At 43.4% G+C, this 103733-nt stretch overlaps 1 protein-coding gene and 1 long non-coding RNA gene across 2 annotated transcripts; one reads left to right on the plus strand and one right to left on the minus strand.

Annotated features, from left to right (window-relative positions):
• Positions 1-12137: 12137 nt before the first annotated feature.
• On the minus strand, positions 12138-85130 carry LOC143984303 (pancreatic secretory granule membrane major glycoprotein GP2-like). Its single transcript, XM_077484551.1, has 10 exons — positions 84993-85130; positions 76212-76274; positions 62848-62943; positions 56863-57071; positions 46481-46635; positions 35235-35474; positions 32113-32269; positions 29380-29452; positions 18354-18383; positions 12138-12764 (listed from the first exon to the last, which is right to left on the minus strand). Exons 2-10 carry the CDS (start codon positions 76258-76260, stop codon positions 12700-12702), a joined length of 1074 nt encoding a protein of 357 aa, XP_077340677.1. The 5' UTR covers positions 76261-76274; positions 84993-85130; the 3' UTR covers positions 12138-12699.
• On the plus strand, positions 63955-66843 carry LOC143984302 (uncharacterized). Its single transcript, XR_013274783.1, has 3 exons — positions 63955-64687; positions 64791-66547; positions 66651-66843. It is a non-coding gene; the product is annotated as an uncharacterized LOC143984302 (long non-coding RNA).
• Positions 85131-103733: the final 18603 nt, after the last annotated feature.

Below are 103733 nucleotides of genomic sequence, written 5' to 3' on the forward strand. Positions count from 1 at the left end.
CTAATTTTTACTGACAGTTTACTGACTGGAATGGTACCAGCTGATTAGAGAAAAGCCAATGTAGCACCAATATTTAAAAAAGGGCCACAATACATCCCTGGGAATTAGACCAAGGTTTAGTATACAAGCTCTTGGAGGGGATGATAAGGGACTATATACAAGATTTTAGTAATGAAAACGCTATCATTATCAGTAATCAGCATGGATTCATGAAGAATCGTTCTTGCCAAACCAATCTATTAACCTTCTACGAGGAGGTGAGTTGCCATCTAGATAAAGGAAGGCCCGTAGATGTGGTGTATCTGGATTTTGAAAAAGCATTTGACACAGTTCCCCATAAACGTTTACTGTACAAAATAAGGTCTGTTGGCCTGGACCATAGGGTGAGTACATGGATTGAAAACTGGCTACAAGGGCGAGTTCAGAGGGTGGTGAAGACTGAACTGAAGACTGCGGCCCAGTCTCTGAAAGGAGGGGATCATGGTCTGTTTCAGTATGTTGCAGTACATGTTGGCATTCATGGTTCCCTCAATGAACTGTAGATCCCCAGTGCCGGCAGTACTCATGCAGCCCCAGACCATGACACTCCCACCACCATGCTTTACTGTAGGCAATACACACTTGTCTTTGCATGCCTCACCTGGTTGCCGCCACACACGCTTGACACCATCTAAACCAAATAAGTTTATATTGGGCTCATCAGACCACAGGACATGGTTCCAGTAATCCATGTCCTTAGTTTTCTTGTCTTCAGCAAACTGTTCGTGGGCTTTCTTTTGCATCATCTTTAGAAGAGGCTTCCTTGTAGGATGACAGCCATGCAGACCAATTTTATGCAGTGTGCGGCGTATGGTCTGAGCACTGACAGTCTGACTCCCCACCCCTTCAACCTCTGCAGCAATGCTGGTAGCACTTATACGTCTATTTCCCAAAGACAACTTCTGGATATGAGCACGTGTACTCAATTTCCTTGGTCAACCATGGCAAGGCCTGTTCTGAGTGGAACCTGTCCTGTTAAAACACTGTATAATCTTGGCCACCATGCTGCAGCTCAGTTTCAGGGTCTTGGCAATCTTCTTATAGCCTAGGCCATCTTTATGTAGAGCAACAATTCTTTTTTTCGGATCCTAAAAGAGTTATTTTCCATGAGGTGCCATGTTGAACTTCCAGTGACCAGTATAAGAGAGTGAGATCGATAACAACAAATTTAACACACCTGCTTCCCATTCACACATGAGACCTTGTAACACTAAGGAGTGACATGACACTGGGGAGGGAAAATGGCTAATTGGGCCTAATTTTCACTTAGGGGTGTACTCACTTTTGTTGCCAGCGGTTTAGACATTACTGGCTGTGTGTTGAGTTATTTTGAGGGGACAGAAAATGTACACTATTATACAAGCTGTACACTCACTACTTTACATTTTAGCAAAGTGTAATTTCTTCATTGTTGTCTCATGAAAAGCTATAATAAAATATTTACTAAAAAAATGAGGGGTGTACTAAATTTTGTGAAATACTGTATATATAATATATATGTATATATCTAAAACAACTTCTTGTCTATTTACTAATGCTAGCAGCATAAGGGTTAAAAATAATGTTGATTGAGAGAGTTTAGCTCTGCTTTAGGCTAGGTTCACACTGCTGCGATGCGGGAACACTGCGAATCCACTGCGGGTTCCCGCATCGTATGTCTCCCGGTGACTGTTCACACTGCCCTATGCGAACTGCTGGGAGTGTCAATTAAACGTTAATGACACCTTCAAATCAGTTCGCAGATCGCAGTGCGATCTGCAAACTCAGACAGGAATCGGATCGCATGGTGTGAACACCCATTCTGCGATTTTTTTCTGCCAAAAAAAGGGTCCTGTACAAATTTGGGCCGGATGCGATGCGAATTCAGCCATACTATCTGTATGGCTGAAATCGCATTACACAGAGATCGCATGTGATTTGCACTGCAGTGCGGTGCGAATCACATCCGATCATGGACATCGCAGCAGTGTGAACCTAGCCTTAAGCTGGCCATGCACTGTTAGATTTTTTTGTTTATTCCGACTGCTGGTGCCAGCAGCTGTCAGATTACCTAAACAGCAGCTGCATCTGATTGGATGCAGGCACTGTTGAGCCAAAACAATTCCACCTGCTTCTTCAATTCTGCAGTCAAAGACTGTTGGGCAGGAGTGTGCAGAAAGGGACACCCACGAATTTTGGCTAGTTGCTCAGGAATCAGCTGTTATGGACAGCCTAAAGCAGAACTAAACCCTCCTATCCTTTACAGCCAAAGAAGCAGCCACTATAGTCTGTGTTTGATCTGCAACTGCCATGATGCTGCACATGTGATTATTTATGACACCAGCCATTTGATGATTTGACAGTTCAGCTAAATGTAAAGCCTCGTACACAGGATCGGATTGTTGGCCAACAATACCGTGGACTTTTGTCCGAAGGGTGTTGGCCCAAACTTGTCTTGCATACACACGGCCACACAATTGTTGGCCAACAAATATGAATGTAGTGACGTACTACGTTGTTTTTAAGCTCTTCAATGCCATCCTTCGGGCTCCTTCTGCTAATTTCATGATAGTAGAGTGTTGATTCGTGCTTTTCTCGTTCAAAATTTTTTATTTTATGTTAAAATAAATTACATGTACAGAATATAAGACAAATTATGTGATGCCAGAAATAAAAAGTAGACATATTGAAGTACGGATGATACAAAGCAAAGAAGAATTTCAAGATATTCTCGTGGGAATGACAATAAATGGCCTTTATATATTTTAGAATTTGAAAACATTCTTATAGCTGAGTTTTAAACATTTTAATCCCAAGAAAATATAAATATGTCTAAAAGAAAATATATGATTTTAAAGTTTTGACCATAACTTCTAAAGTATGTTTATAGTAAGTATTATATAGTAAGGGAAGAACATAAAAGGTATATAGGAGGGGAAGGGGAGGGAATTAATTCTCCGGAGGAGGTTTTATATATCATCCTAATGTTGTAATTCTATAAAAAATCTTAATCACCATAACAATAAAACTCAGTTATCAATATTATCTGACGTATAATATTTAATCCAGGGTTTCCATATGATATCAAACTTTGATTCCTGCTTTTCATTTTGCACTTTTAATTTCTCACTTTTTATTTTGCACTTTTCAGTTTGCGCTTTTCAGTTCGTCTCTGAACGGCTTTTCGTCAACCAGCCATGTTGCGGAATCGGAGGAGATGACGTGTTATTTATTATTGGCCTTGGAGTTATTGCTTTGACATTATTTTTTTGGTTGAATAATGATTTAATTTGTTATATTTTCTATATTTTTGGATGCATAGAATGCACTTTTTGGTTAAGTTCTATTGGCAGATAGCATGTCTAATTTTATTTGTTTTATTTTTTTAATGCACAATAAAAAAATTGTGGAGAATAATACTTGGCTACGTGTTTTACATCAAATGAAAGTTTGAGAGTAGGCAGTTACATTTAAAAAAATAAAATGTAAAATTGACAAGAGGCACCAACATAGTTGTATCTTTGATCTTAAAAACCATGGGATAATGGTGTTGTTGTAACTTGCCCAAAAAAAAAAAAATAATAATATTATTCTTGATATCACTAGAAAAAAACCTTTGAAAATGTGTTTGCAATAACTCCGTCAGTATCACCAGCAAAGCAGTGTCATTATTATCCCATTAAAGAAGAAGAGAATTGTACGCTGCATTTCGAGATTTCATAATTTGCCACGTCACGAATGTTAATTCTCCATTACGAACTATGGATTACAAGACCGACTGCTTCTGGCTCGTCCTTGCTTCCGAGCATGTGTGTTTGTACTTTGTACTTTTTGTCCGATGGACTTGTGTGCACACACCCGGAAAGTCAGACAACAGACATTTGTCCACGAAAATTTGAAAACCTGCTAGCAAACATTTGTTCGTGGAAAATCAAACAACAATTGTCCAATGGAGAGTACACACGGTTGGATTTTCCGCCAACAGCCTGTCATCGAACATTTCCCTTTGGAAAATCCGATCATGTGTACGAGGGTTTACTTTTTTGTGAAACTGTTAAATCATTGGGTTTAGCTCCGCTTGAAGCCTCCAGGGGTGGTAAAAAACAGGCACTTGGTTCACATTTTCTACTGCCCACCCACAAGTGGACATAATACCGTGCGGGTAAGTTCACATCTCAGCGTCCCCAATGCTCTGCACCACCTTTAAAACTCTAAAGCCCCATACACACTATCAGATTTTCTAATGATTTTTTTTCCTTCAGATTTACCAGAACCATATAATATGAGGTCAAACTTTAGTAGGAGTTTCAATTTGTATGCAATCAGGCAGGCCCTTGCACTACATGGTTTTGGTAAACTTAAAGGAAAAACTCTGCAGAAAAACTAATTTGCCCTGTACAAACTTGTCTTGCATACACACGGTCGCACAAAGTTGTCGGAAAATCCGATCGTTCAGAACGCAGCGAAGTAGAACACGTACGACGGGACTATAAACGGGCCAGTAGCCAATAGCATTTGTCTCGTAATTTATTATGAGCATGCATGGCACTTTGTCCGTCGGAATTGTCTACACACTATCAGAATTTAAGAGATTGGATTTTGTTGTTGGAAAATTTTAGATCCTGCTCTCAAACTTTGTGTGTCGGAAACTCAGACGGGAAAAGTCTGATGGAGCCCACACACGATCGGATTTTCCGACAACAAGATCCGATCGAACATTTTCCATCGGAAAGTCCGACCGTGTGTACAGGGAAATAGTGTGTATGGGGCTTTACATGAAGTGGCTTGGCTCGTAGGTGTAGGGTGGTCCCACAATGCAAAATGACCATTTAATTTATCATCTCCTGAATTCCTGCAAACCTCCTTCCACCGTCCTCTGAAAAGTGATCCACCGAGCATCATTTTTCAGGGAGAAACTAGACACTATTGCTAGTGTGAAAGTCTGTCGCTTTGATTTTAGTTTATGAGACAGTGAGTTGAACTTGATACCCAATGATTCATTTTGGCATTTAGTCAGACAAGGCAATCCCCTTGTAATACAATGCGCACATCTCGTTCTTTATCTGTAAAAGTATGTAGGGCTTTCCCTAGAATATTGGTAAAGGATATCAGGAGGTGATGAGTTATAAACGTTGCCGTTGGTTTCCTTTCAGTCAGCTAAAATTACATGAACAACTGGAAATGTAATAGTGTTTTAGGAGATTACCTTACTGATAGGCAATCTGTATGAGACGTGTGACGAAACAGAATAATACTGGCTCTGGCAATATAAGTACCAGGAAGAAGATAAGAGCCTGGATACATCCTCTATGGATAATGACATGAAATATGTGATGTTGTTGACACCTTATTCTCAATATGTCAAGGCATTTTATTAAAGGGACATCTAGAGATTTCAGACCTATCCCCCATGATGTTCTCCTATATTGCAGTCATTCTTGCTGTATGTAATATTTCTATGTTTTTTTTGCATTATGTATAGAAGTCATGGAGGCTGCAGTTCCTCAACAAAATTACATTAAAATGAATTACATATATAAAATCTTATAACAGCTTTAATATGTCATTAAATAAACTAGCAAAGATACACCACCACAGGATGCTACCGTGGGTGTATAAATAATGGTAGAAAGTGCCACATCCTAGTAACTAGGTTCATTGTATTGAAAAAGGAACCATGGACTTTACAGGCACCAATGTAGTGAAAATTAGTCATTTTGTATTAATAACAGATGTACAAACATATCTTAAAAAACATATAAAATACAGACTTATATAGGCTGATTACTAATTAATAAAAATTACCAATTTTTACTACATTGGTGCATGTGAAGTCCATGATTGCTTTTCAATTAACCTGTAATATGTTATTGTCATTTCAAATGTCTTTTACAATATTTGGAAATCTGCAGCTTTCATTGAAATGATACCGGGTGATCCTGCAATGGGGAGCCTTCATACACATCTTGTTTTAGAGTGTTAGTGATCTGTCATTCAGCGTTAAGAAATGTCATCAGCACCCCTTCCACATTCTACCCAAAATAGGGTTGAGCTTCTGGTTTGGTCAGAACCCATGTCCATATTTGGTAAATTTTGTCACCCAGGTGACCCCTTCTCTTTATTTACTTTTAGCGATGGGGCCTTGAGGAATGTCATTTGGCACAAGTAAGTGAACGGATTGTGTTGGCAGTCGGCAGGTTCTTGTTCATTGAGACTGACGTAGATCTGCATAGCTGGACAACATAACTGTTGATTAAAGCGGAGTTCCACCCAAAAGTGGAACTTCCGCTCATCTGATCCCTCCCCCCTCCGGGGTCCCATTTAGCACCTTTCAGGGGGAAGGGGGGGCGCAGATACCTGTATAATACAGGTATCTGCACCTACTTCCAGAAATAGACTCCCGCGGGAGTCAAGCCCCTTCCCGCACTCCCCCTGCTGTCTCCTGGGAAACACACAGGTCCCAAGAGATAGCGGGGACCACAGAATGGCGGCGGCTGCCGCCGAGAACCGAGCAATTGTTCGGCTTCGGCTGCCGACGTCACTGGACCCCGGGAAAGGTAAGTGTCCATTTATTAAAAGTCAGCAGCTGCAGTATTTGTAGCTGCTGGCTTTTTTAATATTTTTTTTTAGGTGGACTCCCTCTTTAATTTACACTGTGGGACATTTTTGTCAAAAAATATCAGTATGTCTATTTACGGATTACTTTTTTTGTGAATGGGTAGGGGTATTATGTACCCCTTAGTCATTCACATGGGTTGCAGGTATCTGGGAACCCCCTTATTTTTAAAGGGGGCTTCCAGATATTAATAAGAACCCCTGCGTGCAGACTCCCACAGCCAGCCAGGGTTGTGGGGATGAGGCCCTTGTCCTCATTATCATCGCTAATCCTTAACTAAAAAAAAGAAAAAGATTGCCTTTATTTCATTTCCTAACTTGGCTGACGTGTTGTCCACAAATTCTGCTTTGCATGTAAATTAAAGTAGTATTAAACCCCAAAAAAACAATCATTTTTTAATACTACAACTTGTCAAAATACTTAGATGTGATGGCTAATTTAGTTTTCCTTTTTAGACTTTTTATTTTTATTTTCACCCGGTGATCCAGCTAGTAAGGCCGCGTACACACGCGGGGACTGTTCGCCCAACTTTGTCCGCTGAACAGTGTTTCGGCGGACAGTCCGCTCGTGTGTGGGCTTTCAGCGGACAGTTTCAGCGAACAGTCCGCTGAACAAGGTTTTTCGGAATTTCCGAAAAACTGTCCGCTGAAACTTTGTTTCAGCGAACAGTCCCCTCGTGTGTAGGCTTGTTCGTCAAACTAAGTTCCGCGCATGCTCAGAAAGGATTTACACGCCGAAAGTTATAATGCAGTGTATAGGACGTCGTATTTTTCGTCCCGTCGTACGTGCCGTTCACGTCATCGCGCACGGTTTCAGCAAACTGTTCGTTCGTCGTGTGTGGCCATGTCCGTCCATGCTAATTTTGAGCGGACTGTTCGCTGAAACTGTTTGACGGACAAAGTCGGGGCGAACAGTCCCCGCGTGTGTACGCGGCCTTAGTCTATTTTTCAACAAAGCAAGCTGTCCTGCAGAAGTAGCAGTTAGAGGGTTGTTTTTATTACAAATGATGTGAGCATACTGCAGTTCCTCTTTAATAACAGATGTACAAACATAACTTAACCACTTAAGGACCGCCTCACACAGATGTACATCGGCAGAATGGCACCGCTGGGCACAAGCACATACGTTGCTCTTTATGTGCCCAGCTGTGGGTCAGGAGCGCTCCGCCGGCGCCGCGCTCCCGACCTGGTCCTGAGCTCCGTGACCGTGGCCGCGGGACCAGCAGATCCGATCGCCGCTGCTGTCCCACGATCGGGTCACAGAGCTGAAGAACGACGAGAGGTCTGTGTAAACAAACCTCTCCCCGTGCTTCTTACTGTGGCTGTCACAGATCGTCTCTTCCCTATAGCTCTACTTTGAGTTTAATATCGCTTTAAATTTATAACATAGCATCTTCTAAAATATGAGAAGAATGTATGATTTTACTATTAGGCCTCTTGCACACGGTACTTGAGCTTCTTCTTTTTTGGACGTCATTTCTGGTGCTTGTCTTGTACTAATATGCATGTATTTATGTGCGTATTTGCACGTCTCCGCATTCGTGCACACAATACCTTCCTAGGGAAACTGTATTCATATTTATGTTCATATGCACATATTTGCACGCATCAGAGCAAAATACTGACCGGGAATGCAGATTTTTTTTTCTTTTCCCATTTTTTATTTATTTTTTTAACTTAAGGAATACTCAACGCTTGTTTATGTGCCTGCGTGTACGGGCACATTGTAAATAATGGGCTAAATTTTAGCTCAGTTAAAAAAAAACTTTGTACTGAGCTTTTTCAAGCTGCAGTGTGCAAGAGGCCTTACAGTATAATATAATTATTTGAATGTTATCATTACACTGTAAAATTATTATTTCTTATGTTTAATCATTTTTAAATATTGTGCCACCTCATCTCTCTCCTTTATTTTATTTTTTTACAGGTATGCATTTATTATACTGTATAATAAATAATAATATAAGGTATTTACTGTATATACTGTATAATAAATAATAATATAAGGTATTTTATATTTTAATGAGACAAAAGGCTTGACAAATGAGAAGGCAATCAGAATTGTGTGAGGGCAGATCTATTGTGATACCTTATGTAGTAAGAAACAGGGCCGGATTAACATGGAGCTATTGGAGCTGCAGCTCCAGGCCCCTTTCTCAAGATAGGCCCATTTGCCCCCCCCCCCCAAAAAAAAAAGATTGACTTCGAGGATTGTAGCTCGGCGATCAGGAGTCACAGAGACCCCACATGGGGTGTAGGTAGAGACCCCACATGGGGTGGGGGGTAGGTAGCTAAAGACCCACTCCAGCACTGGTTAAAATATGGGGTTGCTATCATCTATGGTTCCGAAGATACGGGGCTCCTTGCACAGCCTGTCAGAAGCTACATACAGAGTGGCCAGTTTAAATACAAGCTGGAACACTCTGCAGCAGACGGAGAGGATGAACTCACAGTGCTTATAATAATTATTTGTATATTACTTATGATAATTAACCCCTTGCCCCCCAGGCCCATTCTGAGACTCCTCTCCTACATGTAAAAATCATCATTTTTTTAATGCTAGAAAATTACTCTCAATCAGAACCCTCAAGCATTATATATTGTTTTAGCAGACACCCTATGGAATAAAATGGGGGTCTTTGCAACTTTTTATGTTACACGATATTTGTGCAGAAATTTTTCAAATGTTTTTTTTGGAAAGAAACTGTTTCATTCATAAAAAAAATACACTAAAGTTAGCACAATTTTTTGTTGTGTACTAAGCAATGCTTTACATTTTTTTACAGGTTACATGTTTAGAGTTACAAACCTTTACCTTTTTCCTTCCCAGATTACTTCATCCTCCTCTCCTATACATAGTGCCCACTGTCATACTCTCCACACTTCTCTCCTATACATAGTGCCCACTGTCATACTCTCCACACTTCTCTCCTGTACATACTGCTCACTGTCATACCCTCCACACTTCTCTCCTATACATAACACCTGCTGTCATATCCTACACATTCCTCTCTTGTACATAGTGCCCGCTGTCATACACTTCTCTCCTGTACATAGTGCCCACTGTTGTACCCTCCACACTCCTCTCCTATACATAGTGCCCACCGTCATACCCTCCACACTCCTCTCCTGTACATACTACTCACTGTCATACCCTCCACACTCTTCTCCTATACATAGTGCCCACTGTCATACCTCCAACACTTCTCTCCTATACATAGTGCCCACTGTCATACTTTCCACACTCCTCTCCTGTACATACTACTCACTGTCATACCCTCCATACTCCTCTCCTACACATAGTGCCCACTGTCATACCTCCAACACTTCTCTCCTATACATAATGCCCACTGTCATACCCTCCACACTCCTCTCCTGTACATACTACTCATTGTCATACCCTCCATACTCCTCTCCTTTAGATAGTGCCCACTGTCATACCCTCCACACTTCTCTCCTATACATAGTGCCCACTGTCATACCCTCCACACTTCTCTCCTATACATAGTGCCCACTGTCATACCCTCCACACTCCTCTCCTGTACATATTACTCACTGTCATACCCTCCATACTCCTCTCCTATACATAGTGCCCACCGTCATACCTTCCCTCCACACTCCTCTCCTGTAATTACTGCTTACTGTCCTACTCTCCACACTTCTCTCCTGTACATAGTGCCCACTCTCATACCCTCCACACTCCTGTACATATTGCTCACTGTCATACCCTCCACACTCTTATCTTATACATAGTGCCCACTGTCATACCCTTCACACTCCTCTCCTGTACGTAGTGCCTTCTGCCATACCCTCTGCACTCCTCTCATGTACATAGTGCTTTCTGCCATACCCTCTGCACTCCTCTCATGTACATAGTGCCCACTGTTAGACCCTCCACATTCCTCTCCCTCACCTTCACATACTTCCCATTTTTATACCATCCATACTCCTCCCCTATGCCTCTTACCTACAAAAACTGTTCTTTAAAATTATATTGAATATCCTCAATGTTACCAGCTCTAGAATGGGCACACTTTTGTTAGTTCAACTAAAGGAAATTTCACAGTCCTCATATTTGTTCTGCCCCATTATTAGTACTTATTTAATTTTGTAATTACTATTGTGATGTATAGAGGAACATGGGGGATGTCAGCTACTCTAAATATAGCACTTGTAAAAAAAGTATCCCTGAAAATATTTTTGAAATGTTGACAACTATGCACTTAGGCACTGCCCAAGGGCCACAGGGTCAGTAGGGGGGCCCATGAGAGGCTCCTGTGATATTAAAGCGGTAGTAAACTTTTCTAACAATACTACTTTTTAGAGGCCCTGGGAGGGTTATGCCATAATGTACAAGTATGCCCAGCATATTAGCACATTAGGGTACCCTTAAATTGTCAGACTGAGCCCTCCAGTGCTGTGCTGTGATCAATCTGGTGGGGCCCGGGCACTTCCATCTTCACCCGGTCTTCCTTTTGGGTTCTGTGCCTTCGGTCACTTGCCATGTACATAGTGCTTTCTGCCATACCCTCTGCACTCCTCTCATGTACATAGTGCCCACTGTTAGACCCTCCACATTCCTCTCCCTCACCTTCACATACTTCCCATTTTTATACCATCCATACTCCTCCCCTATGCCTCTTACCTACAAAAACTGTTCTTTAAAATTATATTGAATATCCTCAATGTTACCAGCTCTAGAATGGGCACACTTTTGTTAGTTCAACTAAAGGAAATTTCACAGTCCTCATATTTGTTCTGCCCCATGATTAGTACTTATTTAATTTTGTAATTACTATTGTGATGTATAGAGGAACATGGGGGATGTCAGCTACTCTAAATATAGCACTTGTAAAAAAAGTATCCCTGAAAATATTTTTGAAATGTTGACAACTATGCACTTAGGCACTGCCCAAGGGCCACAGGGTCAGTAGGGGGGCCCATGAGAGGCTCCTGTGATATTAAAGCGGTAGTAAACTTTTCTAACAATACTACTTTTTAGAGGCCCTGGGAGGGTTATGCCATAATGTACAAGTATGCCCAGCATATTAGCACATTAGGGTACCCTTAAATTGTCAGACTGAGCCCTCCAGTGCTGTGCTGTGATCAATCTGGTGGGGCCCGGGCACTTCCATCTTCACCCGGTCTTCCTTTTGGGTTCTGTGCCTTCGGTCACTTGCCTTGGCCAGGCTGCGTTGATGTCATTCCCACACATGCTCATGTGCATCCTCTCTCTCTCATCCTCCCTCCCTTACCCCTCACACCTCTTTCATCCCCTTTCTTTCTCTCTCATCCTCCCTCTCTCTCTTTAATTTAATTTGTTATAACAAAAAATAGTTTGCATTTTTATTTATTGTTATAAAAGGCCCCACCAAAATCTTTAGCACCAGGCCCATGATGTTCTTAACCTGGCCCTGGTAAGAAATTATACCCATGCTACGACTGAACGATTTCTGCCAGGTCTAATACATGGGACAACACTTAATAAAAACAGTCACTTAAAATTTCAGATATAAAAAGCTGGAATCTCATTTATTTCATAAAGAATATACAATGCATGAGATTAAACAAATAGTATATAAAGCAAAGCATACAATGAGGTTGTCTTACTAAAGGCAACTAAGCTGTTCACATTGCAGGGGAATTTTCATCTTCCATCAACCAATCATATGCAAGCAAAAAATACTTTTTTTTTTTTTAAATTCCTTGCATGTGATTAGATCATCTTTGCAAAATGAATTTTCATCACTATGCTAAGTGAACTACCTATTTGCCTTTAGAAAATGAAATAAATCCCTATGTGTTATACAATGATCCATTAAGTCCACCATGAATTTGTATTGCATATGTAGGTAAGGTTAACATTAAGAGCCAACAACATAGAACAGCTCTGCATAAGTGGATTAGTGACAAGATGCTTATTTTCATTGCTAGCAGCAGAAAATTATTGTATAGAAAGCAACATTATCTATGATTTAGTCTCTAGTATGCAGGGAGACTTCTTTTCTTTTTGAGAATGTCCGTGTTGACATTTTGACAAAAGACACCTTAAGGGACTCAGAGAAGTTACATTAGCATCGCATAAATCCATGACAAGGTCAGTGTACTCAGTGTCCAGGCAACAGAGAAACCTATGAAAATACATAAAATAAACAATTTTACAGAAGTTAAAGGAGTTCTATAGTCATATCACAGACTTTCGTTTTATAACATCAGCCTTGTCATAACAATACAAACATGAGTTCTTTTTGACAATTCAATATAGGCTTACTTGAAAAATCTCCTTTAGCCCTAGTTCCCCCCCGGTGCGATTTGCCATGCGATTTGACAGTTCCAAATCACGTGACAAGTCACACCCCATTTCTGGCAATGGAACTGTACAAATTGCCACGACTTTGAAAAAGGTTCCTGCACTACTTTTTTCCAATTTTACTGCGACTTGCATAGACTTCTGTTAACCACTTCCTGCCTATAGCACTATGACGGCCACGCGGTGGCTTTAAGATCCTTCCTGAGTGGACGTCATATAATGTTGTGCAGCAGCACGATCTGCCACCAGCTGTGTCCACAGGAAACAGCCCATGACTGATCAGAGTATCGGCTCGTTGGCGGTATCAAGTGACCACCGTTACCAATCGCAGCTGGTCACATGACAGTTGTACACAATGGAGGGCTTTCTTTCATGCCATCCATTGTGTACAATTGTGTTACTAGCTGCGATTGGTCCATTTGATCACATGATACAGACAGGGCCAATCACAGCCCATCTGTACCATGTGATTAGCTTTGAGTAGCTTTGACCAATCACAACTAATCACAACAAAACAAACTGAATGAATCAGTTTCATTCAGTACAATGTAATTTACTGCTATGCGCAAAAATAACATGTAATTAAAATAAATTCTGATCACTTCCCCAGAGTAGTACAATGGTAAGATTAGATTGCTCTGGTCACAGTGTGTTAAAAAATGTAAAAAAATAAATGTAATAAAAAGTAAATAAATGAATAAATAATTATAATTCTCCCCCCCCCCCCCCTATTGTGATATTTGTGATATGTGATATGTGATAAAATTGTGATATGTTTTTAAAATGTCTTCATTTTCCAAAAAAGTATGACAAAAAATTACAACTTAAAAAAAAACACCATGCCTCTTACTACATACGTTGGACTGTCTACTTTCCAAAAAAGGGTAATTTGGGGGATATCTGTACTATCCTGGCATTTTCTGGCCTCAAGAAATGAGATCAGCCATCAGTATATCAGGATTGATCAATTTTCAGATATATCCCATAGTTTGTGGACTCTATAACTTTCCTGCAGACTAAATAATATACACTGATTTGGGTTATTATCACCACAGAAATGTAGCAGAATACATTTTGGGCTAAATTTATGAAGAACAGTTAATTATTTGCAAAATTGTATAACAGAAATGAAGGATAAACACATTTGGTTTTCAAAATTTGCAGTCTTTTTTTCTTTTATTTAGAAAAAAAAATCCAGTGGTGATTAAATACCTCCAAAAGAAAGCTCTATTTGTGTGAACAAAATTATAAAAATTTTGTTTGGGTAAAGGGTTGGATGACCGCGCAATTGTCATTTAAAATATGTCAGCGCTGAAAGCTGAAAATTGTCCTAGGCAGGAAAAAGGTAAGTGCTCTGTATTGAAGTGGTTAAATGAAGTCGCAAACTGCAATGAAATCGAAGGAGCAAATTGCACTGATCTGCGGCTTTGAAACCGATCTGAAGTAGTATGATTTCAAAGCTGCGCTGGTGTGAATGGGGGCTTATTGTGACTCCTGCCTGTCTGCTGCCCATCTCTTTCCACAACTTCCTGGATTTCCTGCCTGCTTTGAAACTTCTACTCTGCTGTTTGTTTTCCATTTGTAAGGACTACATGTCCCATGGTACCTTGCTGCCTGCACACAGTGTTTCTTGTACTGACTCCGCCTCCTGAAACTCCTCCTCTTATCACCTCTGTAGATCAGAAGGCAGGCTCTGTGAAATGTGTGACACAGCAGGTCCTACTCAAAGGGCATAGTGAATATGTCACAGAATTCAAGGAAGTAAATGTGTGGGGATCTTCACAAAGTTCACAAACCTCCAAGGCCATTCTGAAAAAACTGAAATACAATGTGGAAATGTATATACAACCATAAATACACTTTAAGGATTTATTCAAAGTGTTCTTTTTTGGCTGCTTCATACTGGTAATGTATTAAAAAGGAAGTAAACTCTCCCAATCTGATGCTTCTTTTCATTTAGTCCATTATAATAAGTCATTATCAGACTATAGCCACTGTAATCCAGCCCAAATCGCATATTACTGTTTAAATAAACTTTAAAAAACTTGTTTCCGGGGGTTAGGCAGCACCATCTTAAGTATTGTTTTCCACAGTGGAGTGTATTTCCGCCCTTACATTGAGCACTTACTGTACTGTTAACCAAGCCTCCTTTTCAATCCAACGTTTCTATGGCAACCCTACTTCCCTGTTCATAGCTTACTTGTTTTTTTCATAGTATTTACTTGTGCTGATGTCTAATGTTTCCCTTTGTCAGACTTATCAGCTTCAGCTGATAAGACTGCATATAGGGCAAGTTTACACTGTATGTCATGTCACATGGTCACATGGTGTGTAGGAGGAAGCTCTGAGTGATTAGCAGAGTTCAGTGTTGTGCCGTAGGAAGTCCTGATAACAGATAGATAAGACATAGAGAATGTGCCTTAAATCAGGGGAGATCTGGGCATGCTCAGTGACTTCATTCTACAAAACAACAAGGATTACAACAATACTAAGCAAGTAAGGAGATATCTACAAGCAGTGTTCATTGGGGTTTTTTATGCTGATTTACATGTGACAAAGTTGTGGGGGAGGGTTTACAACCACTTTAAAGTGTGTGTTAAGCCAAAAAATTGTTTTCCAGTTTTGAATAGGTTGGGAAAGGATTTTAACCACTGTCAGTTTTGTGGGAAAGTAAGACATGTGGCTTTTTAAGAAAGATATATCAAAAATCAATAATTTCAATGCTACTTTCTGCATATATATACATATAAATATGTCAGCATGGATGTCACACAACGAAATCTCTCTAAAACCGAGCTGATACTATTCCCCCCCGCGCCCGTGCTCCTCTCCATGACTTTTCCATCAATGTCCATAATGCAACCATCAATCCCTCCCATCACGCCAGGGTTCTAGGTGACTTCCTAGATTTCAGCCCCAAATTCAATCATTGTCGAAAGCTTGTAGACTTCACCTCCGTAACATCTCTAAAATTTGCCCCTTTTTAACTAATGAAACCACAAAGCTTATTCACTCCTTTGTTATCTCTCGTCTTGACTATTGCAGCTCCCTTCTCATTGGCCTGCCTCTCCATAGGCTATCCCCTCCTCAATCTATTATGAATACTGCTGCCAGACTCATCTACCTTACCAACTGCTCGGTGTCTGCCAACCCTCTCTGCCAATCCATACACTGGCTTCTGATCGCACTCAGAAAATTGTTATTCAAAATACTAACTACAACATACAAAGCCATTCACAACTCTGCCCCGAGCTACATCACCAACCTTGTCTCCAAATATCACCCAAATGTCCTCCTCTCCAGACCTTCTACTCTCAAGCACCTTTGTCTCCTCCTGTCTTGCTTGTCTCCAGAGCCTCTGCCATGTTCTGGAACTCTCTACCTCAATCTGTTTGGATATCTCTGGCTGTCAGGCAATCCCTGTAAACTCATCTCTTCATGGACGCCTATCACACCTCCAACTAATCTTTTATCACTTCCATCAGCTAATTCCTCACAGTTACAACCTTTAGTACCAGTTGCCCCCCCCCCCACCCCATTAGATTGTAAGCTCTTCTGAGCAGGGCCCTCTTAAAGGAGTTGTAAACCTCTGTGTTTTTTTCACCTTAATGCCTCCTATGCATTAAGGAGGAAAAACACCAGGCAGTGACCACCCCCCCCCCCCATTTTACTTACCTGAACCCTCAAAGTTGACCTGCAGGGGATGCACTGTCTGTCTGCCCGGGGGTTCTCGATTCTTGGATAGATTGATAGCAGCGCAGCCATTGGCTCCCGCTGCTGTCAATCAAATCCAATGACGTGAGCGCTGGAGGGCAGGGTTGAGTCCTGCATTTGTCCTGTATGGACGCCTAATTCTGGACTCAGGAGTGCTCCCGCAAGATAACCCCCTCAGGGAAGCGCTTCTCCGAAGGGGTTATCTGATGTGGGGAGGAGCCGCAAGAGCCAACAGGGGACCCCAAAAGAGCAGGTTCTGTGCAAAACAAGCTACACAGTGGATGTAAGGATGATATGTTTGTTATTTAAAAAAAAAATACCTTTTCAATCACTTTAACCCTCTTGTATTTTATTGTATTGTAACTGTATTGTCTCCCTTTTGTATTGTAAAGCGCTGCATAAACTTTTGGCGCTATATAAATCCTGTATAGTAATAATAATAACCTGCTAAACATAACTTAAAGTAATTGTAAAGGTTTGTTTAAAAAAACAAAGAAAGAAAACAACAAACATGTCATACTTACCTGCTCTGTGCAAGAGTTTTGTACAGAGCAGCCCTGATCCTCCTCCGCGATTCCCACTGGGGCACCCATGCTGGCGCAATCCAGGGTCCTGCTGCTGCGTCCATTGATACAGACAGCAGACTGAATGAAGGTGAAAAACCTTTAGAATTTACAACTCCTTTTGGACCTCATTCATACAGGTGTATTGATTAGTACTCCCATGCAGAGGGCCATAATTACATGTTTGGGAGCGGCACAGATGGTCCTTGTGAACAGATGCATGGCTCAGAATGTGGTCTGTCTGCATTGGTCCCACATGGCTGTACACCCAGGGATGTCATCTACCTGTCACTGATTTGAACAGGTTGGCTGCAAAGACCACCTGTGCCTCCCGGATGCATAAACACGGCCATTCTCTCTATCTACGCCACCCCTATATGTATTATAGATTCATGTATAGCATGAATCTATCAATGGACACCGGGCGCCTGAATTACAGTGGTGGGGGTGGTAAAAAAAAAAAAATCATGCTATGCATGAATCTATATATTATACATATAGGGGGTTTTTTCGATAGAGGGGGTGGTGCCCGGGCACCTTAGAAGCTCCGCCACAAGCCCACCCAGGTGAAACACTGATCCTCAATCCGGCCAATCAGAAGCAGGTGCAAGGCCCATTTACTGATTGGCCACCGAGGAGGAGGGAGGAAACAGAAGCCACCGCCGCCATGACGGCCCGTGCAGAGCAGGGGATCGGGAAGCCTGACTCTCATCATGGCGATGTGCAACCCACTGCACAAATTTGCTAATACCAAAGCTGACGGAACGCACACGCATGAGCAGAAATTATGTCATCTCAGTCTGGAAAATGTTAGCGGCCAACAGGGAGTTCCAAGATGGCACAGTGCAGGATTGAAAATGGTTATAGTTCTGCTTTAAAGATGTCAGATTAGTCACAAGAGCAGAATAATGGTACAGGGTCATAATGGGAATTTTATTTTTTTGCCCACCACTTCAAACTTTCTATTAAATAAGAGTTTTTGTTCCAACAGAAATATTTAGCAAACAGCATAAAGAGTGAAAGTAGCATTCTCTTTTCACATCAGATATTTGTAGAGATTCTGGTTCCTTATAGTGAATTATAGGTAAATCTTGTTTCAAGCTACTCAAAATATGTTATAAGAGATTACTTACCATTGGCAGAGCTAACATCATACGGTGCAGCTGTAAGATATAAACATATCGGTAAGTAGAGAATTATGGGAAAATCATAGGCACTCATTCTGTAGATTGAATCATATAACCTTCTTGTAAAAACGTTTTGCTTGCTATTTTACGTGCTATTTTTACTTTGGACCAAATGAAAGAACAATTGCAGGCAATAAATAAAACCAGTTAGCAACTAGATCATGGGTCTTCAAACTATGGCCCTCCAGTTGTTCAAGAACTACAATTCCCATCATGCCTAGTCATGTCTGTCAATCTCAGAGTTTTACAATGCCTCATGGGATGTGTAGTTTCGCAACAGCTGGAGGGCCATAGTTTGAGGATCCCTGAACTAGATCTACAGTGCCTTGAAAAAGTATTCATTTTCCACATTTTGTCATGTTACAACCAAAAATCTAAATGTATTTTATTGGGATTTTATGTGATAGACCAACACAAAGGGCACATAATTCTGAAGTGGAAGGAAAACGATAAATGGTTTTCAATTTTTTTTTACAAATAAATATCTGAAACGTGTGGTATGCATTTGTATTCCGCAACCCTGAGTCAATACTTTGTAGAACCACCTTTCACTGCAATTACAGTCCTTTTGGGGATGTCTCTACCACCTTTGCACATCTAGAGAGTGACATTTTTGCCCGCTCTCAGATTGGATGGAGAGCGTCTGTGAACAGCAATTTTCAAATCTTGCCACAGATTTTCAATTGGATTTAGGTCTGGACTTTGACTGGGCCATTCTAACACATGGATATGCTTTGATCTAAACCATTCCATTGTAGTTCTGGCTGTATGTTTAGGGTCGTTGTCCTGCTGAAGGGTGAACCTCTGCCCCAGTCTCAAGTCTTTTGCAGACTCTAACAGGTTTTCTTCTAAGATTGCCCTGTATTTGGCTCCATCCATCTTCCCATCAACTCTGACCGGCTTCCCTGTCTCTGCTGAAGAAAAGCATCCCCACAACATAATGTTGCCTCCACCATGTTTCACGGTGGGGATGGTTTGTTCAGGGTGATGTGCAGTGTTAGTTTTCCGACATACATAGCGTTTTGCTTTTAGGCCAAAAAGTAAAATTTTGGTCTGATCTGACCAGAGCACCTTCTTCCACATGTTTGCTGTGTCCCCCACATGGCTTCTCGGAAACTGCAAATGGGATTTCCTGGGAGGAAAAAGAGCTCCCTGACCATGGAGAGGTGAGGAACAGCAGGCGCAGCATACCTGATGCAGCGGCGCCACCCAGAGTCTGGATTCCTCCAACCTCCTCTCCACTCCCAGCTCTGGCAGCGGCCCGGAGGACAGGCAGGTCGAGGCCCCAGAGGACAGGCGAGAGGCGCATGCAGCCAGAGACTGCTACCTGCCCTCCTCTCCACTCCCAACTCTGACAGCGGCCCAGAGGACAGGCGGATCGTGGACCCGCCGAGGACCAGAGGGAGACGCATGCAGCCAGGGACTGCTACCCGCCCAGGACAGTCCATGGTCTATTACATAGAAAAGGAACCACTGTGTTTTATACCATGACGGCAAGCCAGTGACAACATCCGATGCATTATTTTGCTAGATCCCATAAAATACCTATGCATCTCCTGTTCCTCGATAGAAGGAAGGCATTCAACATGGTCTCCTGGCCTTATTTACATTTTATTCTACAGTGTTGGGGCTTCGGCCCACACTTCCTTCAATGGATAAGCCCCCTATACAACCAACCCCAAGCTTATGTTAAGTACTCTGGGTTCCGCTCAGGATGCTTCCCCATCCACAGAGGAATGAGGCAAGGTTGCCCCTTTCCCCTTTGGTCTTTGCCCTTGTGATCGAACCCTTAGCAGCCTTGATCAGAGCAAATCCAAATTCAACTCAAGTACTAGACAAATTTGCAATGATCACAGGCCTAGAGGTCAGTCAATCCAAATCCAAGGCCCTCAATGTGTCTCTTCCACAGATGGAGCTCCTACACTTACAAGAGAGCTTCACCTGGTCCACATCATCAATATCATATCTTGGGATAAATCTGACTAGCAACCCAACTCACCTCTTCCACTCAAATTATCTCCCTATGCTGACCCATTTGACCTCCCTATTTAACACCTGATAGCCACTATGCTTCTCCTGGCTTGGGCGGCCATGAAGATGTCATTGCTTCCTAAACTTTTCTATCATTATAGAGTCCTCTCGGTCGCAATCCCTCCCTATTTTCATTGAGCTATACAAACCAGAGTATTTAAATACATATGGGGCCCCACGAAACCCAGGGTTTCAAGACCAATCTTGCTCCATGAAAAAAGTATGTGATACTGGGCCACGGAAGGTACAGGAGACCAGGGTGAAATAACTATATGTGATATATGAAAAGAAAAGGGGAATTGCTGCCTGTACAGATTACAACCACCAAGGTGGAGCAAAGAAATTAATAAAGGGATGTAAATGTGGCGCTTTTCCTCCTTTAGTGGGATTGAATAGAAAATGATAATGATAAAAAATACCAAGTGTTATAAGCTTACACTTATAGCAGAATCCCGAATGAGAATCCTTAGAAAAATAAGGGGAATGACATGGTGCTAATAATAATGAATGCCAATGTGTTACACCCTCTGCCTCATGATGAGAGAGGTGTTCTGAAAGAGCAAGGGGTTCTGCCTAATAAACAAACCAGCATGACGGAATGACAGAATGTGAAAATAAAACAATAATAAATATATTAGTAATAAATAAATAAACAATTTATATTTAAAATTAGTCCATAAGATCATCTGCTTTTTTGATTTTATGGTCTAATTTTAAATATAAATTGTTTGATTTGTTTTTCACGGTACACCTCTGTTCAAACAAAGGGGCACCAATTTATTTATTGATTACTAATATATTTATTATTGTTTTATTTTCACATTCTGTCATGCTGGTTTGTTTATGATCACATGCCTATGTACTTGTCGCAGAGGGTCAAACACACATTTTGTCTTGGCCAGATGAATTATTATCGCATGGCACTAGTAGATTCACACTCCCACATATATCATCACTAAACACTTTACCATATGTTATTATTTTAATTTAAATGTATACACTCCTTTTGGACACCCAGCTTATTACAGAGGGTGCAACACATTTCAGCAAGCAATTAGGTGTATTTTGCTCACCTTCATAATAAGGCCTAATTGTATTAAAACACCTCTCTCATCACAACCACACATGAGGCAGAGAGTGTAAGCCCCTGTACACACGGTCGGACATTCTGCCAACCAAATCCGTCGGATTTTGTCCGTCGGATCTTGTCCGAAACTGTTGCATACACACGGTCGGACTAAGTTGTCGAAAAATCTGATCATTCAGAACGTGATGACGTAATTTCGTTACGATGGGACTAGTAGCCAATAGCTTTGATGTAGGAATTTGATCTGAGCATGCGTGGCACTTGGTCCGATCAAAATTCTCTACACATGATCGGAGTATGTCCAATCAAACCAGTTGGTCGGAAAATATTTCCAACATGTTGGAAAATTGGGTCCGACGGAGATTCGGATGGAATCAGTCCGATGCATACCACACACAGTCGGATTATCCGACGACACGGTCCGATAAGACGCATTCCGACGGATTCTCTGACCGTGTGTACAAGGCTTCACACATTGGCATTCATTATTATTAGCACCATGTCATTCCCCTTATTTTTCTAAGGATTCTCATTCGGGATTCTGCTATAAGTGTAAGCTTATAACACTTGGTATTTTTTATCATCATTATTTTTTATTCAATCCCACTAAAGGAGGAATAGCGCCATCTTGCTCCGTAGCAAACTCAGCGGAGGCCTAGGCCTGCCCAATTTCATATGATAGTATCATGCAGCCCAACTGGCCCAGATCACTCTTTATCATGTAAAAAACGAAACGCCACTGTGGGTCAGTTTGGAAGCGATAGATATTCACCCTATCACAGTGACTAACCTGCTGTGGCTATCCACCTTGGGCTGTGGCCCCATAACGAACCCTATAACGCAACATTTTCTCAGAATTTGGGATAAATTGCGAAACCAATTTAAATGAATGTCCCCACATTCACCACTTCTTTCTTTTCTTGGTAACCCACTCTTCTACCCAGTTTATGCTGAACCAGCCTCTTTCCAGGCCTGGTCCCAAGCTGGACTGAGCCGTATACATGATCTGGTCACTGGCAACGCTCTAAAATCATTCCCAGCTCTACAAGCACAAGCTCAACTCCCACATAATGAGTGTTTTCGATTTCTTCAGGACACTCACTTTGCTCAGACAATCATAGGATCTTGCTCATCGCTAGACAGCTTATCTATGTTTGAGGGCATATGCAACTGAGACCCACATGCCCCAGGTATCATATCTTGCCTTTATACCGATCTCACATCCACCCCAGCTATTCTTCCCTCATATGCTGTACAGTGGTCTAAAGACCTAGCAATAGATCTAGACGCAGAGGATTTGGTGAATATATGGGCTAACATCTCATCCCATAATGTTGTCGCACTCGAAGCGAACTATAAAGTCCTAATGCGGTAGTACTTAGTCCCGGCTAAGATTTCTAAATACTTGCTGAGCTACCCCCCAGATTGTTTCTGAGGTTGTGGCGAGAGAGGCAGGAACGTGCATATATGGTGGTCGTGCCCGATCATACAACGCTTTTGGACAACAATATTTCACATGGCTTCTACTTTGCTTCGAGAGACTCTTGACCCCGACCCATCCCTTGCCTTACTGAAATACACCACACAGGACTACACTAGGGCACAACTCTGTCTCCTCCTACAACTCACCACAGCAGCCAAGCAATCATAGCTAGAGCTTGGAAGTCCCAGAGGTTAAACATAACTGAAGTAAAAAATAGAATCACCCAAGCCATGATACATAGTAAAATTGAGGCAACAATTTTAGATAAAATTCCCCAACATCTCAAAATCTGGCATCCATGGATAGAATATTTTCTACCTCCTGATTTCGACAAACAACTCTTAGAACCTTAACTCCCCCTTGACCCCTTGAGACCATGCCACAGTATGTAGGAGACCCATGCGGGCCACCTGACCACCTTTCCCCCAACCACTCTTGCTTCCTTTCTCGGTAGCCTTTGCTCTACTTGACCTCCTTCCCTCCCCCCTACTTCCCTCCTAGCTCAATGCTCACCACTGGTAACGTAACCTACTGGTATAACTTGCTTGGCTGGTACCTTGATCACTACCCACAGAGTAGTACTCTCATTCTGCCCTCCTAGGACAATGGGCCTTTGCCCTTCCTGCTTTCACACTCTTTGGTTTACTTTAAAACATATATGTTTGTATAACCCAAACATACTCTGTATCCTCTCATTCAGTATGTTTTCTTAATATATTGTTACACCAAAATATGTTCTGTAAGTTATACTTTTTCAATGTCATACTGAAATTGTCAGTTACTGTTTACTGATTGTTACCAATAAAAAATTTGAACAGAAAAGGAACCATTGGAAGGAGCAGACTTCACTCAGAAGGAGAATGGGCCCTGCCCGCTGCTGGTCAGCATGAATGTTCTATGAAAGGTACTGGGCATCACACACACACCTACCCACAGGCAGGGTGTGCACAGGAGGGACTGCAGACATCTCTCTCTATCACCCACCTCTCTCTGACCCCTCTCTCTTTCTCTCACCTCCCCCTTTGACCCCTCTCTCTCACCCCTCTATGTCCCCCCTCCCTCTCTTATCCCCCTCTCTGACCCCCTCTCTCTCTCACCCCCTCTCTGATCCCTCTCTCTCTCACACCCCTTCTCTGACCCCCCTCTCTGACCCCTCTCTCTCTCACTCCCCTCTCACCCCCCTCTCTCTCACTCCACTCTCTCTCTCTCACACCCCCTCTTTCTCTCTGACCCCCCTTTCTCTCACCCCTTTTCTCTGACCTTTGTCTCTCTCACCCCCTCTCTGACCTCTCTCTCTTTTTCTCACCCCCTCTTTCTCTCTCACCTACTATCTCTCTATCTCTCACTCCCTCTCTCTCTGATTCCTCTCTCTAGCTTCCGCTCTCCAACTCCTCTCTCACACCCCCCTCTCTCTGGCCCCTCTTTCTCTATCACCCCCTCTCTCTGACCCACCTCTCTCTCTCACCCCTCGCTCTGACTCCTCTCTCTCTCACACCCTCTCTTTCTATTCCTCCCTCTCTGACCCCCTCTCTCTCTCTCACACCCCTCTTTTTCTCTCTGACCCCCCTCTCTCTCTCACCCCACTCTCTGACCTCTCTCTCTATCTCTCACCCCCCTCTCTCACACCCTCTCTCTGACCAATCTCTCACCCCCTCTCTCTGACTCCTCTCTCTAACTTCCGCTCTGATCCCTCTCTCTCTCTCACCAACCTCTCTCTCTCACACCCCCTCTCTCTGATCCCCTCTCTCTCCCTCACACCCCCTCTCTCCCACTCCTCTCTCTCACCCCCTCCCTCTCACCCTCCCCTCTGTCCCCCTCTCTCTCAACCCCTCTCTCTCACCCCCTTTCACCTCCCTCTCTAATCCCTCTCTTTCACCCCTCTCTCTGACCCCCCTTACTCTCTCTCACCCCCTCTCTCACCCCCCCTCTCTCTCTCACCCCCTCTCTCACTCCCTCTCTCTCTCTCAGCCCCTCTCTCTGACTCCTCTCTCTCTCCAACTCCTCTGTCACCCCCTCCCACCCTCCTCTCTGCCCCCTCTTTCTCTCTGACCCCCTCTCTCTTTCACCTCTCTCTCACTCATTTCTATCTCTCACCCCTCTCTCTCACCCCCATTCTCTCTCTATCACACCCCCTCTCTCTGACACCTCTCTCTCTCACACCCCCTCTCTCCCCCTCACACCCCCTCTCTCCAACTCCTCTCTCTCACACCCTCCCTATCTCTCTCTCACCCCCTCTCTCACACCCTCTCACCTCCCTCTCTGATCCCTCTGTCTCCCACTCCCTCTCTCTGACCCCTCTCTCTCTCTCACCCCCTCTCACCCTCACACCCCCTCTCTCCGACTCCTCTCTCTCACCCCCCCTCTCTCTATAACACCCCCTCACTCTAAACCTCACTCTCTCTCACCCCCTCTTTCTCTCTGACCCCCTCTCTCTCTCACCCACCTCTCTGACCTCTCTCTATTTCTCACACCAGACCCCTCTCTCTCTCACCCCCTCTCTCTGACTCCTCTGTCTCACCCCTCTCTCCCTCTCTATCCCTCGCCCCCTCTTTCTCTCACACCCCTCTCTCTGGCCCCTCTCTCATCCCCTCCCTCTCTCTCTCTCACCCTCCTCTCTGTCCCCCACTCTCTCTCACCCCCCTCTCTGACACCATCTCTCTCTCATCCCCTCTCTGATTCCTCTCTCTCCCCCCTTCTCTCTCTCACTCCCCCTCTCATCCTCCTCTCTGACACCTCTCTCGTTGTCTGACCCCTCTCTCATACCCCTCTTTCCCCCCACCTCTTTGCATGCAGGCAGGGGTAGCTGAGTGGACACTGGCTGACAAGTGACGGCAAGTAAGTGTCACTGATCCCATCTCCACCCAGCACTGCCACTGATCACATCCACTTCAAGCACTGCCACTGATCCCCCCCAAGCACTGCCACTAATCACATCCACTTCAAGCACTGCCACTGATCCCCCCAAGCACTGCCACTGATCCCATCCAAGCCCTGCCACTGATCCCACCCCTCCAAGCACTGCTACCGATCCCATCGCCCCACCAGCGCTGCCACTCATCCCATTCCCACCAGCACTGTCATCGCTCATCCCGCCACTCATACCCCCAGCACTGCCACTGATACCAGCCATCAATGGGTGAGCGGTGATGATGTGTGGTAACTTCTAGCAACCAATCAGCAAGCAGAAATTTTGTGCTGTAAACTCAAGCAACTAATCAGTGAGTGATAATTGTATGCTGTAACTTCTAGCAACCAATCACAATTGCTGCCTCATTGGCTACGCTAAACTGATTTTGAATTTAGCTGCTATTTATTGTATGTCTCAAAGCAAGTGGAGACCAAAAAAGCATGCAGTGGGCCCAAAGAAAATGTTTTCCCAGGGTCCAAACAAGACGGCCCTGAATGCACGCCACACTTTTCAGATATTTATTTGCAAACAGGAAGAAATGGCTGCAATCCAAAATGATGAATATGAGTCCTTTATTAATCCATCCAAGTGACACACCACAGGAAAAACAACAATCGTGGCATCAAGGCAGACATATTTCACACAGTATCATGTGCTTAATCATTGCCAATGATTAAGCTCATGATACTGTGTGAAACATGCCTGCTTTGATGCCTTAATTGTCGTTTTTCCAGTGGTGTGTCACTTGGATGGTTTAATAAATGACTCATATTCATCATCTTGGAGTGCAGCCGTTTTTCCTTTTTGCAGTTTGTATGACGGACGAGCCATGGCTAGCAACATTGAGTCCTTCAATTCACTTCACTTATTCATTTATCCAGATTCACTCACCTAAGCGGTGTTCTTTGTTTTTTCCCAGATATTTATTTGTAAAAAGATTTGAAAATCAATTATTTTCCTTTACAATTATGTGCCACTTTGTGTTGGTCAAACATAAAATCCCAATAAAATAGGTTAATGTTTTTAGTTGTAACATGACAAAATGTGGAAAATTTTAAGAGGTATGAATACTTTTTCAAGGAGCTGTATACAGTAAATTCTGCTATGGTGCTGAACATATAAATATCACTCATTTTATTTGTTGTCGTGTAATCCACTGTAGTTAGAATCCAAACAGTGCTTCCTAGGGTTACTAAGTAAACATCCTTTAAACCACATTGTACACTATCCTCCCTCTCTCCTTCCTTAACCCCATTCAAACTTTCAATGCAGTGTTCTGATTGGCAGTTGAAAAATGTTAGGACTGGCTTTTAGTTTCAGGCTCTCTGTATATGAGAGGCAGCAAGGAGTCTACAAAGGGTGTGTGCAGGAATAGTGGTCTTGTATCACATGCAGGCTTTAGACAGGACTGGGTTCACATTTGTGCATTGCGGAAATGCAAACAAAATCGCATTTTCCTGTAATACACAAAAAAGGGCATCCCTTTTGCAGGTCTGCAGCGGTGATTTTAGTTCTTAGTGGGACCCCAACACAGCTTGCTAATGCGTGCACTAAATTGTGCGCCCAAATAGAAGTTACCAATGTATCACGTCTTTTGGTGCAGCTTGGTTTTAGAAAAAGGGTCATGCACTTATTTTGTGTTATTTGCACATAAAAACGCACATAGATGTAAAGAAGCCTAAAAATGGGAGTAGGATAAACTGGTGCATTACAGCTTTGTGAAAAAAAAAAAAATACTCAGCTGGTATGCTGTGTTCCCCATACGCATCTCAAGGCTTCTAATGCTGCGTACACAACATTGGACTTTCTGATGGGAAATGTTCGATATGAGCTTGTTGTCAGAAAGTGCCGGAAAGTGCGACTGTGTGTATGCTCCATTGAACATTTGCTGTCGGAATTTCCACACACAAATGTTTGAGAGCAGGTTCTGAAATTTTCAATCGTGTGTACACAAGTCCGTCACACAAAAGTTCATGCATGCTCTGAATCAAGTAGAAGGAGCCACACTGGCTATTGAACTTCCTTTTTCTCGGCTCGTTGTACATCTTGTTCAGAATGTTCAGAATTTTTAGCCAACATTTGTGTTACCGTGTGTATGCAAGACAACATGCTTCGGAAAAAATCCACGGTTTGGTTGGAAAATCTGATCGTGTTACAGGGCATACGTTTCTAATTTTGACAGGAGAGTACATTTGATATTGTTATTTACTATATCCTTCCCTAACAAAACAAGACCCATTCAGGTGCTATTTGTAAAAACAGCTTAAAGTGATAATAAAGGTTAATTTTTTATTTTCTAAATATGTTCCTTTTTAGTGTACTCTTGGTTCACTTACCTTTTCCTTCGTTTTCCTTTGTAAATGCTTTTTTTCTGTGTGTGAATTTTCAACTTCCTGTTCCTCCTCTAGAAGCTTGCCCCCATCATCCAAGCCGTTCTGGCTGGGGGTTAGTCAGCATGCTCGCCCCCTGCCTTGGGACTACATTCCTGCGGGGAGATGCTGTGTGCGTTCACAGGCACTGGAGGCAGGGGAGCTGTGAGCGTGTCTAAGATGCTGTAGCTCCACCTCCCATGCCTTGCTATTGTAATCTGAATGGCCATCTCAGCACAGCCCCACCTTTGCTCTGCCCTAAGCCGCCCCCTTTTTTGAAGTGGAAGTGTGGCTCAGGTTCGTTGCCACACAGCGGAAAAGCGGCACTGCCCAAGCGCGATACCACTAAGCATCAAGGGAATTGTAGTTCCTTTGAAGCCATGACGTTGCTGCAGGGAGCATGCTCAAAAACCCAGAAGTTGAGGAGAACATACAGAGAGGAAAGGAGGAAGTGCCGATAAAGCCTATTTATCTAACAGGTAAATAAAACATTTCAGTGGAAATAACAGCTAGATTAATGATCTATATAGCATATAGATCAGATATTGCCAATTTTTTTTTAGCTTTACAACCCCTTTAATGACTACAGTTCCTTTATTTATAATAAATGAGCTGCCTGAGATTTAAGGCTATCCTAGGCTACAACAGGTGTAACTTCCCAACTCCCAACCGCAGTTAACTATATGATCAACAGCTTTCATGTGGATGCCCCTTAGAAGCAACTCAAAGAGCAGGAATGCATAACGTATATTATTTCACATTCTTGATTGAAAAATGATATAATGATCTATCATAATTGTGCACTGTAAAGCCCCATACACACTATCAGGTAATCTGCTGAGTTTTTCCTTCAGACTTACCAAAACCATGTAGTAGAAGGGCCTGCCTGATTGCATCCACATTGAAACTCCTAAGGTTTGTCCTCATATTATATGGTTTTGGTAAAACTCATCAGTTAATCTGATAGTGTGTATGGGGTTTAAGGAACCTTTTTTTTTTACCATCTTAAAAAACAAGAAACTGAATCTAAGGTAGTTGAAGTGCAGTATCAGTTGGAATTGGTTTTACAAAAGGGAGGCTGTAAGACTACGTACTTGAATCCAAAGAAACAGTGACAGTAACTGGAGTGCCCTGAATGTCAGCTGATCTGCTTTGTGCATTGCAGCCCTGTAATGACAAAACAGGTATATAATTAGCTGGGTACATAAAAATGAGGTACCGTTAAAAGACCATCGCCAACCAGCAAATATTTTAGCCTTTCAGATAACTAGAATTTCAAATGGGTTATTTTTAATATATGACCTTAAAAAGAATATATAGTGTTTTTAAATAAATTCTTTATTTCTTTTCCTCTAGGATGATATGTGTATTTGTTTTATATGTACCGGTATATAACACTAAATGTTTCATAGCTACCAATTTCATTCCAGCAGGTGGCATCTGAGAGTAGCGTTCCCAAGGTTTCAAATAACTTTTTACTGTTGTACATATAGAGCTGAATACTAGGATATGAGATCTGCACCTCATACAAGGATATAAGATGCACACACATACACAAATAAAGTATTATTTTAGCTTTATCCAGATTTATTTATAGTCAATTTTTAACCTTCATCATCAGACAGAATGTATGCTTTCTCTTGATTGAAAATATTATTACCATCAACCCACATTTGTCAGATTTTCAGTCTGTCTTGGACCCAGGGCTCTGGGCTACCAGAGGTATCAGAAAACTGGAACATATCTGTATTATTGGCTTCCTGCTATCCTTTGATACCTTTAAGGAGAAATTTGGGCTTACTAATCGACAATTCTTTTAGATTTATTCAAATTCACCACAAAAAATTTGGATCTACCCCAGTGCTTCTCCTATGATCCAACCTTGAGTCCTCATTGGGGGAAGTCCCTCTGCTCAAATTGACCTCTACCATTTACAAGGCCTTATTAACCCTCAGTCCACTTTGGTCTGGAGGATTAGTTCTCTAAGTGGCAGGGTGTGATCCCTGATCTGGAAACAGAGGACTGGGAATATCCTTTTCTATAACTTATCTCCGTAAAAGATTGGTTGATGCAATTTAAACGGATCCACAGGGTTTACTTGTCACCCCAGAGGCTATCCAAAATTTACCAAAATTCCTCCTCCAACTGTTGGAAGTGTGGTATAGCTGAAGCTGACTTCAACCATATGTTATGGTCCTGTCCCAGGATCCAGTCCTTTTGGACGGAGGTCGCAAAATTCATAGAAACTCTGTTCATGATCCATGTTCCTCTGAAGGTATCAATCTGCTGGCTGGATCTGGTCGGCCCCCTGGCCCGAGCAATCAGAACTCTAATAGGACTCATATTATTTTATGTTAGGAAGGCTTTACTCATAAAATGGAAACAACCAGAGATACCCACCTTGAATTCATGCAAATTGTTGATCAACTCAGCGGTGCTATTACACAAAGTGGCTTATCTCGCTAGATGCTGCCCAGCCAAGTTGGACAAAATTTGGCATGTGTGGTTAGATTCAGACACACAATAACATCTAGATCCCTTTCTTTGTTTACTTTAACCAAATGTCTTGTAGCGCTAAAGACCTAATTTTGCTGATATTTGTGGTGCGTTTCCCCCAGCCTAAGCACCTCTCCTAGAAGTGGTCACCTACAGTACATGATCCATTATGCTTCCCAATATCCATTCAGATTAATAGCAGATTGATTATATTATCCCACTGACACCAATAATATGGAGTTTATAAATCCAACTGGCACTAATAATATAGGACCTATTTTATCTCACTGACACCAACAATAAGCATATTATTTTATCCCGGTTACTGAACAAAACTTATTTTTTTAACCCAATGACAAAAACTTTTGGGGATTATTTTTCTCCCACTAACACTAATGATAGGTTTTATTGTTATTCCCACTGACGCTAATGATTTGGGGCTTATTTTTCTACCACTGACACCAGGAATGGGCTTACTTTATCCCACTAACACCAAAATTATGCAGATAAATTACACATGACACCAATAATATGGAGCTTACTTTATCCCACGAACATTAACAATATTGGGTTTATTGTCCTCCCCTGACACCAATGGTGGGGCTCTTTTCTTTTAACTTGAGTCCAATAATATGGGTTTTATTTTATCCTGCTGACACCAGTAATGGGGCATATTTTTCCCCATTGACCCCAATGATATGGGGCTTAATTTATCCCACTGGCAACAATGACATAGGGCTTATTTTTTTCTTACATTGACGTCAATGATTTTGGTTTTGTTTTATGCCTTTGGCATCATCAATGGGGCATATTTTATTAGTGCAAATTGGACTAGGTCAGTTTGCTTTTGTTTTTTGATTTAACTTTTAGCCCTTGTACACACGGTCGGAGATTCCATCGGAATGTTTCTTACCGGACCGTTTTGTCGGATATTCCGACTGTGTGTGGTCTGCTTCGGACTGTTTCCCTCGGTATATCCGACGGACCAACTTTTCCAACTTGCCGGTAAAATTTTCCGACAAAATGCTCCGATCGGACATACTCCGATCATGTGTAGCCTACTCCGATGGACAAAGTGCCACGCATGCTCAGATCAAATTCCTAGACCAAAGCTATTGGCTTCTAGCCTGAACGTAGTTCCGTCTTTTCACGTTATGTACAATCGGATTTTCCGACAACTGAGTCCGACCGTGTGTATGCAACATCACTTCCGGATTTGGTTGTCGGAATCTCCGACCGTGTGTACAAGGGCTAAGTGTCGGCAGTTGTTCCTTCTAGCACACAAAATCTGGATTGCTCTTTTAGATAGATAAAGATATGTTAAACCTTACCAAGGCACAATTAGATGAGCAGAGAGAGACATTAGCAGAAAGCATGACACTGCTAAAGCCAGTTAGCAGGAACACTTGCATTGCGAACCGGGCTTCATTGCTGACTCCATTGGCTAGAACAGTCATTTGGTTAGCAAGTACGCCGCTGGCTGGGCACCTGGACACAAAAATCAGTCAATTTTTTAATTACTGTAGTGGTCAATTTAAAAGTATTCTAAAAAACAATACTGGCAAATCATATTATAGTAAGACAAAATGTAACACACAACAATTATAACCTGAATTCCTACATAAATATAAATATCTTTAGTACTCCAGTAACAGATTTAAATAATATATTAATTGATACAACTAGGTTTAAAAAAACAAAACAAATTGTGGTAGTATGCATAGCAAAGTAAATCTCTTGCAGTGACACAAATAATGGTAAGGAATAAATTATAATGTTATAGGGCCTTGGAAGGAAATATATGCACAGTTCTGCTTATTGTCACAGATGAGATAATATATGAAGCCTTCTTATTCCTTGAATACGGTCTTGGATACTGACACTGTGACTGTTCAGTACATCTCCAAAATACATGTACATTTACCCATGTTTTATCCTTTTGAAGACCCTGGAAGTACTTGTTGATCTGCCAGAAATTAGCACTGTTGTGGAATGACATCACACATCACTTTTGTGGGGAACCAGTTAGTGATAAGGGAGGAGCTACCCCGGAAAATCAAAATTGCATGGTGGATAATTTTTTTAATGAACACATGCAAGATTCAGTGGCACGGGTTGGGGGAGTGATCTATACATTACTAAACAATTTTACTATAGCACAGACAGAAAAAAAAACAAATGATAAGGAAAGTCAGAGAAAAATTAGAATCCTTACCTGAATATTTGTTCTGGGTCAGAAGCTTAAATAATTAAAGGTAAAGTGTCATCGTAACAGTTATGCCATGTACACACAATAGGATTTTCCGACGGGAAATGTTGGATGTGTGCTTGTTGGTGGTAAGTCCGACCATGTGTATGCTCCATCGGACAAATGTTGGCTAGCATGCTCTCAAATTTTCCGCCAAAAAATGTGTGTTGTTGGACTTTCTGATCGTGTGTAAACAAGTCCATTGGACAAAAGTCCAAAGTACAAACATGCATGAATCAAAGACGAGCTAGAAGTGCTCGGTCTCGTAAAACTAGTGTTCGTATTGGAGATATCATGTACATCTTGTACGTCACTGCATTTGTAATTGTTTGCCAACATTTGTGTGACTGTGTGTATGCAAGACAAGTTGGAGCCAACACCCTTCGAACAAAATTCCACGGTTTTGTTGTCGGAAAGTCATGTGTATGCGTCAACTAGCATATGCAGAATGAGAAATCAGCAACGATAGCCTTCATATTTTTCTCAGGAAAGGTTTCCTTTAAAGTTAATCTAAACCTTAAATGGATGACATTTAAATTGCTAAAGCATTGCATATCATAAACAATTGCCATGTATTTTTTTTCAACTTTTATTTTTATTTTTTCATTTTATGCATCTCAAGTTCTGTTGATCTCCTTAAGTCATTCTCTGATACTTAGGGGTCTAGTTAGAAAAAAAAAAATAGCATTGTGAATAATCGTGAATAATACTCCTGATTTCCTATTTAAGTCTGTAGCACCCTCTAGTGTGTGCTACTAGAAGAGTAGTGTAGGTAAAAACATTTGACTGGCTCAAGGATTAAAGCCTGAGTCACTGAATCTGGGTCAGGGTTATAGAGGCCAGGGTTCTTCCTCCTGTTAGGTGGAATATTAAAGAATGTTCTAGAACTGGAGGGTGGAGGCGAGGAGGAGCTGCATGATAATTTATGGGACCTCGGCCAATCACCAGAACTGGGCTGACATGGTAACTGCGAAAAATCTATAAATGGACATGGGCCATGCCAGCAGGGGAGTCGGGTGGAAGATGGAGATGGAGTGCTGAGGAGAGGCTGTCGGTGTCCCTTGAGGGACCCCTGTCAGGGAGGGGTTTTACCTTGGGCTGGAGTTCAGGAGGCTGGCCTGGAGGGATCCCACTATAGGACACAACTGGAGGGATTCATGCTGGAAGTGGCAGTGGGAAAGAGAAAGCAGAAACAGTGAGCAATATCGGCCCAGTGAAGGAACAACACAAGGGGAGAGACTGTCAGCTGTAGCAGTGCTCTCTGAAGACAACTTTGTGTTCAAGTCTTCATCCTTGCCCTGGGGAAACTCTATGGATGTGTACTGGTCAGTGAGGACTGGGGAAGTGTGCCAATCAGGAAGGACTAGGGAAGCAAGCAGTCAGGTAGGCTGGTATTTTCCGCAGCAGCAGAACTGGGCTCAGAGTTTACAAGAAGGCAGAAGGATATGTTATTCACTCCATATTGTTCTACTTTATCCACAAAGGGACAGGATCTTCCCAGCCTGTAATTGGCAGTTGCTGAACACTAAAGACTGCTAGTTCCCCTGGAGTGATCAGCAGGAGCTATGCATGTGAACTAAGTTGATGCAGGAGGAAAGAAAAAGAGGACTTTGTGTAAACAAGGAGGGAGTTGGGCATTTTTCAAGCTGGGCATCCCATAAATTCCCTACCCCATCCAAGTTATCATCCACTAAATGAAATAACAAAAACAAGTCAAGGACTGTTTTCTGTGTTGGAATGCATTAAGGAAATGCTGTGTGCCTGGTGTGCTACGAGTCTATAGAGCAGTGATGGCGAACCTTGGCACTCCAGATGTTTTGGAACTACATTTCCCATGATGCTCATGCACTCTGCAGTGTAGCCGAACATCATGAGAAATGTAGTTCCAAAACACCTGGGGTGCCAAGGTTCGCCATCACTGCTATAGAGAGTAGATGTGCTGGTGATGTAAACACCAGGGGAGGTGACCACCATTGCAGTGAGACTGGTTAAAGTTGATATGAGCTTTTGGATACAGGTTTTAGATCAGCTTTAAATTCTGTACTTTGTTGTTCTGGGTACAGTTCATAGTTTGCCCAAAATACTTTTCTCTGAACAGTTGGACTGCATCACTTATTGTGTATATATTGAAGCCAGTATGTCTTTAGTATCAAAAGTGGATAAAGAACTCACAGAATTATTTGTTTTATGCTTTTTTGTACTTACCCATTTGTAAGTAGATTATATACTGGGGTAACAGCTCCTCCAGGAAAGGCATACATGCTCATTACTTTGACTTTAAATATACTGGCATCCAGGTTTGGTATGACCACTGAAACATAGATAGTATCATCCACATACAATGGGTCAGTATCCGCAAGCACAGTGGTAAACGAACTGTCTTTATAAACACCCATGTTTACTGCAAGGTTAGCGTTTATTCCAGGGACACTTATTGAAGAAGACCTAAAAAAAAAAAAAAAAAAAAAAAAGCACACGGCGTGAGCGCTCTACACAATGAGTAAACATGTGTGACATGTGTGAATGGATTTGCAAAGTTTAAACAAAACTTATGAAGCATTTACGTATCCTGCCAATATCACAGATTTTGGGATTGGCTACTAATCCTTGGATACACTAATTCAGATTAATTTCTTATGTATAGGAATATGGCTAGACTGCATATGATTGATCATGTCTAGGCGGAATAATTTATCATCACACTTACTTCTATGAGCTTTAAAAAAACTAACTGTTGAGTAATGATGGTGCTGGAATGCAATGAAGTAGCATTCCAAACCTGGCAAAAAGTAGTTTATTTTTACTCAAAGTGTAACTCTAACTAAAACTTCCTTGGAAAGTGCAGAGAAGGGTTAGAAATCATGTCAGATATGAGGGCCACATTGGAATGCACGTGTGTTCGTGGGCGCTTCTGCATGTTTAGTTTTTGACAGCATATTCAATAAGCTGAAAAACACACAGAAATGCTCAAAAAGTAAGGCAGGTGTGACTTTTAAAAATTGCACCACAGCAAAATGCATGGTGATGTGGTTTTGTGGCCACACATGAGCTGCATTTGCTTTATGCATTTGGGGTGCCATTATCAAAGAGCAGCGCTTTCCCGTTCGTTATGTGAAACACACATAGAAACATGTCCGGTGTGGTGTCTGATTGTGAATGGACCCTGATTGCTTTTAGAAAAAAAAATTCTTTACTTCTTGACTTGGTAAGTATTGTCTTCCTGATAGAAAGCTAAGAGTAGCTTCCGAAAGGAGATGCTTATATTTGAAAAATCCCAACAAGGGTTCTTTCCCTTTACTGTTCTACTAAAAAATACAGCTTTTCAAACTAACTAGGACATTAAAATACAGCACTCTGGAAATCAATTAACTAAAACTACCTGAGATTACAGAAATATATATTTTATTATTGCAAAGCATGCAACAAAGCATATGATATACAAGTAACATACTGCTTATGCCGCGTACACACGGTCGAACTGTTTGACGTACTTAGTCCGTCATACAATCCGACGTACAATCCGGTGTACTTTCCACTGAACGGACTTGACCACACACGGATACCCAAACAGTCCGACGAAAGCTTGCGCGATGACGTACAGCACGTACGACGGGACTAGAAATAGGAAGTCCAAGACACAGCAAAGCCCTGTAAATCCTTTCTGGGCATGCGCCATTCTTAGTCCGTCGGACTAGCATACTGACGACCGTATTGTCCGCTGAAACCAAAGTACGACGGACAGATTTTTGGAAAAAACAAAATTCTTAGTACTCCGGACTGCACGCTGAAAAAGTCCGCTGAAGCCCACACACGAGCGGATTGTCCGCTGAAATGTGTTTCAACGGACTAAGTACGTCAAACAGTTTGACCGTGTGTACGCGGCATTAGTGTAAGCAATAAATATCATTACTTAGTTATGCCTAACCATCAAACCAGATATTAGTGACAATATGGCTATTTTTCTATTACTCACTGGTCAATGCGTTTCACATATTTCCATGCTTCTTTAGAATCGTGGTAAAATAGTCAGTCTACATTCCTGTTATTATATATTGGTTAGCTGGTGAAAATAGTACAACCATACATTATAAATGCCCAGGCAAGACTTTCTCCTTTGGAGTAAAGAATCTTTGTTATGGTTCATACTTTAAATATTTTTCTTCTCCTTAAATATACGGGGTGCAAGCAAAGAGGGGTTCTGCCACAGATGTAACCTTGCAACACTAGGTTCATGCTACTAGCTTCCCCAGAGCAAATGCCCCAAAAAATAAGCTACCATAAAGGAAGTTTTTATAGCTGTGTCTGTAGTGAAAAGATCTGTCATCAAGTTCTCTCTTGGTGATGCCTATTGCCGCCACAGAAAAAGTACCAAAAAAAGGTTCTAAGCCCTCTTTATTATACCAAAAACATTTTTTGTCTGGAGTTTAATTTTGTTATCAAACCATAGCTCCACCAAATGCAAATATTTATATTTATGATTTGATTAAAGCAGAGCTCCACCAAAAAGGGGAAGCTCCGCTGGTTCGCACCCCCTCCCGCTGCCATATTAGGCACTTTTTGGGGGGTGCAGGTACCTAGTTTTGACAGGTACCCGCTCCCACTTCTGGGTAAGATCGCCACATGGAGATCTATGACATATCTGGCCTCTCCTCCTTCCCCTGCTGCCTTCTGGGACTTGTGAGTGTCCCAGAAGATATCAGGACCATTCAGAAAGCACAGCGTGACTTGCGCATGTGCAGTAGGAAACCGGCTGTGAAGCCTGATGGCTTCAATGCTGGTTTCCCTTACTTGCAATGCCGGCACCTGCACCCAAAGCCAATTAAAGATTCGGCTTGGGCTGCCAACATTGTGGGATCCCTGGACAGGTAAGTGTCCATATATTAAAGTATTTGTAGCTGCTGACTTTTCATTTTGTTTTTTCAGGCGGAGCTGCGCTTTAAGTATACTACTTTTTTGCCATGTATATTATTTATTTTCTGGGGATTTGTTAAATCCTACTCTAAATCTGCGAAACCCAAACCTAGCAGTTAATCCAACTATAGTCTATGGGGAGGCAAACGTCGATACAAAATTCTGGTCAAGGCTAATAGGCAATCTATTGTCAAGGAAGGGCATGGGGAACTGTGCACTGCCATGAGGGACATTTACCAAAGCAGAACAAAAGTTTTAAAATACCGTGCAGCCGGGACAGGGTCCCTTTAATGCGATTTCAAGGGTGACATGGGAATAACACAAGCCCCTAAATGACATGCTTTGGAGATGTAGTTTAGCAGTTTTGATCCCTGCACTTCACTGAAGCTAATGGAGCACAGACCGTGCTCCATTGGTTGTTTCCCCGACTGGTACTGCTGTAATACATTCACTTCCTGGTTCATTCCAGTTCATTCACCCTCCACTTTACCCAGTAACACCCACCATGCCGGTTTTGGGTCCACAAGTGGGACAGTAAAACCTGGTATACATGGTGGGCAGGCTACATTGAGGATGGGGCATTATCTTTTGGTGCCTGTGGAAGTAAATAACCTCCACTAGAAAGCTGATAGTTGATTTGTAATTACACACACTCCTGGCCACTGTGTGTAAAATCACTGCTACCGCCACCTGATTTTTGTGGTAATAGGCCCGATTCGAACGGGAGAGATGAGAAAGCATTTAACTTGAAATAATTATTACAATATATTTGAGAGACAATAGCCACAAATATAGTACAGTGACTGGACAGTATGTAAGCAGCTTGGTTAGGTCTTACTATAAAAAGGAGAGATGAGGCAGGCTTTTTCTTGAAATAAACAATTTTTATTTGTGACTCAATAGCCACAAATATTTTTGAGTGCCTGGGCACTGAAATAGGCAGCAAACTTTGAGGTACAAGGAAGGATTTATTTCTGTGCAAACAGCAATTTGGCAGCTGAGGTCCAGCTGTGGAAACATTATGTAGCACCTTTAGACATTGAATAGTCCATGGGGTCCCTACTTCTGAAAGAGTCACCTCGAAGTAGTCAGCAATTCTGTTTTTCAGAAGCCTCATGGGAGTGAAGAAAAGGGAATCTTGTCACCATCACAGAATGTGGAAAATTTAATGAAATGAAAGAAGTAAAACCAAAGCTATTTTGGCCCTACTTCTCCTATGGATCACAGGAGTGCAGTTCTTTCTCCTCCTATGACCCATTTTCAGACGGTTCGCTGTCAGCTGATGTCACTCAACTGGTCCAGACACTGAATTGATCAGTCAGGATTTACCCAAAAGCCTGGATCGGCAACTGATTCATCTCAGCGAGCCCCTGGGAGACTGAGCCAACCGTTCCCACCCCCTGCACAGCTCAGCGCTCCAGTGGATACTGGAGGGGCAGAGCGGCGAGCCGCTGACTGACAGCCACCACTCTCTGCTCAGAGCGGAGGGGGGAAAAGTGATCAGTTGTATTTAATCACTTTTCTCTAGGCAGCATTGGATCTCTGCTGCATCTACCTAGGCGAGTATGGATATTTGTTTTTTTTAAACCCAAATTCTTTTAAACAAAAAGGCTAATCCTAAAAAAACTGAAATCTGAACTGTGAACAAACAGAGGTGTACAGAAGAAAATGTAGCACACTTCACTGCATTCCACAGTAATTTCACACAATTTAGCATTGTATAGTAATGCATAGCAACTAACTCCCCTACACAGCTCTTCCTGAACTACTCCAACATGCACTGACAAAAAGTTTCTCTTTTTATATTGAAGAGGATGACACATAACAAACCCCCTTTTAGTAGCTCTTAGTCACCTGAATTAAGTTCAAAGGTCATTCAGAGCGTTACATAGAATATGGCCTGGTGAATGCCCACATTGGTTAGCTGGGTCTGCGAAGACACAGGATTTTCCGTGAACCCCTGGTAGGTTTGAACCTGAACTTCATTCCTAATTACCACGACTAGGTAACTAAGATTAATAGAATTACTCTATATCAAGGAAATTGTTACTTTTTACATTTTAGATACAGGGTAAAGACGATATACTTTCTATATTCTCACTATGTAGGTTCCCCTCACTTCCTGTCCCTGTGAATGGCAGAACATTGTTGTGGGCTGGACTCCCCTGTCTGTTTTTTCTGAATGCAGTATATTTGGTTTGACAATGGCAGGTAGAAACCAGTACTGTCCATGATACTTTTCTATTTGCACTAACATACAATTTTTTTTAGGACAAGCTTTGGGGGTATTTCCTCTCCCATACCCTGAAAGCTTGTCCCGAAAAATTGTATATTCATGCAAATACTTTGGCTTCGCATTAAGGCTGGATTCACACCTATGCATTTTTAGTGCTTTTTGCATTTTGCAGATTTGCACTACAGTCCAATTAACATGGTTTCCTATGGAACACGTTCTGTAGTGCAAATCTGCAAAATGCAAAAAGCACAAAAAATGCATAGGTGTGAATCCAGCCTTATACAGTATTTGACCTTTTTCATTCTCGTAAGCAATCATTAAAAACAAGGATTGCTAAGAAACTTGATGATTTAAATCACTGTTTCTCAACCTTTTTTGGTCACAGCATGCTTTAAAAATATTTTTCGTTTTGAGGCACCCTAGTCAAAGGGCCTGTTCACACATGAGGTTGAGACACATGAGATTATATAGTGTAGTTAGCTACCTCTTTAACAGCAGAGGCAGTGACCAGTTGTCTACATGCTGTGGTCATACACAGGTAAAACGTAGTCAGCGCTAATGAAGAAATTACTGTCAATTCAAAAGCGGCTCAAAGATAATGAAAACAGGTTTATTTGTTCAATAGTTGTTAAACATTTGGAAAAGTACCAATAGAGGAGTTAAAAGTATGCAAAGCCTACGATACTGCTGCAGGTCTCCGTGGCAGTGAGAAGCTAACGACATCCAAAGTGCCAGCAGTGGGGCACGGGGGGAGCCAATCACTGTGGACTCCAAAGGGAAATGTGTGGGAGATCCACTTGCTGGGGGTATAACACTGGACCAACATGGTCCATAAAGACATTGATGAGCGAGTTTGGAGTGGATGAACTTGACTGGCCTGCACAAAGTCCTGACTTCAACCCGATAGAACACCTTTGGGATGAATAAGAGCAGAGACTGTGAGCCAGGTCTTGTCCACATCAGTGCCTGACTTCACAAATGCACTTCTGGAATGGATGGTCAAACATTCCCATAGACACACTCCTAAACCTTGTGTACAGCCTTCCCGGAAGAGTTTAAGCTGTTGTAGCTGCAAAGGGTAGGCCAACTCAATATTGAACTCTACGGATGAAGAATGGGATTCCATTATGTTCAAATGTGTGTAAAGGCAGGCGTCCTAATACTTTTGGTAATATAGTGTACATACATACACACACATACATACACACATACATACATATACACGCACATATTTACACACATACACACACATAAAGCTTTTTGCCTTGTAGGAGGAGATGGAAAAAGTCATGACTTAAGCCTCGTACACACGACCGAATTTTCGGCAGGGAATTGTGTGATGACAGACTGCCTAAAATCTGACCATTTTGGCCAACAAATGTTGGAGAGCAGGCTAGTAAATTTTCGCCGGACAACGGTCTATTGTCAGATTTTCGTATAGTCTGTACACAAGTCCGTCACACAAAAGTCCAAAGTACAAACACACATGCTCGGAATTAATGCTCACCAAACACGACATTAGCAGAAGGTGCCCAAAGGGTGGCGCTCAAGAGCTTAAATTCCAAGTAGAACGTCACTACGTTCATGTTTGTTGGCTGACAGTTGTGTGCCGTTAGTATGCAAGACAAGTTCGTGGCACACGTCCTTCGGAGACAAAAGTCTGACGCTCTGTTGGCCAACAATTAGATCGTGTGTATGAGGCTTTAGGAAGACACCTCCCCATCCACTGCTCTGCACACTGTTCCCCTGATCAAGCTTCCGCTTTGCTGTGATGTTTCTGTACAGGGCTGAGACAGGAGGAGCTCACAGCAGGAGCTTGATCTACAGCCTTTCTCACCCAGGATGCTGCAGCACCCCTGATGGCTTCAATGCTGGTTTCCCTTACTTGCAATGCCGGCACCTGCACCCAAAGCCAATTAAAGATTCGGCTTGGGCTGCCAACATTGTGGGATCCCTGGACAGGTAAGTGTCCATATATTAAAGTATTTGTAGCTGCTGACTTTTCATTTTGTTTTTTCAGGCGGAGCTGCGCTTTAAGTATACTACTTTTTTGCCATGTATATTATTTATTTTCTGGGGATTTGTTAAATCCTACTCTAAATCTGCGAAACCCAAACCTAGCAGTTAATCCAACTATAGTCTATGGGGAGGCAAACGTCGATACAAAATTCTGGTCAAGGCTAATAGGCAATCTATTGTCAAGGAAGGGCATGGGGAACTGTGCACTGCCATGAGGGACATTTACCAAAGCAGAACAAAAGTTTTAAAATACCGTGCAGCCGGGACAGGGTCCCTTTAATGCGATTTCAAGGGTGACATGGGAATAACACAAGCCCCTAAATGACATGCTTTGGAGATGTAGTTTAGCAGTTTTGATCCCTGCACTTCACTGAAGCTAATGGAGCACAGACCGTGCTCCATTGGTTGTTTCCCCGACTGGTACTGCTGTAATACATTCACTTCCTGGTTCATTCCAGTTCATTCACCCTCCACTTTACCCAGTAACACCCACCATGCCGGTTTTGGGTCCACAAGTGGGACAGTAAAACCTGGTATACATGGTGGGCAGGCTACATTGAGGATGGGGCATTATCTTTTGGTGCCTGTGGAAGTAAATAACCTCCACTAGAAAGCTGATAGTTGATTTGTAATTACACACACTCCTGGCCACTGTGTGTAAAATCACTGCTACCGCCACCTGATTTTTGTGGTAATAGGCCCGATTCGAACGGGAGAGATGAGAAAGCATTTAACTTGAAATAATTATTACAATATATTTGAGAGACAATAGCCACAAATATAGTACAGTGACTGGACAGTATGTAAGCAGCTTGGTTAGGTCTTACTATAAAAAGGAGAGATGAGGCAGGCTTTTTCTTGAAATAAACAATTTTTATTTGTGACTCAATAGCCACAAATATTTTTGAGTGCCTGGGCACTGAAATAGGCAGCAAACTTTGAGGTACAAGGAAGGATTTATTTCTGTGCAAACAGCAATTTGGCAGCTGAGGTCCAGCTGTGGAAACATTATGTAGCACCTTTAGACATTGAATAGTCCATGGGGTCCCTACTTCTGAAAGAGTCACCTCGAAGTAGTCAGCAATTCTGTTTTTCAGAAGCCTCATGGGAGTGAAGAAAAGGGAATCTTGTCACCATCACAGAATGTGGAAAATTTAATGAAATGAAAGAAGTAAAACCAAAGCTATTTTGGCCCTACTTCTCCTATGGATCACAGGAGTGCAGTTCTTTCTCCTCCTATGACCCATTTTCAGACGGTTCGCTGTCAGCTGATGTCACTCAACTGGTCCAGACACTGAATTGATCAGTCAGGATTTACCCAAAAGCCTGGATCGGCAACTGATTCATCTCAGCGAGCCCCTGGGAGACTGAGCCAACCGTTCCCACCCCCTGCACAGCTCAGCGCTCCAGTGGATACTGGAGGGGCAGAGCGGCGAGCCGCTGACTGACAGCCACCACTCTCTGCTCAGAGCGGAGGGGGGAAAAGTGATCAGTTGTATTTAATCACTTTTCTCTAGGCAGCATTGGATCTCTGCTGCATCTACCTAGGCGAGTATGGATATTTGTTTTTTTTAAACCCAAATTCTTTTAAACAAAAAGGCTAATCCTAAAAAAACTGAAATCTGAACTGTGAACAAACAGAGGTGTACAGAAGAAAATGTAGCACACTTCACTGCATTCCACAGTAATTTCACACAATTTAGCATTGTATAGTAATGCATAGCAACTAACTCCCCTACACAGCTCTTCCTGAACTACTCCAACATGCACTGACAAAAAGTTTCTCTTTTTATATTGAAGAGGATGACACATAACAAACCCCCTTTTAGTAGCTCTTAGTCACCTGAATTAAGTTCAAAGGTCATTCAGAGCGTTACATAGAATATGGCCTGGTGAATGCCCACATTGGTTAGCTGGGTCTGCGAAGACACAGGATTTTCCGTGAACCCCTGGTAGGTTTGAACCTGAACTTCATTCCTAATTACCACGACTAGGTAACTAAGATTAATAGAATTACTCTATATCAAGGAAATTGTTACTTTTTACATTTTAGATACAGGGTAAAGACGATATACTTTCTATATTCTCACTATGTAGGTTCCCCTCACTTCCTGTCCCTGTGAATGGCAGAACATTGTTGTGGGCTGGACTCCCCTGTCTGTTTTTTCTGAATGCAGTATATTTGGTTTGACAATGGCAGGTAGAAACCAGTACTGTCCATGATACTTTTCTATTTGCACTAACATACAATTTTTTTTAGGACAAGCTTTGGGGGTATTTCCTCTCCCATACCCTGAAAGCTTGTCCCGAAAAATTGTATATTCATGCAAATACTTTGGCTTCGCATTAAGGCTGGATTCACACCTATGCATTTTTAGTGCTTTTTGCATTTTGCAGATTTGCACTACAGTCCAATTAACATGGTTTCCTATGGAACACGTTCTGTAGTGCAAATCTGCAAAATGCAAAAAGCACAAAAAATGCATAGGTGTGAATCCAGCCTTATACAGTATTTGACCTTTTTCATTCTCGTAAGCAATCATTAAAAACAAGGATTGCTAAGAAACTTGATGATTTAAATCACTGTTTCTCAACCTTTTTTGGTCACAGCATGCTTTAAAAATATTTTTCGTTTTGAGGCACCCTAGTCAAAGGGCCTGTTCACACATGAGGTTGAGACACATGAGATTATATAGTGTAGTTAGCTACCTCTTTAACAGCAGAGGCAGTGACCAGTTGTCTACATGCTGTGGTCATACACAGGTAAAACGTAGTCAGCGCTAATGAAGAAATTACTGTCAATTCAAAAGCGGCTCAAAGATAATGAAAACAGGTTTATTTGTTCAATAGTTGTTAAACATTTGGAAAAGTACCAATAGAGGAGTTAAAAGTATGCAAAGCCTACGATACTGCTGCAGGTCTCCGTGGCAGTGAGAAGCTAACGACATCCAAAGTGCCAGCAGTGGGGCACGGGGGGAGCCAATCACTGTGGACTCCAAAGGGAAATGTGTGGGAGATCCACTTGCTGGGGGTATAACACTGGACCAACATGGTCCATAAAGACATTGATGAGCGAGTTTGGAGTGGATGAACTTGACTGGCCTGCACAAAGTCCTGACTTCAACCCGATAGAACACCTTTGGGATGAATAAGAGCAGAGACTGTGAGCCAGGTCTTGTCCACATCAGTGCCTGACTTCACAAATGCACTTCTGGAATGGATGGTCAAACATTCCCATAGACACACTCCTAAACCTTGTGTACAGCCTTCCCGGAAGAGTTTAAGCTGTTGTAGCTGCAAAGGGTAGGCCAACTCAATATTGAACTCTACGGATGAAGAATGGGATTCCATTATGTTCAAATGTGTGTAAAGGCAGGCGTCCTAATACTTTTGGTAATATAGTGTACATACATACACACACATACATACACACATACATACATATACACGCACATATTTACACACATACACACACATAAAGCTTTTTGCCTTGTAGGAGGAGATGGAAAAAGTCATGACTTAAGCCTCGTACACACGACCGAATTTTCGGCAGGGAATTGTGTGATGACAGACTGCCTAAAATCTGACCATTTTGGCCAACAAATGTTGGAGAGCAGGCTAGTAAATTTTCGCCGGACAACGGTCTATTGTCAGATTTTCGTATAGTCTGTACACAAGTCCGTCACACAAAAGTCCAAAGTACAAACACACATGCTCGGAATTAATGCTCACCAAACACGACATTAGCAGAAGGTGCCCAAAGGGTGGCGCTCAAGAGCTTAAATTCCAAGTAGAACGTCACTACGTTCATGTTTGTTGGCTGACAGTTGTGTGCCGTTAGTATGCAAGACAAGTTCGTGGCACACGTCCTTCGGAGACAAAAGTCTGACGCTCTGTTGGCCAACAATTAGATCGTGTGTATGAGGCTTTAGGAAGACACCTCCCCATCCACTGCTCTGCACACTGTTCCCCTGATCAAGCTTCCGCTTTGCTGTGATGTTTCTGTACAGGGCTGAGACAGGAGGAGCTCACAGCAGGAGCTTGATCTACAGCCTTTCTCACCCAGGATGCTGCAGCACCCCTGATGACCTCAGTCAGCACCCTGGTTGAGAAAGGCTGATTTAAATTTTAACCACATTTATAGCGTCACTGCCCTGGAACTAGTAGGTCTTCTGCGTGCCCTGGAATGGCTGCTTGCATGAGAACCTACCTACAATTTGGAAATTAGATATTTTTTGAAATTGGCATGGTCAGCACATGTTTATGTGTATTATACGATAATTACCCAAGTAATGGCTTCAGTGTGACATTAAGCTGAATGTTTGTGTTAAAAGAGAAAATGCAAGAAACATTCATAACAATTTCTTTCCGTATTTGAGCTGGATATAACACTCCACGAATGTACACCTTATTCGCATATGAGATATAGGTTGCATTTTGCTGTAACGAGAAAACCACAGTTACGGGTAATTAAACAATGTCAGAAAACACTCAGCTTCATAAGAAATGTTAAAAAGCACATATTTAATTAGATTTTTTTATTTATTTTTTTGCAGTCATTTCTGACTGTAATTTTTAACACCCCTCTTTTTAAAAAAAAAAGATTTTTTGTTTGCAAGCTATTTTAGAGTTGGTGTACAATATTTTTGTTAGCTGGAAATCTGTAACCAATCAAATTCCGCTTCATTATCAAACTTGGATTTTTTTAGAGCCCTTGCACCTTGTATCTGCAATTAAAGAGACCCTAGCACCAGCTGGTACTTCTAAAATAAGGGCAGGCAGGGAAACTGTATTAATCCCTCTTGTTACCAGAGCCATTTTTGCATTTTTTTTTGCACACGTGTAAAATAAAATCATTTTAGAATGGAAGATTAAAATAATATATGTTTTCTGAAAGGACACACCCTGGAGAATAAAATAGTGGTAGATCCAATTTTTTATGTCACGCATTATTAGCGCAATGGTTTATCAAGAACAGAATTTCAGTAAAAATTTTAATAAAGCTAATTATAGGGCACACAAATGCAATATATTATCCAATTCTGCTAAAATATAAAAAATCAGGTTGTGCCTAGTAAAGCAGTGACAAACTGCTGTACCCTAAAGTAATTGATGTGGATAGGTGACAGTGTCAGCAAAAAGGTTTTGGCCCTCAGGCCCTGTCCTGGGGCTCCTCCTGGCCAGCTCTTTGTGTGCAGCTCAGTGTCCGTTTTTCTAATGCTGGCTCAACATCAGTGCGCAGGTAAACACTGGTTGGTGGGTGGCTAATGAACATTGGCCATGGACGGTCAATGGCATACTTCTCTGTACTCTAACGTATTGTTTTTCACTTTCTTAATTGTATCTTGTCTTATGCAGTGACACATCTCTCTTTGTCTCTCAACAAACATCCCCTGAGTATCAGGGAAGTAATTTGAATCAAACTCACCACCTACCTGCGCATAGACGCACACAAATTTGCCATGGATCGGCGCTCCGGCGCACGCACATTCGCAGCCCTACTGAGAGGCGTGCGCGAGTGCGCTCAAGCACACGCATAACGTGAACTCCCTGACCAGCCTATAAAAGGATCCTTAGCACACAGACAAGTTGCTGGTTTGTCTCAGCTCACCTGTGTTTCCCTGCTTCCTGTTCCTGTTTTGCCGCTTCCTGCTTCCTGTTTGACACTTCCTGCTTTGACCCGGATTGCCTGAAGACTTTGCTGATTCTCTCCTGACCTGACCCCTGGCTTGTTTAAACGGACTTCCTACTCTTAACCTTGCTGCGCACTGGACGGATACTTGTGTTTGACCCTCGGCCTGCCTCTGGATTATTCTCTGTCTGCTGCACTTAGCCTTGCTGGCTCCAGGACTGATCACCTGTGTTTGACCCTCGGCCTGCCTCCGGATTATCCTCTGCACTCAGCCTTGCTGGCTCCAGGACTGATTACTGGTGTTTGACCCTCGGCCTGTTTCTGCACTTTCTTTACTTGTTTTACAGACCTGCTGGCTGCTTACCTTCTGGTCCGGTCCATCCTGCACAAGCCTTACTCCAGACCTTCACTCAAGTCAGGTATCCCGCTGGAGGCTTGTGCCTCTTGGTGCAACCCATTCCCTGTATCACCTCCAGGGGTGGTGTGCGCTGAGTCGCAACAGCCACCGCTCTCTGCATCTTGGCCTCGGTGAGTACCTCATTGCTGATAGTACAAACCAGCCATGACAGAGGCCAACAGAGCGGGTTCACCTTTGGAGATGTTGTGCCAGCAAGTTACAGCCCTTGCAGACGCTGTGCAGAAATTGCAAGATGGGTACACCCAAATCGACAGCCGTCTTCAGCAATTAGCAGGAACACCTTCACCAGTTAACGCAGCACCAGCGCCCCCTGGCGGGGCCTCCCTACCACAGGCCCATTCACCGCCTGCCCTGGTGATGGCGACTCCTGAACCAAGGGTACCTATGCCTGAGCGATTTTCGGGCGACCGAAAAAAAATTCAGGGCATTTAAAAATGCCTGCTCCTTATATCTGGCCCTGCAACCAAGGACTTTTTCTTCTGAAATAGTGAAAGTTGGATTTATCATCTCCTTACTATCTGAAGAACCCCAGGCATGGGCACATAGCCTTATGGAACAAAGAAGTCCTCTCCTGAACTCAGTGGAAACCTTCTTTAACTCTATGGGTCAGTTATATGATGACCCACAACGTACTGCTACAGCTGAAGCCACTCTGCACACCTTAACACAAGGAAAGAGACCAGTGGAGGACTATACCGTCGAGTTCCGTAAGTGGTCAGCTGACACCGGCTGGAATGAGGCCGCCCTCAGGTACCAATACCGACAAGGCCTTTCCGAAACTTTGAAGGACGAATTAGCTAGAGTGGAGACCCCCGCCTCTTTGGAGGACCTGATTCAATTAGCCACCAAGTTGGACAGGCGCATGCGGGAGCGTCGCTCTGAGCGCCTTCAGACCCCTCGGCCCAGCTGGATGCTCCCCAAGTCGACCACTCCTTACCCTCCAATTCCAGTCCCTGCTGGCCCCATGGCCACGGAAGGGGAACCCATGCAGCTAGGACTTGTTCGCCCTCGTCTCACCCCAGATGAAAGGCAACGAAGACGACAGGCCAACCTATGTCTGTACTGCGGAGGGGTTGGCCATTACCTTCGCAACTGCCCAGTGAGACCTTGTAAGCCACCTCCGCAATTTGTTATGAACTATCAAGCCACAAACCTCACCCAGTCTTATGTTACTCTTTCTGTTTCTCTGCAGCTGGCGGAAGAGAGGATTCAACTACCGGCCGTAATTGACTCCGGAGCGTGCAGTTGTTTCCTGGACATCTCTGTGGCTCAAAAACTTCACCTTCCTCTCCAAGACAAAAAACAAAATCTTCTTGTCCACTTGGCTGATGGGTCTTTACCTCGCTCCGGACCAGTTACACAAGAGACCCAGCCGATTCTCACCATCACGGACTCAGGCCACAAGGAGCTCCTACGCTTTGATTTGATTTCTTCTCCCATGTTCCCTATTATTTTAGGACTCCCTTGGTTGCAGGCCCACGACCCCCACGTTAACTGGAGCAAAAAGAAGGTCTCTTTTACATCCTCTTACTGTTCTCAACACTGTTTTCCTCCAGTTCCAGCTACCTGTATGGCAGTCGTTCCTGCATCCGACAGTCTTCAGCATGTCCCTCCAGTATACCTCGAGTTTAAGGATGTTTTTGATAAGAAGAAGGCCGATTGTCTACCACCTCATCGGTCTTATGACTGCCCCATCGAATTGTTACCTGGATCTGAAATTCCGTTCGGGCGCATATTCCCTCTATCCGAGACTGAGCTAAAGGCTCTCAAAGCCTACATCGATGAGAACTTGGAAAAAGGCTTCATTCGGCCCTCTTCATCTCCAGCCGGGGCGGGTATTTTCTTCGCTTCATTATCAAACTTGGATTTTTTTAGAGCCCTTGCACCTTGTATCTGCAATTAAAGAGACCCTAGCACCAGCTGGTACTTCTAAAATAAGGGCAGGCAGGGAAACTGTATTAATCCCTCTTGTTACCAGAGCCATTTTTGCATTTTTTTTTGCACACGTGTAAAATAAAATCATTTTAGAATGGAAGATTAAAATAATATATGTTTTCTGAAAGGACACACCCTGGAGAATAAAATAGTGGTAGATCCAATTTTTTATGTCACGCATTATTAGCGCAATGGTTTATCAAGAACAGAATTTCAGTAAAAATTTTAATAAAGCTAATTATAGGGCACACAAATGCAATATATTATCCAATTCTGCTAAAATATAAAAAATCAGGTTGTGCCTAGTAAAGCAGTGACAAACTGCTGTACCCTAAAGTAATTGATGTGGATAGGTGACAGTGTCAGCAAAAAGGTTTTGGCCCTCAGGCCCTGTCCTGGGGCTCCTCCTGGCCAGCTCTTTGTGTGCAGCTCAGTGTCCGTTTTTCTAATGCTGGCTCAACATCAGTGCGCAGGTAAACACTGGTTGGTGGGTGGCTAATGAACATTGGCCATGGACGGTCAATGGCATACTTCTCTGTACTCTAACGTATTGTTTTTCACTTTCTTAATTGTATCTTGTCTTATGCAGTGACACATCTCTCTTTGTCTCTCAACAAACATCCCCTGAGTATCAGGGAAGTAATTTGAATCAAACTCACCACCTACCTGCGCATAGACGCACACAAATTTGCCATGGATCGGCGCTCCGGCGCACGCACATTCGCAGCCCTACTGAGAGGCGTGCGCGAGTGCGCTCAAGCACACGCATAACGTGAACTCCCTGACCAGCCTATAAAAGGATCCTTAGCACACAGACAAGTTGCTGGTTTGTCTCAGCTCACCTGTGTTTCCCTGCTTCCTGTTCCTGTTTTGCCGCTTCCTGCTTCCTGTTTGACACTTCCTGCTTTGACCCGGATTGCCTGAAGACTTTGCTGATTCTCTCCTGACCTGACCCCTGGCTTGTTTAAACGGACTTCCTACTCTTAACCTTGCTGCGCACTGGACGGATACTTGTGTTTGACCCTCGGCCTGCCTCTGGATTATTCTCTGTCTGCTGCACTTAGCCTTGCTGGCTCCAGGACTGATCACCTGTGTTTGACCCTCGGCCTGCCTCCGGATTATCCTCTGCACTCAGCCTTGCTGGCTCCAGGACTGATTACTGGTGTTTGACCCTCGGCCTGTTTCTGCACTTTCTTTACTTGTTTTACAGACCTGCTGGCTGCTTACCTTCTGGTCCGGTCCATCCTGCACAAGCCTTACTCCAGACCTTCACTCAAGTCAGGTATCCCGCTGGAGGCTTGTGCCTCTTGGTGCAACCCATTCCCTGTATCACCTCCAGGGGTGGTGTGCGCTGAGTCGCAACAGCCACGGCTCTCTGCATCTTGGCCTCGGTGAGTACCTCATTGCTGATAGTACAAACCAGCCATGACAGAGGCCAACAGAGCGGGTTCACCTTTGGAGATGTTGTGCCAGCAAGTTACAGCCCTTGCAGACGCTGTGCAGAAATTGCAAGATGGGTACACCCAAATCGACAGCCGTCTTCAGCAATTAGCAGGAACACCTTCACCAGTTAACGCAGCACCAGCGCCCCCTGGTGGGGCCTCCCTACCACAGGCCCATTCACCGCCTGCCCTGGTGATGGCGACTCCTGAACCAAGGGTACCTATGCCTGAGCGATTTTCGGGCGACCGAAAAAAAATTCAGGGCATTTAAAAATGCCTGCTCCTTATATCTGGCCCTGCAACCAAGGACTTTTTCTTCTGAAATAGTGAAAGTTGGATTTATCATCTCCTTACTATCTGAAGAACCCCAGGCATGGGCACATAGCCTTATGGAACAAAGAAGTCCTCTCCTGAACTCAGTGGAAACCTTCTTTAACTCTATGGGTCAGTTATATGATGACCCACAACGTACTGCTACAGCTGAAGCCACTCTGCACACCTTAACACAAGGAAAGAGACCAGTGGAGGACTATACCGTCGAGTTCCGTAAGTGGTCAGCTGACACCGGCTGGAATGAGGCCGCCCTCAGGTACCAATACCGACAAGGCCTTTCCGAAACTTTGAAGGACGAATTAGCTAGAGTGGAGACCCCCGCCTCCTTGGAGGACCTGATTCAATTAGCCACCAAGTTGGACAGGCGCATGCGGGAGCGTCGCTCTGAGCGCCTTCAGACCCCTCGGCCCAGCTGGATGCTCCCCAAGTCGACCACTCCTTACCCTCCAATTCCAGTCCCTGCTGGCCCCATGGCCACGGAAGGGGAACCCATGCAGCTAGGACTTGTTCGCCCTCGTCTCACCCCAGATGAAAGGCAACGAAGACGACAGGCCAACCTATGTCTGTACTGCGGAGGGGTTGGCCATTACCTTCGCAACTGCCCAGTGAGACCTTGTAAGCCACCTCCGCAATTTGTTATGAACTATCAAGCCACAAACCTCACCCAGTCTTATGTTACTCTTTCTGTTTCTCTGCAGCTGGCGGAAGAGAGGATTCAACTACCGGCCGTAATTGACTCCGGAGCGTGCAGTTGTTTCCTGGACATCTCTGTGGCTCAAAAACTTCACCTTCCTCTCCAAGACAAAAAACAAAATCTTCTTGTCCACTTGGCTGATGGGTCTTTACCTCGCTCCGGACCAGTTACACAAGAGACCCAGCCGATTCTCACCATCACGGACTCAGGCCACAAGGAGCTCCTACGCTTTGATTTGATTTCTTCTCCCATGTTCCCTATTATTTTAGGACTCCCTTGGTTGCAGGCCCACGACCCCCACGTTAACTGGAGCAAAAAGAAGGTCTCTTTTACATCCTCTTACTGTTCTCAACACTGTTTTCCTCCAGTTCCAGCTACCTGTATGGCAGTCGTTCCTGCATCCGACAGTCTTCAGCATGTCCCTCCAGTATACCTCGAGTTTAAGGATGTTTTTGATAAGAAGAAGGCCGATTGTCTACCACCTCATCGGTCTTATGACTGCCCCATCGAATTGTTACCTGGATCTGAAATTCCGTTCGGGCGCATATTCCCTCTATCCGAGACTGAGCTAAAGGCTCTCAAAGCCTACATCGATGAGAACTTGGAAAAAGGCTTCATTCGGCCCTCTTCATCTCCAGCCGGGGCGGGTATTTTCTTCGCTTCATTATCAAACTTGGATTTTTTTAGAGCCCTTGCACCTTGTATCTGCAATAAAGAGACCCTAGCACCAGCTGGTACTTCTAAAATAAGGGCAGGCAGGGAAACTGTATTAATCCCTCTTGTTACCAGAGCCATTTTTGCATTTTTTTTTGCACACGTGTAAAATAAAATCATTTTAGAATGGAAGATTAAAATAATATATGTTTTCTGAAAGGACACACCCTGGAGAATAAAATAGTGGTAGATCCAATTTTTTATGTCACGCATTATTAGCGCAATGGTTTATCAAGAACAGAATTTCAGTAAAAATTTTAATAAAGCTAATTATAGGGCACACAAATGCAATATATTATCCAATTCTGCTAAAATATAAAAAATCAGGTTGTGCCTAGTAAAGCAGTGACAAACTGCTGTACCCTAAAGTAATTGATGTGGATAGGTGACAGTGTCAGCAAAAAGGTTTTGGCCCTCAGGCCCTGTCCTGGGGCTCCTCCTGGCCAGCTCTTTGTGTGCAGCTCAGTGTCCGTTTTTCTAATGCTGGCTCAACATCAGTGCGCAGGTAAACACTGGTTGGTGGGTGGCTAATGAACATTGGCCATGGACGGTCAATGGCATACTTCTCTGTACTCTAACGTATTGTTTTTCACTTTCTTAATTGTATCTTGTCTTATGCAGTGACACATCTCTCTTTGTCTCTCAACAAACATCCCCTGAGTATCAGGGAAGTAATTTGAATCAAACTCACCACCTACCTGCGCATAGACGCACACAAATTTGCCATGGATCGGCGCTCCGGCGCACGCACATTCGCAGCCCTACTGAGAGGCGTGCGCGAGTGCGCTCAAGCACACGCATAACGTGAACTCCCTGACCAGCCTATAAAAGGATCCTTAGCACACAGACAAGTTGCTGGTTTGTCTCAGCTCACCTGTGTTTCCCTGCTTCCTGTTCCTGTTTTGCCGCTTCCTGCTTCCTGTTTGACACTTCCTGCTTTGACCCGGATTGCCTGAAGACTTTGCTGATTCTCTCCTGACCTGACCCCTGGCTTGTTTAAACGGACTTCCTACTCTTAACCTTGCTGCGCACTGGACGGATACTTGTGTTTGACCCTCGGCCTGCCTCTGGATTATTCTCTGTCTGCTGCACTTAGCCTTGCTGGCTCCAGGACTGATCACCTGTGTTTGACCCTCGGCCTGCCTCCGGATTATCCTCTGCACTCAGCCTTGCTGGCTCCAGGACTGATTACTGGTGTTTGACCCTCGGCCTGTTTCTGCACTTTCTTTACTTGTTTTACAGACCTGCTGGCTGCTTACCTTCTGGTCCGGTCCATCCTGCACAAGCCTTACTCCAGACCTTCACTCAAGTCAGGTATCCCGCTGGAGGCTTGTGCCTCTTGGTGCAACCCATTCCCTGTATCACCTCCAGGGGTGGTGTGCGCTGAGTCGCAACAGCCACCGCTCTCTGCATCTTGGCCTCGGTGAGTACCTCATTGCTGATACTGAGGAAGCCCTAACGGGCGAAACATGTCGGGATCCTATTGCTGAAATACTCAATTCATCTGTTCATTAGATGTGTACTCATGTCTGCTCAATGTCTGTATAGCCAATATCACTGTTTTTAACAAAAACCTCTGTTGTTTCTGTTTAATAAATTTTTATATCTTTTTTATATTCTTTGATGTATCTTTAGTTTACTTTATTTACCAGGCACCCTGAAAGTCCCATTAAATCACCTATATATATATATATATATATATATATATATATATATCTATCTATCTATCTATCTATCTATCTATCTATCTATCTATCTATCTATCTATCTATCTATATATATATATATATATATATATATGCTGTACCCTAAAGTTTCCATGGGCGACACTTTAAAAAGCCCCTACAGGTCATCCGCTTTAGAGTTAACCGTGAATAATGGGATAAAAATTGTTACATGTATAGCGGAATTGATGTTTTCGCATGTAGGTAGCCCGTCGCATGTGTTTATATGTGTATGCGTTTATATGTGCTCACGCTAATTTCTTGGTGGGGGGGGGGTTAAGGGATTGGATGTAATTATGCAGAGGACAAAAAGTCCCCTATGTTATACATTTTTGTGACAAGTTCTCCATAATGTGACATCATAATGAGGACCCTGATGTCTCACCTGAGAAATTATGTTGTACAAGGCGGCGCTTAGATTATATGAGCCGGTTGCTGCCTCCCTTAAATCTATAACCCCCCCCCCCCGAGGACTGCAGATGTAAAAATGATATAAGAAAGTAGCGCCATTCACCCTACTTTCTTATATAACTGATGTCTCACCTGTCCTCCTTTGAAGCTAATGCGGTACAAATTAGCTTTTTTCCTGGCCACAGTGACTGGGAAAAGTGACAGCAAAACCCTGAAGTGAAGTTTTACATGTCGCATCTGGGTTCTTCCTAGTTTGGGAAGATCAGTGTACACCTATATTGACATATATTACCATATGGACATATGATCTCCAGTAATATTTAGTATGCACATCAATGCTAGTTCTGAAATAATAATAACATGGTAGCACCCAGCAGCAGTCTAAGGGCATTTGGATGCCTGCACAAGAGGGAATTTTATAGGAAAGCATGACTAAAATATGTTAAATGCACATCTGAACCTTATAGGAAGATTGTTGTTGAGATTAGTGGTCTGGGGACAGGGTCTCTTCAAGAAATACCTGGTGTTGGCAGGGGTTCTAACTCATCAAGGCTGAATTAGGGCAGCACAGTGGTGTAGTGGTTAGCACTCTAACCTAGGAGAGACAAGGGTAGCTGGTTCAAATCCCAACCATGACATTACCTGCCTGGAGTTTGCATGTTCTCCCTGTGCCTGCATGGGTTTCCTCCCACAAGCAAGTAGGTTAATTGGCTTCTGTCCAAAATTGGCCCTAGTATATGAATGGGGACCTTGGATTGTGGGCCTCTTGAGGGTAGGAACTGATGTGAGCATGCAATGTACAGGGATAGGGACAATTGTAGACACTCACTCAGGTTGAACTAGATGGACTGGTGTCTTTATTTAACCTTACTAACTATGAATTACTATAAAGGCTGCACTTGTTTTGGGTCTGCAACTCTCAAGAAAATGTCAGATGCAGCCAAGCAACAGTCATTTTCGGGTACGGTTGCCACTTCTTCTTCAAGCCAAACTCAAACACTTTAGAGGCGCACAGTAAATTTTTCTGTTTTAGTATACACTATAGGATTGTAACAGACCTGGGACACCTTTGGGCACTCCAAAGAGAATAGTAATGCGACACACATAATGCCCCCTCACCCTCCTGTCAAGCCCGGTTCTGAGCAACATTCCTGTCTGAATAATGTGTCTGTGTTTCAGGTGGACTGAAACACGGACACATGATTCAAAACCCAGACTGTCCTGGACAGGTGACAACCCTACTTTCGGGAGGCCTGAATGTACTGTAATAATACAGTTTACTAAGGTTTAATGTGTCAGTTTAAACTTCACTTGTATGTAGGATCTTCTATAATAAACCACCAAATTGTGTGGCTCAAACTTACAGTAACGCTGTTGTTGCAAACATTATTTGCTAGTGAGTTGTGAAAAACCATCTGGGCAGTGTTATTCACAATCTCCCTGGTAGCCAAACATGAAGTGTTTTGCAGAGTGATAACAGATGTGTTGTAACCATTTGCTTCCAGCCAACACTTTGATACATATATATTTAAATTTCCTCCATTGCAGTTAATTGTTGGAGCTGGAAGACCACCTAACAAGACAGGAAAAAAAAAAGGAATTTTAAATATGACAATGATGATAACATATTTGTAAAAAAAAAAAAATGTCCCTATATTTGTGCATGCATCTTTTTTTTTACTATGCGTTGGTGCAAAAATTGTTATCTTTGTACATAAGGATGATAACATGCTTGAAATATGACAGCTTTTAAATCTCCTACATAATGCAGTAGGCAGATGGCTTGTGGTGTGCAAAATCACACGCCTCTGCTGGGATCACTTTTTTCACACACAACACTGTGTGGGGAATTAAGAAAGAGTGTCTCTACTGCCTTCTGTCGATCACAAGGAGAGAGCAAACCTCATTTGGGACTATTCCCTCAGTTTACCAATTAGACGCTGCGCACTGTCAGTGTTGCTAGGAGTCCTTGACAACCAGTGACAGGTGGTAATATACTGCTCTGCTACATAGTGCACAGAGACAGGCACTATGCCTGTCTCTGTATGTCACCTTATAGTTGGCATACTTCTGAGAATTTCTTAAAGCCTTTTTAGTTTAAAAAAATAAATAAAAATCAACACAAGGAACATTACTTACTATCAGTGGTAATGTGTCCCTTGTGCTGCTTTCTCCTGGTGTACTATAAAGCCCCATATACACTATCAGATTTTATGCTGATTTTTTCCTTCAAATTTACCTAAACCATATAATATGAGGTCAAACCTTAGGAGTTTCAATTTGTATGCAATCAGGCAGGCCCTTGCACTACATGGTTTTGGTAAATCTGAAGACAAAAATCTGCAGAAAATCTGATAGTGTGTATGGGGCTTAAAACTTCCTCCTCTGATTACCCTCCTCCCCAACCCCACCACTGTAAACTTGTGGTACAGCAGGGGTTAAAAGAGCTGAGGAAGCTGTGGCAAGTACTCATCAAGAATGTTGTCTATGCCTACCCTTTCCTCCCTCTCCTCCATTTATAGAAGCTGTACTATAGCTTCCAAGAACGAGACCCAATATATGAATGAAGCACGGACAGATGAATGAAAGGGCCACCTCCTCCTTTCATAGGCTATTTTTCTTTCCTATAAGTGATAGCTCAGCTTCTATAAATGGAGGGTGGGCATAGTTGGCAATTTTTTTTATTGGTGTACATCAGGAACTGACATGGTGACAAATTACATTGCATAAGACAAATAGTGTCGGTATATAAAGGCGTAGTCAACCAATTAAACTTAAAGAGTAACTCCACTTTTGTTGAGAAAAAAAACATTCCCTCCTGGGTGATCTATGTGCATTGCAAGGATTTTAACAAAGATTGTTGCAGATTCCTACCTTTTGTAATTATGAAGAAATCCCTGTGTGTTTGTTAGACATGTGCGATTTGCTTTGTATGAATCGAAAATTCATACGAATTTCCAGAAATCCGTACATTCGTACGAATCTGAAATACGAATTTTCACGCATACGAATTCTGTACAAAAAATACGAAATTTCGTGTACGAATTTCGGATCCAAATTCATAATGAAAATTTGTAATTGCTACGAAAAGCTAACGAACCTAAAAGTTAAAACTCCCAGGAAGTCAGCACAGCACAGGGATGGTGGGAGCCCCTCATAATGATAAATTCCTCATAACGAAAATTCATAATTGTTACAAAAAGTTAACAAACCTAAAAGTTAAAAACCCAGGAAGTCAGCACAGAACAGGGATGGTGGGAACCCCTCATAATGATAAATTCCTCATAACGAAAATTCGTAATTGTTACGAAAAGTTAACAAATCTAAAAGTTAAAAACCCAGGAAGTCAGCACAACACAGGGATGGTGGGAGCCCCTCATAATGATAAATTGATCATAACGAACTTTCATTATTTGATCGAAAAATTTACGAATCTAGCGAAAATTCGTATTTCGTACGAATTCGAATTGAATTTCGGACACGAATTACGAAATACAATTTTTTTTTTAATACAAAACCGGAACAGAACGAAACAAAACTCATTTTTTTACGGCGTCCATGTCTAATGTTAGTCTGTATCCATGTGGAAAAGTGAAGCTAATGGGAGTGGTCTCATAACTATCAATCAGCTGTGCACCTGCAGGGCACTAATGAGGAAATCTGCCGGGCCTGCATCCCTTTAAATGTGATTTCCTATTGGGAGTATCTCACCAAAAATTAAAATTTCGTTGCAGGGGATGCCTGAAATCTGACTTATATCTTAGTGAAAACTTCTAGGAAAACCAGTGAGCCAATCACACAAGCAGAAAATTATGTGTACTCTGTGTACAGAACTCTTCCAGGTAGCAATTGCATTTTTCAGAAAATGACAAGAGCTGCAGATTGGAAAGGAAAGGCACATTTTAATAACATTCAATTACAATGTGACTTGTGTCGCAATTGTATAGGCTATATTATTTTTTCTTTATTTGCTATTTTTTTTACCCTTTTGGTTAACATGCATTACATTACAGTAGGTAAAGTGTGAATCGTCAGTCTTTCATCTCACAGAAGGCATATTCCATCAGGCTGGATTCACACCTATGCAGTTTTAGTGCATTTTGCAGATTTGCACTACAGTCCATTTAACATGGTTTTCTATAGAACACTTTTTGTAGTGCAAATCTGCAAAATGCAAAAAGCACTAAAACTGCATAGGTGTGAATCCAGCCTTAGACCCCGCAATGTGAAAGCCCAAGTGCTTTAAGAGCACTTTCACAATATCAGTGCCCGAAAAAACGCTTGTAAAGCGCTGCATAAACTAGCAGCGCATTACCAGCGTTTTTTCGAGCGCTATTGGGGCACTTTTAACCCCTGCTAGTGGCCAAATAAAGGGTTAAAAGCGCCCACAAAGCGATGCTGCCAAAATCGATTTTCTGGCGTTTTGCAGGCACTTCCCATTGATTTCAATGGGAAGGAGCGCTTTAGGAGCGGTGTATTCACCGCTCCAAAAGCACTGCAAAGAAGCTGCTTGCAGGACTTTTTTTGATGCCCTGCCAGTGCGGCGCCTCAGTGTGAAAGCACTAGGGCTTTTACATTGGGATTGCAGTTGCGGCTTCTTTCAGGGGCTTTACAGGCGCTTTTTTTTTTAAAGCTAAAGCGCCTGAAAAACACCCCAGTGTGAAAGGGATCTCAGTTTGAAAGCACTCGGGCTTTCACATTGGGATTGCAGATAAGGCTTCTTTCAAGCGCTTTACATGCGCTTTTTTAACGCTAAAACGCCTGAAAAACGCCCCAGTGTGAAAGGGGTCTTAGTCTCTTATATGAGTCTGAGGTTTGCTAGATTTTCTGTATTTTTTGTAGGTGTAGTCATGAGAAAATGATAGAGGAAAAGATAAAAGAAGAAAGAAGGAGAAATGGAAAGGGAGAGAGGGAAAAAAAATAAGGAAGTAAGGAAGGGGGAAATAAAAAGGACCCGGGACCAGACAGAGCGGCCGGCCGATGGACATCTTCTGCTGTAACAAAGTGTAGAGCCATTTAGGACTAAAGGTAGTTAACATTCTTGATGAGTCCCTTGGCTCTATGAACCCCTGCACTGGAAGATTACAGCAGCAGGTAGGGGAAGCAGGGAGCGGAGGAGAACGTTTTTTTACAAAACAAGGCACAGGGGACACATCACACGGATAGTAAGTAATGCCCCTTGTGCTGAATTTTTCTTTCTTTCTTTTTTTTTTTTTTTTTAATAGCTCAATTTAGGCTACTGAAAACAGTATAAATAATGAGCAGTTTTATAAGAATGATTCATCTTTTGCCAGTGCAATTCCTTTAAAGAAGCTATTTATAAGCATGAGAGATAAAAGAAATTCATTTTTAAAAACCCTTTGAATAACTCTGTAATCACATCAGAAATGCCTTAAGGCAATGCAAGATGGGAACTTTTTGTCTTACAAAAAAAATAAAAAATAAATAAAAAGGGAAGTTCAAAAGTGTCCTAACTTGAAAAATGCCGTCTTCTCTTGAAGTAAACCTGCTATGCGTAAGACAAGATCATAGTGATGTAGAGCAGGTTGAAACACTTTATAAATTACTTTTATCTTTAAAATTTCTACGGCAATTACAGAGTAATTCACAGTAACAATAATAACCTTTTAGTTATCTCGGACACAGAGTGCAACCTATTAGGCATGGAGTTGGAGAGCTCAGCACTGGTCTGTGCTTGGATAGTACAGGAAATCACTGAACATGAATAGTTGAATTTTGGATACATTATAACAATATTCTAGACAACGTACTTAGTAAAAATGTGTTGCCTGCACTATTTTTTGGGCATTCCCATGCATTTGGCAGGACATTAAAATGAACGGGCTATCAAAACCAGAATGCACAAAAACTAGTTTGTTATAGTGTGAACTGCCCCTTTAGAAAGAGAGGTGGACATCTCTTTTTTTATAAATGCTCTCTGCATCATAGTAAGCTTCATTTTGATTGAAAAAAAAGTTAAAATGGGATACATTATGGTGTTCTTTAGTCATTCTTGTGATCCTGCCAGAAAGATTAGCTAGGCCTTAAGCTGTCCATACATTATTCTACCTTCTTATTTAATTTAGATTTACCTTCAGCTATGTAGTGCAAAGGCATTATTGCATACAAATTGAAAGTGTTTAAGCTTGACCTCATATTATATGGCTTTGGTAATGTTAAAGAAAAATTGCACAAGAAAATTGTATAATGTATGGTCAGCCTTTTACTCTCTAGGATCTCTTTAAAAACAACACTGTAGTTAAACAATACCGAATTTACAAAAATCTGTAACTGATCAATAAAAAAGCAGAAGCACACAGATAAAATCACCACATGATGGTCCTCTAAGAAAGTACACAGTGTTGGATAGACAGGGCTGTGTAGTGCAGTAGACTTTGACTGGTACTAACGCCCCTGCTCACCACACACACCCTTAAAGGGTACTCCACTTTTGCACTTTTGTGGGGAAAAAATAGCACATAAAAAAAAAAATTGCATATACAGTTATGACACAATTCATATTCTAATGTTATTAAAAATTACCTTTCCTTTCCATACTGCAGCGCTTTTCTGTAAAATGCAATGCAATATGGCTACATGGAGGCGATCTGTACACAGATGGTGTACAGAACGCCCCCCCCCCCCCCTATGTAATTTTCTGTGTGTGTGATTGGCTTACTGTTTTTCCCAGAAGTCTGCACTAAAATACAAATCTGATTTTGAGCATCCCCTGCAATAAAAAATAACATTTTTGCTGAGATGCTCCAAAAGGGAAATGATGTCTAAAGGGATGCATAACCTGCCACTTTCCTCATTAGAGCTCTACAGGTGCAGCAGCTGATTGGCAGTTATAAAATCACTCCAATACAGATTGATTCCACACATAGAGACAGACAAACAAACAGCTATTTTTACAGACTAACAAAAGGTAGGAATCTGAAACCATTTTTTTTTTTAATCCTTTTTTAAAAATCCTTGCAATGTACAAAGATCACGTAAAAGGGAATGTTTTTTTCTAAGCAAAAGTGGAGTTACTCTTTAAGCTCTTTCTGACCACGTAACTCAAATGTTTGACAGGAGGATGGGTGGGCCTTAATGCCTACATGCTGCACATATGCCTCCATGAGGACCAATGTTTTTATGCTGAGAGAGTGCTCATTGCTTCAAAGAGGGCTACCAGTCTCTGTTTATAGAGCAATCAGAACAAGCTCCTGTCATGTGACCACTGTGATAGCCAATCATAGTGATCAGGTGATCAGAAAATCTGTCCTGCCTTCAGGCGTTAAGACCCATTTAAAAGGCCACAGAGAGGCGTCGGGAAGGAGATAAGATATTATTGCATACTATACCTGAACTTGGGTAGGCAGTTGAATTACACGAACAAGTATTACCACTGGCATTACAAATCTCATCACTAGCGCAAGTTGGATTACAAACTGCAGACACTATAAAGAGACAGAAAAAAAACAATATGAAGGATATATTCCAAGATTTTTTAATTGATGTTTTGGTATTCTTTTGATCACCAATAATAAACCTAAGCTGCACAACAAGTTTTAATATTATGGGATCTCTAACTCTTTTTGCTCAATCTTTCGTGGTCATGTCGTGGTCTTACCATTAGCACACTCCTTCAGACAATTTTTGTCAAGCTTTCGGCCAACAAATGTTGGATGGCAAGCTATAAAATTTTCTCCTGACAATGGTCTGTTGTCAGATTTTCCTATGTTCAATACACAAGTCCGTCACACAAAAGTTGAAAGTACAAACACACATGCTCGGAATCAATGTGCCCAAAGGGTAGCACTCAAGAGCTGAAATTTCTCTTAGTACATCACTACGTTTGTGTTTTTTGGCCCGACAATTGTGTACCGTTAGTATGCAAGACAAGTTCCTGGCACATGCCCTTTGGACAAAAATCAGACGCTCGGCCAACAATCGGATCCTGTGTATGAGGCTTTAGGCTCGGTTCATATATATATATACGAATCAGATGCTTTTTTAACCGCATCTGATTTGCATACCATGCGAATCAGACCGTCTTTCAATTGAGCCGGTCGACACATGTCCAGGGTGAAGGGAGGGGGCTTTTTCAGCCCCCAAAAAAGGGGTCCTTTGCTCCTATGACCTATTGTGTATCCTCCCCTGTTCTTATAATTACTTATGGTCTATATCCTTCAATTATCTCAAACTTTTTAACTAATTTTTTTATTACTTCATATCCTTATTTATCTTTATATGTTCATTATCATCTGAACTAGCTAGGTGTTCTGCTACCGATGTTGGTTGGCTGGTGGGACTGTTTTGCCGTCGGGTTTTTTTCTCCCTGTCCGGGAGCTGTGACGTGCATTTTGGGTCTCCTCCCACCTCTGTTCCTTGGGGTGGGTGGATACTCCACCCTTGAGCGTCAACGTCACGCACCTACGCTGTGCGTGCGACGTCCCCTTGACGGGGGTGTTGCGCACTGATGTTTGTTTTCCAGACTCGTGGGCTTGAGGGGAGTCAGTAGCGTGCCGTTTGGTCGTATATTTCCGGCCATGCTTGCGACGCTCTTCCCCTCTCGCCACACGGCGTGACGTTGGTGGGCGGTTCCGCGTTGGCGTTATATGGGTGTCTCTCTGGGCGGTTAGGGCACTCGAGGAATTCCCCACACCGGACACCACTACACTTGGGTTTTTATATTCTCCTTCCCTGGGATTTAAAATCTTGTCAGGTAAACTCTTCACTCCCCTCACTGCCTTTTTTATTTTCACAGTTTTAATCGGTTCCTACCTCTTTTTCTTTACTGACAACCTTCTGTGTTGTCTGGTCACCCCTTGTCCACCCCCTTTTAGCTTAGGCTCTATGTCCTTTATCTTCACTTCCTAACACTCCACTCCTTACTTATGGGACGCTTAATCCCCCTTTCCTTTTCACTTTTCACCCAGTGGCAATCTTGCCTCTTACCTTCACTGATGGTTTTACCTGAACCGGTTTTTCAGCTTTTTAATTTCACCCCTTTGTACCACTATTATAGGTTGATGAATTAATCATCACCCCACTTTTCTTTTAGATATACCTCGATTCTCGCGCCAGCCTTGTTTGGCGCCCGTTTCGTCTCTGTGGGGCCCCCTGCCGCGGCTCCTGGTTGGGGGTACCCCTGATGGTTTATGGTCCCCCACCACTACACCACCATTATATAGAACTCTAGTGAGTATAATTACATACCGTAGTTATAGGGGTTTTTATACCTCATCCTTGATTATACATGCTCTTGTTCATTCCGCTCTTGCTCATACTCATATCTTTACAGTTATCGATATTACATGTGCCTTGCTCCTGACGAGTGGCATGGAAGCCACGAAACGCGTAGAGCTAACATCTGCCGTGTTCCTTTCACATTTTCTACAATATGATTTATTACTCATCCTCACAGGTCTAAATGAGGCCTTAGGTCCTGCAGGTTATACTGTTTAATTATTGCTGTGTTCCATTCGGATTGTTGGTGAACTAGGGAATTTTATTGAGTGTTTGATTGCTCTACCCATTATTATCTCTTGTTATTATTGTTTATCATTTTACAATTGATATGAATATTACGATGTATGTCTACCTATCCTATGACTCATTTTTGTATTTTATGCATAATTATATGTAAATTGTGTTTATCATTTGTATGCTTTAGGATCACGCTAATAAAATTCCCTTATGATCACCTATTTACTTTTTTGCAGTCACGTGCTTCATATAAAGTCCCACCCCCCCCCCTTTTTTGGGGGCTGAAAAAGCCCCCTCCCTTCATCATTTACATTGGGATGGAAATGTATGACCTTACCGGGCCATGGTTTCAATAAAAGTCCCTAGGGATGGAAATGTGTGACCTTACCAGGCCATGATTTCCTGAAAGTCCCTAAAAACCCCTCCTTCTCTCTTTGCATATACATTAGGGATGGAAGCATGTGTCGTTGCTCTATTGGTTTAACTTGATTACTTCTCCTGCTCCTATGACCTATTGTGTATCCTCCCCTGTTCTTATAATTACTTATGGTCTATATCCTTCAATTATCTCAAACTTTTTAACTAATTTTTTTATTACTTCATATCCTTATTTATTTTTATATGTTCATTATCATCTGAACTAGCTAGGTGTTCTGCTACCGATGTTGGTTGGCTGGTGGGACTGTTTTGCCGTCGGGTTTTTTTCTCCCTGTCCGGGAGCTGTGACGTGCATTTTGGGTCTCCTCCCACCTCTGTTCCTTGGGGTGGGTGGATACTCCACCCTTGAGCGTCAACGTCACGCACCTACGCTATGCGTGCGACGTCCCCTTGACGGGGGTGTTGCGCACTGATGTTTGTTTTCCAGACTCGTGGGCTTGAGGGGAGTCAGTAGCGTGCCGTTTGGTCGTATATTTCCGGCCATGCTTGCGACGCTCTTCCCCTCTCGCCACACGGCGTGACGTTGGTGGGCGGTTCCGCGTTGGCGTTATATGGGTGTCTCTCTGGGCGGTTAGGGCACTCGAGGAATTCCCCACACCGGACACCACTACACTTGGGTTTTTATATTCTCCTTCCCTGGGATTTAAAATCTTGTCAGGTAAACTCTTCACTCCCCTCACTGCCTTTTTTATTTTCACAGTTTTAATCGGTTCCTACCTCTTTTTCTTTACTGACAACCTTCTGTGTTGTCTGGTCACCCCTTGTCCACCCCCTTTTAGCTTAGGCTCTATGTCCTTTATCTTCACTTCCTAACACTCCACTCCTTACTTATGGGACGCTTAATCCCCCTTTCCTTTTCACTTTTCACCCAGTGGCAATCTTGCCTCTTACCTTCACTGATGGTTTTACCTGAACCGGTTTTTCAGCTTTTTAATTTCACCCCTTTGTACCACTATTATAGGTTGATGAATTAATCATCACCCCACTTTTCTTTTAGATATACCTCGATTCTCGCGCCAGCCTTGTTTGGCGCCCGTTTCGTCTCTGTGGGGCCCCCTGCCGCGGCTCCTGGTTGGGGGTACCCCTGATGGTTTATGGTCCCCCACCACTACACCACCATTATATAGAACTCTAGTGAGTATAATTACATACCGTAGTTATAGGGGTTTTTATACCTCATCCTTGATTATACATGCTCTTGTTCATTCCGCTCTTGCTCATACTCATATCTTTACAGTTATCGATATTACATGTGCCTTGCTCCTGACGAGTGGCATGGAAGCCACGAAACGCGTAGAGCTAACATCTGCCGTGTTCCTTTCACATTTTCTACAATATGATTTATTACTCATCCTCACAGGTCTAAATGAGGCCTTAGGTCCTGCAGGTTATACTGTTTAATTATTGCTGTGTTCCATTCGGATTGTTGGTGAACTAGGGAATTTTATTAAGTGTTTGATTGCTCTACCCATTATTATCTCTTGTTATTATTGTTTATCATTTTACAATTGATATGAATATTACGATGTATGTCTACCTATCCTATGACTCATTTTTGTATTTTATGCATAATTATATGTAAATTGTGTTTATCATTTGTATGCTTTAGGATCACGCTAATAAAATTCCCTTATGATCACCTATTTACTTTTTTGCAGTCACGTGCTTCATATAAAGTCCCACCCCCCCCCTTTTTTTGGGGGCTGAAAAAGCCCCCTCCCTTCATCATTTACATTGGGATGGAAATGTATGACCTTACCGGGCCATGGTTTCAATAAAAGTCCCTAGGGATGGAAATGTGTGACCTTACCAGGCCATGATTTCCTGAAAGTCCCTAAAAACCCCTCCTTCTCTCTTTGCACATGTCCAGGGTGGCCATGGTCCATTTCTGAAAAAGGTCCTGAGCATTTTTGGGTCTGGTTTAGGTGCGATTTCAAGTTACAATTCACACTTGAACCAGTGAACAAAACCTCACCAGACTCCAGACTGCAAACCGCAGGCGGACATGTGTAAACCTAGCCTATGGGTGGCCATTCATGAACAGATGTCTCATCAAATATAATAAGAGGCAGTGAGGCCTCTTTTAAGTCAACTGCTACTGGGACCTCCTGTGTTCTCTACATTGTGATTTGGTCGATGATTGCATGTAATGCAAAAGCATAAAGCATTGTTTTACTTCATGAAATTTTATAGAAACTGCTGCCAGTTTATAAACAACTCAGCGTTGAACAATCTGTGAACAAAAACTCAAGTCTGTCCTCTGAGACCCAATTACACCCAAAACGGTTGCCCCACTTTTCCTTCCAATCATACCTGCCAGAGACACAAGGCACGTGTCAATTAGTCCTGCAGAGTGGGCGGAAGGAGATATGAGAGGAGGGCTTGGCTACTGACGTTAAAAAAAGTCAAAATTTGTATAGCAGTTATAGAGTTGTTTTGAGGAAGGGCAGAGTGCATTGGAAACAACTGATGGAATAAAGGAACCACTATGTTTACATGCTTGAACAATGGAATCGTTAGAGTGTAACTAAAGATGAACCATTTTTGGGTTTTAAATAGAGTAGAGAGGGATTAAAACACCTGTCAGTTTTTATTCTTGTCTGTGGCCTTGTTAGGGAGATTCACTTTCTCTATTTGTCCTATTTACCATTATCATTGAAAGTGAAAGTATATTAAAATCCCTTATTTTGGGGTGCCCCCAGAATAGTGATAGAGAAAAGAAGGGATATTATCCAAAGGGGACACTAGTTCTAGTGACCTTGGTGACACTCCGGTCTCCCTCACTTTGGAGGGACTTCCTCTCATTTCACAGGAAGTGAATGGTAATCTCCTCTATGGAACACGGGTGGCAAAAAAGGTAGACTGATGTTTTAATCCTCCCTCACTGTGTAATATTTACCGTAATTTTTCTTTCCTGATGCCAAACCATGGCAGCATACCTGTGATAGAGATCCACCTCTGGACCAGTGAATAGCATATAAAATAAGTAGTTAGACCCCTCTCTCAATCTTTGTAATTAGCTACATACCGAAATGGACAGGGTGGGCAGTATGCTACCATGGTTTTGGTGTCAGGAATTGTGGAAAGTATTTGCAATTTTATGTTTTCATGACACCAACATGGCAGCATACCTGTGATAAATAACTAGCTGACTGGGTGGGTTTTGCTTGGCAAATACATTTTTTAGTTAGGATGGGACAGAAGATTGAATAATTCCTCCTCCAAAGTCCACTGTTGACAAGGCACCCGGGTCTACACTCGTTGAGGTATCACAGCTCTATTACAAGTACGCTGCCATGTTGGCATCAGGAAAAGGTTTTGCCTTTAGCTCTACTTTAACTCGCTTTTCTATAGAGGAAAAAATTTAACTTTCATTCAAGTGAATTTGCCTTACCTCAGAGAGTCAGTTGTTTGTTTGCCAGACAGTGCACATATTGCTCTTTAACCTCTTCACCACGACCGTATGCAAATATGCATTCATGGCTTGACGGAGTTATAACGGGGTAATTTTTTTTAGAACCAGATACCGTTATACCAGTACTGTTTTTTATAGCCAGCGGTTGGCTTTTTAGTGATAACAACCAATGCGGCTAAAAGTCCCCCCCCTCCCGCCGCTCTTCCCAGGCCTCCCGTCCCACCGGGAGACCCGAGCCACTGGGCCTGAGACCCCGAACAAAGCAGGATTCGGCTCTGATCGGGTCTCTGATTTAAAATCCTGAGAGTGACATCACAGCGTCACTTCTGGTTTACTCGGCTGCCAATGTCGCTGATTCAAAAGAAATTACAGTATTCAGAATCACTGGTTTTGGCGATCTGAATACCCTTAAGTGCAAAGGAGGGATTTGGGGTCTTTTAGACCCTCGATCCCTCCATAAAGAGTACCTGTCACCGCCTATTACTGTCACAAGGGATGTTTACATTTCTTGTGAGAGCAATAAAAGTGATCAGATTTTTATTTTATTTAAAGGGACAATTTTAATAAATAAAATAAAATAAATAAGGAAAAAAATAGTCCACACATGCTCACGCCTCAAAGAAAAAGCATACGTAAGTTGCACCTGCATATGTAAACGGTGTTCAACTCACACATGCAAGGTATCACCACGATCGTCATAGTGAAAGCAATAATTCTACTAAAAGACCTCCTCTCTAACACTAACCTGGTAACTGTAATTTTTTTTAAGGCGTCGCCTATAGAGATTTTTATGTACCATAGTTTGTTGCCATTCCACGAGTGTGCGCAATTTCAAAGCATGACATGTTAGGCATCTATTTACTCTGCTTAACATCATCTTTCACATTATACAAATAAATTTGGCTAACTTTACTGTTTAGTTTTTTTTTTAAAGCATGAAAAGAATGCACCTATGGGTATGTGCTCACAAGCTGGGCTATGAGTGTCCATAGACACACACAGCGCCGGAAAGCCATGCCCCCGCTCCCTCATCACAAAAGTTTGACTGACAGCAGGAGGAGCCCATGGCTCCACTGCCCTTCGTTTCTTCTGTCAAAGCAGGAGGTGGGGGAAGCAGCGCTGGAACTGGAGACAGGGCTGGAGTGGTGACATGGAGACAGTTAAGAGGAGTATGACAGGTAATGGGGCTTTTTTTAAAGTGATACTAAAGTCTTGTTTTTTATTAAAAATAACAAACATGTTATACTTACCTACTCTGTGCAGTGGTTTTGGACAGAGCAGCCCAGTTCCTCCTCTTCTTGGGTCCTTCTTCGGTGCTCCTGGCCCCTATCCCCTGTTGAGTGCCCCCACAGCAAGCAGCTTCGGGGGCACCCAAGCTGAGCCGCAGCTCCATTCAGACACGGAACCGCGATCCACCCCTTTGCTCTCCTCAATGGCTCACTGACTTTGATTTACAGCAACGGGAGCCAATGGCACCACGCTGCTGTCTCAGCCAATGAGGAGGGTAGTCACGGACAGCCGAGTCTCTTGTTCAACATCGCTGGATCTAGATGGACCTCAGGGAAGTATTAGGGGGGCTGCTTCACACATAGAATGCATTAAGATAAAAAAACCTTCTAAATTTACAATCACTTTAATGCAGAGAAGGCATTAAGGCAAAAAAAACCCCAAACATTTAGACTTTAGAACCACCTTAACCTTTTTAGCCAAGACCATATAAATCTGCTAGTGCACCTAACACTACTTGCTCCCCATGCCGATAATGCTGCTGTCCATGGGTGTCTCCATTGCTCCTCCATCGAGTGAAGACACTCTTAAGCCTCGTACACATGATTGGATTTTCGGCAGGGAATTGTGTGATGACAGACTGTTTGCCTAAAATCTGACCGTTAGCCTAAAATCCGACCGTTAGTACGCTCCATCAGACAATTGTTGTCCAAGTTTCCGCCAACAAATGTTGGATGGCAGGCTAGTAAATTTTCGGCGGACAACGGTCTGTTCTCATATTTTCGTATCGTCTGTACACAAGTCCATCACACAAAAGTCCAAAGTACAAACGCATGCTCGGAATCAATGCTCACCAAACACGACATTAGCAGAAGGTAGTACGTCACTACGTTTGTGTTTGTTGGCCGACAATTGGGTACCATTTGTAAATAAGACAAGTTCACGGCACACGCCCTTCGGACAAAAGTCTGATGCTTTGTTGGCCAAAAATCTGATCGTGTGTACACGATTCATGTACACGGGACGTTTTTACAACCTCACCTGAACAATTTAACTTGACAGATAGTAACCCATGTTTTATACGTCAGTTTTGCCGCGCTTACATGCCTTGTTTAGATGCGTTTGCGTTTAGAAATTATTTATTTTTTTTAAATACTTTTTAAAATACTTTTTAAAATAGCCAAAAATGAAAAACGCGCTTAGAAGTGTTTGTCGCTTGAAATGCCTCTAAACTCAGCTTGTGAACCCATTTCCAAAAAAAGCCTGGAAATTACTATAAACGCCCCTGTGTACATGTACTGATAAGATAACATAGAGTAGAGTTCAAAGGAACACAACCACCACATTTAAGGATTAGTAAGCTGCAATATAGTAGGAATTTTCCAAATGATTGGATTGTGGGGGTTATTCCAATCCCAATTTTAGCATAGTGGATAAAGACCTAGAAATTAGAGATGGAAGCAGGTCTCGAGTCCTGCGGGAACGCATGGGAACGGCGTCCCTGCACTATTTTCACAGCGGGAACGCCATTCCCTTTGCAGGACTAGAGCCGCCTGAATGAGCTGTATGCAGAGTAGCGCAGGAAGCGTTTGGCTGTAGTAAGCTCTCCCTCACTTCACACAGCACTGTTCGCTCTCCGGCGGCCCCCCTCTCTTCTCGTCTATGGTCTATCCCAGATGATGTCACTAGCCAATGGGGATAGACGAGAAAAGATGAGGGGCCGCCGGGGAGGGAACAGCACTGTGTGAAGTGAGGGAGAACTTACTACAGCCAACGCTTCCTGTGCTACTCTGCATACTGCCTAGTAAGATGACGATGTGCCTTATAATGTGCCCCCTGGTGTGCTATGTGCCCCATGCCCTAATGTGCCCCCCTGCCCTGATTTCCTATGTGCCCCATGCAGTAATGTGCCCCCTGCCCTGGTGTCCTATGTGCCCCACTGTGCCCCATTATGTGCCCTGATGTGCCCCATGCCGTAATGTGCCCCCTGCCCTGATGTCCTATGTGCCCCACTGTGTCCCATTATGTGCCCCATGCCGTAATGTGCCCCCTGCCCTGATGTCCTATGTGCCCCACTGTGCCCCATTATGTGCCCTGATGTGCCCCATGCCGTAATGTGCCCCCTGCCCTGATGTCCTATGTGCCCCACTGTGCCCCATTATGTGCCCCATGCCGTAATGTGCCCCCTGCCCTGATGTCCTATGTGCCCCACTGTGCCCCATTATGTGCCCTGATGTGCCCCATGCCGTAATGTGCCCCCTGCCCTGATGTCCTATGTGCCCCAATGTGCCCCATTATGTGCCCCATGCCGTAATGTGCCCCCTTCCCTGCTGTCCTATGTGCCCCACTGTGCCCCATAATGTGCCCTGATGTGCCCCATGCCCTGATATGCCATGTGCCCTGATGTGCCCCGTGCCCTTATGTGCTATGTGCCCTGATGTGCTATGTGCCCCATAATGTGCCCTGATGTGCCATAATGTGCCCTGATGTGCTATGTGACCCATAATATGCCCTGATGTGCCATAATGTGCCCCCATGTGACAACGTTTCCCCATGCCCTGATGTGCCATGTGGCCGATGTGCCCCATGCCCCAATGTGCCCTGTGCCCTAATGTGCTATGTGCCCTGATGTGCTATGTGCCCCATAATATGCCCTGATGTGCTATGTGCCTCATAATGTGCCATAATTTTCCCTGATGTGCCCCATGCCCTGATGTGCCCTGATGTGCCATGTGGCCTGATGTGCCCCGCACCCTTATGTGCTATGTGCCCTGATGTGCTATGTGCCCCATAATGTGCCATAATGTGCACTGATGTGCCATAATGTGCCAACGTTTCCCCCATACCCTGATGTGCCATGTGGCCTGATGTGCCCCATGCCCTTATGTGCTATGTGCCCTGGTGTGCTATGTGCCCCATTATGTGCCCCGATGTGCCCCATGCTGTAATGTGCCCCCTGCCCTGATGTCCTATGTGCCCCACTGTGCCCCATTATGTGCCCTGATGTGCCCCATGCCCTGATGTGCCATGTGGCCTGATGTGCCCCGTGCCCTTATGTGCTATGTGCCCCATAATGTGCCCTGATGTGCCCCGCACCCTTATGTGCTATGTGCCCTGATGTGCTATGTGCCCCATAATGTGCCATAATGTGCCCTGATGTGCCATAATGTGCCATAGTTTCCCCCATACCCTGATGTGCCATGTGGCCTGATGTGCCCCATGCCCTTATGTGCTATGTGCCCTGGTGTGCTATGTGCCCTATTATGTGCCCTGATGTGCACCATGCTGTAATGTGCCCCCTGCCCTGATGTCCTATGTGCCCCACTGTGCCCCATTATGTGCCCCATGCCCTGATGTGCCATGTGGCCTGATGTGCCCCGTGCCCTTATGTGCTATGTGCCTTGATGTGCTATGTGCCCCATAATGTGCCCTGATGTGCCATAATGTGCCCTGATGTGCTATGTGCCCTGATGTGCCATAATGTGCCCTGATGTGCTATGTGCCCCATAATGTGCCCTGATGTGCCATAATGTACCCTGATGTGCCATGTGACCCATAATGTGCCCTGATGTGCCCCCATGTGCCAACATTTCACATGCCCTGATGTGCCATGTGGCCTGATGTGCCCCATGCCCCGATGTGCTCCGTGCCCTTATGTGCCCCATGCCGTAATGTGCCCCCTGCCCTGATGTCCTATGTGCCCCACTGTGCCCCATAATGGGCCCTGATGTGCCCCATGCCCTGATGTGCCATGTGGCCTGATGTGCCCCATGCCCTTATGTGCTATGTGCCTTGATGTGCTATGTGCCCCATAATGTGCCCTGATGTGTCATAATGTGCCCTGATGTGCTATGTGCCCTGATGTGCCATAATGTGCCCTGATGTGCTATGTGCCCCATAATGTGCCCTGATGTGCCATAATGTGCCCTGATGTGCTATGTGACCCATAATGTGCCCTGATGTGCCCCCATGGGCCAACATTTCCCATGCCCTGATGTGCCATGTGGCCTGATGTGCCCCATGCCCCGATGTGCCCCGTGCCCTCATGTGCTATGTGCCCTGATGTGCTATGTGCCCCATAATATGCTCTGATGTTCTGTGTGCCCCATAATGTGCCATAATGTTCCCTGATGTGCCCTGTGCCCTGATGTGCCATGTGGCCTGATGTGCCCCGCACCCTTATGTGCTATGTGCCCTGATGTGCTATGTGCCCCATAATGTGCCATGATGTGCCATAATGTGCCCTGATGTGCCATAATGTGCCAATGTTTCCCCCATACCCTGATGTGCCATGTGCCCTGATGTGTCCAATGCCCTGATGTGCCCCATGCCCTTATGTGCTATGTGCCCTGATGTGCTATGTGCCCCATAATGTGCCATGATGTGCCATAATGTGCCCTGATGTGCCATAATGTGCCAACGTTTCCCCCATACCCTGATGTGCCATGTGCCCTGATGTGTCCAATGCCCTGATGTGCCCCATGCCCTTATGTGCTATGTGCCCTGATGTGCTATGTGCCCCATAATGTGCCCTGATGTGCTATGTGCCCCAATGTGCCACATAATGTGCCATGATGTGCCCCATGCCCTGATGTTCTATGGGGCCCGTGCCCTGATGTGCCCTGTGCCCTGATGTGCCATGTGCCCCATAATGTGCCCTGATGTGCCATAATGTGCCCTGATGTGCCATAATGTGCCCTGATGTGCCATAATGTGCCATGTGGCCTGATGTGTCCCATGCCCTGATATGCCCCGTGCCCTGATGTGCCCCATGCCTTGATGTGCCTAGATGTCCTATTTCTTTTTGTTTTTTTGGTGGGGGAGTGGATCTTGGGTGGGAGTTCCCACACTTTTTTCCCTAGGACTTGACCCCTGGATCGAAGGGTACTACTATTGCTGACATACATCTGAAAATTATAGTTACCTGGCTGTGTCTGGCTTTAACATACAAGCCACAAACCTAGAAGAAACGTGCTGTAAGACCCCATTCACACTGAGCCGTCTAGGGTGTCAGCAGTAAAGCGGCGCTATTTTTTAGCAGCGTTTTACTGTCGTTTTAGCGTTCGTTATTCAGCTGCTAGCTTGGACGGTTTTAACCCCCCCACTAGCGGCCGAAAAGGGGTTAAATCCACCCCGGAGCAGCGTTTTGCCGGCGCTATCGCAGCGCTGCCCCATTGATTTCTATGGGGAGCAGCGGCGGAGTTCACCGCTCATTTGCTGCTCCAAAGGAGCTGCTGGCAGGACTTTTTGGGACATCCTGCCAGAGCACCACTCCAGTGTATTATACAGGCGTTATTCTTAGCGCTCTAGCGCCTGAAAAATCCCTGCAGTGTGAAAGGGGTCTAAGCCCTTGTACACACGGTCGGACATTCCGACAACAAAATCCATCAGATTTTGTCTGACGGATTTTGTCCGAAACTTGTGTTGCATAAACACGGTCGGACAAAGTTGTCGGAAAATCCGATCATACGTAATGTGACAACATTATTTTGTTACGACGGGACTACGTTCAGGCTAGTAGCCAATAGCTTTGGTCTAGGAATTTGATCTGAGCATGCGTGGCACTTTGTCCGATCGGAATTCTCTACACACAATCAAAGTCAGATCGGATCATGTTGTCGGAAAGTTTTATAGCCCAGCTCTAAAACTTTGTCCGTCGGATATTTCAGTCCGATGGAGCCCACACACAGTCGGATTATCCGACAACACGGTCCGATCGGACATTTTCCGTCGGAATGTCCGACCGTGTGTACAAGGGCTAAGAGTGTCCTTAGCTCCATATGTGTTACAGGTCAGTGACTAAGAAAGAATTGAAGCCCAATGTATTGGTAGGACAACCAGGGAACTACTATGCACTAATGGAGATCTCGGCAACAGTAGCCTACATTCTTATCTGATGACAGGTGTGCTGTAAACCTAAACCTGAAACCAAAAATTTTATTTTTATACATGACATAGCTTAGAAAAGTTGTATATAATGCCACGCAAGCAAGGTAAAACAATTTTAAGACTGCTATGCATTATGAGTATTTCGTTTTATTTAGTTAAATCCAAGTGTATGCCCAGTTAAAAAGTTTTTTCCTTAGTTTTAATTAGAGGAGGGGAAGGGTTAGAACCCCTATCAGTTTTAAACATGTAGGAAAAAGCACTACTTACCTAACTTGAAAACACAAAATACAGTGAAGAGTCCTAGAAAGGTCTTCATGATGAAGAGGTGACCTAATAGATATAGAAAATGAATAAGGCATTTACTTTTTGCAGCCTAATTGTTATAACACCTACAGTACTTTATATTGGTTACCTTGTACATGCCCCTATTCACATAGCATACCTTAATAAAAAAATAAAAAAAACATAAAAAACCGCTGCTTACTTTTTAAAGTGCTTTTACTTGCCTAAAATCTCTACCTCTCTTTTCCCTGCTTTGTAATAGGAGGGGGCTGTGGAGTTATGTTTAACATTATCAACCTTGTCTGTGCTGTAGATTTCATGATCGGTAGAAAAAAAATATTTCCACAACATCTGTCCTAACAAAGGGTTAAAGATCTCTAGATTTGGGTTCTGCATTATATATTTATGCACTTAAAGTGGTTGTAAACCCTTACAAACCACTTTGACCTACAGGTAAGCCTAGATTAAGGCTTACCTGTAGGTCCAAGAAATATCTCCTAAACCTATACGGTTTAGGGGATGTTTACCTGAAGACAGCCACCGCTGTCTACGGTGCATGCGCCATAGACAGCGGCGTGCAGCAGGCGCACTGGGTAAGCCGCAGATCACGGCTATATGCCGCGAGTGTCGGCTCCCGTGCACATGCGCGGGAGTGACGTCATCGCTGCTCCGGCGAATCACAGCGCCGGAGCAGCGAGACCCACCAAGAAGATGGACGCTCGGAACTACAGGGGACAGAGGCGATGCATAGTAGTCCATTATGCTTTACTTTAGCAGGGAATCAAAGAGGAAGTAAACCCATCAGGGTTTACTTCCTCTTTAAAAAAACTGTCCCTCGCTTTGTCCCTTATCTTCACATTGCCATCTATTATAAGCAATTGGAACGGCCCATAGTGGGGTTGTATGTATAAATCTGCTCCAAAGATAAAACAAATAAAAATGTATAAAACATGGTTTTACATTTTTTTAGGCATGATGTGTGAATGGGAACACATACCAAAATATAGTGGGGGGGTGCTCAAATATGTCTGTAAAGGTGGAAATACACTTTAAGCAACTTAACCTATAAATGAATGGCTTATTGTCCATTTTATGCATATGCTTGATACAACAAACAACATATCTATTATAAGATGTTGATCATTTATCAATTTATTGTACATTTGTCTGTGTTCAAAACAGTCTTAAAGATAAATGTATATAGTCTACACATTTTCATGTAAATCATGTCATTAGTATATAAGTTGTTTAGAAGTTTTCTTTGATTTATTTATTTATTTATTTTTTTTTTAATTAATGTTTATTAAAGAAGAGAAGCGTGTACAGAGCATAACAATCAGTATAGAAACCAATAGCAAGATCTACAACATTATAACGTTAGTTACATGGGCACATAAATATACACCCACCTCTTCTATCATAAAAGAGGAAATATAGTAGACAGAATTAGAAGGGGAGTAAAGGAAAAGGAAAATAAACAGAAAGAGAGAGAGAAAGAAAAAGAAGGGAGAGGGGGGGGGGGGGGGCGGGGAGGGGGCAGACCACCGTCAGACAACCTATTGCAAAATAACAGTAGATGTAGTAAAAACAAGCGTCATGTTCACTTCACTCTGGTTGAGACATTATAGCTGCATAACTCGAGGAATATTTGAAGGCAACCCAACAGGCCCAGATCTTTGTTGACAACTCAGATTTACCCCGGAGGGAAAGGGTCATATCCTCCATGTAATATGTGGTATCCACAGTGAGCAACCAACGCCGGAGGGTGGGGATCGTCTTCAGCTTCCAAAACTGAGGAATGAGGGTTTTAGCAGCGTTTAAGAGATGTGGTGTAATCGACCTCTTGTAGGAGCCTGTCGGCCTTCCCGTGCAATGGAACAGGACATACCACGGGTCATTAGGTACCTCCCATCCCTGGATTTCTTTAATTGTGTATATGATCGCCAGCCAGAATGGGCGGATCCTCGGGCAGTACCACCATATATGGGCATGAGTGGCTACCTCCCCGCACTCCCGCCAACAGAGTGGGGAGGACTGGGGAGAGAACCTATGTAAGACAACCGGTGTGTGGTGCCATCTGGTCAAAAGTTTATACGCCATTTCTGATGTCTTAGAGGATCCCGAGGAGGCATGAGCCAGTGTTAGGATTTGTGACTGCTGGGACGGAGACAGCTCCATTTGTAGTTCCCTTTCCCAGTACCGTAGAAAGGAGGGGGTACCCGTAGAGGTGAGGGACAGCAAGGCCTGATAGAAGTACGAAACTGGCCGCTCAATCGGGTCAGGTTCAGCAAATGCGGTTTCCACAGGTGTAAGCTCCGCCAGGGTGCGCAGGGGTTTTGGGAGCATGCGAACAAAGTTCAACAGTTGATGATGTTTCCAGCGATCCATGTAGGAAATGGAGGAGTCACCCATGATGGAAGCAAGAGGTAGCACCCCGGATGGGCCGGTGAACTGATGGAGATAGGTGTTAGTGCCCAGCCGCCACGGGTGAATCTGAGGGTCCATGTTACCCGGTGGGAAAAAGTTGTGACCCACCAAGGGCATCAGGGGGGAGTTATGCAGCCAGCCATTTCTCTTACAGATAGAGTCCCATACCATCAAGGAGGAGTGTGTAAGTGGGGACGTGGTAGGCAAAAGGGTTCGGAACTTCCTCGGTATCCACATCAGCGTGGAAGGTTCAGCTCCACAAAGGTCTGTTTCCACATTTACCCAGAGTTTCGTGCCCTTGCAATACTTTAAGTCAGAGAGTCTGGTCAGCACAACGGCCCTATAGTAGAGTTTGAAATCTGGTACAGCTAAACCCCCGCTACACTTAGGGCGGATGAGGAGTGTTCTATTCAGCCTGGGCCTTCTCCTATTCCATATGTACCGGTATACCATAGATGTCAAAATTGTAAAAAACCCCACCGGTATTCCAAACGGGACCATCTGCAACATGAAGAGCACCCTGGGCAGCAAGTTCATCTTAACCAGGCCTATTCTTCCCAGCCAAGAATGTCGTAGCTGGGACCACTTTTGGATATCGGATCTAAGAGTGTTGAGTAAAGGCAGAAAGTTAGCGCGGAAAAGTGACGATAATGAGGGCGTTAGGTAAATGCCCAAATATTTCATGGAGCTCAGCTGCCAGTTAAAGGGATAGTTCTTTTTCAGGTGGGATACTTGTTTGGCGGGTACAGAGATGTTTAACATTTCCGATTTGGACATATTGATTTTAAAGTTTGACACCGCGCCGTAGGCCGAAAACTCGGACATAAGATTTGGAAGGGTGATCAAAGACTGTTGCACGTAGAACAAAATATCGTCCGCGTAAGCCGCGTATTTGTGTTCCGTCGTACCAATGGTAACACCACGTATATTCGGATTTTGTCTAACAAGGGATAAAAATGGTTCTAGGGATATCGCGAATAAAATCGGCGAGAGCGGGCACCCCTGACGAGTGCCGTTGTATAGGGTGAAGGGGTCACTAAGGGTTCCGTTAATCCGTATCTGAGCTGTGGGGCAGTGGTACAACGCCGCTATTTGGGAGCGCAGAGTGGGACCTATGCCCAGGTGCGCCAGCGTAGCCATAAGGAAGTCCCAGTCCACCCTGTCAAACGCCTTCTCAGCATCCGTGGAGAGTAACAGGGTGGGCTGGGCAGTCCGCCGCACATATGCCATCAAGGAGAGTGTGCGGAGAGAGTTATCCCGCGCTTCCCTCCCGGGGATGAATCCTGTCTGATCCCGTGAAATCCATTGTGGCACCAGGGGGAGCAGCCTATTCGCTATAGCTTTAGCATAAATCTTCGCATCTATATTCAAGAGCGAGATAGGGCGGTAGCTCGCGCAGTCACTAGGGTCCTTGCCCTCCTTGGGTAATACCGTGATATGTGCATGAGTGGTCTCCGGGCGAAGGTCCCCGCCGTCCGAGGGCACGTTAGCATATCTGGTCAAGTACGGCATCAGTATGTCAGCGTACGCTCTATAATACGATACCGTGAGGCCGTCTGGACCCGGTGCCTTACCGCGCGCCATAGCTTTCATGGCGCCCAGAAGCTCCGCAGTCGTCAACTCCCCCTCCAAGGAAGCCAAAACCTCCTCGGAGAGTTTCGGGAGAGCGGCGCGGGCCAGATAGTCCCCAATAAGGCGTCTCCGAGCCTCTCTATCATGGTCCCCCTGGTGCACCCGATACAGGCGCTGGTAAAAGTCCCGGAATGTCTTGGCTATACGGGGTGTCTCGAACACCAAGTCTCCCGAGGGGGTCTTAACTTTGGCAATAAACGCTGCATTCTTCCGCTGTCGCACCGAATTAGCCAGCAGTCTACTGGGCCTATCGCCCCACTCATAAAAACGGTGAGCTACCAACCGCGCGCGACGTTTGTGGTCTAAATGAAGGAGAGACTTCAGGGTCTCCCGTTTTTCCGTTAAGGCGTGGAAAAGGGCTGGAGTCTGGTTCAACTTATGTCGGCGTTCTAAGTCAGTAATGTCCCGCAACAAGTTGGCCTGTTGAGTTAAGCGCTCCCTCTTTTTCCTAGAACCCAATTCTATAAACTTTCCCCTAATATACACCTTGTGGGCCTCCCAAAGCACTCCCGGTGAAACTTCAGGACTGACATTAGTCTTAAAATAAAACTCCAAACTATCACCCATCACCTTTTTATCCGCTTCTTCGGCTATAAGGTCCTCGTTCAATTTCCAATTAGTGGCCTTCAGGGGTATGGACGCCACGCTAATGGTTAAGGATATCGGAGCATGGTCCGAAATGGGGGAGGAGTCAATGCTTGACTTCACTACGAGCGGAAGATGTTGGTGGTCAATGAAGCATAAATCTATTCTAGAGTAGTGCACCGGGGAAAAGTAGGTAAAGTCCCTTTCCCGTGGGTGAGCAATTCTCCAGACATCCATCAATTGTAGGTCATGGAGTCGAGAACGTATATACCTTATTCCCCTGCCGGAAAGCGAGGAACCACCCCTAGAGGTGTCCAGAGTAGGTTCCAAGGGAACATTAAAATCGCCCGCTAGGAGAATGCATCCACGTGCAAAGTTCCGCAGGGAGCTAAGTGTGGAAGCCAAGAAACGCACCTGGTTTTTGTTAGGGGAGTATAAGGTGGCCAAAGTACACTGCATGCTGCCCAAGGTGCCCCGCAGAAACAGAAAACGTCCCGCAGGATCACACAACATTTCCTCAAACGTGAACGCGGTTCCCCTACGAAGCCCGATGGCCACACCCTTGGCTTTAGAGATGTCCGAGAGGCTGTAGTACCACGTAGGGTACTGTGGTGAGTGTAACCTAACTCGAGTCGTCTGCGTGAGGTGGGTCTCCTGGAGGAAGACCACGTCCCCCCGCAAACGGTCCAGTTCCCTATATAAATTGTGTCTCTTCCCTGGGGCGTATAGGCCCCGTACATTAAAAGATACAATGTTCACAGTAGCCATGGGGTCTCAGGAGGAGGAACCGCGATCACCACAACATTATCAATACAATACCAAGGCGGTCTGCCGCCAGAGAGGGGGGAGGGGAACAGAGGAGGTGGAGGCAGTAGACAGAAAAGGTGAAAGAGAAGAGGACAGGAGAGAGAAAGGCAACAAAAAAATACAAGGCCCCACCTTAGTGGGAAAAACAAATTGAACCAAAAAAGGTGCTGTCGAGAAACAGCCATTAGTGCACGCATTACTATGCCGTGCAAGAGCGGGCTGCGTGACCGCCACAGGGCCCCCACGCCCGCCACCCCAATGGGGGAACGGACGCCGAGGCCCCGCGCCGGGCAGCCCCCGCTCAAAAAGGGGGAGGCGGGACGCAGGCAGCCGGGCGCAAACCACACCATAAAGGTCCAAGGCAGCGCCCCGCGGTCCGGTGCCGACACCCAGGCAGAAAAATCTATGAATAACTTCATCCAAAACCTAAAGCGCCTGTACAGAACAATATTGGTATAAAACTGAGGCGGTAGGGTACCCAATGGGGGGGGGAGAGGGGAACCATGAGTCAGATACGCTCCAGAGGCACAGCGAGGAAGATGAAGAAATGTCACGCCAATAAAAAGACAAAGGGCAAAAGTGCAGCGATGTTCATATCCAGACTGAGGGCCCCCTAGGGGTGCTCAGCCCTGGCCTTTTCTTTGATTTATGACTTCCCTAAGCAGCTGTTTGTAAAATCCACCTGAATAATACCCGCAGTTGGTCTGTCAGATGACAAATGCAATGTACTATAAAAGTCTGAAAATAATTAAATTTGCTGAGTAACATCTATTTAACATGCTTTTAAGTTAATTATATTATGTTGGAGAAAAAGAAAAAATTTGTCATTGAAAAAATCTCAAAAATTACATTAATAGCATTATCTGGATACTGAACTGAAATGGCATCCTGGCCATACTGAACTGAGTTGGCAACATAGTATAGTATAGGATTTACTGTGAGGATATTTGTATTCTGACTAGGAAATCTGTGTTTGTGAATATGTGGTTGCAAAAAAACAGTTAATTGCCAGCAGAAATCCTGGCTAGCAGTTAAACCTGTGTATACCACTCCACCAGTAGGCTTTTACCTCCAGTTTGTGGCATAGCACACATACAGTGCTAAAATTGCATGAGTGTTGAAAAGTTTGAACTATGCAATGTAGTTTCTAATTTTTGTTAAATTTAGCAATAAAAGTGTCTGATATATAACATACAATATATACAAATAATACCCAAACAGAGAGAGTCAGGGGTATGTTGCATTACTCTATATCAGGGGTCTCAAAACTGTGGCCAAGGGCTAGATGAGGCCATTTGCCAGCCTTTATCCGGCCCTAGGGGCAATATTCCTCCCACTGATATGAGGCACTATTCCTCCCACTGATATGAGGCACTCCCACTGACACCAACAAGGGGGCACTATTTCTTCCACTGATACCAATAATTGGGATACCATTGCTCCTACTAATAGGGGCACTACTCCTCCACCTACTGGCCATATTTTTTCTCACTGATGCTGGGCCCAGGACATTTTCTGCCACCACTGGGCACAATCCAGTCCTCCTAAAGTCTGAAGTACAATAAACTGGCCCTTTGTTTGAAAAGTTTGGAGACCCCTGGTCTATATCAATGCTATATAGCATTGCATTTTTAATTGTTACTTTATTTATGTAATAATACAATATTTTTATCAAATGTAGTTTTGGCTCCCATAAAGCTCCATGTATGTGAGATCCTCTTGTTGAAATGATTAGGGATGTGATGCCAATGATTACCCATCAATCTGACAGAGGTTGTGGCTTGCAATTTAGATACAATGCTTTTAATATGCTTCTGAACTCCTCCAACTTGCTTTTGCATTCACACAGAGTTGAATGTGAATGAAAAGCAAACAAACGTCCACATATACAAACCCAGGGGTATATTCCTAAAGCAGTAATTGTGGCATTCACCAAACATTCACGGAATCACTGTAATTTAAAACACATGCATCAGGAAGATGCAAACTAGATTGAATTTTTCATCAATATTAAATTAATTTGCTTCTGAAGGCATAAACTAACTCATAAAAAACAATTGTAAAAGGAGTAAATGTTTGGTGAATGTCACATTAACTGCTTTATAAGTATGCCTTAATGCCGCGTACACACGATCGTAATTCTCGTCGGAAAAAGCTCTGATGGTTTTCCCTTCGGAATTCTGACGGAATTTCGCTCAAACTGTCTTGCCTACAATATGGTCACACCAAATTCCGACGGTCAATAACACCGCGACATACAACACGTTCGACGGCACTATAAAAGGGAAATTTAATACTTCCGAGCATGCGTTAAATTGTTTCCGAACTTTCAAATACGGTGCTCAAATTGCACCGTCTTTCACCTGTTTTTTCTCTGTGTATTTTGAAAATGCTATGGTTCTTATATCACAAAAAGGGGCTTGTCACCTTCTGGTGCCCAGGGGGTCACAGTGTACATTTCTGATGGTATGATGCGAATTGTAAATCGACATATGTATGTTTGACATTGTAACCATTTGTTTACCTTCTCTGTACACCTTGCAAGCCTTTCAATAAAAAATATTAAAAAAAAAAAAAAAAAAAAAATAAAAATAAAAAATTGTTTCCGAACATGTGCCAGAATTTTGAGTGTCGGAATTGCATACACACGATCAAAAAATCCAATAGAAAGGTTTTCTGTCGGAAAAATTAAGAACAGACTCTCAATCTAAAGACTGTCAGAAATGCCGACAGAAAAAGACCAATGGGAAAATCTGATGAAAAGCTCCCATCGGACTGTTTCCATTGGAAATAAATGTTTATTTATACCTTTAAAAGCAAATTCATTGAATACTTTTCCAAAGTGCAGGCTAAAGTTTTGTGGCTTGTATTTTTTCGCCTGTCAGCCTGACATTATTAAATATTTTATTGTTTGATAGATTTGAGAGATCTCCCAAAAAGATTCCTAATTCTGTTCCCCCATTCACAGCTGTAACTTTTATTGTTCAGTTTTATGTTGAGCAATCGGGCACTACTTCTAGGTGCCCCATTATTATTATTATTATTATACAGGATTTATATAGCGCCAACAGTTTACGCAGCGCTTTACAATATAAAAGGGAGACAATACAGTTAAAATACAATAAAATACAAGAGGATTAAGAGGGCCCTGCTCAGAAGAGCTTACAATCTATTAGCAATATATTAGGAATGGAACAGTAACTGAACAAAAAACAAATACAATAAAATAAAGCATATACAATATATGTACATCACATTGTTTCCCATTCTTAGATACCCATCTGGAAGTTAATATAAAATAACTAACATACTTACAGCAAATATGTCCAAATGATTTGAGTCTGTGACTGGCTTCCTTGAATTGGTGCCGTTAACGCAAAAGCTTAAAGTTAGTTGTCAGTCAGGTTTTGTTACCTTGAAGAATCTGGTGCTGCCTAGCTCTGAATATGAGTAGCCTGTCTCTTTTATATACAGGTCCAGAAAGAATGCTTTGCGGCTTTCTTTCAAAAAGAGGACTTGGGTGCAGCCAGGTGGCCTTGTATTTTGAAACATTTGATGTAAAATTAGAGACTCATGTACCCATTCCACTATGTTACTTAGCCTAAAGCTGTCAGAACTAAATGTTTTTTTAATGTTTTTCTATTTCTATATGTATCCCTCTCTGGGGTATATTGTCTTTGTAACTTGAATGACGCATACAGCCTAACTCAAGGTTCCATGCTAAGGGCTTACTTTAAAGGTTAACTTCACTTTCATGGGGGAAAAAAATAGCAAATAAAGAAAAAATAACATAGCATATACAATTGCGACACAAGTCACATTGTAATTGAATATTATAAATGACCTTTCATTTTCAATCTGCAGCCACTGTAATTTTCTGGGAATGCATTGCAATATGGCCACCTTTAGTTGTTTTGTATACAGAGTGTGTACTGGCCACTCCCCAGAAACATAATTTCCTGCTTGTGTGATTGGTTCACCAATTTTCCCAGAAGTCTGCCTAAGATACAAGTCAGATTTTTAGGCATCCCCTGCAACAAAAATTTCATGTTTGGTGAGATACTCCCAGTAGAAACATGTCTAAAGAGATGCAGGCCCAGAGGAAGATTGAGGGATTTCTTCAGAATAACAAAAGGTAGAAATCGGCAACAAAGGTTGTTATAATCCTTGCAATGTACATAGATCACACAGAGGGGAATGTCTTTTTTTTCTCAACAAAAGTGGAGTTACTCTTTAAAGATTAATAATTGGGGTAGTACTTTTACATAGCAATGGGAACCTCGTGGCAATGACTACCAGCACTAGGCTCCCTACCCTGTAAACAAATTCATCAGAGATTGTACAGTATGTACACAGGCAGTGTTGCTGCAGATTGCTTATCCACATGAGCTCATAGCCTCTCACTGAGGTGGCCACATAGAAAGGTTGTTAGTTAATGGAATAAATGGTCAACAGCCTTTTTACAGAAATAAATTGAGGCATGCATGACAGAAGCAATGCCCAGACAGCAAACTTTCTATGATGGGGCTGTGTAGCTTCCAGTAGTCACACAGTGCATAACTCAATGGATTCTGGACAGGGATGTAAAAGACATGGTGGGGTTGCTGGGGATTGGTTTGACCAACTTTTAGAGGATGACCGTAACGTACACGGCATTAGGGACACACCCTACTCCCTATTGCACCCTGCATCCCCCCCACACACTCACACTTACCTCCTCCCCTAAATGGCAAACACTTTGTGTTTCCTCCCCCCTCTGACAGCCACAAACGGTGGGACTCTGGGACTGTGACATCATAATGGGCGGGGACATCATCCGGTGATGTCCTTATATAAGTCGCCGCATGCCGCGTGTCCTGTCATAGTGACCGGAGACAGCGACGAGGCAACATCTCCAGAAGAGAAGAACAGAAGATGGCGACAGCGGCAGCGGCGACAGAAGACCGGGCCACCGCTTGCAAAAGAGCTAGAAGAAGGCGCGTTGGCCCGGCAAGAAGAACCGAAGAGGGGGACAAGACCCCCGAAGAGGGTACAAGACCACCAAAGTCGGAAGAAGAGGGCAGCAGTGAAGAAGAAAGCCGGGCTCCTCCGCTAGTAAAAGAGCTAGCAGAAGATAGCAGAGGAGTCTAGCGAGAAGACCGCCGCGAGAAGACCCCCGAAGACGGAAGAAGACGCCTGTGCAATAAACTATTTTAACCCTTGTGTGTTGTGTGTTTTTTTTTCACAGGTGAATGGGTAGGGGTACATTGTACCCTGTACTCATTCTCATAGGGTGGGGGGCCGGAATCCGGGGGCCCCCTTATTAAAGGGGCTCACGGATTCCGATAAGCCCCCCGCCCGCAGACCCTGACAACCAACGGCCAGGGTTGTCGGGAAGAGGCCCTTGTCCTTATCAACATGGGGACAGGGTGCTTTGGGGTGGGGGGGCCGCGCGGCCCCCTTCCTTAAGGCACCCCCCCATGTTGAGGGCACACGGCATGGTACGGCTCAGGAGGGGGGAGGCGCTCGCTCGTCCCCACCCCCTTTCCTGGCTGGCCGGGTAGCGTGCTCGGATAAGGGTCTGATATGGACCTAGGGGGGGACTTTTTTTCGGCATAGGGATTCCCCTTTAAGTCCATAACCAGGTGACAGGGCCAGCGACACCTGCTTCGCTGGTCCCGGCTACCTGGGGCCGCACTCAAAATGAGCGGACTTTCCTCCGTGCGGAAAAAGTATGTTAATTTCAAAAGTACAGCGGACTGGCACACACATGGCCGTACTGTCCGCCAAAATGCGAGTCCGGCGGACAGATTGATGTGCAAAACTCCAATCTTAGTCCGCGGGACTTTTGGGTAAAAAAAAGTCAACCGGAGCCTACACACGGGCGGATTGTCCGGCGGACTTAAGGACACTTCTCCACCGGATTGTTTGATCGTGTGTACGCGGCTTAAGTGAAATGTATGTGGTTTTCAGATGTACCTCTGTTGGATGTACTGTATGTATACTGCAATATGCGAAATAAAAATCTTTTGAAAAAAAAAAAACTATATACAAGATACTCCTTTTATGTACATGTGTATGTGTGCTTGTGTTGTGGATATATATGTGTACATGTGTAACTTTATTTAAAATACAAATGTATTTGCCATTACTTATCTGATATATATTCCCATTCATCAAACTTTAATAACAAACTCCTTTCTACCTGTAATGCCCTGTCACACGGTTGGACATTCTGACTACAAAATCCGTTGGATTTTTTCCGACGGATTTTGGCCCAAACTTGTCTTGCATACACATGGTAGCATAAAGTTGTCGGAAAATCCAATCGTTCTGCACGCGGTGATGTAGAACACGTACGACGGGTCTATATAGAGGGCAGTAGCCAATAGCTTTCGTCTCGCAATTTATTTTGAGCATGCGTGGCACTTTGTCCGTTGGAATTTAAACGATCGGATTTCCAACAAACAAGATCCGATCGCACATTTTCCGTCGGAAAGTCTGACCGTGTGTACAGGGCATAATTGTTGGTCTTCATAATTAACAAATAGAATTTTATGTCATCCATGATACTGAAGTGAACATTATTTGCTTATCTACAGTCACATTACCTATGTGTCAAAAGAAAAATGTACAAAATTCATTACCATATTCCATTTACCTGTTTACTGTTTTTCACCTATGTTATAACATTTTATTACATGTAAACTGTTCTCATTTGGGGTATTTGTAATACCCACAATACTTTGTATTTTATTACCTTTGTATTTTCTATACTTACAATAAACTTTATTGTGAAAAAAAGTATGTGGGTGTTAGATCTTATATAGGGGACTATATATAAATAAATATATACAGTACATATGTTAAATTATTTCAGAAATGTGATGTTATCATTCTGTAAAATTATAAAATATGTTACTGTGCATAAGTGCAGTTCGACACAAAGGGCATACCAGTAAAATGTGGTTAACTAAAGTGTTATATGCAGTGTAATGCATACAATGACACATGCAGTAGTGCAACTATACACAAATGCTGCTATGGTGAAGTGGGGATAGGAGGGGGCCTTACTAGGGAGGTTGGCTGTATCACACCAGTGTGCGTAGTGGGACACATAAATATATTATTTCCGTTTGCAGAGACATCTGTTTTGAGAAATTTAATATTTACTTACTCAAACATTAAAATGTTACTAAACCCAGGACACTGCATTCACTATATCTGGTCTCCCACATTATACAGAAGATGGAAATGCAATTATTTTAGTAAATATAAACAGCTAAATACCTTTTCTCATCAGCAGTATATAGCAGTCTTGTGACTTCTATCAGTGTCCAGCCAAGCACTGGTTAAAGCTTGTAGGGGGAGTTTTCATTCTCCCCTGATTGTCCTATGAGGCTGCAGGACCCCTGACCCTCTTTCTGGACAGTGCTGATCACATGCTCCCCCCAAGAGAAAAAAACTCTCTAGCAATACATATCAAACTGAGCATGAGCAGAGTGACTCCAAGGCTCTGTTCTGTCAGGAGATGGATTGGAGACTGTGGAAGAAGGGGAGGTTCAAAGAAGACAGGACCAAATATCTTTTTTACACAATGCAGAGGATTAACTCCCTAGGTTCCACAGTGAGTATAACAAGCATGCTTTACTGCATATACAGACTGAGTTTACTGTTGTGGGTTTAGTAACACTTTAATGAAAACAGCTACCATAGCTACCTGACCTACCTGAACTACCCAGAGCTACCCTAAACTATACACTATACTTAAAAATGTTACCCTGAGCTACCAAAGTTACTCTGAGCTATACAGGGGTCAAGTCCTGGGAAAAAAAGTGTGGGAACTCCCACCCAAGATCCATTCCCCCACCAAAAAAAAAAAAAAAAGGTACGCTCATATGCATATATACTTCACAGAAAATACAGTACAACATGTATTGTAAAGTGCCAGTTTACAAAAACAAAATAACGTGTCAAAGAAAACAATCAACACAATGGGTGATGATCTTTCCCTCGCAGGGAATTTCTACCACAAATACACCCTGTTCCAAATTCTGTTACACAGCCCATTAGAAAATATCCCACAAAAGGAATAAGTATTGGCAGAGTATTGAAGAGTATTGGCAGGGTATTGCAGAGTATTGATAGGGTATTGCAGAGTATTGGCAGGGTATGTATTGAAGAGTATTGGCAGAGTATTGCAGAGCATCGGCAGGGTATGTATTGGCAGGGTATTGCAGAGTATTGATAGGGTATTGCAGAGTATTGGTAGGGTATGTATTGCAGAGTATTGGCAGGGTATTGCAGAGTATTGATAGGGTATGTATTGTAGAGTATCGATAGGGTATTGCAGAGTATTGGCAGGGTATTGCAGACTATTGGCAGGGTATGTATTGGCAGGGTATTGCAGAGTATTGATAGGGTATTGCAGAGTATTGGCAGGGTATTGCAGAGTATTGGCACAGGTTGCAGAGTATTGATAGGTTATTGCAGAGTATTGGCAGGTTATTGCAGAATATTGGTAGGGTATGTATTGTAGAGTATTGGCAGAGTATTGGCAGGGTATGTATTGGCAGGGTATTGCAGAGTATTGATAGGGTATTGCAGAGTATTGGCAGGGTATGTATTGCAGAGTATTGATAGGGTATGTATTGTAGAGTATTGATAGGGTATTGCAGAGTATTGGCAGGGTATTGCAGACTATTGGCAGGGTATTGCAGAGTATTGGCAGGGTATTGAAGAGTATTAATAGGGTATTTATTGCAGAGTATTGGCAGGGTATGTATTGCAGAGTATTGATAGGGTATGTATTGTAGAGTATTGATAGGGTATTGCAGAGTATTGATAGGGTATTGCAGAGTATTGGCAGGGTATTGCAGACTATTGGCAGGGTATTGCAGAGTATTGATAGGGTATTGCAGAGTATTGGCAGGGTATTGCAGAGTATTGATAGGGTATTGCAGAGTATTGATAGGGTATTGCAGAGTATTGGCAGGGTATTGCAGAGTATTGATACTGATAGGGTATTGCAGAGTATTGGCAGGGTATCACAGAGTATTGATAGGGTATCGCAGAGTATTGATAGGGTATTGCAGAGTATTGGCAGGGTATTGCAGAGTATTGATAGGGTATTTCAGAGTATTGATAGGGTATTGCAGAGTATTCGCAGAGTATTGCAGAGTATTGATACTGATAGGGTATTGCAGAGTATTGATGAGTATTGGCAGGGTATTGCAGAGTATTGATAAGTATTGGCAGGGTATTGCAGAGTATTGATAGGGTATTGCAGAGTATTGGCAGGGTATTGCAGAGTATTGGCAGGGTATTGCAGAGTATTGATAGGGTATTGCAGAGTATTGATAGGGTATCGCAGAGTATTGATAGGGTATCGCAGAGTATTGATAGGGTATTGCAGAGTATTGGCAGGGTATTTATTGGCAGAGTATTGGCAGGGTATTGCAGAGTATTGGCAGAGTATTGCAGAGTATTGATAGGGTATTGCAGAGTATTGGCAGGGTGTTGCAGAGTATTGGCAGGGTATGTATTGCAGAGTATTGGCAGGATATTGAAGAGTATTGGCAGGATATTGAAGAGTATTGGCAGAGTATTGGCAGAGTATTGAAGAGTATTGACAGGGTATTGCAGAGTATTGGCAGGGTATTTATTGGCAGAGTATTGGCAGGGTATTGCAGAGTATTGGCACAGTATTGCAGAGTATTGATAGGGTATTGCAGAGTATTGGCAGGGTGTTGCAGAGTATTGGCAGGGTATGTATTGCAGAGTATTGGCAGGATATTGAAGAGTATTGGCAGGGTATTGCAGAGTATTGGCAGGGTATGTATTGGCAGGGTATTGCAGAGTATTGGCAGGGTATTGCAGAGTATTGACAGAGTATTGCAGAGTATTGATAGGGTACTGCAGAGTATTGGCAAGGTATTGCAGAGTATTGGCAGGGTATGTATTGCAGAGTATTGGCGGGGTATTGCAGAGTATTGGCGGGGTATTGCAGAGTATTGGCAGGGTATGTATTGGCAGGGTATTGCAGAGTATTGGCAGGGTATTGCAGAGTATTGGCGGGGTATTGAAGAGTATTGGCAGGGTATTGCAGAGTATTGGCAGGGTATGTATTGCAGATTATTGGCAGGGTATTGTAGAGTATTGGTGGGGTATTGCAGAGTATTGGCGGGGTAGTGCAGAGTATTGATAGGGTAGTGTAGAGTATTGATAGGGTATTGCAGAGTATTGGCAGGGTATTGCAGATTATTGATACTGATAGGGTATTGCAGAGTATTGATAGGGTATTGCAGAGTATTGGCAGGGTATTGCAGAGTATTGATAGGGTATTGCAGAGTATTGGCAGGGTATTGCAGAGTATTGATAGGGTATTGCAGAGTATTGATAGGGTACTGCAGAGTATTGGCAGGGTATGTATTGCAGAGTATTGGCGGGTATTGCAGAGTATTGGCGGGGTATTGCAGAGTATTGGCGGGGTATTGCAGAGTATTGATGAGTATTGGCGGGGTATTGCAGAGTATTGGCGGGGTATTGCAGAGTATTGGCGGGGTATTGCAGAGTATTGATGAGTATTGGCGGGGTATTGCAGAGTATTGATGAGTATTGGCAGGGTATTGCAGAGTATTGATGAGTATTGGCAGTATGGATGAGTATTGGCAATTTGGCAGGGTATTGCAGAATGCAACTTACTTACACACTACTAGTGACTGACCTCCTGGTATTCTCTTCCCTTCTGTTCTGGGGGGAGAAGAACTAAGTAAACTCAAAGTGCAGCGGCTGTTTCCACAGGAGGCACTGGGTAGAGGGGAGCGGGAGGACAGTCCGGCGCGCGTGTGTCACACTGACGGTCTCGTGCCTGTGCGTGCCCACGCCGAAGTCATGTGACCGGTTGCTAGGCAGGGGCCGCTCCGCATCTAGCAACCGGTCACATGACTTCGGCGTGGGCACGCACAGTCACTCGGCGGCTGAGGAGCGGCGCGGACTACGCGCTGCATAGCCTCAGCCGGCCCGGCTCAGATAGCTAATGGGAACGGCGTTCCCGCTGTGGAAATAGTACGGGAACGCCGTTCCCATGCGTTCCCGCAGCACTCGAGCCCTGGAGCTATACTCTACAGCAGGGGTAGGCAACCTTTGAGAGGTGGATATCTACAATGACAACCTAGAAAAGATCAAAGATCACTGGGGGCCAAAGCCTTCCTGGTGCTCCCAATAGGAAACAGATTCCCATGGGGGGCACCTGTGCAGGATCGCTCCTGAGCCTCGCTGCTGTGTCCATTGATACAGACAGTCGTATTGGCCCCACTCCCTCGTCACTGGAGTTGATTGACAGCGGGAGCCAATGGTCAGGTAAGAATAAGGGGGGCTGGGGGGATTCTGCAGCAGAGAAGGTTTTTTTTTTTACTTAAATGCCTAGACACATTAAAGGAAAAAAACTTGAGGCTTTAGAACCACTTTAAATACTATCCTGAGCTACCACATCTATATAGCCAGTGAAAAACAGCCCCTGTCAGTTATGGATGCAGTGTATCTACCCCATAGGATTTTGCAGTTTATGAGGTAAATGGGTGGCAGTGAAAGGTCTGTAGCAGGATGCAGGGGGTTAATCACTGACCACAATTGTTTCCCCACCTGGAGTATAACTTGCTTTTCCCTTTGTTAATCAGTGGTTGTTAGGAAAGGAGGCAAGCAGGCTGTGAGGAAACATGTCTGTAGGTCTGAAGCAGGCTCAGTGGGGTCTATTTACTAGCCAGAAGGCTTAAAGCGGAGGTCCACCCTAAAGTGGATCTTCCGCTCATTGGAACCCTCCCCCCCTCCGGCGCCACAATTGGCACCTTTCAGGGGGGAGGGGGGTGCAGGTACCTGTACAGTACAGGTATTTGTGCCCACTTCCGGCATAGATATCTGCAGAATATACGCCCCTTTCCGCAGATATTTACTCCCCTTTCCGAAGGTCCCCCGCTGTCTGCTGGGAAACACACAGATCCCAGGGACAGCGGGGACCATCCTTATTGCGCAGTGCGTCTCGCGCATGTGCAGTAGGGAACCGGGAAATGAAGCCGCAAGGCTCCACTTCCTGATTCCCATAGCCAAGATGGCGGAGGCAGCACCCGAGAGACGATCGAGAGATCGGCTTCGGGTGCCGACATCGCGGGCGCGCTGGGCGGGTAAGTGTCATTATTTTAAAAGTCAGCAGCTGCAGTATTTGTAGCTGCTGGCTTTTAAAAAAAAAAAAACGGCGGACTCCCGCTTTAAAAACCGTTTCTGCTGGACTTTTGTTTTTGACTGTGATGCTTACCCCTGCTAGGGAATCTTCTTGCTTTGCTGTGAGCTCTCAGCTGGAAGCTGAACATGACAAGCCCTACCATTTGTTGAACCCTCAGCCACCTTTGCATCTCACACTGCAACTACCACAGGCTGCTGTATCTCCACAGCACTTGTAGCCCTGCTGCACCTCTACTTCACCTACAACACTACTGCACTTCTGCAATTAACACAAATTCTGCTGAATTTTTGCTGCACTTGTAGGCCTACTGCACCTCAGCTACACCTGCAGTCACTGCTTTGTCTTGGCTGCAACTATAGTCTGAACCTCTGCTGCACCACACCTGCACCTCCAACCTCCTGACTTTTTCTGCTTCCAGTTGCGTAGACCTCGACCCTCTCTCATGATCCATTTCCTTGTTATCTAGTTATCTGGTACCTACCTGCAACTAAGCCCAAACTCCCAATAAGGGGTCCCTTCCAGAACACTAGCTACCTCTTATGCCGCGTACACACGGGCGGACTGTATGGCGTACTTAGTCCGTTGAAACACATTTCAGCGGACAGTCCGCTCGTGTGTGGGCTTCAGCGGACTTTTTCAGCGTGGAGTCTGGCGTACTAAGTATTTCGGATTTTTCGAAATTCTGTCCGTCGTACTTTGGTTTCAGCGGACAATCCGCTCGTCAGTAGGCTAGTTCGACGGACTAAGAATGGAGCATGCCCAGAAAGGATTTACACGGCGGAAGGGTGCTTTGCTGTGTATTGGACTTCCTATTTCTAGTCCCATCGTACGTGCTGTACACGTCATCGTGCAAGCTTTCGACGGACTGTTTGGGTATCCGTGTGTGGTCAAGTCCGTTCAGTCGAAAGTATGACGGACTGTCCGTCGGACTGTATGACGGACTAAGTACGCCATACAGTCCGCTCGTGTGTACGCGGCATAAGATTCACAGGGAAATCAGCTCCATCAATATGCAGGGCCTACATCTAGGATTGGGACATTATGCTTCAGGCAAAAAATAGACCCTTCCCGGGTGCCTCTGCCTACCACAGATTTTCTGGAAGCCTTGTCCAGCAAATTGGAGGTCCAGCAGGTGATGCCTAGCATGCTACTTGCAGGATGTGAATTCTTGGCCTAAGCGATCTGCAAGCCTCCTTGGTTGCCCTGACTACCTTTCTATTGTCCCCCCCCCCATGCAGGTTACCCAAGTTCCTCCTCCTTGACTCTACATCAAAGAACTTAAGTCCAAACCCAGAGCCTCCTAATGTATTGTGGGGAGGAAGGGCATTTCCTCAACCAACATGCCCTTTGCCTGGGAGACCCAGAGTCTAGCATACCTTGAGGGGGCCCCAGCAAATTTTCCAACTCTTACAGTCCATATCTACACCGGAGGTCAGTCATTTCCACTTTACATTTTTATTGACTCTGGGTTCTTGCCAAATTTCATTGAAGCTCTAGCTGTAGATGTGGAGATTTTCATGGAACCCCTGTCCACACCTCTTTCTGTGTCAGCCATTAATGGTAATTTACTTACCAATGTGCTCATACAAAATCAAACAGTGCCTCTTGAGACATTAATTGAAATGCTTCATCTGGAAACCCTCACTTTCCTGGTTCTGCTCAATACTGAAATATTCAGCCCAGATCATCTCCAAACTCTAAAATCTGGTCTGAATAAAGGAAGGAGACAAGCTCAACAATCGGGATGCTCACTGGCTTGTCACCCTTTGGCTTTCTTAATGCCCTGGCAGTCTTCATACATCTAGTTAATAAAATCTTTTGAGACCTTGTGTGTGTGTGTGCTCGGTGGTGTATCTTGAAAATATTTTCATCTTCCAGCCTCCACAAATATTGTCAGAACATGAGGATGGTATTACAATGTCTGCAAAAAAATGGTCTCTATGCTAATGCGTATAGAAGTGTTTTTTTTTGAGCAGTAGGAAGGGATATCCCTCAGGTACATTGTCTCCAAGGACAGTCTCTCAATGGATCTCTGCAGGAAGTCAGCCACAAATTGGCCTTGTCCTGCCAGCCTGGAGACATCCAAATGATTTTGGGTTTTATAAAACTACCATGGTTCTATAGGCACCGATCCCAAGAACTGACTTTGGCTATTGGAGATTTACATGCTCTAAAATACACCTTCCTAACCAGCCCAGGTTTACATTGTCCTGACAAATAAACCATTATAATTGGAAGTCCACCCCTCCACTGTGGGCATCGGCACTGTACTCCTACAGACTGGCAAAAAGTGCCCCTGTGCTTACTTTTCTAGTTATTTAAAACTGGTGAAAAATAATTATGGCATTGAGTATCAGCAAACCCAAATACAGTGAAAAAGCTGCCAACACTCAAAGAAACAAAGTCAAGCAAACGTGTAAAACAATATGTGTAGTGCTTAGAATTATAACCATATGCATAAACACTGGTTAAAAAGTGAAATTAATATGTGAAGCAAAAAAATGTCCCAAAAAATTTTGTACAAAATCTAAAGTCCCTAGAAGGGACCCCGTGGGTACTGTAATGAAATATAACAGTACATAGGCCAGTGGAGGAGTCCTGGGTGATCTCCCTTCTTAGAAGCCTTGGTAAAGATGTAAGTGGGTCAATCAGATCCCAAAGATAATACACATACTGTAGGGTACGCGTTCCAGATATGGTGGACACACATACCAATGGCAGTGAGTCAATAGAGCCTGTGATTCTCCTCTGTATATCGCCTGGAGTGGATGGATGAGCAGCTCACAATCCCTGACCAATGAAGGTATAAGAAGGACAGCAGGAATGCCAACCAGGTATGTCTCCAAGGCATCAACAGGAACATGGACAGACCAGGATCAAAAAAAGGGGCAGGATGATATATAAAATGGAAGGAGAAAAAAAGCTTCGTATGGTGCAGATGAACCAATATTTATTGGAATAAAATTCTCACAACAGCTTGTAAGATCATGCTAAATATAAAATCAATGCTAATGACATTTCCCATCTATTTATTGTAAACAAAGCTGCTGGGGATCCCCTAAATATCTGTATTAGTCTTTTATGATAAGGGCTTGTTATAGATTATAAGGGGAAACCCACAAAAAAAACAGCATGGGGTTACCCCTAAATTCCATATCAGAATATTATCTGATGAAGGTCTGGTATACATTTTAAGGGGGGATCCCACACTAAAAATTGGCATAGGGTCCACTACAAAATCCATACCAAACCCTTCCAAGCAAGCAGCCAGACTTACAACATCCTTTAAAGGAAAATACATGTCCCACTGTGCAACTTGTTAATTATATCACAAAGTGGTGTAGATCCATGGCAATCACAGTGAATGATGCCTGCCAAGCTACCAAGACAAAATTGGGAAGGTGAAAAACTAGTAATACCCCCACTAAATGAATGACTTCTGCCCGCAGTGAGTTTGTGAGTTAGACATTCGTGTTGGCAAACAGGCCAAATCTAGCCATTTAGTTTGCTTGTAATCGCCCTGTCACATGCTCTCCCAAAGGAAACTATAAGCTTCTGTATTGATGCACATTGTCCACTATTGTTCCTATTTAACTCTTTTACTGCCACCATTATATGTAATACAGCACAGCAGTAGCAGGATGTAAACCAGTGCAACCAGGATTTGTTTACATTTTGAATAGCAGACTTTGGGCTCTATTAGGGCTTATTCACACTAGTGTGTTGACCAGCATTTTAGCGCAGCTGCAAAATGCAGGTCAATGCAAGGACACTTAAAAAAACAATTGTTCCTTATGTGTAATGTTCACATTCCCAACACTGCATTACATTACGATGCAACATGTATGCATTGTAGCGTAATGCAGGTCAACAAATGTCAATGTAGTGCAACGCAATGCAAGTCAAGGAAAAAAAGTTTACTTTGTGATTTATTTTGCCCCTCAAAAGCAACCATACCATCGGCCATCTTTGGGGTATTTGAGAGTGTAAGGAAGCGGAGTGTGTCCAGGACACAAACTGTATGTCAGAATTTCAGCTTGTCTGGGCATTGAGGACTTTCTGGGCCATGTTTGAGCACATAAGATTCTGTATGATACCAAGCAGAAAGACTATAAGAACAACCATAAGAATGGCCTAGTCTGAAGGGAAAGTGCAGCAAAAGTTGTTATCAACTGGGAACAACAATCAGCCTCTCAGGAAATAAAAAACGGTGAGTAGTATGCATAGTTCTCTAGTCTGACCATATGCCATTGCTTTTGTGCAACACTGCAGAAACATTTTCCACATGTTAGTTTAGGTTAGGGTTTTGTTAGAGTTTGGTTAGATTTACATTATGGTTAGGGTCAAGGTCAAGATAGGGCCAGTTTAGGATAAAGTCAAAGTCAGCGTAGGGTCAGGATTAGGGTCATTGTAGGGTTAGGGTCAGGGTCTGTGTCCGTTTAGGGTCAGGGTCAGGAGGTCTTTCTCCCTATGCTGATGTAACAACTGCAAGAAACACACATATATTAAATAAAAGTTTTTATTAATGTTTCATATCCATTGTTAAATACAAACAAAATTGTAATTTATAGAACAATTACAAAACAAGATTCACAGAATATGTTTAATTTTGTACCAAATATTGTCACATGAAGCTCATAGAATATCATACTATAAAAGAAAGATTTTTGGTATCTTCTAAACAATCAAGCAAATTGATTCTGCCAGGGACCTTGACCACCAGGAGACATAAAGAACACGGCCATTTTTTCCCTCAACTGTAGAGCACTTGTAGGACCTCTTGTTACCTGTCCATTGTGTTTTAGGAGCTGTGGTGCATACTGTCCTCTATATTGAATCCCTTTCTTCGACTCACCTAGTTTTGCAGTACACAGGTAGCCTTAACAACACATACTGCATTCTAAACATCCAAATTCTTGCATGCATGAAGTATTCCCACTTGTTTGCAAGGAGTCTGTAACTAAAGATGTATTTTTGGGGGCTCAGGACTCTCTGAGAAAAAGGGCACACCTATTCCAAAGGCCTCAGCTCCAAGAAAACTGCTGTGTTAAAAGATGGCTGCTACCATAGGTTCCCACATCAATATATGTTAATTTGTAATCAGCATCAACCAGAGCCAGAAAAACTATAGAAAAAAATATTTTTTGAAATTTAGATACTTGCTTCCACTGATGTGGCATCACATGTGTGCTTTCCATTCGAAGCTCTTAAGCAGTGTGGGAAATTGAAATCTCTTCCAATTTTGCTTCTGTGGAAGTTGGAATTGCCATGTCTTGTCATGTGCTCCAAATTGCTTTACATGTTGCTATGATGATGTAGTGCAGGGTGCCTGATGTAGTGTATTGTGGATTTTCCAAGCAGGAACTCAAAATGTAGAGATGCAGAAGGATGTACTGTACCTAGAAACCTGAAAATTTTTTAATTAATAACATTTTTTTTCTTTTTTTTTTTTTAGTCAGCAAGCTGAAAAAGTGGCAAAGCATACTCGATAACTACAAGCTTAAACTGAAAATCCCCCCCCCCCCCAAAAAAAAGAGAGTCACAGCAGGGCCTCCTATCATGTGCCATACTGTCATTAAAATCTACTCAATTTCCTCTGGCCATATATGCAGCTGAGGGAGTAAGTACATGTATGCTAAAGGATAAACTCTATCGTATTGTATTCTATACATCTAACCCTAATGTAAACTTAAATATTGACGGCAGCTTCAATCTGTGAGCTAATACTAGCTATAACCCCTACCTAAACTAAATTCAAAATTTCAAAAAGTAATTTATATTTCACTTTTCAGAACCAAATCTAACTTTGATAATGATGAGGTGCAGGAGGATAAATGGGAGTCTCAAGGTGTTTCGCCTCAAATACCTGAATCATCAAGAAGTCTTTCCAAAGGCATTTGTGAAAATTTAGATTAAACATCTACACAAGATGACACATTGGCACAAACTTCTGAGCAGTATACAGGATCCAGCAGCAGGCAGCAGAGTAGAGTAAGAATCTCCTGTGGCAGGAAGCAGGCAAGGCAGACTTCTGATGAAGGTGATGATAGATTATATAGGGCCATAGTGCCACTAGCTCAGAAGAGAAAATATGAGGACACTGATGAATACCATTTTGCTATGGCTATGGTGCCCCGATAAAGCAGGTACCTATCCAGAGGAACTCCAACTTGAGTATGGACCGTTTTAGAGTACACATAACCACATCAGTGTTGCTCAAAAACCTCCCCCACCACCAGCACCACGAGTAGCCCATTATGAGCCACCCAATTATCAGCCATTTATACTTTAACCTTATACCTTATACTGTAATCTTGGATATGTGTGAATAGATATTGATTGTATGTAGTTTGATAGGTATGTAGGTTTGAATTGGATGTATTATTTATATTTATGTTATTAAAATATGTATGTATGTATGTAGCTCAGTGGGTTAGGCTATTCACTGCAGTGTAACAGTCGCTTGGTAGGTGACACTGGCTTCTGCCATGCTGTGCCCTGCAGCTGAAGATGTGGTATAGGGATTTGCATAAGATTATAGAAACTAAAAATCAAGTACTTTCAGTGTACATGACAACATTGTGCAGAAAACACAACTTTATTATAACTCTCTCCCTAACTATACCCCTAACCTGACCCTCACCCTAACCATAAAGCTGACCCATACTAACTCTGACATAACACAACAAACATATTACATACCTTTTCAAAACATACTTAGCAATGGACATAGGCATCGCAAGGGGGTGGCTATTGAGGCTGGAGCCCCCAATCTGGAGCCCATAGCCCTAAGTCTCTTGCCGCAGGGTCGCAGCTGCGGTGGGTGGGCTGCATTAGAGGTGGTGTAGAGAGACAAGCAGGCAGACAAGCAGAGATGACATGATCTCTCTCTGCCTGCTCCACGTCACCACTCTTCTGCCCTCACAGCTGGGCCACTTCAATATGGGAGTGATGTGCGGCTGGGAGCAGAGAGATGACATCATCTCTCACAGCCCACCACACATCAGCACTCACAGTGTGGGCCTCTTCAATGTCGGAGGTATGGCGGGGAGCAGAGAGATTACATCATCTCTCACTGCCCGCCCCGCATCTCTGCTCTCCTGCCCTCACTAAATGGACCAGTGCTGCCACCCTGCCACCAATGCAGCGACAATGCACATTTGGTGGCACTGGCTGGCATGGCAAGTGACAACTCACATCTAGTGGCAGGTGACATGGCAAGTGACAATCTGCGAATGGTGGCAAGTGACGTGGCAAGTGATAATCTAAAAATGGTGGCAGGTGACGTGGCAAGTGACAATCTGCAACTGTGGCAAGTGACATGGCAAGTGACAATCTGCAAATGGTGGTAAGTGATGTGGCAAGCGACAATCTTCAAATGGTGGCAGGTGACGTGGCAAGTGACAATCTGCAAATAGTGGCAGGTGATGTAGCAAGTGACAATCCACATCTGATGGCAGGTGCCGGTGGCAAGTTAAAAAGCTGCATCTGGTCATAGGCGATGGTGGTAAGAGACAATCCACATCTAGTGGCAGGTGACGATGGCAAGTTAAAAAGCTGCATCTGATCACAGGCGACGGTGGCAAGTGACATGCTGCATCTGGTGGCTGGATATGTGGCAAGTGACACGCCCAGGGCTCCCACTGGTTCTGCATTATGGTGAGTTTAACCACTTCATTATATATTGGAATGTAACATTAGAAACAATGTGCTTTGATCACCATGATGATTGAAACGCCAATACCAGCCTTTGCCCGTGAAAAATTGCTTACCACCAGCTAGGTCCAAAAATGCCCTTTAATTTTGTGACAGCAATGGATGTACCCAATAGCATCTTCTTGTTTGCTTCAATTTCTTCCTATGCTTCCTCCTCAGTATAGGTAGCCCTATCATAATGATTAGGGCTGTTAAGCTAGACATCCTATTTCACAATTAAAGGAAAAAAAATCTACACAAAAAATCTCCAAAAAGGTATATTTCTTTGCTCACACTCCTTCTCTACCCACAAGATGTGAAGTCACAGAAATTCCTGAAAAAAAGCAGTGCACTGTGACAGGCACTAAAATGTGCACCAATGCACGTCAATGGCCATTAAAACGGATGAAAATGTAAATCCATTTTCCCTGAAATTTATTGTTAAGCCGCCTGATCACTTCTATCTGTCCTGTGAGAGTCTGGTACTTCCATGCAGCCATTCAGAATGGAGAGCTGAAGGAAAACAAGAAACCTTCATTTCTCTATCTCCCTTGTAAGACACAAGCCCAGAAGGGCTCAGCTCTAACCCCTTCTGGGTTTAGATTTGTCATATCCCAGTCAGGATAACAATACTGTCTGTACCTGATCTGTTTGCATTTGAACTGTCTGTACTTGATTTGTCTAGGCATATTGCCAAGGAGGCATTAGGGGTCTAATTGAAGCTTGTCATGCCCTTTATGATAGTAATAAAGTTAAGTGAAAAAATAAAAAAATGTCTAAAAAAATATATATAATCAAATTATTAGAGAAAGAAATGTAATGCCCCCTGTAGCTCTGTGCATGCACAGATGAATGCAACACTCACCTAGGACACACGTGTACATAAATGACAAGACAAATTAGGTATTACTGCCCACACTGTAGAACGTAAGCATGTGCTCACAAAATAAAATAAAAAAATAGCTCCATCAGCAAAAGGGTTTTCATGGAAAGTCCAGGGCGATTAAAAAAATTACAGGAAATTGTTACATGATACTTACTATCATTTTCCTTTCCCGACCTATCCTCGTGTCAGCATACAATGGGTTAACTTTATCTCTAAAACACACAGGACAACATTTTCTCTAGCAGATTAAAAGAGACACACTCCTTTTAGAAATATTTCTTTACCTGGCCTGCAACAGGCCCCAGAGAGGGGTAAATTATGCTAACACGAGGATAGGCCAGGAAAGGAAAATTACAGTAAGTATCAGGAAACAATTTTCTGTATTCCTGGTCTATCTCATGTCAAAATACAATGGAACTAGCCAAGTACTGGGTCGGAAGACATACACATTTAATGCAAAAAAACAACAACATTTAAATATGCTTCCAAAGAAAGAAAAAAAAATGTTTTCAGCACAAGGCTGCTGTGATTACTGCCAAACCAAAGCAAGCTGAGCTTGATATTTCCAGGTCCACCTTTTAATAATGCAAAAAAGTAGAACACGGCCTCCAACTGGTGGTTTTACAGATATTTCCTGCACAAATTTTGGCATACACTGCCCAACAGGCACAGTGAGCTTGCACTTCAGCCATAGGAGGTAAGCTCTGATTCCTATAAGTTACAGTGATCAACCTTGAACTACATGAAAATAAAATTCTTGAAGATGCCACTTTACAGAACTTGATTTGACCTTTTCACAAGAGTTTCACCATATCCAAGCAGCTAGCGTTCTCTTGTTGCTCGCTGAGTGCACTTTGCAAGAAAACCTGAAAGAACTGTCTCCCAATTACCATGGAATTCTGATGCCACTTTGGTTTGAAATTGAGAAGGTGTTAGCCCTTGTACACACGGTCGGACATTCCGACGGAAAATGTCCGATCGGACGGTGTTGTCGGATAATCCGACTGTGTGTGGGCTCCATCGGACTGTTTCCGTCAGAATATCCGACGGACAAAGTTTTAGAGCTGGGCTATAAAACTTTCCAACAACATGATCCGATCGGACTTTGTCCGATTGTGTGTAGAGAATTCTGATCGGACAAAGTGCCACGCATGCTCAGATCAAATTCCTAGACCAATGTTATTGGCTACTAGTCCCTACTTAGTCCCGTCGTACGTAACGAACGTCACCACGTTACGTACGATCGGATTTTCTGACA

Source organism: Lithobates pipiens, unplaced genomic scaffold (genome assembly GCF_037356315.1).
Source record: "Lithobates pipiens isolate NorthernLeopardFrog02 unplaced genomic scaffold, aLitPip1_a1.2 Scaffold_16, whole genome shotgun sequence".
Classification (NCBI taxonomy): domain Eukaryota; kingdom Metazoa; phylum Chordata; class Amphibia; order Anura; family Ranidae; genus Lithobates; species Lithobates pipiens.

Bases quoted from the DNA above. Each gene is read 5' to 3' on its own strand.
- LOC143984303 (XM_077484551.1), bottom strand. From the start codon at position 76,260: ATGAAGACCTTTCTAGGACTCTTCACTGTATTTTGTGTTTTCAAGTTA. The intron at 46,636-56,862 runs GTAAGTTTGAGC...TTCTCGTTACAG, and splicing joins TTTGCAACAACAGCGTTACT to CAAAATGCAACCTATATCTC. The intron at 12,765-18,353 runs GTAAGTAATCTC...GTATTTTCATAG, and splicing joins TGATGTTAGCTCTGCCAATG to GTTTCTCTGTTGCCTGGACA.